We start from the raw sequence: 143625 nt of genomic DNA, 5'->3' as shown, positions 1-143625 counted from the left end.
CTCTTTGTAGAGAAAAGAGAGAAAATGTTTCACCTCTTTGCCTCAAAGAAAACCCTAATGAGAAAATAGCTATAAAGTTAACTTTATACTACATCACATTTGAGTGGCAAAATTGTAATTAATTCAAGTTTGCATCCACTCACCCTTATGGAGGCCTTGTCTTTGTTATTGGGCTAATTGCCCATTTTGTTTTAGTTGTCATACAACTTAAACATAATGGGCTTTGTGGGCCAAAACACTTTTGGGCCCCGAAACCCAAAACCAACTTAAAAGCCCAATACGAACCTTTCGTAAAATTAATTAACTAATTAATTAATCTTGACCATTCTCAATTAAATCATTTAATTGCTTATCCATCTCATTTATATTTCTTCACTTTCATCCTTACTCGGTGTACGATCCATTAGGTTCCAATTAGCGAGGCAGTGGGCGATTGTTACTCTTAACGATCGATTGTGAATTGAAACAACATTTCAATTCTCCCTTTGTTGAAGATTAGTGTTTGCTAATCTTCAGGGCTTCCACAAACCATGAGTGACACCTAGCAGCATGTCATGGCTACCCAAGCTAAATAGAATTGGTTGGAGAACCTATCCAGTTACAATTTCAATGCAATACGATCCTTCTCTAATACAATACTCTTAATCACATTGTTTGAATGATAGTTTGTTTCATGTCTACTATCCAATGCAATACTTATCTATATGATTCAATTGAATATGATTTGGAACATACTTCCTAAGTCATATTCGTATGCTTTGGCCAAAGACTCCCGAATCATATCTTAGAGTATTCTCCTTCCACTATGGAAGGTTAGAGATCCCTTGTTGTGCATTCATATGCCTACATGACTAGATAGCTTGACCCTAACAATGCCGTGGACACTCTCGATGGAATGCCTTTGACATGATCAAAGATCAAGGACCTAACCATTAGACATCTATGATGCCTCAGGTCAAAGGACTACTTTGCATATTGTAACTTACGAGTTCTTACATGACATGTATGTTCGAACTCTCTTTTGATCCTTGTTCAGTGTACTCGATTACTCTTTCAAGCACCTAAGTGTTTGTCTTAGTGTCCAACACTAAATGACTTGAGACTAGTCATACTCATGCTTGAGTTGACATAACACATACTAACCTTAGCGGATTGTCAATGCCCAATTGGCAATCCTATGGCTAGGAACGTTTTAGGAATGAACATAAGAGAAAGGTCTCGTTAATCTAACTTACTTAAATCACTTCTCTCTTAGATCAAATACATTCCTTGGATTCCCTTATTGCTTAAACACATGATACAATAAATAGTGATTAACAATAAGCTTTGCCCTTCATTAAACATATAATAGTTTAATACATTAAGTATTCCAAAAGCTATTACATCAAATGAGTAGCTTTGTGGGCATACTTTCAACAATCTCCCACTTGCACTCAAAGCCACCTTCCCATGTATCTAATACCCATCTTTTCCATATGGCAGTCAAGTTGGATTTGAGACATTGGCTTTGTCAGTGGATCTGCTGAGGCAACTTTGAGGATGTTGACTTTCCCCTCGGCAGCATATCTTCTAATGATATTAAAGCGCCTGTCAAAATGCTTGTTCTTTTGATGAGCCCTGGGTTCATTGGCTTGAGCTATCGCCCCACTATTATCACAGTACAAAGTTACTGGTGATATAATGGTTGGAACCACTCTAAGTTCAGTAATGAACTTTTTCATCCAGAACGCTTCTTTGCCGGCTTCAGCTGCAGCGACATATTCTGCCTCCGTCGTGGAATCAGCAATTACATCTTGTTTCTTGCTTTTCCAGCTAACAGCCCCACCATTCAGAGTGAATACATATCCGGAGTTGGAACTTCTATCATCGACGTCAAATTGGAAATCTGCGTCTGTATAGGCTTTCACTCGTAACTCTGTTACTCCTCTATAAACGAGGAACATGTCCTTAGTTATTCTTAAGTACTTAAGGACCGTCTTGACAGCTGCCCAGTGTTCTGATCCTGGGTTAGATTGATATCGACTAGTAATGCTTACAGCATATGCGATATCAGGCCTTGTGCATATCATGGCATACATGAGACTTCCTATGGTGGAAACATAAGGAATAGCACTCATCTGCAGTATCTCTTCAGGAGTTTTAGGTCCCATGGACTTAGAAAAGTGAATTCCATGTCTCACAGGAAGAAGACCTTTCTTAGATTGTTCCATCTGGAACCTACTCAGCACCTTATCTATGTACATAGATTGGGATAATCCAATTAATTTTCTGGATCTATCACGATAGAGCTTTATCCCAAGTACATAAGATGCATCTCCTAAATCTTTCATGTGGAAGGTTTTGGACAATCACACTTTTACAGAAGAAAGTACTGCAGTGTCATTCCCGAATAGTAATATGTCATCCACATATAACACTAGGAATACTACTACATCCCCAACGACTTTTTGATAAACACAATTGTCGTCTTCGTTTTGAGTAAAACCAAACGTTTTGATTTCAGTATCGAAACGAATGTTCCAGCTCCTGGAGGCTTTCTTAAGTCCATAAATGGACCTTTGAAGCTTGCATACCTTAGTCTTTTCAGACTTGGACACGAAACCTTCGGGTTGAGTCATATAGAGCTCTTCCTCTAGGTAGCCGTTCAGAAAGGATGTCTTCACGTCCATTTTCCATATATCATAATCATGGTACGCAGCTATAACAAGCAAAATCCGAATGGACTTAATCATGGCTACAGGAGAGAAGGTTTCTTCATAGTCAATCCCTTCTCGTTGCCTATAACCCTTGGCTACTAGTCTAGCCTTATAAGTCTCCACGTTCCCATCAACGCCTATCTTCCTCTTGAAGACCCATTTGTTTCCAACAGGTACTATACCTTCTGGAGGGTCTACAAGAGTCCAGACCTGATTTTGATACATGGAATCCATCTCGGATTTCATGGCCTTTTGCCATCTCTTTGAATCAATGTCGGACATTGCTTCAATGTAGTCTCTAGGGTCTTCCTTTGTGTCATTGTCACCTAGAAGATGCAATTCCCCAAAGTCATTATCTAAGCCATACCTCTTAGGTGGCTTGCTAACCCTTTCAAATCTACGTGGAGCTAGGGGTTCAGGAACAGGGTTGTCAACTTGTCGAGTGCTTGTTTGTGGTTCATCATTAATCTCATCAATTTCCATCGTTTTACTTATAGTTCCTTTGAGAACAAATTCATCCTCTAGAAACTTAGCAGTTTTGGCGACAAAAACTTTTTGGTCGTCAGGATGGTAGAACTCATATCCTATAGTTTCTCTAGGATATCCCACAAAATAGCACCTAACTGATCTCGCTTCAAGCTTAGTATCTTCAAGCTTCTTGACATATGCTTCACAACCCCAAATCTTAATGTGATTAAGACTTGGCTTTCTTTCATGCCATATCTCATAGGGCGTCTGTGAAACTGACTTGGAAGGTACTCTATTAAGCAAGTAAGCTGCTGTATATAGAGCGTATCCCCAGAATGTTACTGGTAGATCGGCGGAACTCATCATAGAATGAACCATGTTCATCAAGGTTCGATTTCTCCTTTCAGAAACTCCATTAAGTTGTGGAGTTCCCGGTTGAGTCCACTGTGATATTATTCCACACTCTTTGAGATAATCTAGGAACTCGGTGCTTAGATACTCTCCCCCTCGATCTGATCTTAGGATCTTTATTTGTTTCCCAATTTGCTTCTCAACTTCATTCTTGAATTCTTTGAACATTTCAAAGGATTCTGACTTGTACTTCATAAGATACACATAGCCAAACCGAGAGTGATCGTCGGTGAATGTGATATAGTAGGAGAAGCCTCATCTCGACGTAGTAGACATAGGTCCACATACGTCAGTGTGGATTAACCCTAGAATTTCAGTGGCACGCTCTCCTTTCCCAGTGAATGGAGATTTGGTCATCTTCCCTTTTAAGCAACATTCACAAGTACCCATTTGGTCATTACCTAATGGGCGGAAATATCCGTCTTTCGACATCTTGCGAATCTTATAAAGGTTCACATGTCCAAGTTTAAGATGCCACATCTTTTCTTGGTTAACTTCTTCTCTAGCCCTTTTGGGTTTTGAGGTATTCCCGCTTTCAATACAGTGCATCCCACTACTTATCTCTAGGTAAAAAAGTCCCTCTATCATATTACCATGAGAGATAATACGACCGTTCAAGTATAAAGTGCAACTCATTTTGTCAAACAATACTGAGTGCCCATCTCGTAAAAGCTTAGAGATAGAAATCAAATTCTTTATACATGAAGGAAAATATAAACAATTTTTAAGTTCCAAGACTTCCCCAGAGGGCAGTTTAAGCATGTAGGTGCCTATCGCTTCAGCAGAGATCTTAGTGCCGTTCCTAACTCGCACAATCATCTATTTATTACGCAATGTCCTGCTCCCTGTTAGTCCCTGCAACGAATTGCATATATGTTGACTAGCGCCTGAATCAAATATCCAGGAATTGGAGCTCATTGTAAAAGCATTCTCTATGACAGAAATAGTCCCTTCAAAAGTTCTTATCATAAGGCTCGCAATGCGCACCCTGTATTTCTTCTTCCAACGTTCATCCTTTCCACAATGAAAGCATGTTCCTTTGGATTTTCTTGCCTTCTTCTTATGAAACCTTTTCCTTGTGATTGCATTCTCACTCCCACTGTCCCTTTTGAAACCTTGTTCAAACTTACAGCACATGTCAATCATCTCAGTAAAAGTATAATTGAATCTATTCACTTTATAGTTTACAATAAACTTAGTGAAATCATCCGAGAGAGATGCAAGGAAAAAATCTTGGGCCATTTTCCCATCGATGGAAGTTCCTAAACTTTCAAGATCTTGAAAGATCCTTTCCATCTTTTGTCCATGTTTATGAACCGATGTCCCCTTTGCCATTTTGGCATTCAATAGACTACAAACATTTGAGAATCGTACATTACTAGTCTCAATGTCATGCATCTTATGCAAACTTTCAACCATGGCACAAGAAGTGTCCATGTGCTCATGTAGCTTCATAAGCTCCTCACTAAGTGAAGTGAGGATTAAGCATTTGGCTTGTAAGTCATCTTCATAGTGTCTATCATAATTTTGACACTCCTCCTTTGAAGCAAGTTTCGTAGGAGGTACATGAGGAGGGGATTGCTTAAGCACATACAATATGTCTATCACCTTTGAGACATTCTCAATATGGCGATACCAAGCAAGGAAACGTTGGCCCCTAAGGCCCCTTTTGTCAAGTACAATGGTGGGTGTAATTTTAGGCATGTCGTTAACTACATAACATAACAGAAATCGTATTAGATTGTTGATTTTTAAACTACTTGATTGGGTCTTAAATCAAATAGTACCACCCACTATTTTTGGCAAATTCCACATCCCTCAATGGAATTCGAGAGTTGTGTTGAACTCTTAGCGGGGTATGGGAGACTCACCATTACCAAGCCCACCTCACGATGATACGATGTTGGTTAGCAAAAATAATGATGAGAGAATAACGCTTTAGTCATTTACAACTCTTGTAATTACCCATCTAATTTGGCCTCTAGAGAATGATGCCTCACAATGATATGATGTCGGCACCATTGCACTTAGTTAAGTTATTCCCACCATACTAGTTCGTGTAGGGGTTCAAGAATAGCCTCACAATGATATGATGTCGGCCATCCTCGTTGCCTACCTCACTACATCGTGTATGTATATATGGACTCCTCCTGAATGTAAGCACATACTTTGAACTCCCCCATGATAGGGTGAAGCCGTTGTAGGAGTCACAAACGATTGGAGCCCATCATGGTGGAAGGTCTACGAAGAGATGTTCAAAACATCTCTCGTTTCTCAACTTAATATTCGTTTTGTTGAGGGAGTAGTGTTGGGCTACATCAATTTTATTTTAATCTCATTAAAAGAACTTGGGCCTATCACAACCATTGGTCCAAGTTAATATGAATTAGTAGTATATAATACTCCCATTATTTCGATGAAACAAGCGAGACTATATGGAACTACTAACGAATGCTTTGCATCCTCATATGGACTATATAGTCATATTAGGTCTTAGGATGATTATGAACCGTTTAATTTGATCCAACACGAGCCTTGTGTTGGACCTTGGGTTTAAGGTAGATAGTTGTTGATTTTAGTTACGCGTTTAATCTAATTAAACCGTTATTTCCTATTGGGCATTGGACCCAACTATTCCAATTTGCATACATATAAACAAAAAGGAATACTTGAAATAAAGAGAAGGGCTTATGCCCTTTTACAACACATTTGATGGACTTATGTCCATTTACAACAAATTTGAACTAATCAAATTACATTCAAATCTAAACTACTTAACCCAAACATTCATAATGTAAAGCGGCCAATCACATAGCTCAATTATCGAGGCCTTTGGTTCATAATCACCCTTTTCTTAATCAATCACATTAACTAAGAAAGCAACTTAAACAATTGGTTTTCGGATTCATAGAATTGATTTAAATGGAACTTATTGAAATGAAAATCCAATTCTCATTAAAGAGACAAAACCATTTTGTTCTCATCTTATTTGGGCCAAAAATAATGACCTCAACAATTGGGCCATTATTCAATAAACATAAACTTTTGGGGTCACTTTGTAAAAACACAAAAGTCCACAACTTCATGTAATTACAACTAGAACCCAAAATTTTTAACAATAACAAAAACATCAATAAAGGAACAAAACAATTTGTCCTTTAGAGTTTTTGGGCCTTAACGTAAAAACGTAAACTTTTGGGCCAAAATACAAAAACACAAAAGTATCAAAACTTTATGTAATTGCATAAAGGGCCTAAAAAATATCCCCACTAGGGGTGGCCGGTTTTTAGGGAGGAGGATTGTCTGCCCTCCAAGTTACCGTGCCCTCCCATGCCCTCCTGATTGTGTGGTCACGGTTAAACCACGTTAATATTTTATATTATTATTTATTTTTGTTTTATTATCTTTATAAAAAAATAATATAAAATATTAACGTGACTTAACCGTGACCACACAAAACAGGAGGGCATGGAAGGGCACCGAAACTTGGAGGGCAGACAATCCTCCTCCGGTTTTTAGAGGTGAAAAGGAGTGTGAAAGGGTTTTATGCAAGTGGTGCATGCAAGTGGAAAGGTGGGTGAGGATAAAGGTGAATGGGATGGGTTGTAAGAAAATGTTTTGTGAAACATTAATAGCATTTATCATCCCTCACCAATAATCCATCACCCATAAAAAATAAACCAAAACTTTATGTGCACTTTGAATCAAAATTCCAAACCTTTTTGTTCTTGGTAAGAAACTCAAGAACATTGAAGAACGCACATGAAAACTCATAAGAGCTCCATGAATGTTTTCACACAATAAAACTCAAATTTTCACAACACAAAAGAGCGTTAATATCCTAGGCTACTTAGGGGTTCCAAAAGTCACTTTAAAACCATTTTAACAAGACAAGCATGAACCCAAAAATCCACCCTTTGGATTTGGCCGAATTTCCCAACATACTTGGCACCAAATTTTAGTTCCAATATTCATGCTTAAATGAACTACATCTACAACATTTGAGATGCTAAATTTTCAAGCAAAATTTATATTCAAAAGCAAGAACAAAGCTTGTAACATTTACAACATTTAAATCACAAATCATGAAAATCACAAAACCCAAAAGGATTCACCATAAACTAGACCTAGGCTCTGATACCACTTGAAGGAAAAAATTTGTCCTAACTAAGAACATGTGAGAATATTTGAACACATATGCAAACTATTAACACATTAAAGTAGGCATGCATTCAAAAACAATTCTAAAACCCATGACTTTCAAAGCCTAGTGAATGGTGAACCATGAGACTCTTTAACTACATTAAAGAGAAGGAATGATTTAGAGATTCATTACCCTTGAAGCTCATCCTTGTTTACACAAGGGATTCACCCAAGTGGAGGGCCTTCAAGTCACCTCCTAGCTCCTTGGATATTCCTTGTGATTTTCTTCCTTTTTGATGCTCATTTGCTCCTTGAGGATGTGAGGAAAGGATCTCCAAAACACCAAAGGTTTGGTGTCTCTAAGTCTCCACACTAAGGATGAGGTGTGAAGATGAAATGGATGACTTAGAGAAGAAAAGATTGCTAGCTAAATCTTCCCTATGTGGCCGGCCTCTTTGTAGAGAAAAGAGAGAAAATGTTTCACCTCTTTGCCTCAAAGAAAACCCTAATGAGAAAATAGCTATAAAGTTAACTTTATACTACATCACATTTGAGTGGCAAACTTGTAATTAATTCAAGTTTGCATCCACTCACCCTTATGGCCGGTCTTTGTTATTGGGCTAATTGCCCATTTTGTTTTAGTTGTCATACAACTTAAACATAATGGGCTTTGTGGGCCAAAACACTTTTGGGCCCCGAAACCCAAAACCAACTTAAAAGCCCAATACGAACCTTTCGTAAAATTAATTAACTAATTAATTAATCTTGACCATTCTCAATTAAACCATTTAATTGCTTATCCATCTCATTTATATTTCTTCACTTTCATCCTTACTAGGTGTACGATCCATTAGGTTCCAATTAGCGAGGCAGTGGGCGATTGTTACTCTTAACGATCGATTGTGAATTGAAACAACATTTCAATTCTCCCTTTGTTGAAGATTAGTGTTTGCTAATCTTCAGGGCTTCCACAAACCATGAGTGACACCTAGCAGCATGTCATGGCTACCCAAGCTAAATAGAATTGGTTGGAGAACCTATCCAGTTACAATTTCAATGCAATACGATCCTTCTCTAATACAATACTCTTAATCACATTGTTTGAGTGATAGTTTGTTTCATGTCTACTATCCAATGGAATACTTATTTATATGATTCAATTGAATATGATTTGGAACATACTTCCTAAGTCATATTCGTATGCTTTGGCCAAAGACTCCCGAATCATATCTTAGAGTATTCTCCTTCCACTATGGAAGGTTAGAGATCCCTTGTTGTGCATTCATATGCCTACATGACTAGATAGCTTGACCCCAACAATGCCGTGGACACTCTCGATGGAATGCCTTTGACATGATCAAAGATCAAGAACCTAACCATTAGACATCTATGATGCCTCAGGTCAAAGGACTACTTTGCATATTGTAACTTATGAGTTCTTACATGACATGTATGTTCGAACTCTCTTTTGATCGTTGTTCAGTGTACTCGATTACTCTTTCAAGCACCTATGTGTTTGTCTTAGTGTCCAACACTAAATGACTTGAGACTAGTCATACTCACGCTTGAGTTGACATAACACATACTAACCTTAACGGATTGTCAATGCCCAATGGCAATCCTATGGCTAGGAACGCTTTAAGAATGAACATAAGAGAAAGGTCTCGTTAATCTAACTTACTTAAATCACTTCTCTCTTAGATCAAATACATTCCTTGGATTCCCTTATTGCTTAAACACATGATACAATAAATAGTGATTAACAATAAGCTTTGCCCTTCATTAAACATATAATAGTTTAATACATTAAGTATTCCAAAAGCTATTACATCAAATGAGTAGCTTTGTGGGCATACTTCCAACGGTGGGATCAAAATTGAGTTTTAATTTGCGTAGCTAAAAATAGCCTTTTATTAAACCATCCAATTGGAAAGTCAAAGGTTGGCACAAATGCAAAGAATCAAGAACCCACAAGCATAAGAACAAACACATTAACCCAAAACAAAATACACAAACCCATTAAGTTGAACCAACTAAAAAAGTCCAAAAGTACAAGATACCATAGCATCAACAATCTCACTGTTGTCCCTAAGGACTCCACCACTAAACAACCAACATAAAACAAGTGTCAAAATACACTTGAGAAGGTGGTCATGCGAGGATAGGGACGTTGCCATGCACATCCTCAATTAACCAATTGGAGACATAGTCATCAAGACTCCACAGCCCAAAAAGGCGTTTCAAGGAGTAAAGTGTCGACTTTTGAGTTTTAGAGGGCAAACTGGAAACAAAATTGAGTTCCAAGGAGTAAAGTGACAACTTTTGAGTTTCAGAGGGCTAAGTGGGATCGAAGCCGAGTTTTAGAAAGTGTAGCTAAAATAAGCCTTTTATTAAACATTCCAAATAGAAATTTAAAGGTTGGCACAAATGCAAAAAGTCAAGAACTCACAAACATAATAACAAACACATTAGCTTAAAGCAAAATACACAAAAAGATTATGTTGAACCAACTTAAAAAGCCCAAAAGTACAAGATACCCTAGCATCAACAATCTCAAAACCAAAACAATCGTCACTGATGTCCCTGAGAACTCCACCACTAAAGAACCAACATAAAAGAAGTGTCAAAATACACTCGAGAAAGTGGTTATGCGAGGATGTGGACGTCGCCATGTGCATTCTCAATCGATCAATTTAAGACATAGTCATCAAGGCACCACAGTCCACCAAGGCGTTTTAAGGAGTACAGTGTCAACTTTTGAGTTTCAGAGGGGCAAAGTGGAATCAAAATTGACTTCCAAGGATTAAGGTGATGCTTTTGAGTTTCAAGGGGCTAAGTGGGATCGAAATCGAATTTCAGATAATGAAGCTAAAAATAGCCGTTTATTAAACAGTCCAACTGGACAGTCAAAGGTTGGCACAAATGCAAAGAGTCAAGAACCCATAAGAATAAGAACAAATATTAACCCAAAATAAAATACACAAACCCACTAAGTTAGATTAAACAAAAAAGCCTAAAAGTACAAGATACCCTAGCATCAACAATCTCAAAACCCAAACAACTGTCGTCATTGTCCTTGAGGACTCCACCACAAGAACAAACATAAAAAAAAGTGTCAAAAGACACCTGAGAAGGCAGTCATGCGAGGATGGGGATGTTGCCATGCACATCATCAATCGACCAATTGGAGGCATAGTGTAATACCCTGAAAATTTTTAAATATATGATTATGTGGAATTTTTTTCGAAAAGTGAAATGACGAAAATGTCCCCTGTTGACTAAACGTAATTATACAAGGACGTATTTTAACCTCATATATATTATCATATTTCTTGGCATATTTGGATAGTGCTCGATCTCACGAACGCATAAGCACAAACTGTTTGTGAAATGAAGTTATAAGAATGAGATATGAACGAGCAAAGTTAGGGGTGAAATGGTCATTTGACCATAATCTGGATTTCTCCAGAAATTGTGAGGTGCCACGTGTATGGAAATGGCTGAGGGAGAAATGGGCACTGCCCAATCAGAAAACGGAATGGAGGGAAATGAGAGAAAAAAGGAAGGAAAATGGGGGAAGAAACGAGTCACCCTTTGACCTGCACGACCTAACCCATTTCTCCATATTTTCCGATGGATTTCCAACGCATTGGACCAAGCCGCGACTCACAATCATCATCTAGCCCTTCCCTCTTCCATTTCCACCCAAAATTTGAAGGAATTTTGGGGTGAATTTGTGAAAACCCGACGGCGGGGCTACGAGTTCAAGACAGCCATTCCTCAAATCTTGAAGCAAAATCTTTCAATTACCAGCACCAAAACACTCATCTGGAACCCAAGAACAAAGCCCAAACAAGTTTATGGGCGTTGGAGCTGCTATGGAGTCGAAACGAGGACACCCAAATTTTAGGGCTCCGGCGGATACGTAGAAATTTGAGGTGTTTTCCGGCCAAATTGGACTTGGCCACAGGTATAAAGTTTGTTCTACTATTTGAGATCTTTATTTTTGTAAAATTTGACAATATTTAGAAATAGTGAAATTTTCTGACGAGTCAGAGCGGCTGATCACCACTCACGGTGGCTCTTGGGTTGAGGGTCGTCGATGCCAATTGAAGCTAAATTAGATGTCTTAAATTTAGATTTTGTATTTGTATGATGTAGGTCGATCATTTGAACCTAAATTCATTACGATACGTTACTTGGTCAATTTAGGAATCGACGATTCGATCGTTGGATCGTCACTAAACTTTGAGACCTTATCGTACGTAATATTTGAGGACCTTAGGAACTTACGGATCGAGAATCCGTTGTACAAATCTTCCCGAATTGGATTTGCAATTTTGTAAAGTAAAACATTGACTGCCACTTGATTTCGTGATTAGCAGAAATCCGGCAGTTGAATTGGAATGAAATTTTTGTATGTTGTTCTAGAAGCGTAAGGTGAACCACGAATGACTTGATCCTTCGTTTAGGGTACATTGACAATCTAACCAGGATGTTAGATGCAGCCATAAATTTAACAAAACAATTATTTTTTTAGTGTGGTTAGTTAGAATTATAATTAACCATTATTTATTTGTGGCCTACCAGTGTGTTTGGCTTCCAAATTAGAAATTTCGGGTCGTTACACATAGTCACCAAGACACCCTAGCCCACCAAGGCGTGTCTTGGAGAGTTGAGAAAGAAGGAAACCGTAATGAGAATCCAGCAACAAAAAGGGAAATTGATGCAAGGGTAAGAGATTTGGGGCAGATGATAAACACAAAATCCAAATTTGAGATGAAAGTTTAAAACAACTGAGATAAAAGTTTAGAAGAATTGAAACAAAAGGCTTAGAAAAGAGCATAAAGAAAACGAAATTAAGGACAAAAGAAATGAAAAAAACCAGAAATAAGGGGCAACCACTAACCCTTATCAAAATTAGGGTCAATGGGTAAGGGAGAAGGTTGTGTTATTTGTCACAAAGGCGAGAGAAAACAAGGCTAAGTAAAATTTCAACAGTTGTTGATAACTACCTTTAGACTTTTTACGGCAGCTTTTATTTTATTAATGGTTGTGTTACTAAATAATTGAGATGTGTGCACAAAATTCAGTTGTATATCTCTACATATAATGAAATAATACATGTTATCTTTTTTTTTTCTGGCAAATCAATAGTCCTAAGCTTATAAAGTAAATTTAAACTAGAATGAGTTATCATCTGAGTGTTATGTAAACTGTGTGGAGCCAAAAATATTCATTAGGCAACACGTGGACTTTTGGACAAAAGAGGACAAAAATACTCTTGAAGCATACCGGGATTCCTACGCGCAAGCAGCAGGCAATCATCTTTCAATCAAGTCAAAAGTGCCCAAAATAGGTAACAATTTAAAGCTTATTTCATCAAATCCTTTCTATAAGGTAATCCCCAAAATCTAATTTATTCTATATGTTTTATATTCCATTATTTAGCTAATAAATTAGCTAAATAATATATTCCTTTCATATTTCCTAAAATTAACTAATTAAGGGATTAATTACCTAATCAATCCCTTAATTATCAATCAAACCACCATATTATAACAAAAAAACATACCAAAGGCCGGTTACCCACTAGGGCCGGCCATGCCTTTTATTTTCTGCTTTTTGCTACCGTTTTCTTTCCCTTTTATGACATTCAAATAGCTAGTTAATTAGGTTATTATTATTTGCTAATTAACTAGCCAATTATTTCCATAACTCCCCAAAATAACTAGCCCATTATCTCCATAACCCCCCAAAATAAATCATCCTTGGCTTAAAGGCCGGCCACCCCTTCCTCTCTTATAAATTGGTTCCCATTTTCACCAAACACTAATTCCAATTCTCTTACAAAAAATCCCAAATACTCTAAATACTATTTCTCTCTAAAATTCTAACTTAGGCATCGGAGGTTCTTCGGCCAAAGCCCCTCATTCATCGTGGGCGCGTGAGGCTTTTTGGCCTTAACCTAAGGTGCTAGTTGTTTTGTAGGTACAAAATCGTCCAAGATCGAGGAGGAGAAAATTTGCATCCACAAATTGGTGCTTTCATTGAGAGCTGAAATCCATACTCGTAAAAGACTCTCGCACAAAAAGGTTTTTTTTCTTTGTTTTTTAGTCCATTTGAATATTTTTCGTACGTTCTTATTATTAGAATTTTTTACTTGCAAAGGTTCTTTGATAAAACGTATAAGAAAAATATAATGGCTAGAAATTTAGAAAATTCCACAGGTGAAAATTCTAATATTCAAGAAACGGGATTGTGGAGATCCGTGAGGCAAAATGCGACAATAAGTGGAGCAGCACCACCACCACGAGTTTCCACCATGGGAACCACCGCGGTGGCTACCTCGGTAGCCATCCATGGCGAGGTCCATGGTGCCTTCACCACGGCTCGAGCCGTGCCATCCAAGGTTCACGGTACCAAGGCCACGACCCAAGCCGTGCCATCCAAGTTTGCATGGACCCAAGCCCAAGCCTCGCATTCGCATGCATTAAGCATTAAGCAGCCTATTCTTGTGATCCAGCCTGCTCCCTTGATCCAGCCTACTCTTGTAGCCCAGCCTGTTCCAGCGATCCAGCTTGCTCCAGTGATCCAGCCTGCCCCCGCAACCCAGCCTGCTCTCATGGCTTCCCAAGCTGCCCAAGTCAGCCCGAGACAATCTTAACCATCCGAACTAATCATCGAGGCTGGAGCGTTTTCACCACATTTCTCTGCAGATTTGACATTCCCCTACTCAAATCTCGCACTTGGAGTCAAGCACCCTTCTATTGTTCAAGGAGGTGCATTCCATCCAAGTTCTTCCAATCCGAATGGCGAACAAAACTTGTCCCGACAAGTCATAGAATTGACAAGCGCCATTACACAACAAACAACCTTGGTGAATCAACTTTTGCAACGCACTGAGATGCAACGCACCCACGATGAAGTATCCCGAAGTAGAACAAGGGTAGACGAGAAGCCTCTTAAGCAGCGTCCTGGAAAACAGCCGCTTAACCAATCACAAGTCGAGCATTCAGACAGTGCACATTCTCGATTGGGCCCCGAAATAGTGTATACTCCCGTCTTAGCGCGCAGAGGAGTGTGCACTCTCGACTAGGCCCACAGGCAAGTATACATTCACGGTTAGGGCCACGCTTTGATAATCAACATGGGCAGCCTTCCAGGCAAAACATTCATTCGTGATTAGGCCCTCAAAGAGTATCCTCCACATCACATCGGAGCAGACAGCCTGACAAATGGAAGGAAACAATCGTTCAATCTGGCTCTAGTTCAACCGGTAGCTTGCAAAGAAATCCCTCGCCTGCTAGGAATTTATCTCATACATTGTAGCCACGGCATAGACGAGCCGAGCGTGAAGAAGAGCAGCCTAGACCGGCAGATAAAGACCAAGGGCAGCCGAAGGCTCCGTTACCCCAACAAAGGCAAATCCAAGAAGAGGTAGAAAGGCTTTTCAATGAACGGATGCGTGATTTTCGACGCAACGAGTGGTTGATGAAACACTAAGGCAAGATATGACCAACATTAATAGGTCACCTTTCACGGATGAGATCGAGCAGGCAAAACCTTCAGGCAAGTTTAGCATGTCGTACTTCACATCTTTCAAATGAGACGGGGATCCCGAAAGACACTTGAAGCATTACCGAACTGCGATGGTCCTTTATCGGAATAATGACGCCCTTATGTGCAAAATATTCGCCATTACTTTACAAGTCGAGGCACAAGATTGGTTTCATACCTTGCCAGCACGATCCATCCAAAATTTTTATGATCTTTCCTTGGTTTTCACCAAAGAATACTCATCTTATCGTTCGATCAAGAAAAAATCCGATCACTTGTTCAACGTAAAGAAAAACCTAAAAAAGTCACTTCGCGATTACTTGAAGAGATTCAAAGCAGAGAAGGCGAAGATCGTCGGATGCGATAACTCGATAACAAGTGCAGCCTTCCAAAAAAGACTCCCAGCAGACTACCCACTATTTGGAGAAATGATCATGAAAGAAGACCTAACTCTAGCAGATTCCTTTGCTCTGGCAGAGAAGCATGCACTTTGGGACGAGGCTCGACAAGCAAAAAAGGCGCCTGAACAGCCTCTAAAAGAGTCGGCAGCTGCTCAAAGGAAGGAGGATGGAAAACAGCCCAACAAGGGCAGGTAGGAGATCAAGCGCAGGGACCGACCCATGACCAAAGAAGGCCCGATAACCAATAGCTATTCTACGTTCTCAATTCCGATTCATCAAATCCTTCGTGACATCAAGAACAAACCATGGTTCAAGTTGCTGAAACAATAAAAAAGAGATACTTCCAAGTTGGACCACACCAAGTATTGCGCATTCCATCGAGGTCCTGGCCACACAACCTACAACTGCTACACTTGGAAGAACTACCTAGAGAAGCTCGTGAGAGAAGGCAAAGTCGATAGATACTTGGACAAGCCAGCTGCGCAGCCTAAAAAGAATGCAGATGGAAATGAGGAGCCACCAACCAAGATGATTCGAATCAATGGCATTTTAGTCGAATCTGAGCATTTGGGGGCCACTATTAACTCCAAAAAGAGGAATATCCAACAGGTTTTACTAATCTCACAAGTTCAAGCAGTCGATACCCAACCTAGACCTATTATTGGCTTTACTAAGCAGGATGCAGAAGGAGTCGATTTCCCATACGACGATGCACTAGTAGTATCTGTCCAACTAGCCCATGCTATAGTCGATAGGATGATGGTTAACAATGGAAGTGCAGTCAACCTACTTCAACTTTCAGTCATTCAGAAGATAGGCCTGGAAAGTACAATCATACGCCGGGCAGAGGTACTTACTGGATTCAACGGATACACCTCAACTGCCATCGGCCATATCACACTTAACGTGAAAACACCACTAGTCGTCTCAAAGCAAATATTCACGATTGTAAGCGACCCATCTCCCTGCAATGGTATTCTTAGGAGACTTTGGTTGATCAAGCTGGATACCGTCACTTCTGTCAAGTATCAAAAAATCTGATTCCCCATCCCGGGAGGAGGAGTCGGAGAGATCAAGTCTGACCAGGCTTCATCCCGACGATGCACTGTGCAAATGTTGAAAGAATAAAAGAAGAAGACCTTTACCCCCGTAGAGGTTACCGAAGTCCAAAAGGATAAAGAAACTACCAAATAGCAATTACAGCAGGTGGATCGAGAATATGACGCCCAAGTAGACAAGATAGGATGAAAACCCGAAGAGGACGCCGAAGACATCATTCTTGATCCCCAGCAACCAGAAAAGACGGCTAAAATTGGCTCACGACTAAGCCCAGATGAGAAGGAAGAACTCATAATTTTCCTTAGAAAAAACCGAGATATCTTCGCATGGTCACCATCCGACATGCCCGGTATTGATCCCAAGGTGGCCTGCCACAAGTTGCACGTCGATCCCACTGCCAAACCGGTAATCCAAAAAAGAAGACATTTCACACCCAAACGGGTAGCGATCATTGAGGTGGAAATCGACAAGCTATTGGAGGCCGGATTCATAGAAGAGGTAGCGCACTCAGCATGGCTTGCTAATGTTGTACTAGTCATGAAGAAAGAGAAGGGCAAATGAAGGGTTTGTGTAGACTACATTAACCTTAACAAAGCATGCCCAAAAGACCCTTATCCTGTCCCCCATATCGATCTATTAGTAGATTCAACTTCTGGGAACCAGCTGCTCAGCTTCTTAGACGTATACTCTGGCTACAATTAAATAGCCATGTATGAGACTGACAAGGAGAATACCGCATTTGTGATAGAGCGGGGCACCTACTATTACAAGGTCATGCTCTTTGGCCTAAAAATGCGGGAGCCACTTACCAAAGACTAGTAAATATGATGTTCAAAAAATAAATTGGGGTAACCATGGAGGTCTATGTCGACGATATCATGGTAAAGGGCAAGCAACGATCAGATTATATTCGCAATTTGGCAAAAACTTTCAATATCCTTATAAAGTACAAGATGAAGCTCAACCCTACCAAATGCACGTTTTGAGTATCTTCAAGTCGATTCCTAGGGTACTTAGTAACCCAACGAGGAATTGAAGCACATCCCAAGCCAATACAAGCAATCCTAGAGATGAAGTCTCCAACTACCTTGAAGGAGATCCAAAGCTTGACCGGACGAACAGCTGCCCTCAACCACTTCCTCTCACGATCCACCGATCGATGCAAGCCTTTCTTCAAAGCTATCAAAAGGGCACAAAGACACAAATGGGATGAAGAATGCGAAAGAGCTTTCCAAGACTTGAAGAATTATCTCACATCACCTCCCTTACTATCCAAGCCGGAAGCAGCGGAGGATTTATACATTTATTTGGCAGTTTCCGAAGTAGCAGTGAGCTCTGCCCTCATACGAGAAGAGCTAGGGGCCCAACTACTGGTATTCTACACTTCTAAAGCTCTTCTCAATGCGGAAACAAGATATCCGAAGATCGAAAAATTAATTTTGGCATTAGTTGTTGCGGCTCGGAAGCTCAGACCATACTTTCAAGCTCATACATTCATTGTCATGACTCGGTATCCCTTACGATCGATATTACATGGTCCAGACGCTTCTCACACAACGATATGGTTTAGTTTTTCGACCTCACACAACGATAAAGGCCCAAGCCTTGGTAGACTTCGTAGCGGAATTCATGCCTAGCCTAGGCAACGCAACAGAGCGGCCCAACGACGCCCCAGAAGCGGTCGAGAGTACCTTAGGCACACTTGCTCCATCCAATAAAGATTTCTGGAACTTGCATGTCGACGGAGCATCCAATTATAAAGGCTCGGGAGCAGGTGTAGTCCTTGTTACTCCAAATGGCTCAATGCTCGAATAGGCGATCACTCTAGGCTTCAAAGCATCCAATAACGAAGCAGAGTATGAGGCTCGACTAGCAGGCCTCCGAATGGCAAAAGACTTGGTGTGAAGAAACTTGCAATTCATTCTGATTCCCAACTAATCACCAACCAGGCTACTGGGGAATACAAGGCAAAACACCCAAGGATGGCACAATACCTAGAGAAAGTACGCCAGCAGGTTGAGGCATTTCAAACTTACACTCTCACTCAAGTTTTGCGGGCAGACAATGCCCATGCAGATGCACTAGCTGGTTTAGGCTCCGCTCTTAACCACCAATTTAAACGCTCCATCCCGGTGGAATATCTAGACAAGCCAATAATAGAGATGAAGCCGATAGCCGAAGTGTCACAGGTTAGTGTAACTCCCACCTGGCAAAGTTCAATTATAAACTACTTGGTCAACGACACACTACCCACCGAAAGATTGGAGTCAAGGAAGCTCCAAATCAAGTCGGCACGCTACTATATGTGGAATGGCATTCTCGTCGGAAGGTCCTACACCGGACCACATCTCCACTGCCTAGCACCTCCCGATGACTTGAAGGTTCTAAGCTCAATCTATGAAGGCGTTTGTGGGAATCACTCTGGAGGCCGATCCTTAGCCCAAAAGGCTCTTAACGCAGGCTACTACTAGCCTACCATGCACCAAGATGCTAAGGAGTTAGTACAAAAGTGTGACCACTGCCAACACTATAAACCAGTACCAACACTACCCGCCAGTGAGTTATACCTGCAAACGAGTCATTGGCCATTCATGCAATGGGTAATCAACCTAGTAAGGCCTATGCCGCCTGTTACGGGGGGCAGATGCATGATGATCGTGGCAACCGACTACTTCACCAAATGGGTAGAAGCAGAACCCATGACCACCACGACTCAGACGGACATAGAACGCTTCATATAGAGGAACATCATTTGCCGATTTGGCATCCCTCGGTTCATCGTCACTGACAACGGCCTGTAATTTGTGGGAAAAGATTTGGCGAAGTTCTTCTAAAAATACGGCATCAAACAACACACGTCGACGCCAAGATATCCTCAAGGCAATGGGCAGGCCGAAGCATCCAACAAGACGATCCTCGATTGCCTCAAGAAATCCCTCACCGACAAAAAGGGAAAATGGCTAGATGAGCTCCTTGGATGTTTATAGGCATATTGCACAACCAAAAGACGAGCAACCGGTGAAACTCCTTTCTCTTTGGCGTTTGGTTCAGAAGCAATCATTCGTCCTAACATCATCATGCCGAGCATCAACAGTAAAGAAATGGCCACAAATTTAGATCTGGCAGAAGAAAAGTGCGAACAGACCATCACCCGCATCGCAGCCTACCAGCAGCAACTCATTTCCAGCTACAATAAAAGGGCCAAGATCCGGCAGTTCCAACCCGGAGATCTAGTCCTAAGAAAGACTTTCATCACTGCCCGCAAAGAAGGCTCAAAGAAAATGGATCCCATCTGGGAAGGTCCTTACAAGATCAGCAGAGTAGGCGGCAAAGGTAGCTACACTCTTGCTACCATGAATGATAAAGAGATTGAGAAGCAATGGAACACCTACAATTTAAGGAAATACCATGTGTAACTTCCCACTATATCAAGACCCGAAGACTCAAGCAGCTCAATAGGCACCACCTCGTAAGTCGAGGACTATCCAATCATCATGCAGTTTTTTGCAACCAAGTTATTCGCTCATTTTATTCATTTTTCAATAAAGAATTCAGAAGTAATTTGTAATTTGGCTCAATTGCATGTCTACCACAACTTATCTTTTCCTGCACTTCAAAAGAAGATCGCACCCCCATTTAGGCACTTACTGTAGGAATTGCACCCCCCGAGGGACCAACTGTGCTCTCCAAGGTGGGAAAATAAACTCAACACTCCAAATATCTAGACGTAGATGAGCCTAGTTGCCCTAGTATAACTAGGTGCATGATGGCTTGCGTCGGGATTCCTAGAAGTAGCCACAATGGTCTTTTTCAAAGCTTAGCTAGTTGAAGGATTATGGGTCTATTAGCCTAATCTGCAGGGAATCGGGCCCTAGAAACGGAGAGGGCACATCACGCAGCATACCTAACAGGCGGCTGCCCTGGAAACCTAAAGCTGCTACCAAGTGCACTAAGGTAACCTACGGATTTCCAGAAGACTGCCTACGGCTTGCCCTTAGAGTAGTAAAACCACGCTAGACTTATGCAACCGCACATTCTTGTGAAAGGTTAAACAAGCTAGTGTGCACACGCGAAGATTTTATCCACTGCTGACATGCTACGTAGTCGATAAGCTTCACCTCTGCCAAATGCAGAACAACCTACACCAAGTCCTAAAGTGTTGTGATACTTGCTACATAACCTATGAAATTGGAAAGAGCCAAGGTTAAACAGCCAAGTGGTTACACGGATTCATCTGCTTCTGTAAGTAAGGCATCCGGCTGCCAACCCTATGGCTAACAGCTTTGCAAAAGTTCTACACCAACACCTACGATTGCGTAGGCTATGTGGGCCTGTCTGCTTATAGAAAAGTAGCACGCCTGCCACTGGTCTATAAGGTTTAAAAGTTGGGGCATGGACAAATAAAGAAGCGAAGATGGGAAAAGCAAAAGAAACAAGTTTATTAAATTTTATAACAAAATTTATAAACAACAAGCAAATACCGAAGAAGTTCAAGCAAAAGCAACAAAGGAAAGAAAAGGAAATCCTAAAAGCTACCTAGAAGACTATTCTTCAATAGCTTGGACATTTCCCAACTGCTCGGTCGTTACACCTTCAGCAGCCTTGGTGTTTTCAGCAGCGGTATCCTCCGACTCTTTACCCTCGACTGCTCCAGCCTAGGTATCAACTCCTCCAACTATTTCACCAATAGAAGACTCAAAAGTAAAAGCGAGCAAGTCTTCTGGAGAAATAGAGAAGGTCTCGAAGTCTTTTACCGGAACACTCAAAGTCAGACGGCCGCCCATAGAGATGATCTACATAGCCCAACTTGTAGAAATCGGCTTGATTCTGAATAAGCGAAGCCTCGAAACGATCCTTCTCACTCTTCAACTGCTCATTCTCCTCAAGCAAGCAAACACGAACCCGCTGCAACTCTTCAATTTCCTTCTTCAGATTGTCGTTGGTCTTAAAAACACCTTGAAGTTTCGACACTTGTGGCTCAAGCCCGTCAACAACCTTTTTGAAGTGGATCACTTGGTTGTAAGTAGCAATCAATTTTTTATCCTTTGCATAAGCAGCAGAACGAAATTCAGAGATGGAACACTCAAGATCTTGAATCTGAGGTATGTAACGCTCGATTTATTTCTTTGCACTTTCATACTTTATTTGGATTGCATCAAGCCTAGTCTTCAAATCCATGATCTCCTAGCGAGCGGCCTCAAGCTACAGAGAAGTGGGGGCATAAATATTAGATTCCTTCAAAGCAGCAAGCTCAGATTCCAATCTCTTGATTTTTTTGACCGAGGAGTAAGCTTCGGCAGCCATGGTTCTTGCCATCTCTTTAGCAGCCTTGGTATCCTCTTAGTTAAGGAACACAGACTCGGCTACCAGAATTGTTGTTTTCTGCATCATGGCTAGCAGAGCAATCTTCCTATACTCGGGTGTGTGATTTGTAAAAAGACTCGAACCAACAATCTCTTTGACGCCATCAACAAACTTGGCACATACATCCAAGTCTTCAAGAAGATCCGGTTTCAAAAGCGCACAAATCTCAGCAGCTTCCCCAGAAACGGCTTTGGCGGATTCTTCAAGTCTGCCTGAACGAGCAGCTTCATTCTTATCAACAGACGAGTTGGTTGCAGCAGCGGAAGAAGCAATTTTTGGCGCCACTTTAGTAGACAGGGGCACCTTATCACTCTTCATAGTAGCAAGCCTCTTCAAGGGTAAGCCAAGCTTAGCCTCAGACAGACGTTTCGGCACAAACTTCGGTACTAGAGGCACGAAAGAACTTTTACGCTGAGCAATTTTTTCAGCAATCGAGCTAGCAGCCTTCGAAGCAATAGGCGTTACCGGAACAAATGTAGCAGTTCGTTCTTTCTCACCCTTAGAGGAAGTCAGGTCAATCACAATCTTGGGAACAGCCGGAGAACCCCTACGAGTAATCTTCGTTTTCTTCTCAGTAGGCATCTCTTGAGCAGACGGGGAATGTTTCTTTTTCTCACCTTCATGATAGTAGGCTCCATCACAGTGATAGGACGAGCCATCGCGTCTGCCTTGATCCATTTTATTTCTTCTTTTGGGGGCAACCCACTTTTTTCCCTACGAAAAGGACTAAGCAGCCAACGCCACTCACGATACTCGGAAGAGATACCCACAGCGACATGTACTTTTTTCATGTTCGGAGAAACCCTAGGAGTTGAGCCAAATTCTGAATCTACAAAAAAAAACAATGGAAGACAATCAGAAAATTGAAGAATAATTTGACACTAAAGCAAAGCAGCCGAAAAGACTAAGCGGTTTGCTTACCAGATATGAAGACCGTTGGTACACGTAGCTTGGGGGAAGAATCAGATTCCCATTCTCCACTTATCTCCAAAGTCTCTTTGGCCCAATCATGATCTCATTTGCTCAAATTATCAAAAAGCTTATGATGAATTTGCAGTTGCCCAACTCCATCAATACGAACTATGTCAAAGAAATACCAAAATTCGTTGGTGGTTAGTCCCAAGTCAAAGAATTGGTTCAAATTGTGGAACCTCACCATCACTCGGACCGCATTCGAGGAACATTGGGCAGGCGCACATTTCATGGAGCAGAGCACTTCTTGGAAGAAACGCGGCATAAGGAAAGTAAACCCTAACATAAAATAGTAAGGATGGAACTTGATAGCTCTCCGAGTTCCACTGCATGGTTCCCGGCTGCTACCATTCTTAACTCGCCTCACACGCACTCCCAACGGAATGGCATGCCAATACACTTCAAGAAAATCTCTAAACAAATCATCGGAGCTAATCTTGAGGTGAGCAACTTTGAAGTAGCCAACCTTGCTCAAAGACCCACCTTGATGATATAACGGGGGCACACCATCATCATTCTTGTGGCTCGAAAAAGATATGCTTGAAAATTCTACAAAAGTACAAGGAAGATTTGTTAGAGAGTGGTTTTCAAAAAAAAAAAAAAAAAAAAAAAAAAGAGAAAAGCAAAGAAGCAGCTTTTGGCAAAAAAAAATAAAAAAATAAAAACCAAAGCCTAGCCTCAAAAACCCAAAAAAAGGCATAAGGCCCTTCAGTTCTTTCCTAGGGCGCGGGCCCAGTTCATTTGACAGGGGGTAGGCGCCCCCACACCTTTTCCTTCCTCATAGCCCAGACACGACAACAGTGACGCAACCTCCCTAGGTCCATTGTCAAATTTCCTTGACCCCCGTCGAGCCAATTTTAAGTCCTAAGACTTCCAAGAAAATTTTGAAGACATAAAAATTTATTTTTTCTTACCTAGAAACAATGAGAAGACGAAGCACGCAATGAAAGATGATCCTTTACACGGGCAAGACGTAGAAAATTGCTAGAGGAGGGGGAACAAATATCCTCTAAGCTCTCTTTCTCTCTTGTAAGGTTGAACAAGTTTCTCTCTAAAAGTTGATTTAATAATCCACTTAAGGTGGACTTAAATAAGCTTTGGGGAAATTTATTTCCTTTTCCTAGAAGGATTTAATTTCCTATTAAAAGAGAGAATCAACAACAAAATAGGAAGCAATTCAGAGTTTCCTAAAGCGAGAAAATCTCTACATCTGTTGCCTTTTTTCCTGCAAGCAGCCCAACAGGTGTGGGGGCATTTATGGAGCCAAAAATATTCACTAGGCGACACGTGGACTTTTGGACAAAATAGGACAAAAATACCCTTGAAGCATACCGGGATTCCTACGCCCAAGCAGCGGGCAATCATCTTTCAATCAAGTCAAAAGTGCCCAAAATAGGTAACAATTTAAAGCCTATTTCATCAAATCCTTTCTATAAGGTAATCCCCAAAATCTAATTTATTCTATATGTTTTATATTCCATTATTTAGCTAATAAATTAGCTAAATAATATATTCCTTTCATATTTCCTAAAATTGACTAATTAAGGGATTAATTACCTAATCAATCCTTTAATTATCAATCAAACCACCAAATTATAACCAAAAAACATACCAAAGGCCGGTTACCCACTAGGGCCGGCCATGCCTTTTATTTTTTGCTTTTTGCTACCATTCTCTTTCCCTTTTATGACATTCAAATAGCTAGTTAATTAGGTTATTATTATTTGCTAATTAACTGGCCAATTATTTCCATAACTCCCCAAAATAACTAGCCCATTATCTCCATAACCCCCCAAAATAAATCATCCTTGGCTTAAAGGCCGGCCACCCCTTCCTCTCTTATAAATTGGTTCCCATTTTCACCAAACACCAATTCCAATTCTCTTACAAAAAATCTCAAATACTCTAAACACTATTTCTTTCTAAAATTCTAACTTTGGCATCGGAGGTTATTCGGCCAAAGCCCCCCCCCCATTCATCGTGGGCGTGTGAGGCTTTTTGGCCTTAACCTAAGGTGCTAGTTGTTTTGTTGTAGGTGCAAAATCGTCCAAGATCGAGGAGGAGAAAATTTGCATCCACAAACTGCACACTATTAAAGAAAAATTGTGTGTGCATTGTGTAAGTATCGACTATGACATTGATCACCATCTATTCTTATTATATATATTTTTCTTTGAGTTGAAATTTCCAATATTATCTCCTAACTGATGCAAAAGTGGTAATGATAGGTTGTTTAATTTAGAAAATTTGATATCAACTTAACGTTATTAGAATATTTTAGGAAATCCCCACACATTCTTTGATTATATTTTCATGCTAAAAAACTTACCATAGTAAGTTGATAATGTCAATTAATAGATAGGGTTTTCATATGTCATTTTGTTTCATGCCTTTTTTGACACACCCCGTCCCGAAGGAGGGCATGTTGGCCGTCACGTGAGAGTGACGTAACCATTTACACAGTTCGGAAGCTTTAAAGATACAATTACTGAGATGTAACACCCGAGGGTAAATCCTACTTTTGTGAATTCTGTCAGAACACCGTTGGATTCCTCGTGGCCACCAAAGCTCTGCTATCTTGAACCTAGAGGGGCGCAAAACAAAGTTGAGTGGGTCAGTGAAACAAAGCTTTGCGAAAATCATCTCATTATCAAAACGCTAACCCCTCGCTGTAAAACCCATATACTTTCCCAGAAATATGTAATACGTATACTTGTCTCAAAACCATACTCAGGAGTAGTGATATGTGAATTATATGCCATGCCAAAATATATATCTCATCAAATCATATAAGTAACTCATGCAAAATAATATGTCAACCGGATCCACCTATAGTAGCCTGTACGGCTGAATCTATAGCTCATAATCAGTCTCATCAATCTTATCTAGCCGGAGTCATCGCAAGTGACCTGTACGGCACTACACTGCACACGAGTTGGAACCCCTGAAAAGGTCTGTGCGACTGGTCGAATATAGTTATGCTCACGCTATCCTCCCATGATAGCTATGCGACCACCTCTAATGGTCTGTACGACTAGGCACCTAAATTGGATCCAATGGTGAGCATATGGTGCGGGGGTGACATATATATACAGGCCTAAATCATCTCTACTAAATCATAATCACCCTAGTGCAGGTTTATGAGCTTTCAATCATATCAACTCAACGATTACATAATTTAATTTATAAACTTACCTGGCACTTACCTGTGCGTCCGCAGCACCAATCATGCATGTATGCAATTACTAATGCATAAATAATTAGGCATATATTTTGCATGGCATTTCATAACGCATTTCATATCGCATTTCACTTAAATTGATTTCCTAGGAAAAATCTCATTTATATAGGTATATACGGAAAATAAAACTGCCCACTCACCTGGAGTTCGCCCTACAACTCCCTAGCACAACACATCAAGGCGTCATGATGATCGGCGCCTAGAACAATAATCAAATCAAACCTCAGAAATCATATCGATATAATATATAACTTATATAAAACACGTCACTACGTAGTTTGATCCAGAAGATCTACAACTTAGATTTCCAATCCATAACTTCCAGAGGTTCACAATATATCTCTAGAACAACATCCTAAAATTTCCTTACCATCCAACGGTCGGATTTCCGTCAATTGTCAAAACCAAGTGACGGTTAACATTCTATTTTATGAATTTACAACTCCAATTCCGGAAGATCCGTAAATCGGATTCCCAATCCATAAGTTCCTATAATCCTCACATATTACGTATTACAACGTTCAAAGTTTGGTGACGATCCAACGGTCGGATCGTCAATTCACATTTCACCTAACCACGAATCGTAACGAACTTAGGTTCAATTACTCAATTTACGTCAATCAATTATAAAAAATGAACCTAGAACATTAAACACATGCTAAGAATGACATTGGCAGGCCACTGGCCACGCGCCGCCGCACAGGCCGCCACGGGTGGCGGTCGGCCGCCCCGGCTCGCTGGAAAATCCAACTATCTCCAAAAATTACCAAAATTTATAGAAATGTAGATCTCAATGAGTAGAGTAAACTTTATACCTGAGGCCAAGGCCAATTTGGCCTGAAAAAGCTCCAATTTTTCCAAAACCGTACGAAACCCTATATGTGGTGTTCTTCAATTCGTCTTCAATTCAACTCCGCCGCTCCAACCAACAATTGAGCATTGTTCTAGGCCTCAAGGGAAGTGTATGGGTGGTGATTATTGGAAGGAATTGTTTCGGGTTTTGGTGGAATTTGAAGAAGAAAGTCGCAGCACCCACGGGTGCTTTCTTCACCAAACCACCATCAGATTTCATGATTTTTGGGGTGAAACATGAAGAGGGAAGGCCTAGGTGTTGATTGGGAGTGATACCTTGATCCAATATGTGAGAAATCCGGTGAAAATCGTCGGAAAAATAGAGACGGGTGCGCGGGTACACAGGTTGAGGGAAAACCCGTTTCTGTTCTTTTTCCTCCGCTTCTTGCCCTCTCTCCTTTCCTCCTTCCCCCTTCTCTAATTGGCCAGAAGCTTCTCTCTCTTCTCCCCATTTGCCCAATTTCTCTCCTTTCTCTCCCAGAGCTCCTGCTCTCTTCCTCTGGTTGGGCAGTTTTGCCCAATCTTTCCTTCTCCTTCTTCACCAGTCGCGCGCACACACACACACACACACACACAAAACCTTCTTTTTTTATTTTTATTTTTTTTTCTTTCCCTTACATCCGAGCCATCCATTTCAGATTTCCTTTAATTTGGGCCATCCAAATGGCACACCAAATTTTTATAATAAAATTCATAAAATGCCCAAACTTCAAACTTTAAAATCTTTTTCGTTATAACTTCAAATCATGAACCGTCTACGCCCACGCTTCCGTAGCAACGAGTACTACGAGGATATGTCAAGAAAACAAATCTTAGATGGCACGACACAACGATTAACCTCAAATAATGTGCGTGCCTCAAAGGGGATTTTTGTAAAATCCTTTATTAGAACTTTAAAAACTCTTAAAATCAGGGACGGGCTATAACATTTTTTATCCTCTATAATTTTATTTTGTCAACCATCATTTTTCTAATTTAATGTTATTTATGTGGAACAAATTGATTTTTAACAAAAAAAAAAATTGTTATGTGGATGAGTTTGATACTAAATGTGTAAGTAATGTGGATATATAGGTTTTGATACGTATCGCATAGGAGATGTAGATATGATTTGCTTACCTATTGGTAAGGTTTCAATTGACTAGCCTAAGCGTCTATGTGTTGATGATTTTTGGGTTTTGTTTTTTGTTTTGTTTAAGTGACATTTTATTCTACCTCAACAATATGACTGCCAAGTTGCTTCTTATGGATTCAAATTTTTATGGCGACAATTCCAAGCTTTCAAACATTAAAATGTACAATTTGATCAAATAATGGATTTAGTCAATATTTTTGTTTTTTTTGTGCGGCCATGACATGTAGAACTTTGGGTGGCAAGAATGACCGGAATGACAATAACCCATGATGTGTCGTCCAACAACCTTGTTCCGACAAGCTAGGCTTAAGCCAATTGAAGATATTACTTATCTCCCAAGTAAGGAAACCCTAATTCTAGTGAAATAGTGATATCTTGGGCATTATGTAACATAAGCATAATCTTAGGAGAATTGGATATCTTATCCTAGGTTCTCTCTAAGATAGACTGTCGATTTAATTGAAATTACTCTTCCTACAAGGACTCTCAATGTCTCTATAAGTACTATAGTTGGATGTTTATCCGAGGACATTTTCTAAACTCTTCTCTGGATTCTCTAATCGATCACAACTAGAGATATATCTCTCTCTTATATATTCTCTCTGCCTAACCGAGGCTCATCCTGTGTACACGTCATCATTGACGCATAGACATGTGCATGGAGAACCCATCTTCTTAACGCCAAGGATGATTTACGATATATTGCACATCACACCATTTTTTCTTAGAACTATACTTGTGGTTTGATTCTTCTTCCTGGAGATATGTAGGCAATCTGATCTGAATTCAACTAGGCCCCCCATCAATCCCATTCTCCTCTTGTAGAGATCGTGGGTAATTCCAATGGAACTCGCTTCTGTCCCCGGATATGTGCGAATTTGGTTTCAACATTTTCTTTATTTATCTAAAAAATTAAATTCATCACTAAAAATCATTCAACCCTAACATAATAAATTCGATAGACAGTAATAAACAAAACATTTAATTTGAGTTTTCTCTAAACTATGAGGTGTTGACTGGATCTAAATCAAAGACCCCATTAATATTTATTGTTCTGCGACGTGTACACGTTCCATGCATATACTTCCGAAAAAGCGTTCTTTTCATCGCAACCTATTTATGTAATTTGTCTTCTTTTCTTAAATAAGTTTTATTGTAGTTGCCGTTTTTCATATAGTTTTCTTTATCACTATTTCTTGTACTTTCACTTGCAAACTGATATAAGAGAGCAAAGCAAAGTATTTTCCCCATTGCTTCATCGTTTTCCTCTTCTTCTTAAAAGGCTTGTTAAGGATCACCATTTTCACTTTAACAATGAATTTCCTTTTGACCCCTAGCAAAGAAAAGGCAGAGAAGCATATGTTTGTCCATTGCTCCTATTGCAAAAGAGTGCTAAAAAATCGTCAGGCTCTAGGAGGCCATCTTAGGGTTCACAAGGAAGAGATCAACGCAAAAAGGAGCCGGAGTTATGCTAGCCATTTCAGTAACTTGACAAAGATTAATCACAATGTTCCTCCTTCTAGCATGGGCCACCTTGAAAGTTTTTCTGGAGTCCATGGGAGTAATCCAAGTAATCTTTTCAATAGAGTAACTTCTCATTTGGATTTCTCCAATAGATTCTACTCAAATCAAAGTAGCTGGGTGAATGTGAGCAAGTCCTATGAGAACAATTCAGCCATGCCTTCAAAATTCTCATCTAACAGTGGCCAAGATGATATCTCAGGTTCTAAAAAAAATTCCTTTATGGTTGCTTCCTCTGGTAGCACAGTACCAACTAGTGTCTCTTCTAATCCTTCATTATCTTTTGTCATAAATGGAGTTTGTGAGTTTAATACCGATCACTTTCAACCTTTTACGAATGGTATGCCATCTTTTTGTGTAAATGCCTTGATTTCACATCTTGTGGAAGTTGTAACTGATCTTCGTTTAGGTCCTAGCTCAAGCAAGTCACCTGGCTTCAAGGAACCTAGTACTGTTGGTTCTTTGCCTCTAAATACCAGTCAACCTTCAGGCCTAGGTGAATTTGGTCGTTATAAGCAGACTGTCTTAACCTCTGAGAAAAGGAAGATGTGCTTTTTATATGATGTCAAAGGAAGTGCTGAGATGATGAATGCAGTAAAAGGGCCCAAGATTGACCCAGCGTCGTTAATGGAAACCATTAAGCCTCTACATCTAAATCAATCTTTAGGCCAAGGTGAACTTGGTCAGAATAAGATACAAGCTGTAGTAAACTCTGTAGGAACTAAAAGGTGCTACTTTGGTGAAGGTGGAAGAAGTACTAAGATTATGATTGCACCAAAAAAGTCTAAGATCAATTCTGATTTGTCATTGAAAACAGATAAGCCTCCAAAGAGAGAGCTTCTTCTTTTTAAAGATCCAGAAAGCTGCGTTTTTGGATCAGGAATAACTTCTAATGCAAAAGAGGAAAGCAAAACAAACCTTGATCTCTTTCTACATCTGTAGCTTCGTATTGACTATATTTATACAAAACTTTGTAGCTTTGTTTGAAAACATATAAGCCTCGGAAGAGAGCTTTTTATTTCTGAATTTGTATGTTGTACTGAAATAAATGTAATATGTTTTGGACATAGATAGATTGGGGTTGTGCCTCTTTACTTTCTTTCTAACTATGATGTTCACCTTGAGTTATTAATCCACTCAAACTTGCTTAAGCCTTATGGCCACCTTGAATTATTGTTCTCTAGTACTTACATGATTAGTAAGCAACAAGGTTTTCACAAAATGTTCTTTCTGTTATCTTGAATAAGGTTTTATATAGGGAATGAAAAATATTGTGTTAAGACTCGTTTGGAAGTACTTTTAAAATGCCTAAAAGAACTTTTGGTGTTTTTTCTTTTTTTTTCTTTGAACAATCCTAAGTAAAATGCAAGTGAATTCTATAAAATCACTTGAAGTGCTTCATAAAAGAAGCACCAACTTGTGCTTCTTGCAGGAAGCACTTTAAGTGCTTTTGGAACCCCAAAAAATTTTCTCGAAAAGCGTTTTCAGTCATTTTAAAAACACTCTCAAATGAGCATTTAGTACCTTGCATATGTTCATTTCGTTTTCATAATTTCTTTTTTTTCTTATTTCTTAAATCTTTTGTAGTCACGTTTGTAGAGATTTTGGTTCAACTAGCAACCGTAGATGGCGTTTTACCGCAGTGACGGAAAAAAATAATGCCTATAAACCCTAATGCATGTTCGATACTACTGATGGCCTCGCCCCAAACATTTAATGATTTAATCCACTGACCCTGCAATTTGTTAAAAAAGAATACAAACTAACTACCAATTATCCTGTATATATAATTGTCTTTGGCAAAGATAAGCAAATTCTATTTATGGCATGTTCCTTAAAAAGAATGACTAACCTAATTCTTGAAAAAAGAATGACTAGCCTAATTCTTTAAAAAGAATGACTAGCCTAATTCTTACCACAAATTTTTGTTGAAACTTAAATGCCCTCCTAAACTAAAAATCTTCTTACGGTTGATATCTGGCAAAAAGAAGCTTAACTAATGATGTTCCTGTTCGGTGTTTATGTTCCTCATATAACTCCCTTTGCATGCATGGTGAACTCTTATGTAAATTTTGAAAGGTGTCTTAATGGAATCTTTTGTTAGGCTCTTAAGCTCTCTTGCAAAGTTAATAGAGTGTCGGGCGTGCCACTGTTGGCCAAGACCAACATATTGTAGATTGATTTAAGTGTTTGTAAGTCATTTGCTTGCGCCACAAGTTAACTGAGCTTCTTGATCAAATGATTGTTTATGGAGAGATTAAGTCCATAATAAGTTCTTTTATGTGCCTTGAAGACAATAACTTTCAATTCATGTTGAATGCCAAGTCATTATAAATTAACCAACAATAGTGCGAACTAGTTCATAAATGTTAGTCGGAAGAATTAAGACAGAAAGGAAAGATAAACAAACATTGAACATATATTTAAGGTGAAAAAATTGTAGGAATTCATAAAGTGTTAATGAAGTTGACAGCAAAATGCATGAAATGATGATAACTAAAATAGTAGATACAAGTGTTTAAACAAAGTTTCAACCTATTCGGGTAAGATCAGCTATATGTCGGGTAAACTCCTTACAACTACAAGGTACAAGCTTAATGGGGAAATATGAAATTAACGACAAGGAAATCGATAAATAGAGCTAAACCTATAAATATGGTGGCTGACTATAAAAGGAATGTAAGGTAAGTGACAACGCTTTTAAGAGTCATTTTGATAGTTGAGTTGAGTGTCATTTTCTTCTTATTCTCTCGTTGCTTCTATAGAGCTTTCTTCCATGTGAATTTAGCTTTTTTGGCTTTGATACATTCCCCCTCTACCAAGTGGTAGATGTGATTGTTGATAGAAGATGAGTCTCCACTTAGATAACCGATCCTAGATCTTCTTGAAATTACAAGTTTTGTCATGGAAAATCACTTTTTCTGCAAAACCTGCCTGCAAAACAACTTCTTCGGTGTGAATAGGGGTTAATTTGATGCCCAAAACCACCACGTCAAAGCACTTTTCTTGTAAAAACAAAAAACAAACACATTTCAAATGTTGGACTGGTTACTGTTCAAATGTGTTAAAATTAAATACCCATCAAGCAGCCAGTTATTCTTTAAGGGAATTGGGCCGCGACATCGGCCCAATGTTCATTTTTATCGAAACAGTTACATGTCAACTATGTCGTGCATGCAAATTTTTTGCAATGATTAACTAACGATTAAACCCACAAAACAGGCTAATTAACAAACACCCAAGGAGGGGGAAAGGTGTTTTCCCAAAGGGTCTCTGTTGTAACTCATAAAAGGATTTGAGAGAAACTTAATACAGAAAGTTATGAGTGGTAAATTGGTACCAGTTTCTCTAGCTGACTTGGCTATTTATATTAGAAGTTGCATGCATGTTGTGTGCGAGCATGGATGCACTATGCTAGACAAAGGTAAAATTGTCATCTTGTGCTTGTAAACCACATAGCGTATTCTTCTAGATTTGTTTAATTCATGCCTCCACATATATCATTGGCCTATTGAATCATATTAATCATATCTTGAGAGATTGTAGCAGGACTTTAAGTATTTGGGAGACATCAAACTGCCAAACTAGCTTGTTAACTCCTTTCTGAATGATTGGTAAAGTTAGTGACAACTTAGGAGATTTGTGGAGTGGAGCTTGAGAAAAAAAGAAAAAAGAAAAAGGACCCTCCTTTAGGGTCATCAATCTTGATGAAAATCAAGTTATGGTTTAAGAGGTAAAAACCATAGTTATCTTCTTGTTGTATGATGATTGATAAGAGTTATCATATAAGTTTAAAGATTCATTGTTTAAGAGGTAAAAACCACTGTTATCTTCTTGTTGTATGATGATTGATAAGAGTTATCATATAAGTTTAAAGATTCATTGTTTAAGAGGTAAAAACCACTGTTTTCTTCTTCTTGTTTTACTCTTTATTGACCTAAACTTGAATAGGATTCCACCAAATACAACAAGAAGCCACCCATCAAGGATACTATTAGTAATCATCCGTGAACATGATTCTCAATTGGTGCACCTCGTCACGTCTCTCATAATCAACCGTTGTCTGACTAGATCATGATAGTATACACAAAAATTATTAAATGTAGTCAAATTTAAAAAAAAAAAGAAATTGATATCATATTAGGTTGCCTATTGTGTGATTTCCAAACTCCCTCTCCCGTTAGTGTAAAATATGTTGTTGTACTTACAAAAAAAAAAAAAAAAGGTATTTGGAGGGAGCCAAAACATTTTTATGGAAGTCCTAACATTTTTGGGGTTAGATTAACCCTTCATTGAAAATGATGGTCTAATAATTTAACATTTGGTCAAAGAAAATAAATATAGAAAAAATGATCCAATTAAAAGGAGGGAAAATAAATAAATAAATATAATTCTCTTACATCCATCTCTACAAGGTTGACTTGACTCCTCACATACGATGATGACTTAAACAAACTTCTATTGTCTAGTTTGAATCAATTTGTGCTCAGCTCAGCTTCCTTGGCTTCAACTGGTCTTCCCATGTCGGAAAGCGGATCGTACCCTCAGGGCCCTCGATTAGGTCAGATTTCCAACCCTTAATTATCTCGAATTTCAATTCCTACACGATCAGTTTCTGATTGGTTTGATTTCGTTCGTGTTTTGCAGACTTTCAGCAATTACTTGTTGAAGCCCAACACCGATGGCTGCGGCCTGCTGAAATCTGTGAAATTCTTAGCAATTTTGAGAAGTTCCAAATCTCATCAGAGCCTCCGAACAAACCACCTAGTATGGTTAATTGGTTATTGACTTTATAATTAATTAACAAAATATTTGTTTAATTTCATATTTTGCTCTTGTTCGCTTCTGCAAAGTTGTATGTCATTCCCTCTTAATTGGTTTATATTAAGAAAAAATTACCAATTTGTTTAGGGCTTTTACAGATCAGCTGTCTGTAGACCCGGGCGTAGTCAAGTTGGCCAAAAAAGCTTGCTTGCCCCTCTGCACCTAAGTTCGAATCCCCATTTCTGTAGTTTAGTTTAAATTAGATTAGTGAAAAGCATATTGAGTGCCCCCTGAAGTCTCTGGATATCATCTTTTCTAATGAACCTTTTGATCATGTTAGGCAAATTCTGATGTAGCTTTTTATGTACTCTTTATGTACATAAAATGTGATTATGGGTTGTTGTCTCAGTTGTAGTATTTACACATAGAGAACATTCTGGTGTGGAACTTTTTCCACCATGCCAGGCGGTTCGCTCTATCTTTTTGACAGGAAGGTTCTGAGATACTTCAGAAAGGATGGACATAACTGGAGGAAGAAACGAGATGGCAAGACTGTGAAGGAGGCCCATGAGAAGCTAAAGGTAAGCTAAAGGTATCTGGACTCTGAGTGTTTGTAATAAATTTCTGCTAAAGACGATACTTATTTCAGTATGCCCCGAAAGGACGCTCGTGTAAATAATTGAAATCATTAAACTCAAGAAAGAGTTACTGGAGTCTGCGAGGTAACACTCTTCAGTTTATTTCAGGTTGGCAGTGTTGATGTTCTACACTGCTACTATGCCCATGGAGAAGATGATGAAAGTTTTCAAAGGCGCTGCTATTGGATGCTTGAGCAGTAAGTCTGAGTTATAGACGTTTATTCATATATTTAGATGCACACTGTGTTTGGTAATTAAAATCATGTATTTCACAGTGGACTGTTCATGCCTTTCCATAAAGATCCAAACTTTTATGCTTATATTTCTTTTCGGAAAGCACAAATACAGTTAGATTTCTACAGTTTTCTGTTTTTTAAAACTTCTCTTTTCTTTTTCAAGGTTTCTGTTTTTAATTTTATGTACTTGTTCAATGTGCAGGGATTTAATGCACATAGTTTTTGTTCATTACTTGCAAGTAAAGGTATTACTATCCTCCTCCTAGTTCTTAATCTGCTTTTCATTCCCTTTATTGTTTATGTTATGTAGACCATCTTTAATCCAGTTAAAGTACTTGATCATGCTACTCTCTTGAGTCTTCCTATTTCCTAACAGTTAATCTAAGGAATTAATAGCAGGGCTGCAATTTTTCTTCATGTAAAAATAATACTCTAGTTGGATTTCGAAGTTCCAATCACTAGCTGCCACAATTTTCCCCTCATTGACCTCTCCGTAAAGCATAAGATGTTGATTGAGCCACATTCTTGGCATAATACAATATATTTATTTATTTAATTTTCTTGGATCTCTCTCTCTCTCTCTCTCTCTCTGTGAGGTTGACTTGATCCAAAATTCCAAATAGCAGCAATTGTTGTAATTCTTCAATTCTCAAGAAAGACAGAAATTACAATAGGGGTGAAACCTCATGAAATCTTGATCTGAAGGATAGGTTTGTAGAAAATAGAGGGGGTGTACAAAAGAAAAAGGTACAAAGGAAAGAGAGGAGGGCCAGTAGTTTCACAATTGCAGTTTGCATGATAAAAATGCCTTGCACAGTTCAGATATTTGACCTTGGCCACGTACTTTCTCAAAATTGCATTTTTTTGACGTTAAGACATTTGAGTGTAAGCTTTTTTCAGAGTCAATACTGAAATTTGTCTAAGTATCTCAAACCAGTTTATCTCACCTGTGCATACTTTTTTTATTGTTGGTGCTTTCTGAAATTTTTTATGCATAAAATATATTTGCTTGTGATTTAGCTTTTGGTTATTTTGTTATTAGGGTAATAGGGCAAATGCAGGAGGCATAAGAGAGAATGATGAGGTTGCAGCGGATCTGCAAAAGGGCAGCCCCTGGACTTCTAGCCCTTCTAATAGCAATGGCAGAGCACCTTCAGGATATACAGATTATGCAAGCCCAAGCAGCACCCTTACATCATCATGGGAAGATGTTGATTCCGGTATTCTTTTTCTCTGACTTTGTTAAAAGAGGATATCTTTTACATGTCATTTTTCTCTTATTTTGGGTCGAGAATCTACGGTCTTCATTTGGGAAATGATGCATATAATGAATGCCAAATTGACTGTGAAACTCGCACACTTCTTAAATATGCACAAGATCTTCCATTTAACATGTGAGTTGATGCAGGAGATAGTCGCCAAGCAAGTTCCTTATTTCACTCAGTTTTTGAGTCACCAAAAATGGGGAATGGTCCTCTCGTGGACAATGCGGAGATTGATCCCTCACTGCATTCAAGTTTAAGTAATGCACTTTCTTTCTGCTTTTTTTTTTTTTCTTTTTTTTTTTCGTGGGGTGTGGGGAAGGGATTTTGCCTGTTTATTTATCTTTATTTGAATGGATTCATCCAATACCCTCTTATGTGGTGTAACACAGTGATTTGATTTTACAATCTTATCAGAAAATCATGATGGCCAGTCATCAATTCATGGAGTATACAGGCCAGAATTTGACAAAGATCAACATTATTTCACTGATGACTCTACTTGTGTGATTGATTCTCAAAAAACACTTGGTGTGGGATCTTGGGAAGAAATATTGGAACAATGCACAATGGGATTACATGATGGAACTTCTCATGCATCAATGTCTTCCACCCAAATTAGTTCTGCTGGAGTTCCCCTTGAACAACAAACTTCTGGGAATAACCTGTTAAAGGAGGAGTTTGGGAGTTCTCTGCCATTGCAAACAAATTGGCAGGTATTTAATAGCTTCTGTGTTTTTTTTTTAATCTGTAGTTGGCATGCTCCTTAGCTTATATCATTTGGGCTTATTGATACAGATAATTGCTGAAATGAGGTGCAATGCTTCTTCCATGTGTATGCCCTGGGTTTTTATGTTTTATTGAACTGCATCACTACTTATTGTTTTATATATAGACATCCAAAAGAGCTGAGGTATTGAATTTTATAAGGTCCAAACAATAATGCAAGTATACGGTAAAAAACCTGGTCTATTAACAAGGAGCATCTCTGCTTGTTAACTGACTGCCCAACAATTTTAATTTCATATTTTGGTTTGCGTGATTTCAACCATGGATTCTCTGATTTGCTACATATATTTATTTGTCACCTTTTTGTATCTTGTAAACAGCATGGATTTCTCAAATTATGAAATAAGAATTACGTTAATTTTCTAATTGTTACATTCTTTATCCAGTTTCCTTTGGGAGACAATTCACTGCAGTTGCCTGAGTGGTCCCTGGATCAGTCGGTGAATTTGCAAAGAACTCTTGATGCGAATCTGAGCAATGCTCCAGACCTTGTTGGTGCTCATCTCAATCAGCGAAATGAGCAGCTTGTGCAGGACAACCTTCAAGCACAGCTTACAAATGCAGAATCTCAAAGTTTAATCATATCAAGTTCTGAGCATGATGTTCCGAAAGATGGGAATATCAACTATGCTTTCACTTTGAGACAGCAATTATTAGATCGAGAAGAGGGTTTGAAGAAAGTTGACAGCTTTTCTAGGTGGGTTTCCAAGGAACTTGGAGAGGTAGATGATCTACAGATGCAATCCTCATCTGGTATTTCATGGATCACTGCTGAATGTGGAGATGTAGTTGATGATTCCTCGTTGAGCCCCTCTATCTCCCAGGACCAGCTTTTCAGCATAGTTGATTTTTCACCAAAGTGGGCATACACAGACTCTGAAATTGAGGTACAAAATTCTGAACCATATTATCATACACCTTAAAGCAAAAAAATTAAAAAATAGGGCAGAAAAATAGTAACTTGTATATTGGACTGAGTTTCTGCCACGTAAATATATCTAGTCAGATGCTCACTAGGATGTATCCTTAGAGATGGTTTTTGCACCAAAATAATTTCCTTGATGAAAATGTATTTTATAACATGCCATTGTTCCATAAGCATGATTACTCTGATCAAGTCTAACTTTTAGTTAGACATTGTACATCGTGCTTAGGACTTCTTGCAATACTAACATGTTCCACTCACGGAGCAGAAAAGAAAGAAACCTACTATTTAATTTCTATTACTTTTATACTTGAGATTTTTTACATATTTTGGTTTTGCTTCTCATCTGTTCCCACTTAATCAGTTTTGCTGTTATATTTGTTCTTTGGTATCTGTCTTCCAACTCAATTTCAATAATTGAGTAAGGCTACTATCAAAGGATCTATTGTCTCCATTTATTTGTAATGGGCTACAGAATATGTTGACATGTCTAATGTAGATCTGATGGTTTTCATTGTTATCTCATTCTTCTTAATGTGAAACAGATTCTGGTTTTTGGAACATTCTTGGTAAGTCAAAAGGAGGTAACAAAATACAGCTGGTCTTGTATGTTTGGGGAGGTGGAAGTTCCAGCAAAGGTTTTAGCCAGTGGAGTTCTTTTCTGTTTTGCTCCACCTCACAGTGCCGGGCAAGTCCCCTTCTATGTAACTTGTTCCAACAGGTTAGCTTGTAGTGAAGTAAGAGAGTTCGATTATCAAGTGGGCTCCACCAAAGGTTTAGATATGACAGATATATGCAATGACACTGCACACGAAATGCATCTTCACTTACGTCTTGAGAGTTTACTGTCTCTGAGGTCTGTCAGCCCTTCAGGTCACCTGTTTGGAGGTGTTAAGGAGAATCGAAACATAATTAGTAAAATCATATCACTGAAGGAGGAAGAGGATTATTTACATGCAGCAGAACCAACAGTAGCGAATTATTTGCTCCAAAATGAAGGGATGGAACATCTTATAAAGCTGATGAAAGAGAAGTTGTACACTTGGCTACTTTATAAAGCAATAGAAGATGGTAAAGGACCAAGTGTATTAGATGCTGAAGGACAAGGTGTGCTACATTTAGCAGCTGCCCTTTCCTACAATTGGGCCATAAAACCCACTGTAACTGCGGGAGTTAGTATCAATTTTCGTGATGTTAATGGATGGACCGCCCTTCATTGGGCTGCATTCTATGGCAGGCAAGGACATCAGAACCCTTACCATTTTATTTTAGTCTAGCTTCTGTTGAATCTTATCTACCTATGTTGTCTACTAAGGGCTTGGCTTATACACTTCCCTTGGAGCCCATTAAAGCATCCCAAGTTTGTTTTACCATACTTTTGCAAAGCTTGATCTTATCTAAAATATGTGAGATGAGGATGCCATTGGACAATTGACTTTTTTCTCTGAAACATGGAGTAGGTGCCACTAGTTAACTAGTGATTTCATAGTAACCCGCACTTTTTAAGCTCTAAGCTATATATGTCATTTATCTTTTACCATTATAAATTTCTTCAAATTTCCAACACCTTACATTTACTCATTTGTTTTTTTATTTCCTGAACCTATGCCAAATTCAGAGAGCAGACAGTTGCAGTCCTTGTCTCTCTTGGTGCCGATCCTGGAGCACTGACCGACCCGTCTCCAGAGGTACCTTTGGGTAGAACACCAGCAGACCTGGCATCTGTGAACAGTCACAAAGGAATTTCAGGCTTCCTCGCAGAGTCTTCCCTGACCACTTTCCTTAAATCCCTTACAATGAATGATGCAAAGGAAGATAGTGCTGCAGAAATATCTGGAACAAAAGTTGTCAAAACTTTTTCAGAACGGATAGCTACACCTGTGAGTTACGGTGATATGCCCGATGCGCTGTCACTGAAGGACTCACTTACTGCTGTAACTAATGCTACCCAAGCTGCTGATCGTATACAGCAAATGTTTAGGATGCTGTCATTTGAGAGGAGACGAATTACTGAGCATGACATTGATGAGTTCGGAATGCCGGATGAGAGAGCAATTTCACTCATAACTTCCAAATCACACAAGGTGGGACCGGTCAAAGGGTTTGCTCATACTGCTGCAGTTCAGATACAGAAAAAGTTTCGTGGTTGGAAGAAAAGAAAAGAATTCCTGATAATTCGCCAGAGAATTGTTAAAATCCAGGTCCGCTACAATTTTATTCCTGCTGATTATTATTGTTATCATTATATACTTTGATCATAAAAAGAAAAAACAATCTTATTGTGGCACAAGTGATCCATATAAAGCTCTCTATAAAAGTACTTTGACCATGGGTTGTTTCGCATATAAAAGTTAGTACTTTTAGTTTTCTTGTACAAATGATGGAAAGGGTTGTAGACTTGTTAATTTTGGGACCACTTAGGGTTTGACTGGATCCTGGTCTTATTCTCCACTTTTATTAACTATTTGATTTCAAGTGGGCTCCTAATTGTATATTTTCTCCATTTCCCATGCTGTTAACTTTTGCAGCGGTTAAGTAAAATGAATTTCGAGGCGAACTTTTGAAAAACCCTCTTTTATCTTTCTGGGTATTACTTTTCTGAATTATTTTACTACGGCTGTGAATGCTAATTTCCCATTTTTCATTTTATAAAGGCCCATGTAAGGGGACACCAGGTAAGGAAACAATATAAGGCAATCACCTGGTCAGTTGGAATTCTGGAGAAAGTTATTTTGCGTTGGAGACGTAAGGGGACTGGTTTACGAGGATTCCGACCGGATGCAGTTGCCAAGATTCCGAGCCCACAACCTGTGCCCTCAAACGAGGATGATTATGACTTTCTTAAGAAAGGAAGAAAACAAACAGAGGAAAGGTTACAAAAAGCACTCACTAGGGTAAAGTCTATGGTTCAGTATCCAGAGGGAAGAGCTCAATACCGTAGACTGCTAAATGTTGTCGAAGGATTCCGTGAAACAAAGGTATTGATGGATCTAAACTTGTGCATTTTGCTTTCATAGTCTTATTATTTGAGTTACTTTTTGTAGAACCGAATTTTCAATTGCGCTTCATTTTGTCTTTAGTTAGTTTACTTGTGTTCTTGGTGAACCCCGATGACATTTTTGGATATAGTTTAGTGATACTATGCTATGGTTCGCTGTCGCTGATGTTTTGCATTTCTTGTCGATCATAAGGACCTGCTAATTAACGTGTTTGTTTTTGGTTCAGTTTTCTTTTCTAAAGTTAAATATTCTTGCAGATATTTTGCTTTTCTACCTTGCTGTGTCTGAATTCATTATAGAAAAAAACATGTTCATACGTTTATTGGATGTCGCTGTGTCATTTACTATTAGACGATTAATGGAACCGTTAAGCAATACCAATCCACTTTGATAGCACGTTTTGCATGTTATGGACTATCGGCAGGTAAGTGGTATGGCTGTCGAGGGATCAGAAGAAAAGGCCGAGGGTGGTGAGGATCTAATCGATATTGACAAGTTGTTGGATGATGACACTTTCATGTCTATAGCATTTGATTGAGCCGACTCTTGAGTTACGCGACCTGTACATTACACATGACTGGCATCCTTATACTGGTTCGGAGATCCTGGTTCATGTGTGTATATGTTTAATGAACTTAGGGAATTGTTTACGATATTCCGCGTTCTGCAGGAGCACGCGGGAGTGTAGTGAGGACAACCAAAACTTACTCCTGCTCACAGAATTTGAATGTAGTTGTAATTTTATGTATGTTTTTCACCCCAGTGGAGGGAAATGTGTAGTGTATACTCGTTACAATTTGTTTAGGACGTTGAATAAAACTTCATAATCGCTAATTTATTTATAACCTGTGTTTATACCATACTTAGGGCTTCCGTATTTAGACCTCGTATAAATACTCGGAGGATTTAAATGTAATTATGTAATAAATAGAGGGGTAAATATGTAATAAGTGAGGAGCATTTATTCTATAAAATGACCCTTCACCCTCACAATTAGGGAGGCCAACTCTTAGGCCATACCCTTACCCTCTCGGTGCTCTCATCCTCATAGAGAAGCTCTCTCTCTCCCTCTTCAACATCTCAAAGAAATACAATAATCAGTGTGAACGTAGCCCAAACGTTGGGGTGAACCACGATACATCTTATGTTATTTACATTTCTTGTAGATTCACGGTCGGATTTACGTTGTTCCAAGACCTCCGGTTTTGTGCATCAACATTTGGCGCCGTTTGTGGGAAACGACACAAAAAACTATGTCGGTTCTTTTTCATTTCTTCACATCCACCGTGAATCTGAAAAATCTGCAAAAAAAACTCAGGAAACCAAATACTCTCTCTCCCCCTCTTTCTCTTTCTAAACACACAGAGAGAAGGATAGAGGAAGACTCAGATACACTCGAAACCTTCGCAGATCTCTCTCTGTTGCTTGTTTAAATCTTCTCACTCTAACACTACAGTAGTCTGGATCTGTTGATTTTCATAATCTATGGAAACAAGTTCCTTCATTCCTTCATCTTCATCTTCATCTGAAAACTTGTACACATTTTCAGCCTTGATTATCCCATCATTCGGTCTGGATTTGTTGACTATAAGTGCAAACAAGTGCCCTCATGACCTGACAGGTTTCCATGTTACTGCTGCTTGTGTCAGATCATGCCCAATATTTGTGCAACGGGGTAAGTTTCGAGTCTTGAAGCGTAAGATTGCAAGAATCCCCCTACAGTTATGGACTCACAATCCTTCATCGGTGTCAACTACGGCCAGGTCGCCGACAACCTCCCGCCGCCCTTTCTCTGCCTAAACTCCCCCATCCCTTCTCCAAACGAGCACACTCACGATGCCATTTTGACTCTACTGACGTGCTAATGTGACCATCGATGACGACGAGAGTCTAGCACAGCCTGGGCCACCCTCCGCCGTAGCAGACCGAGTCGTTTCACTACCCCCGCTACGATTCTAACAACACCAAGCGTTCTAGGCCGTCATGCTCTTCCTCATCGGGCTCGCCCTCCTCCTCTTCACTGACCCAGGAGGTCAACTCCGTCGCGCCCGCTAAACCCAATTCCTTTTTTGTGGAACCGAAGCCTGAGACGGCGACGGATCACGAAAAACTGATGGACCTGAACAAGAATGCTATTGGGAACGGTGGCTTCACTTCTCTGTTGAGTGGATTTTGGTTGTGGTGGCTGTGTTGTGTGTTTGCAGTGGTGTAGAAGGTCTTGGTGTGAATTGGGGAACGATGGCAACCCATAAGTTGCTGCCGGAGATGGTGGTTCAGATGCTAAAGGATAGTGGGATTTAGAAGGTGAAGCTTTTCGATGCAGAGGAGTCGACCATGAGTGCCTTGGCTGGCAGTGGTCTTGAGGTCATGATTGCTCAGATCGACACCATCACCCCTGACAACAAAATCCCAGTTCACCGGCGCTGAGATCCACCGCATCGTTTCCGATGCTGCTGGAGCTGACAGCCCCAACTGACGCGTCTGCTTCTACGTCTCACCTTAAGAGTGGACACGCTTCACGCTGCGCAGGATCCCGGGATCTTCCAAGTGCATGAGCAGATTTTCCTCCCTCTTCAGCTTGTTTAAAGTGCACCGTTGCTGCAAAACACAACCAAAAGTTCGATAAAAGGACTTGAAGAGTCGAATCCTAGTGCTACGGTGCGGGTTGTGGAAGATGGTGCTAGTGTAAAAGATGCACGTGGCCGTCGGTCCTACGACGATTGTGGCCGTTGTCACCCCGGAGAAGATAGTCGTCTCCAATTGCGGCGATTACTGCGTTGTGCTTTGGCGTGAAGAATGACGCCATTCAAGTGGACCAAGGAGAAAACCCAGATTTGGGACACCGACGACCAGGAAAGCCATGGGGAAACAGAGAACTTGAGTGCCATCTGCACTCTGCAAAGTAAAAGCAAAAGTAAAGCAGAAAAAGAAAAAGAAAAAAGGAGAAAAGAAAAGCAGTAGGAACAGAAAAGCAAAAAGAAAAAGGGAAAAAGAGAAGTGAGAATGGATGGGCATGACCAAAGCAAGTGGGTTTGCAAGCAAAAAATACCTTACAAAACAAGGTGGACAGAGAAGGAGCGGGGAGATCAAGAAAAGCAGAAAGCAAAAGCAAGGAATAAACACCCCACCATAATGATGTGGTTTACTTTCCTTATTTTTGAATGATGTAATTTATTTTTCATATCTTTCGGAGATATCTGTATAAATCCCATCAGAGGGTAAAAAAAAAAAAAAAAAAAACGTCAAGCCCAAAATAATGGGCTGGAGTGTTATGGGGAGGGCGAAGGCCCATATGCCCAAAAGAGCCAAGCCCGCTATTATCACCCACTAGGTGATCAAAAGTACGCCTAGTACTTCAAAATTATACATGAGCACTACTACTCATGTCAATCATACATAAATTATACATAAGAACTACTCATGTCAATCATACATAAACATTCATGAGCATCACTCATATCAATCATACATAAACATTCATGAGCATCACTTATGTCAACATTCATAAGCATCACTCATATCAATCATACATAAACATTCATGAGCATCACTTATGTCAACATCCATGAGCATCACTCATGTCAATCAACATAAACATTCATGAGCATCACTCATGTCAATCAGCTTCGAAAGCTTCATTTACAAAAGCTCTAGCTTCAAAAGCTTCATTCACAGAGCTCTAGCTTCAAAAGCTTCATTTACAAAGTTCCAGCTTCAAAAGCTTCATTTACAAAAGCTCTAGCTTCAAAAGCTTCATTTACTTCAAAAGCTTCATTTACAGAGCTCTAACTTCAAAAACTTCATTTACAAAAGCTCTAGCTTCAAAAGCTTCATTTACAGAGCTCCAGTTTCAAAGCTTCACTTGCAAAGCTTCACCTACAAAGTTTCAGTGCAGGGTATACAAATACCGCCTCCGAACAACCGCCACTTCGGCCCATACATGGATTCAATTTGAAGTCTCCAGCCAACAGACTCTATTGACCGAAGACTTGGGGGACTACATTATGTACCATATATTGGGCCTCAACTGGGCCTCATAAAAAAATACTTGGGGGACTTAACCCATTATTTATGTATTGAGGAGCGATCCCTTATTCTATAAAATGGACTCTCATACTTTCATTAGAGAGCACCCATTATTCATGTATTGAGGAGCAATCCCTTATTCTATAAAATAGACTCCCTCACTTTCATTAGAAATCACCCATCACTTATGTATTGAGGATCGAGCCCTTATTCTATAAAAGGGACTCCTTCACCTTCCTTAGAAAGCATTACCGACTGCTAAACAACCGCCTCGCCGCGAGCACCAACTCTAGCCCATCATTTTTTGTATTGAGGAGCGAGCCCTTATTCTATAAAAAGGACTCCCTCACCTTCAAACGCCACAAGCCGAGCCAACCAAGGCAACATAAGCCACAAGCAGAGCAGCCTCGCAACATGTGCTACTTCTAGTTGAGCATAATTTCAGATTGGGTATCGCCTCATATCGAGTATCAGTTCTAGACGACATCTAGTTACTATAGCCCACACATGGACTGAATTTCAAGTCTCCAGCCAAAAGACTATCTTAACTGAAGACTTAGGGGACTAGTGTTTATACCATACTTAGGGCCTCCATATTTATACCTCGTATAAATACTCAGGGGACTCAAATGTAATTATGTAATAAATGGAGGGGCAAATATGTAATAAGTGAGGAGCCCTTATTCTATAAAAGGACCCGTCACCCTCACAATTAGGGAGGCGAATTCTTAGGCCATACCCTCACCCTCTCAGAGCTCTCATCCTCATAGAGAAGCTCTCTCTCTCCCTCTTTAACATCTCAAAGAAATACAATAATCAGTGTGGACGTAGCCCAAACGTTGGGGTGAACCACGATACATCTTGTGTTATTTACATTTCTTGCAGATTCACGGTCGGATTTACGTTGTTCCAAGACCTCCGGTTTTATGCATCAACAACCTGGATATTGTCATATGACTAAGCTTGGCAAATGAACTCATGTAAACATTAGATTTCAGACCGGCGGATACTATCGAAATAAAAATAATTCCCCCAATCCATTGAAATCTAGGACCGAATTGGATGTGTATCGGGCTGCTGGATTCTAATGGCATTGTGCACGTCCAAAGATTCTAGGTTGAACTGAATGCGAGAGACAGAATTGTCTTCGGATTTTCAACGGCCACTGGGGCCTACTAGACACCACGTGTTGTGCGGTGCTCTTCCAGTCCTTGGACCCTACCTCTAGCTGAGCCGTTTCTAGGATGGGTGAGCTGTTAAACAGAAAAGTTAACCGGAGGCCCACTAGACACCACGCATGTGCGGTGCTCTTCCAGTCTTTAGATTCTACCTCTAGCTGAGCTGTTTCCAAGGTAGCGGGGTGTTAAACAGAAAGATTAACTCTTCCCGAGGCCTCCGTTGACGTCTCTCACTAACGATGCTGTCAACCACCGCGTTCCGGTTTAGGAATTTTATCCTGATTCCTTTTGAAGTTTTCGTGAGGCGCGGTCTAAAATATGTTTATTCTTTCCCCATCAATGAGAAAAGGTTAAGTTTTATTACGAGACGGAACTAGTTGGTTTGAAAGTACCGGCATAATTCTTGCTGTGTTGTAGAGGGCGTTGATAGATACCGTTCCCATTGCTAGAAAAAAGCATATACAGGAGAAATAATAAGTAAAATACAAGAGAAATATTAAGTAAAGAATATACATGTAATTGAACTGAAGCAGGTCACACAATCATCAAACAAATTCAGTTTCAGTATTGGCTTAAAACATCCTATCATCACACAAAGGTGATACGCGACCGAGGGAAGCACTAACCGCGCAGGAACGAGGCTCTCCTCTTAAGAGTACTACCTACTTTTTTCCTCTTTCTTTCCCTGAATAGGTTGCTAGCGGCAGATAGAGCTTTCAACTTATGGGTTGGTATTGATCAGAAACACGTCTTGGGGGCAGCTTTCGCAGGATGAATAGCACCAAAGCCGATGGAACAATCTCCGCCAACTGCAAAAAGAAGTGAAAATAATTTATGACAGATAAAAGCGCTTATATAAGAAGCAGTCAAAGACACAAGTAGTCCATCGAGGTTTTGGTCCTTCCCTACGGGGATAGATTGTAATATTTTCACCCAGAAAGTCCCTTCCAAAGTGTGAAACAGATATAGGTAAGGTCCATTAGATGATCCGGTGAAGTAAAGACTACAGTAGCTAGACACTACATGAAACTCGTGTCATGGTGACAGCAATATACAAAATTCGAAAGTTCAGGATTTAATACTTGCCATGTAATAAACAAGGTTGAGGATGGGATGACCAATGACATCGACATCTGCATCTTTGTCAAATGCAGAAACTGCGAGCTGGAATACAATCACGAAAGAAGACCTTAGAAATTAATGACTTTTCTGGTTACATGTGCTTTGCAATTGAGAAGGACTTACCACAATGCATCTTATCAAGAAACATGTGCAGCAAATGCCTGTGACCCATCCAACCTGCCACGTAAATAAGTTAGGAACCATGATTCCTAACACAAATTGCAAGAATTGCGTTTGAAAACTGCCACTGATGAACGAAATATAAGCACAAACCTCCTCTAGCTTTTTTTGACGTCCTCTTGACTCAATGGGGAAGCGCCTTAGCATGATAAACAACCTAAAGTGATAAACAAGTCATAGTAAACACTTGTTTTATTAAAACCAGAATAAAATTAAAATCCGAAAAACTCGGATGCTTTCTCAGAGCTGACAAAAGTCCTTGCCTTCCACCATATATCAAGAATCCCAGAGCAGTACAAAATGAAATAACTGCAAACAAAATGAACATAAACATAAACGTAAATAGTTCAGCTTTTCCATCTGCATAATAGTTTTTCTTGCAAATGAAGTCACCATCGACTTAATGTGCTGACCAGGGATAATAATTGCCTACTGCAATGAACTTATTATTCATACTGCACAACTTGAAATTAGAGGGAAATAAATTAACAAAAGGCAAAAATATTAATATAATATCGACTTTTGACCTGAAAAGAAGATTCTAGCAACTTCTACGGCAACAGGACTTCTGCTTAATCTCAAGAAAATCCAAATGCACACCTATCATCATAACACAATGACCAGGAAACAGTGACGCCCGCAGTGTAGCAGCAAAATAAAATTAATCCAACATTGCGTCCAACCATTTTCAACAGGAAATACATCGTTTTGACTTACCTGTGTGAAGTATACAAGTCCATTTATAACATAATATGCAGGTCTAAGTTTATCTGTTGGAAGACTTCTGGCCTAAAAAAATCATAAAACAAATTAGATGACAGTAATTAACGGGGAACAGTGATTATTTCACATCAGAATCAAAGGCAAAGAAAAGTTGGTATACGTACCTGGTGATAGATCTCAGCCCAAAATAAGACAAGTAATGTATATGTGGAGAAAAATAGAAGTCCAGGAAGATCCATAAGCAGCATTTCAAGAGCCTACAAAACAATAAGGCAGTGTCATCAGAAGACGTTATATATCAAGATACTGCAATTAGTGAAAAGCATCGAAACACAGTGATGTTAGGGATCAAAGCTACAATAAATCGAACTCCGCTTTCAAATCTTAGAATTGCAGATGTATGACCCGTGAAGAGTATCATACATGATGCATGCTACTGGAGAACAAAACCAGTGCTATTGAAGGGTCATTATCATGCATTTCTAATTTAACTGCTCCAACAAATCTTAAAATATCAGCCTGGTCAAGCCCGAAGCCTATTTTCACAGTGCGGGAGAAACAGAAACTTATACGTACGTTATCCTTGCATTTACCATATAGGAGAGAAAAACTAAACAATGCTGTACGTGGTAGAAAATGTGGGAGAGCAATTACAATATACATGAGATTTTCTTACAAGTTTTATGTATCATCTTAATACCACTACTGCAACTCTTCAATATTCACACTTTGACTAGATAAGCTACACCTTTTTCTAAGATAAATTTATATACTTATACAAGGTTGAAGGTTCATATTTCACTGGTCAAACTCATAAGGGAAAATCTATATGATGAAGATGGAAATGTATTCCTGTGCTACGTTCCATGAAAGAAGAGGACCCTGCACATCCTGTTTATAATTTTCCAACATACTTAATTGATGGACCTACGCATTTTCAAGTATATTTTTCCATACCAAGCATGAGAAGAAGTTGGGGCTCCACCCTAAAAGCAATAAGCCCTTGCCAGGTTTCTTAACTCTATTAGGTGAGACAATTTTCACATCCTCGCGAATCACTATTGTTTTCCATGGAATATTAAAAGTCCTAAAAGTATGAAAATTGTTACTTAAACATCATACACTCGCCACTAGGCCATTGTGTCCCAGGTTCAAACCCTCACTGCTCCCCTTAGTGTAGAGTTTAGCTTAGAATATCGTTTGTACTAAAAAAAGCATCATCCATACACTCACGAAAAACACATTTAATAATCCTAGAACAGGACAACATTTATATATGTATGTGTGTGTAAAATTATACATAAATAATTGAGGAGTGCAAATCACAAATATAATATCATACCTTAGGTTTGATAAGGAAGACAGTTTTGAAGAGACCAAATAGGAGAGCCCTCACTGCCCAAATGCATTTTGGTTTTCAGACAAAAAACTTATACAATGAATTAACAAAAAAAAAAATTAATAAATTAATTAATTAAAAACTTACATCCATTCACTAGAAAGTTCATCAAATGGAAAACCTTTTGTATTGTCCACCCATATTCTGGCACTCTTAACTGTATGCGCACAAGTTGTACCTGAAAATCATCTTTTTATTTATTTATTATTATTTGAGCATGCTGCTGTAGCCAGCTTGGCTACCTTGAACGACGAGATCAATATGTTCCTTCCATAAAAAGAAAACATGATAAAAATGAGAATAACAATGTTGTTGATTGTACCAGTGCAACAAGGGAAACCAATCCATACGAAGCACACAAGATATAGTAAGTGCTGCTGCTACCACCGCCACTCCCCCATTGTTTCTTGTCCTGATTCCACCAATCCTGTAAGCCTCCGCCTTCGCCACCGCCACCGCCACCTCCACCGTCTCCGCTGAAATTAAACACTAAGCCCTTCCTGGCTATCATCATCACCGCCACCTCTTAATTCTCTCAAACAAAATAAACAGACTATGTTTTCTTCTATTTTGCTATTCACAGAGGAAACTAATTAGATTGGAATATGATTTCTGTCTGGAGAAGCAGAGAAAGTTGGCAAAATGACGGAGCCAAGTGGAAATGACACGCGGAGAAAGGAGACTAGGACACGGAGATGGTTTAGGCCACGTGTGGGTCAGCCATGTTCGTCGCTTTCGCGGCGGACTCCTCCTCACTGGATCGGATCTGGATTTTTTAGTGGAGTAATACTATTCATTTAATGTTTTTATACATTTTTATACCATCTTAGGTGACATTTGATATGAACAGCCATATCATTTGAAAAATTTGTAAAATTCAAGGAAAGAAAGAAGAAAGACTCTCGTATATTACAATCATCATTTAATTAACTATTTTTTCTTAATTATTAGTTTATTAAATAATGAACTAAATTTAAAAATATGATTAATTCAAATGATGTGGTTGTTCACATCAAATGCTACCTAAAATGGTATAAAAATATGGTACAAAAACATGATATGAATATCATTACTCTTTTTAGTGCGTGCATTTACCATTTGGTCTGCATGCACTATATAGCATCTAAACCACCCAAATAATCCAAGGCCTCCAATAAACCACATCACTCCATCATTGCTCACTATCGAAGCACCAAGTTCATTTTGGTGTTCGCTATCCACATATCAATTTTACATCCACGTTGTTCTATTAGTATATGTCATTTGATTATCTTTAATTTATTTAATCCGACTATTGAAGTTTAAGAGGAATGTGTAGAAAATAAAGAAGGATGTCTAGATAGCACGACCTTGTTCACTTAAGTTACAGAGATAAAATCAATCAACGGCTTCTAATACACCCCATCATTATATCTTTGATCACCACCTAAGTTATATTCTACGCTTAAGTTTATTTAAGTTACGGAAATAAAGTTTTAAAATTGAGCGCAAAAGTAAGAACACGTTGCTGAAACCAACTCAGCTAAACGTAGATATACAAATGTCACATGTACATTAGTTTTGAAAATTTGAGGGTTTTTCTTTGGAAATGAGTTACCCTGAGGAGTTAGCAGTTGACAAATTTCAGGGTTATTACAACATGAGATAACCATTTCTCTTAAATTTATCTTTCAAGGCGACAAATCCTCAGGTGGCATTTGGGGACGTTTAAAAGATACAGATTTAGGTAACTTGGTGTTCAGGCAACCAGTAGGTCACCTTCCGGAAACCCGACCACGTGACCACCAGCTGCTGTGATCACTGTTTCAATTCTTTTCGATGAACTGGATCGGTCACCTCTATTGAAAGATAAAAGAACCAAAACAAAAATCATACAACCTGAAAGATGTTATGCCGCTCAGAGACGAAGCCAGAAATTTCTTCCCATAGGGGCAACCAAAAACAACTAAGAAAATCTTAGTATAATATAGTTATAGTCAAGGAAGAAAATATCGGTAATATCGGAAATATCGGTAGTCCGAAAACACGGAAATATCGATGGAAATATCGGTAAAATATCGATATCGATAAAAATTACATGGAAACCACGGAAATTGTAAGAAAAACTTGGAAATTTTTATTGAAACTTTGTAGGATGTTTATTTAGTCAATTATCTATTAGTTTATCACAAAAAATTGGAAAGAAATGCATTGCATGATGGATTTAACATTATCAAGTTGATTATATAGCGAGCTGACAAATATTGTGAGTGTAGAAAATATGTAGTAATTAATGAAAGAAGTCTAAACACACCATAATCATTTATATATAATGAATTAGTACAATATTTGGAGGTTTTATTTAGGATATTAAAAAAAAAAAAGGGAAGTGAATAAAATGATGAAGAATAATGTGCCGAATTTGACACTTTAAATTTCTTACACATAAGCATGCGTCTAGGCGTTGAAGTTCCAAATTATAGTATATCAATTAACGATTGAAAATCAATACATTGAATAAGACTAAACTTTAATTTGGATGCCGATTATGTTTTTTCAAGTTTATATAAAGTAAAAGAATTGAATTTTGGAAGTCAGGAGTGTGTCAATTGTTTTATAATTCGTTCGAATACATATATCAGGTTGCTACTCAACGTAATTTGAAAGTATACTAGTGCAAGGACTTGTCTTTTTTTGCTGATAAGCAAAGGGTTTGTAGCTTTTTTTGCTAAGCAGTAAAACATATTATGTTTGTTTAATCTTTAGCATTTGATGGTTGTCCACAAATATAGGATAGAAGGCCCCAAATTAGATCTGGCTCTTACCTAGTTGGAGTCACAAGTTCACATGTACCAGCCCTTGAGGCAATACATTTTGGTTTTTCGGCCAAACCACGGCGAGTTGGCCGGTGTGCAAGGTATCAATCTCTTCGTCTCGTCGAGTAGTACAACTTTCCTTTTTGTTTCACTCAATTTCGTTGAGTATTGAAAACGTTATACTTATTTGAATCTTACCCAGTTTCCGGCGACCTCAGTGGCTTTCGAGGAAATTTCCGGCCAAACCACAATGAGTCAGACGTCATGTGAGGTATCATTCTCTTCGTCTCTTTGAGGGATACAACTTTCCTTTTTGTTTCACTCAATTTCGTTGCGTATTGAAAAAGTTATACTCATTTGAATCTTACCCAGTTTCCGGCGATCTCAGTGGCTTTCGAGGAAATTTCCGGCCAAACCACGGTGAGTTGGCCGGCGTGCAAGGTATCAATCTCTTTGTCTCGTCGAGTAGTACAACTTTCATTTTTGTTTCACTCAATTTCGTTGAGTATTGAAAAAGTTATACTCATTTGAATCTTACCCAGTTTCCGGCGACCTCAGTGACTTTCGAGGCATTTTCCGGCCACAAAACGACGATTCAGACGTCGCGTGAGGTACCATTCTCTTCGTCTCTTCAAGGGCTACAACTTTTGTTTTTGTCTTGCTTGATTTTGTTGAGTTTTGACAAAGTTATGACCGTTTAAAGTGGGTGTGGATTTTCGGCCGAAATTCCTATTTTTTTTCCTTGGTCGAGTCCCACATCGCCCAGCGAGGGCAGTGAGCAAGCCAAGAAAGCCTATAAAAGGCACATTCACATGGTGAGAAAAGCATGTCTTGGTTAGCCTTTGGGGGCTTTGATCAAGTGTAGTATATGTTGAGATTTTCAACATTTTTAAATATTTTTAAATATTATATTATGATATTATCGATAATTTAAAAAATATCGCGAAATTTTGACGAAAATCATTTGGATGGTTAAAAAAATTTCGGATCTCTAAAAAAACGATAATATCGGCGATATTTCGCCGATATTATTGATTTTTTCTTCCTTGGTTATAGTCAATATGATATTAAGGATGGTTTGAATGACAAAGTAATGAGAAAAATATAGTAATGAGAAAAATTTCAATATAGTAGTGGAAAGTGGCAAAGTAATGAGAAAAATATAAATACATGATAGGCGGTAGAGGGTTTTCTCAATTTGAATGACAGAACAAGAGCATTATTGCTCATATAATATTTGATATAGAGTATAAGTAGAATGAATGTATGTTAGATATTAGTGTGAACACGAAATTTTCCTGAAAACGAAAGAGACAAGAACAACGTGCACAAAGTAATATTTGTATTTGATGATTTTGGGTTACAATCTCTCTATGTTGATCCTCTGATTTGATCTCCGTAAGGTGTTGATTTTTGGATGTGCGATTGATCCAAGGGCCGTCGGGGCTTGATCTTGGAAGAACGTTCTTCAAGGGCCGTGGGCTTGATCTTGAAAGTGGATTTGAACAGATCTTCAAGGAGTCGTTGGGGCTTGATCTTGAGGATGAGCGTTTCTTCAAGGGCCGTTGAGGCTTGATCTTGAATAACGGTGATGAACGGATCTTCAAGGGGCTTTTGAGCTTGATCTTTGAAGAACAGTGATGAACGGATCTTCAAGGGCTTTTGGGGTTTGATCTTGAATTGGTGGAAGTTCTTCAAAGGGGCCGTCGGGGCTTGATCTTGAAGGTGGATGATTGTTGATCCAAGGGCCGTCAGGGCTTGATCTTGGAAGAACGATGAACGAAGAACGAAGAAGGCTTTCTTGATTCTTTGGGATGAACAGATGATGAACGATGAACACTTTCTTCAGGGGCCGTCGGGGCTTGATCTTGAATCGGTGGAAGTTCTTCAAGGGCCTTTGGGGGCTTGATCTTGAATTGGTGGATGATTGTTGATCCAAGGGCCGTCGGGGCTTGATCTTGGAAGAACGATGAATGAAGAACGAAGAAGGCTTTCTTGATTCTTTGGGAACTTGGATGCTTGAGAGCTTCGGAGTTTCAGAGCTTCAAGGTGTAATATCAATTCCTTCCAAATGAATGAAATTGGCTTCTATTTATAGAATTCCAAAACTTGATTTTTGGGATTAAATAATCAGATGAAATAAATCATTTCTGCCGGGCGTTGACACATGTCCTGTTTGATGACTTTTCCAACTTATTTCGATTTTTTTGTTTAGACACACGCTACGTGTAAAATTTGTGTAATACATGAGCGTTGAAACTTTGATTTATCGGTCAACATTTATTTACCAAAATTTCGATGTCTACAAATGCCCCCACTTCAAGGCGTGTCGTATACATGTGCTTGTCACGTGTAGGAGATGCGTTTTGAAATCCCTTAATGTAGATGTCGATCCAAGGGCCGTTGGGGCTTGATCTTGAATTGGGCTGAAATTTTCTTCAAGGGCCGTTGAGGCTTGTTCTTGAACTTTGTTTGAAATTTCTTCAATGGACGTCGAGGCTTGATCTTGAAGGTTGAAATTGGACCACAAAGAGCTTCATGTGGTAGATGATCTTTGGCTTTGGTAGTGGATGAATCGGCACGTATTTGTTTTTGCGCTTGTTAACTTTCCACAGCTTTGATCTTGAACTGGGTTGGAGGACTTTCTGGATTCCTCAAATTGTTGACTTTCCACAGCTTATTCTTAAACTGGATTTGATTCAAGGGTGGTGAATCGGCACGTGCAGCCCACAACACCTAGCAAGTTGACCCAAGAATTTGAGGGTCAAAACGAGTCCACTACCCAGAGTGATTGCAACCCTGATGATATGAGATACTTTTGATTTTGAAGAAGTAGTAGATGAATCGGCACGTGCTTTGTTGTGCTTGTCTCCACATGCTTCAATGTATCATTTTTCCTTGCCTTATCTGTTCTTCGGGCAGATGTGGTATCTTCTTTGGAAGCATAAGATGTTGAGATAATGGGTACTTCGAGAGTAGTGCTAGGTAAGCAATCAGGGAGGGGTTCCAAGCAGTCTGTTCCTGACTGGGAGTTTGACACCAAATGCTGGCTGATTGCTTTTTTCCTCTTTGTCTCGTAGGTAAGAACAAGGACAAAGAAAATGACAGGGAGAAAGCATGATATGAAATACTCTTGCTTTCGAAGAAGTGGTGGCGATTTGACAGCGTTGCATATCGAGGCTTTGCTCTTCGGCGATGGTGCCGTCGATATGTTGTTGAAGCTTCTCGAGCTCTTAGATTTAACTTAGACCCCTTCTTCTCTCTAATTCTTCAACTCGGACTCCTTCTGCTGAGTTGATTGTGCATGCCGCATTTCCTTATTTGTTCTCCAGGCAGATGTGGAGTTCCTTAGCTCAGACTCCTTCTGCTGAGTTGGCTGTGCAAGCTGCATTCTTCTCTACTTATTTCTTCTGCACGTTGTCTCCACATGCTGCAAGGTATCATTTTCACTTGCCTTATCTGTTCTCCAGGCAGATGTGGCAGCTTTTTTGGAAGTACAGCAGTAGTGGAAGACGAGTACTCGAGAACAGTGCTAGGAAGGCAATCAGGGAAGGGTTCCAAGCAGTCGATTCCTTACTCGAGTTTGAGTGGAGGTTCCAGCATATTGCTTTCTTTATCCTTGTTTTTGCAGGTAAGAACAAGGACAAAGGAAAGGACATGGAGAATGCATGATATGAGATACTCTTGCTTTCTACCCTGGTGATATAAGATACTTTTGCTTTGGTGTCATTTGTTTGCAGAGGTACCCCAAGGAATAAGGAACACTGAGTGACTCGAGAGGCTTCGTTGGGAAGGCATTCTCGGAGATGAAGAAAGGTTTTGTATGTCTGCCTTGCTATGGAGGGTAAAGGTGGATAGTTATAGGAAGTTCTTTAATACCTGTAGAGGTACTATTCTTTCACTCGTGTCGGCAACCATTGCGTGATTGATCAGTATGGCTTCATGTGCTTTGTTCTTTATCAGAAATATTCGACAAATTGTCTGTAATTTCTGCCAAGCTGAGTGTGCATGTGATAGGTGTTGACGAGGCTGAAAAAGACTGGCGCCTCTTCGATATCTGGGATCGGCGCCTCAATAAATTGCCCGTGATTTCCGCAAAGCTGAGTTTGCGTGTGACGAATGCTGATGCGTCTGGAAAAGTAAGATGCCTCTCCGATTTCTGAGCTTGCTTCTTCGATTTTTGAATTGGCCTCTTCGAATTTTGAGCTCGCCTCTTCGATCTCTGAAATCCCATCGAGTGCTGATTTTTATAGAGGCACGCGGTTCGTTTCAAAGCACACTTGAATTTTCGCTTGTAGAAAATCCCTTCTTGCACTTCTAAGATCTTGATTTGTCCGACCTCTTCTTTCTTCAACACCTTTGAAAATGTCTGGCCCCTCCAACCGTCGTTTTGACTTGAACCTTGGGGAAGAGGCAGTCTCGCCTTCTCTAGACAACATATGGCGCCCATCCTTCATATCCCTTACTGGTTCTCTTACCGTTAGGGATTCGATGACGAAGAATGATATGACTGCTGCGGTGGTGGCCCGGAACCTTGTCACTCCCAAAGATAACAGACTGCTTTCCAAACAGTTTGATGAGTTGGCTGTTAAGGATTCTCTGGCTCTTAGTGTGCAGTGTGCAGTGTGCAGGTTCTGTGTCTAATATGGCCTAACGCCTATTTGCTTGAACCCGTCAAGTTGAATCATTGGCGGCTGAAGTGATGAGTCTCAAACAGGAGATTAGAGGGCTCAAGCATGAGAATAAACAGTTGCACAGGCTCGCACATAACTATGCTACAAACATGAAGAGGAAGATTGACCAGATGCAGGAATCTAATGGTCAGATTTTACTTGATTATCAGAGGTTTGTGGGTTTGTTTCAACAGCATTTGCCTTTGTCTGCTGAGGCTGTACCGCGTAATGAAGCTCCACATGATCAACCTCCGGCTCCTATTCTTCCTGGAGTTCCGTCGAGTGGTGAGGCTTCAAACAGTCAACTTCCGGCGCCTCTTCTTCTTGGAGCTTTGCCGAGTGGTGAGGCTTCACACGAGTAACCTTCGTGAAGGCTCCCTCCTGTTTCCTTTTTTTTTACTGATGTAAAATGTACATTTATGTAAATTTTTCAGAGAAACCAATAAACGAGCTTTATTTAAAGCGTAAATTTTTTTTTTTTTTAAAATGCCACCCATTCATCTTTCCTATATACATATATATAATTTTATATGTATATATTCTATCGTGCAGGAAGCGCCCAAATTATTTTTTTTTAATCATATATATATATATATATTTTTTTTTTCTTTAATCATGGTGCACCCATTTTTCCACATGGTGCCAGACGCATCAAAGACCAAACTTTTTTTTTTCTTGCCTTTAATCATGGTGCGAGACGCACCAAAGATCAAACATTTTTTTATTATATATATATATTTTTTTTCTTCTTTCAGAATGGTGCACATGCGCACCTCCAGAAACTTTTGTAACTTTTTTTTTTTCTTTTTGCCTTTGGTGGTACTCACACATACCACAAAATTTTTTTTATTATATTTTCTTCTTTGCTTTCGGTGGTACTTACACATGGTGCCATGATGAATCAAGATTCCATTTTTTTCACATGGTGCTAGAGCACCAAAGACTCCACCATTCCTTCTTTATTCTTCTGGCATATATATATATATATATATATATATATATATATATATATATATATATATAATATCTCTTTTTTTTTTAGTGCGGATGCACCAAGTTCCACCATTCTTTTTTTTTATTATTATTTTTCTTTTATATATGGTGCTTTGCAGGGATGGAACTCGACGGAGAACATGGAGCTGAGAAGGCCAGGCGCGGAGATGAGGAACATGGTGAGAAACGTGACGAGCTCGAGGGAGGCCAGGTGCTACGGTGGAAGATGGGTAGAGAGGCAGCGGACCTTGTATCCCGCATCCGCCAAATAGCCATAGACTTCGGCTGGGGAATTGGTGACGGAGAGGAGCAGTTTGGAGTCGCAGGGAGAGGTTGAGGCTCAGTGACAACTCCACAGAGTCAGAGTGGATGACGGCGTCGAGGAGTTGGTGGAGCGGAGCATAGAGCTCGCGTGCTCGATAGTCGCTGCGGTGGATGAGCAGCAGGTAGGCTTGGGTGGTGTTTGTCAGCGGTGAAGCCTCGAAGGTGGTCGAGGTCGAGCTTTGAATCTCTCTGCACACCCATTTGCAAAAGCTTTCTCTGGCATGGCGGCTATGGGCCTGGTGTTGGTCTTGACTCAGGCTTGGGCCTGGTGTTGCTTTGGAGTCCATGACGCTTGATGGGTTCTTTTGTAGGTTTGAAAGATGATACAGGTCCAAGGAAGAAGGGCTTGAGATTGACGGATTACGACGAGAGTGACGGGGGGAGAGAAAGGTAGAGACTTTGAAGAGTTTGTGGGGGAAAAGAGAGAAACGGCTGTGGCTACTCCAATTGTACTGTGAGCTCTGATCAAGCTGGGGATGATGATGTCGGTGAGGAATTTGGCGAAGTGCTGCTATGGGAGTGGAATCGATGATGGCATTGGGCTATCCCGTGGCGTGTGGTGAGCTGCAAGTCGAAGGCATGGCTGGAGGAGAAAACCTGGATTGGGCTTTGAGAGCTGGGCCAGGGCCTGGATTTGGGTTTCTGCTTTTCTTAAACTTTGAGGATTGAAGTGGTGGAATGGAGGCCATCGCCAAAGCCTAATGTATAAGAGTTTATGTCTCGGGCCTTGAGTTCCACCTGCTAACCTTGATTCCTTTTTTTTTTTTTTTTTGGTGTTTTTTTGTAAATGTTAGGAATCTTTAATTTTGAGAAGACAGAGCATGGTGCCAGGACCTCACGAAGCTTCCAGAGATGTGGTAGTTGGTGGCAGAGTGAGCAAGCTGCCTAGTGCTTGTGCCAGAGACTGCAGCGGGGTTTCGCTGTATAGTGCCTTTTGATCACAGTTTTCCCTTGGTGGTGCACTGTCGTGTGGTGCTGTGCAAGAGACTGCAGCGGGGCTTCGCTATGTAATGCCTTTTGGTCACAGTTCTCCCATTGGTGGTGACGTCGTTGTGCAGTGCAAGAAACTGCTTGCGTAACCACTGCGGGGTTGCGTAGCATTTTGGTTTCTTTATTACTGTAGTGTGCTTTGAAGGACCGTCTTGTAGCTGCCTTTTTACCATGCTTGCTGCACCACTGTCGTTGCATTATTCGCTGCGCATCATTGCGCTGCCCACTGTCCTTATTGCACTGTTTGTCGTCATACTACTTGGAGCTTGTTCCAGTGTGTCACTTTTACCGTGTGAGGTTGTGTCAAAGACTGCAGCAAGTTTATGCTGTGTAGTGTTTTTTGGTCACAACTTTCCTTGGTGGTGGCGTTAGTGTGCACATTGACCTTGGTGCTTGTCGTGGGCTCTTTGCCGTTGCTGCTTGGAGCTTGTTCCAGTGTGTCACTTTTTACTGTGTGAGGTTGTGTCAAAGACTGCAGAGTTTATGCTATGTAGTGTCTTTTGGTCACAAATTTCGTCGGTGGTGACGTTGGTGTGATGCTCACCTTTGTAATACGGCTTTGTAACCAAATCATTCCTTTTAAAGAAATAAAGTATTCATATTCTGAACTTGCTTTTTATTCTTCAAAGTGTTTGTGTTTTTTTTTTGTTGGTGATGTAACTGTACTTGAAGTTTTGAAGTTTCAAGTTGCCTACGTACCCTCGGTTGAGGAGGGATCAAGTCATGACGTAGTTCAAATGAGCGATGAATTTAACAATGATTTTGATGATGATTTTGCCGTACACAGTTTATGCTCTTGTGGGCCAGGAGCTTTGGTTCATGCAGTTTAGGCTCGTACGAACAAAGAGCAGGAGTTTGTCGCCTTTTAGGGGTAGTAACGCTTCTAGAATATGCCATTGATAGGGCCGATCTTCAAGCCGTCTTCTGCCATGATTAAGTAGGCGCCATTGGTGTAGACTTCTTGTATTACGTATGGTCCATCCCACTTTGACGTGAACTTGCTCTTTGTCTTGTGAGTTGTGATGATAGGCCTACGCAATGAAAGGACGAGATCTCCCATTTGAAAAGAACGAGGGAGAACTTTCTTGTTGAAGGCCTTGGAGAGTCGTGCTTGATAACACTCCAAATGTTGCTGGGCTTCGAGTCTTTTCTCATCCAGCGCTTCTAGCTCTTGAAGGCGCAACTTTGCATTTTCTTCGTCAGTCAAGCTTTCTTGTATAGCTATCCTTAGTGAGGGGATCTGACTTTCGAGTGGTAGAACAGCTTCTACGCCATATACGAGAGAATAAGGTGTAGCTTGGGTAGGTGTTCTATATGTCATCCTGTATGCCCAAAGTGCTTCGCCTATTCTTTCATGCCAGTCTTTCTTTGTTCTGCCGATTACCTTCTTCAAGAGGTTGCACAATGTCTTGTTGAATGCTTCTGCGAGACCATTAGCCGGAGCATGATACATGGAGGATTTGTGCTGCTTCAACTTGTATTTCTCGCAGAGCTTGTCCACGAGTCGGTTGGAGAACTGTTTTCCGTTGTCAGTGATAATGTAGCGAGGCACACCATATCGGTGGATGATATGTTCCTTGATGAAACGGACGACAGTTTCCTTCTTGACTTCCTTCAGGGGTATGGCTTTAGCCCACTTGGAAAAGTAATCTTTTGCAGCCAGGATGTAAGCTTCTCCTGCAGATGACTTTGGCGCAATTGGTCCTACGACGTCCAATCCCCATGCATCGAATGGCCATGAAGTAGCTGTGGGGTGTAATGGTTCAGGCGGTTGATGTATGAAGTTGGCGTGAAATTGGCAGGCTTGGCACATTTTGGCGTGTTCTAGGCAGTCATTTACCATGCTTGGCCAGTAGTAACCCATTCTTTTGAGCTGGAAATGAAGCTTCGGTCCGGACTGATGCGCCCCACATATTCCTGAGTGTGCTTCTTCCATGGCTTGATTGGCTTCTTCCTCGCCTAGGCATCTCAGAAGTACTCATTCAAAAGATCGCCGGTAGAGTGTCTCTTTGTAATAGAGGAAGCGATGTGCTCGTCGACGTACTTCAGAGCGGTGTTTTAGATAATCTAGGAGTATTCCATGCTCCAAGTAGCTGATCAAAGGCTGTTTCCATTCTTCAACGTTGACCGGAAGTATTGAAATAACGTTTGTATCGCTTAGTACCATTTCAGTAACAAGCGGGATTACCCATCTTTGGCAGATTGGTACGTTTGCAGCTTCATCTTCTTCTAATGTCATGCTCAAAGCTACGTTGGTGAGAGCGTCTGCCATTTGATTCTCTTTTCTTGGCACGTGTTCTAGTGTTAAGGCTTCAAACCTTCGTAGCAATTGCGTTGCCAGCCGGAAGTATGGGATGAGATCATCTTTCCTTACCTCATATTCAGTCAGGAGTTGATTGATTATGAGTTTGGAGTCGCCATATATCTCAAGGGCTGGGATTTCCATGTTGATTGCCATTTGGAGCCCGATGATCAGTACTTGGTACTCAGCGACGTTGTTGGAGCATAATTCGCTTAGTTGGAATGAATAAGGTAGTATTTGCCTTTGTGGCGACATGAATACTACTCCTGCCCCCGCTTAGTCTGCTCGTGCAGATCCGTCGAAGAACATCATTCATGTCGGGAATATGTCGATGTAGAACACCTCCTCGTTAGGCAAGTCGTTTGAGATTTTCCAATCGGCTGAGATTGGATGGTCGGTGAGGAAGTTTGCTAGCGCTTTTCCCTTGACGGCTTTAGCTGGGACGTAGATGATCTCGTATTGATTGAGAAGCAATGCCCATTTAGCTAGTTGCCCTGTCAAAACTGGCTTGGACATGACGTATTTGACCGGGTCAGCTTTAGCAACCAAATGGATGGTGTAAGCATGCATGTAATGTCTGAGCTTCTAGATGGCAAACATTAAGGCAAGGCACATTTTTTCTATTGGGGAATAGTTCAACTCAGCACCGGTGAGCATTCGACTGAGGTAGTAGATCGCTTTTTCTTTTTGGGATTCGTTTTCCTGTGCCAAGAGTGCTCCAACTGAACTTTCCTGAGCAGCAATGTATAATATGAGTGGTTTCCCTAGTATAGGTGCCCCCAGGATAGGTGGACTTGATAAATACTTCTTTATGCTTTCAAAAGCATTGTTGCATGCGTTGTCCCATACGAACGGAACATCTTTCTTCATGAGTTGACTGAACGGTTGACAATGCCCTACAAGGTTGGAGATGAAGCGTCTGATGAAGGCTAGTCGTCCTTGTAGACTTTTCAACTCGTGCAGGTTTCTTGGCTCGGGCATGCTTTGAATGGCCTTGATCTTTGATTGATCCACTTCAATGCCACGATGCTTGACAATGAAGCCGATGAACTTTCCAGATGTGACGCCAAATGCACACTTTAACGGGTTCATCTTGAGGTTGTATTTTCGCAACCTTTCGAACACTACTCGCAAATCCTTCAAGTGATTTGATATTTTCTTTGTCTTGACCACCACATCGTCTACATAGCATTCTACGTTCTTGTGTAGCATGTTATTGAAGATCTTCTGCATTGCTCGTTGATATGTAGCTCGAGCATTCTTCAGACCAAAAGGCATCACCTTGTAGCAGTAGATACCTTTTGGAGTGCGGAAGGCTGTTAGTTCATCATCTTCAAGAGCCATACGAATTTGATTGTATCCAGAAGAGCCGTCCATGAATGATAGTGCCTCATGGCCAGTGGTCGCGTCCACCATGATTTCAATGATTGGCAAGGGGAAGTTATCCTTTGCGCAAGCATCATTGAGGTTTTGGAAGTCTACGCAAACACGTATTTATCCAGATTTCTTAAGGACTATGACGATGTTGGAGATCCACTTGGGGTATTGCACCTCTCGAATGAAGTCTGCTTCGATCAACTTGTCAATCTCGGCCTCAATTTATGGGATGAGCTCGGATTGATAGCGTCTTTGAGTTTGCTTTATTGGTCGCGTTCCAGGCTTGACTACAAGATGATGCACAACAATGATAGGGTCGAGGCCGGGCATTTCCTTGTAGGTCCAAGCAAAGACGTTCTTGTACTCTAATAACAGCTGGTAATACTTCTCTATCTTGTCTGCACTTAGTAATGCACTCATGAAGATAGGATTCGGTTTCTCACTTGTGCTTAAGTTGAGTTCTTTGAGATCGTCAACTGTGGCTTGCCCCTCATCTTCGAGTTGTGACGGTGCTGCAATGACATCTTCCTCGAGGATTTCATCTTCTTCACCTTCTTGGATTGTGATGTAGAAGACGTCTTGGGCCTTTTCTTCGATGTTGACCTCTCGAGCTTGTTGGCATGAAGATTGTCCAGTGTGGATGATGGTGCGCCTTTTTACTTTTAGTGATCCAACTGTGTTAACCTCCAAAATTGCTTGGCGCTTCATTCTTGAAGGAATGGAACTTCGAACGTCATCCTTTTCTGCCAGACGATCGATCTTTTCTACTTCTAGTGTCGTCTTTCTCCTTCTAGAAGGCTCTTTGGCTTCTTCAAGTCTTTCCATAACTGACTGTCGTGGAGGGAAGTTAGTTATATTGCTTTGCTTCTTAGATTTCGACAACCTTTTGAAAATAGAGCTTCGAGATGCTGACGTGTTAAGCCTTTTGAAGACGGAAGTTCTGTTTTGACCGTTAATGAGTTTAGGTGCCGAAACTCTGGGCCTTGAACGATTTATTCTATCAAATACTAATGTCTGGGGGGCAGGTTGAGGCTCATCTTTATCTTGTATAATACTCACGCTGATGTGTTGAGCGCTAGCATTTTTTGCCTTGCTGGAGATCTTCACCGGTGCATTTGGTGTGAAGCCAAGTCTCGCTTTGTTGTTGTTAACCCCGTAACCATGCTTCTCCAACTTCTTCTGAGTTTTAGTGAGATCACGTTTGTTGTCTTTGACGGTGTTCGAATCCTTATTTCCCAAATTTGCAGAGAAGGTGAAGTTGTACCCAGCTTTCGACATGAGTTTGTAGGCATTTGGATCACAACCTTCTTCGGTTCTCTTGGTTGGGAGAAAGCTTGGTTCTACCCCTTTTGGCAGGCCTTTTATGAAGCCTTGTGATGGTCTTGCAACCTTAGTGTCGCCTAGCTGTGTCAGAGGCAAAACTGCATTCGTTTTGAGAAACTTTACATTATCCATGTGCCGCTGTGCATCAGTTTTGCTTGCTGCAGTTTCAAATGGGGATTGACCATTCTTTCTTCTCGACGTCGGGATGTATCGAAAAACGGGTATGTTTGGTCCATTTGAAGGCATCCTACTCCCTCTGGTTGTTGCAGGTTTAGCAAGCTCATCGTCATTTTTGCTTAAAGATGGCATAACTTCTTCTTCTTGCTTCTTGGGCACGGCTTGCCACTCCTGCTTTTTAGGTGTTGCTTTGCCTATGGATTTGATCTCTTTTAGAAGAGTTTCGGGCACCATGTCTTCATCCATGTAGAACTTGGCGTCTGCGAAATGTGATTCGGCTTCGGTGAATGGTTTAGTGTCGCCATAGATCACCTTCACTTCTTTTCGGTAAAATTTTAAGCATTGGAGAAGGGTGGACGGTACTACTCCATTCGCATGGATCCAAGGCCTTCCTAAGAGCAAATCGTAGGAAGTTCTTGCATCAATCACGTGAAATATTGTGCTTGACTTAAGTTCACCAATGGTCATATCTACTCGGATCATGCCCATCGCTCTTTGTCCTCATTGGTTAAAACCTTGGATTAGTAGACGACTTAGGGATAGTTCATCCACCTTGATGCCGATTGTGGTCATTGTTGACTTTGGCATGATATTTATGGCTGATCCGCCATCCACAAGTATGTGGTCGACTTTGTGCTCCTTTACGTACCCAGAGACGAAAAGAGGACGGTTGTGAGGCTTGGATCCTAGCAGCAAGTCTTCATCGATGAAGTGGATTATGTCCTCGGCAGCATAACATGTGGCACACTCGTGTGGCCGAAGCCTCAAGCCTTCGTTCTTGCTTTCTTGCACTTCGTGGTTGTTTAGACTTGCTAAAACAGCTGCCAGTGCCCTTCGTATCTTCTTTGGCAATTGTAGCGCTTCCTCGACGCTAAAGTGTGTTGGCAGACCTTCTTCAGGTGTAAGAGTTTTTTCTCCCTCAGTGGCGACAACTTTGCCTTTTGAGGGTTCTTCCATTTCTACTTCGACCATATGACATGCAACGATAGTGTAATGTTGGAAGAAGTCCTCCGGGAAGTACTCATGCAAGGAGACGGGAATGCGTGGCTTTTGCTCCGCAAGTTCCCCAACATATATTGGCTTAGCAGCTCTTATGTTTCTTTTAGGCTTCCTACTGCTGCGGCGGCGGTGCTTTCTCCCTTGTTCCCCCTTTGGCTTTATAGTTTGCGGTCTCGGTTTCCTCGTCCTCTTATAGGTCGCTAATGTCCATCATTTGTCATCGTCAGTAGGTGCATCTTGGTTGCTTGCCCCTAATGACGGTGGTGCAGAAGGTGCAGTGTGGTTTGAGTATTGCCGAGCATGGTCAGACATTTCTTGAAGAGGCACGAGATCAAAGGATCCGAACACGACCATAGTGGTGTGCGTTGCAACTGTGTCTTCTAAGTCGAGCTTAATCCGCCCTTGTTGTGCCTACTTCATGATGAGTTCTTTTAGGATGAAACATTTGCCCACATGATGACCCACGATGCAATGGTACTTGCAATACTTGGGATCATTGATGCGATTCATCTCTTCAGGGCGTTTGCATTCGGGCAACTCAATCACCTTCTTCTTCAGCAGGTCGTCCAGCATTACGTCCATGTCGGAGTTCGGAAAAGGGTATACCTTCTGCTCCAGTTCCCTCAAAGTGTTTTTGTACCTATCTTGGGTGTGGGAAGGCTCACTTCTTTTTATCTCCTTTGCTTTGTTATTGAAGGAGATTTTAATGGGTGCGGACGAGGTCTTGATAGGGGTGGTATTGGTGGTAAAAGCTTCATTGGCGGGTTTTTTCCCATGATTGTCTGCTCTTGAAGTAAACACTTTATCCCTTTTGAAATCGGTGATTAGCTTATTCTTTCCATGGTGGGCGATGCTCAGCTCCATGTCGTGGGCACGGCTGGCTAATTCTTCAAAAGTTCGTGGTTTGATACCTTGAAGGATGTATTGTAAACCCCATTGCATGCCTTGGATGCACATCTCGATTGAAGAAATCTCGGAGAGTCTGTCCTTACAGTCAAGGCTTAGATTACGCCATCGGTTGATGTAGTCCATGACTGGTTCTTCCTTCCATTGCTTTGTGCTCGTCAGCTCTAGCATGCTTACAGTGCGGCGGGTACTGTAGAAGCGGTTGAGGAATTCCTTTTCCAACTGTTCCCAGTTGTTGATGGACTCGTGCTCCAGGTCTGTGTACCACTCAAAGACGTTTCCTTTTAACGAGCGCACAAACTGCTTGGCGAGGTAATCTCCCTCCGTCCCTGCATTGTTGCAGGTTTCGACGTAATGTGCGACATGTTGCTTCGGGTTTCCCTTTCCGTCAAATTGCATAAACTTTGGCGGTTGATAGCCCCTCGGCATCCTTAAGGCGTCGATCTTCCTGGAGTAAGGATTCGAGTACAACGTGGAGGCATGAGAGCTCCCTTCGTACTGTGCCTTGATGGTGTTGGTGATCATCTCTTGCAGCTGCTGGATAGAAAGAGATCCCATGAGTGCTGCTGCTTGGTCTGGTTCTGACTTCACATCAATTTTCTTCATCGGAGGCTCCTCTTCTCCGCCAGCTCCTCCCTTTAGTGGATCATCCTCTGGGTTGGGTTTCTCGCCATCCTGCGCCTCCAATCGGTTGACTAGTGCTGCAATTTGCAAGTCTTTTTCTTCCACAGTTCGGGTTAGCCTTGCGATTGCTTCATTCATTTGAGCCAGCTGCTCATCAATTGAAGTTGCTCCAGTGGTCATGACTTGCATGGCTGAACTGCCGCTTGAATCGGCATCGGAGAGCATGGATTCAGAGTATTTCCTTGGGCTTTCCCCCCTTAGTGCTCTTAATGAGGCTAAGGTGATCACAGGCTCGTGCCTTGGGTGCTCTTGTTCCCTTGGCAGAGTTGATGCAGAGGTGAAAGAAGCGGCAGAAGTAGCTCTTGTTTTGCTTCGAGTCGTGATGCCCAAAGTGACACCACTTGCGACGAGGACGCTCTTGTTCTTTGCGCCGATTGCGGGAACAGTTTGAGCCTTCCTTGATGCCATTAATTTTGGAAGTGTGCTTAAATTTCTTGAACGGAGAAAGAGATGAGAGGTAAAGATAGTCCCACTGGGCGTGCCAAATTTGTGAACACGAAATTTTCCTGAAAACGAAAGAGACAAGAACAACGTGCACAAAGTAATATTTGTATTTGATGATTTTGGGTTACAATCTCTCTATCTTGATCCTCTGATTCAATCTCCGTAAGGTGTTGATTTTGGATGTGCGATTGATCCAAGGGTCGTCGGGGCTTGATCTTGGAAGAACGTTCTTCAAGGGTCGTGGGCTTGATCTTGAAAGTGGATTTGAGTGGATCTTTAAGGAGCCGTTGGGGCTTGATCTTGAGGATGAGCGTTTCTTTAAGGGCCATTGAGACTTGATCTTGAATAACGGTGATGAACGGATCTTCAAGGGCTTTTGGGGTTTGATCTTGAATTGGTGGAAGTTCTTCAAGGGCCTTTAGGGCTTGATCTTGAATTGGTGGAAGTTATTCAAAGGGGTCGTCGGGGCTTGATCTTGAAGGTGGATGATTGTTGATTCAAGGGCCGTCGAGGCTTGATCTTGGAAGAACAATGAACGAAGAACGACGAAGGCTTTCTTGATTCTTTGGGATGAATGGAAGATGAACGATGAACACTTTCTTCAAGGGCCGTCGGGGCTTGATCTTGGAAGAACGATGAACGAAGAACGAAGAAGGCTTTCTTGATTCTTTGGGAACTTGGATGCTTGAGAGCTTCGAAGTTTCAGAGCTTCAAGGTGTAATATCAATTCCTTCCAAATGAATGAAATTGGCTTTTATTTATAGAATTCCAAAACTTGATTTTTGGGATTAAATAATCAGATGAAATAAATCATTTCTGCCAGGCGTTGACACGTGTCCTGTTTGATGACTTTTCCAACTTATTTTGATTTTTTTGTTTAGACACACGCTACATGTAAAATTTATGTAATACATGAGCGTTGAAACTTTGATTTATCGGTCAACATTTATTTACCAAAATTTTGATGTCTACAATTAGATACATATATTTTCTTCATAGATAATCCATGTATATTATATAATTGTAGTCTGTAATTAAACAAACGAATTACTTGAGTGGGGGCATCTACCCCCACTGAGCCTTCATTGGCTCCGTCCATGATGCCGCTCCATGTATGATAACATCTGCTTGTCAAACTACTGTCGAAGATGCATTTCCGTTTCACTTTTCCATCTAGCATGAGACCACTCGCCCTTCATCCTCTTACTCTTCTCATTATCTTTCACGGTAGATCCCTTCTTCTTGGAATCGTTGGTTGGATCTACAAGACCATCATCGCATTCCGGGCAGACGATTCCCTGAGCGTTTTGAGTAAGTCTTGGGTACAAACGCCCCAGCCATATTACCTACTTCCTAAACAAAAATATCTCAACCAGCCATTGTCTCTTGGCACTAGAAGGAACGAAAAAAAAAAATTCAAAGGAAAAAAGGGTTGAAAAGAGGGAGATATAGCAATACGTACCTAAGAACAACCGGTTTGGATCTGATAAGGACCAAAGTTCAGGACATGCATCTCAACCATAGAATAGATGCACTAAGATAAAATGCATATCAATGAGTGTGTATATCTCAGTAATCCATATGTAGTAGCTAATTGAATATACAGTGACAGCATATCCAATTCATATTCCGAAATCAAATTTTGCCACCGTGCCTAGTATATGGCTAAAATTGTATTTACTGACTATCACGACCTTGTTAGCTGTTGCTATAACTTGAAACCAATTTTTCTCATGGAGATTCGATGTGCAAAACGACCACGTGACGCCCTTCCCCTCTTGCTTTATTCGGGCTTGCAACCTACTGCATAAGATAAATTATTTTTTCTATGAAATTGTTATATCGATTATGATATTTGGTTTATATCGTTTATTATATTTCTAGCAATTTAATAGTATTTTAGTGGCCCTTGTAACTACAATTTAATTGACGATTTTGCAGCAAAGAATGCACGAAGAATCATTTTTAAGTGAAACTTCAATGTTGTACTTTTTAAAGATTTTGTTCATTTGATTTTTTTTTAAATTGAACTGACTTAATTATTTAGTAATGGTTATTTTTGTAGCTTTCTTTACTTTCGTTTTTAGTCGATCACTTTCTTTACTTAATGATATTTTGAAACCTCGCCGGCCCATTCGATAGCAAGTTGCTAGCAATTGAGCAGTGTTTGAAATATCGGTATGTGGAATATTGATATGTAAACTTGTGAAAATATAGGCGGATATATCGAATATAGGTATTGATATCAGTTGCCTTTAATGGAAATGATGCAAATTTAAAATAAAAATTTAGAAATTGTCAAACATTGGTTTGGACGAAATATAAGAGTTTCTCCGATTTTAATAGATGTGTTAGAAATATCGACGATATTTGTCGATTATAACCTAAACTTAAGAGTTTATCCGATATGAGATGAAATTTAGACTTCACCCCCTATTTCCCCCGTATTTTCATATCTTTCTCTCATTTTTTAGGTAATTTCATTGACCGTATTGAAGAAATGTTAAACATTGCTGTTCGCGTCAGGAATTTCCGTCGGGGATGTTTCCTGGCCGACGAGCACACAGCTCCCCGGAAGGTTAGCGCCGGTTGAGGGCTGCTGTCGGGCTTCTGTTTCACTGTCGGGCTTTGTCGGGCAAGTCTTGTCGGGCAAGGCTGAAAGAGAAGGACAGAGTTAACTTTGAGAGGTGCCTTTGTGAGGCCTTAGGTGTAGGCCTTGAGGAAGGTTAACTTTTAAGTGCTCAGGCGTGCCACTGCCATCTTTAGTATGGCAGATGTAAAATGGATGTCGAGTTTTGGTTGTATATCTATATACCCGAGAAACCATGTTAGTTATAACAGGTGCCTTTGTGGGGCCTTAGGTGTAGGCCTTGAGGCTTCCTATCAATAACTAAACCAGTGCTTGAACACATCATATTTGTTCTCGTGAATGCATGAGTCTTTATAACTATTACACTTCTGATTACCCGAGTCCGAGAGGTACAATGAACCCAAATAGGTGCCTTTGTAGGGCCTTAGGTGTAGGCCTTGAGGCTTCCCATTAGAGTTCGTTCTTATACTCAAACGTCCTAGACCGCAGAACGGAATGAATCCAAATAGGTGCCTTCGTGAGGCCTTAGGTGTAGGCCTTGAGGCTTCTTATCAGAATCATTCCCATGCTTAAGCGTTCTATGATAATCATAATGTAATAGCAATAAGACTAAGAGATAGGTCGATTACTTACGCCCCAAGTAACTTCGGACTTCTCGTTTATCAAGGATTGTCGTGGATGGGTTAAGTCCACATAAGGTTCTTTTTTATGCCTTGAGGCCAAGGACTTTTAACTAATCAGATTTACATGCCCGAGGGCTTAGGACTTGGATCTAGTTTGAACACTGAAGATATATTCAAATCGGATCCAAGTACTGAGAAAGCCTTTTAATAGTCATTTTGCTAGAAATAACTACTTGAATATAACTGGAAGTGTACAACATATTGCTAGGCTAATGAATGAAAAGACAAAAACAAAGAAGGTCGGGCAAGGTTTAACCTTGTCGGGCAAGCTTGGTTGTCTTGCAGGTTCCTATCTTTGTGGTTTATCAAGGGTATGAAAGCTTCAGGGAGAGAGATTTACAAAAGATGAATCGATACTACAGCAAGGTTGAACAAGGTAGCAGAGCTATTACAAGGGTTTGAGTGAAGGTTTATCCCGCGAGAGATGAAGGCTTGTACCGAGAGGGATGAATGCTTCGGCTGACTACAGCTTTGTTTTGAAGGCAAATCTGGCTTTGAGCAGAGTTTGTGCTTGCATTTGTTTGTTTGATTGAGTGTCCTTATTCCTGGTTTCTTTTTCTTCTTATATAGACAACTCGGCTTGGTCTCCTGTAGAAGCAACCTTGCCCGAATGTGGTTTGAAGGGTGATGACTCATCAGCTTTTTTACATGTACTGCCATCATAAAGTACTTTATGGGATGTGTAGCTGGTCAGTCTATACCACTTGACCTTTGGGTAGGTAAACAAGTGGTCTTCATGAGTTGCACCAAGTCAGAAAAGGCCCTTTCTGCCTTCTGGGCTTTGACTGGGCTTCGGCTGTCTTTCCCTTCGGGCCTCCTTTTGGGCCAGCTCCTTTCTTGAGCCCAAAGTTCAAGTTTTGATCCAAACAATTGCAACTGAGAAAAGAAAAAGGAAAAAAAATCAAAAAGAAAAAGAAGAAAGAATAGTATTCGCGCGTCAAACCCACGGTCGCCATTAAACTACAAGTTACCGATCAAACAAAATAAATGTTAATAAAATGAAAGTGAAAAATGTAAAACCCTGCCAAAACCCAAACCTCCCAAAACCCTCGCTGCTGCTCACTGCTGGGCTCACTGCTAACCTATGACCTGTCCCTGTCGTGATCGTTGATCATGTGGAAGCTTCACCCCCAGCCTCTGCTGGCGATCAAGGCCAATGTCTCCGCTAACCCAAAAACCTGGATCGTTATCGGTCTCACCGTCGCAGGGATCGTGGTCCTGGCCGAGACCCACCGCCGAAGACGACGCCGAACCGGAACACAAATCCTTCTGTCCGAACCATTTATAGAGCCCCGCTTCCAACTCCTTCCCTTCCCTCAGCCCCCTCCCCCCGCCGCCACTCAACCCCTCGCCTCCCTCTCCTTCGCTGTCTCCGACATGTCTCTCTCTCTCTCTCTCTTGTTATTTTGCATTTACTTGCAATTTTTTCAATTTTTTTGTTGTGATTCTTTCTGATTTGGTTTATGGGTTGGTGGGTTTGTTTCAGATTTGATGTGAAGGGTTATGTGACTGGGTTTGGGAGTCCCGATTGGGCGCGAACGCATGAAGCGGCGACCAAGACGGCGTTCGTGGTGACGGCTCTGCTAAAAAATGGGGCTACTTGCGTTGGCCACACCGTCATGGACGAGCTCAATTTTGGGTACTAATTATTTTTCTCTGTCACTTTGTATTCCCTTTCAAATTTAAATGGCGAAAACAATTAAGAATAAATGAAAGCAACGAACTTTTGATACCTTGTTATTTGTATCACTATCAGGATCACTGGTGAGAATGTTCATTACGGAACGCCTGTGAATCCTGAATTACAATCTCACATTCCGGGAGGATCTTCCAGTGGTTCTGCCGTGGCTGTTGCAGCCGGTCTTGTTGACTTTGCTCTTGGTAAGCTTCTTTGAGTATTTCTACTTCATTTTACTGTCTTTGCAGAATTTCTGCTTCATTTTACTCTTGGTTTGGTTATAATTTTGCCTTATCTTTTAGAATTAGATTCATACTCTTTCCATGTTTCGTCTCAAGTAGCAATGAATAAAGGTTGTAGGTATCAAGTCACCTGCTCAGGCACTGAAATCGGACTAACTATGTGATCCTGCACTTAAAAACTTACCCTCGTGGTTTGGCTTCTTTATAATATCAGCTGATCCTTTCAAGTTCTTATACTTTTATAGGTATTGATACAACTGGATGTGTTAGAATTCCAGCATCATTTTGTGGTGTCATTGGGTACCGACCGTCTCATGGGGCTGTATCTATGCTTGGAGTTCTGCCAAATTCACAGAGTTTAGACGCTGTTGGTATGCTTGGGAATAGTTTCTTGTTTATGGTTTCTCTTTTATATTTCTTTCATCTTCTTTAATTTGATATTGTTGTTGTCTTTTAGGAATTTTTGCCTGCAATCCATCTATTCTACGTCGTGTTGGACATGTTTTGCTTCAACTGAATTCTGTGGAACCTAAAAGGGCGAGATGCCTTATTTTTGCTGATGATCTCTTTCAGCTTCCTAAAATTCCTACTGAGAAGACAGTACATGTTGTCAGCAAAGCAATTGAACATCTATCTGGGTGTAAGCAACTTCACTTGAGAATATGCACACACACATACACACATATACGGCTCCATAGTCATAGTCATTTCTTTTAATCTTTTATAAATCAATGGTAAAGTCAGCTATGCAATCTCTCTATTGTCATAATGGGATGGGAGTTCATACAAAAGTAAACCAAGTATAACTATGTTGAAGTTGCTTCTTTTACTGCTTCTGCAGACCAACCTCCAAAGCATATGAATTTTAGTCAGTATATTGCTTCAAATGTACCCAGTTTAAAAGCATTTCGTGAAGATTCCACAAAACGTCAAAATGGAGTATTTACTTTGAAAGCTCTCTCTTCTGTGATGCTTTTGATACAGAGGTATTCTAAGATTATTCAGGTCAATTAAATCTTCTCAAATTCCTTTGCGTTACCTTTATGGGAAAGGAAATTTGATAAGCTCTCTCTCTCTCTCTCTCTCTCTCTCTCCACTAATTTGACATCTACAACTTTATTTCAGTTGTGAATTCAAAACCAATCATGAAGAATGGGTTAAATCAGCGAAACCAAAGCTAGGGCCAGATGTATCAGATCGTGTTCGTGCAGCAATTAACTCTACAAATGAAAACATGAAAACCCTATATAAAGTAAGGACTGAGATGAGAGCTGCCCTTCAAAGTCTTTTAAAGGTAACCCAACACTATACAAATTTTTATATTCATTAGGCATTCTATCGATTTATCTACTTCACTGGTGTTAAGTACTAGTAAAGTGACTCTCAGAAAGAAATTTTCTCAAGGTCAGAAATGTTTTAATTGTTACTAAATTTTAAACTGCGTGATGTACTTCTTTTGCTGTTGTATTAATTTCTCTGCATATAAATATTCCTTTATTACTGTTGTTTGTTATGGTATTTTAAGAAGACCATATCTCGCAAGTCTTTAATCTGAGGCAGGAGAGTTGGTTGTGAAAACTTCAATGTAGTGTGTATATGGAGTGAGTTGGAAGATTATCTCTGATGAGTTGATTCTTCAAAGTACGCGTTTATGTTTTAGGGATAAGAAATATCAAGTCTGATTGAATAAAGAGAAGCTGTAAAAGATTTTTGTTAATTTGGTGAGGATCGGAGATAAAGAAATACCAAAGAGCGACCGTTTTCGTTACTTAGGATCTATCTTGCAAAAGAACGGAGAATTAGATGGAGATCTCAACCATAGAATACAAGCTGGATGGATGAAGTGGAAGAGTGCATCCGGCGTGTTGTGTGACCGTCGTATGCCACTGAAGCTCAAGGGAAAATTTTATAGGACGGCAATAAGGCCGGCGATGTTGTATGGCACAGAATGTTGGGCGGTGAAGCATCAACACGTACACAAAATGGGTGTAGCGGAGATGAGGATGCTTCGTTGGATGTGTGGGCACACGAGAAAGGATAAGATTAGGAATGAGAATATTCGGGGTAAAGTAGGAGTAGCCGAAATTGAAGGAAAGATGAGAGAAAATCGGTTACGGTGGTTTGGACATGTGCAAAGAAGGCCTACTGACGCTTCGATTAGAAGATGCGACTATGGGACAGAGGTTCAGGGCCGAAGGGGTAGAGGAAGACCTAGGAAAACTTTGGAAGAGACCCTAAGAAAAGACTTGAGTACTTGGATCTAACGGAGGACATGACACAGGACAGAACGCAATGGCATTCTAAGATTCATATAGCCGATCCCACTCAGTGACTTGGATTTTCCAAGTCTCCAACCGAGAAGTTTTCCTCACTCGGGAAATTGAGGGAACACTACCTCAACCTACATGCTCCACTCACAAAGCTTCAACATACAAGCTTCAACAAAAGAAAATTCAAAGAACTTAGCGAAGAAGGCTTTGGTGTATTTAACACAATACGTTGAAATGAAGGAAAGCTTATTTATTGATATCCCCGATAAGTTACAAATATGTACATATACTTGAGTCAAAATAAACAAACAAGAGGGAGCCTTCACAAAGGTTGCTTAGGAGAAGTCTCAGCAGTCGGTAGAGCCCCAGAAAGAGAAGGCACCGGAGGAGGATCATTCGGAGCCTCAGTACTGGACAAAACCCTAGAAGGAGGAGGCATCAGAGGTTGATCATTTGGAGCTTCATTACGTGGTACAGCCCCAGAAGACGAAAGCAATAAATGCCTTTGGAACAAACCCACAAATCTCTGATGATCAAGTAAAACCTGACCATCAGATTCCTTCATCTGGTCAAGCTTCCTCTTCATGTTTGTAGCATAGTCATGTGCGAGCCGGTGCAACTGTTTATTCTCATGCTTGAGCCCTCTAATCTCCTGTTTGAGACTCATCACTTCAGCCGCCAATGATTCAACTTGGCGGGTTCGAGCAAATAGGCGTTGGGCCATATTAGACACAGAACCTGCACACTGAACACTGAGAGCCAGAGAATCCTTAACAGCCAACTCATCAGACTGTTTGGAAAGTAGTCGGTTATCTTTGGGAGTGAGAAGGTTCCTGGCCACTACCGCAGCGGTCATATCATTCTTCATCACGGAATCCCCAACGGTAAGAGGACCAGTAGGGGAGACGAAGGATGGGCGCCATATGTTGTCTGGAGAAGGCGGGGCTGCCTCTTCAACAAGGTTCAAGTCAAAACGACGGTCGGAGGGGCCAGACATTTTCAAAGGTGTTGAAGAGAGAAGAGGTCGGACAAATCAAGATCTTAGAAGTGCAAGAATGGAGCTTCTACTGGTGGATATTCAAGTGTGCCTTGGAACTTAATGTCAGCCCCTATAAAAACTGCACTCGACGAAGCTTCAGAAATCGAAGAGGCGCCTGCTCAGAAATCGAAGAGGCGTTTGCTTTCTCAAAAGCTGGGCTGTTCAGAGACCACGAGGGTCGATCTCAGAAATCGAAGAGGCGTTTGCTTTCTCAAAAGCTGGGCTGCTTAAAGACCACGAAGGCCGATCTCAGAAATCGAAGAGGCTTGCTTTCTCAAAAGCTGGGCTGCTCAGAGACCACGAGGGCCGATCTCAGAAATCGAAGAGGCACCTACTTTTCCAGCCTTGTCAGCACCTGTCACACGCACACTCAGCTCTGCGGAAATTATGGGCATTCTGTCGAAGATTTCTGGCGAAGTAGAAAGCACATGAATCGTACTGTTCAATCACCCGCTTCCCACACGCAACAGTAACTCATGGGTACCACAGATAACTTTGCCAAAGTTCTCTGACAAAGTTGAGACACGTGAAGCTTGCAGCTCCCGCTACATTGCTCTGACCAAGAAGGGTAAAAGAATTGCAAAGAAACAACACTAACAAAGTTTAGACACATAAATTTTGAAGGTCTAGCTAACATATTATTACCCACAAGGGTAAATGAACAGTACCACTGCTGGATAATTGGAAAGTCCCGGTGTGTCAACCTTTGTGCTTCGTGGCAAGGTAGACTAGCAAACATGCCCAACCTTTACTCACATTCGAGAAAACACTCCCAACAGGATTGCTTGCTCCAAAATCGAAAAGGCACCGCCCTCCGAATCTCGAGAGCCAGACTCCCAACATGTTTACTTTCTCAAAAATCGAAGAGAGGGTAAAGGAACAGTACCACTGCTTGATAATTGGAAAGTCCCTGTGTGTCAACCTTTGTGCTCCATGGCAAGGTAGACTAGCAAACATGCCCAACCTTTACTCACATTCGAGAAAACACTCCCAACAAGATTGCTTGCTCCAAAATCGAAGAGGCACCGCCTTCCGAATCTCGAGAGCCAGACTCCCAACATGATTACTTTCTCAAAAATCGAAGAGAGGGTAAAGGAACAGTACTACTGCTGGATAATTGGAAAGTCCCTGTGTGTCAACCTCTGTTCTTCGTGGCAAGGTAGACTAGCAAACATGCCCAACCTTTACTCACATTCGAGAAAACACTCCCAACAAGATTGCTTGCTCTAAAATCGAAGAGGCACCGCCCTCCGAATCTCGAGAGCCAGACTCCCAGCATGATTACTTTCTCAAAAATCGAAGAGACACCGCTCTCCGAATCTCGAGAGCCAGACCCCCAGCAGGATTGCTTTCTCAAAAATCGAAGAGGCATCGTTCTCCGAATCTCGAGAGCCAGATCCCCGACAGGATTGCTTGTTCGAAAACCGAAGAGGCACCACTTTCCCAACTTCAAGAGCTGGATCTCCTTGGATAAAGCTTGTCTGTAATCTTCACACGCAACATCAGCTTTCCAGATACCACAGACCACTTTTTCAAAGTGCTCTGACAGAGTTAAAACATGTGAAGCTGGCAGCTCCCACTACCGTGCTATGACCAAGCAGGGTAAAGGAATAGCATTATTACTTGATGTTAGGGAGACTCCTATATATGTCGACCTCCATCCCTAACGGACAGGCAGACCTGCAAAAATGCTCAACCCTTTCTCTTATCTGAGAGGGCACTCCCAACGAAGCCTTTCGAAATATTCAGCTTTCTTTCCCCCGATAATACCTCTGTAAACAAGCTATACTAGAGCAAGAATATCTCATATCATCAGGGTTAAAAGCAAGAGTATCCCATATCATGCTTTTTCCCTGTCTTTTCCTTTGGCCTTGTTCTTACCAGCAAGACAAGGAGAAAGAGAGCAATCAGTCAGCACTTGGAATCAAGCTTCCAGCCAGGAACTGACTGCCTGGAACCCCTTACCTGATTACTTACCTGGCATTGCTCTCGAGTACTCATCTTCAACATCTTATGCTTCCAGGGAAGATACTGCATCTGCCTGAGGAACAGATAGGGCAAGTGAGAAGGATACAAGGAAGCATGTGGAGATAAGCGTAACAGCACATGTGCCGATACATCCACTACTCTGTCAAAAGCAAAAGTATCCCATATCAGCAGGGTCGAACGTACTCTAGATTTGATGGACTTGTTTTGACCCTCAAATTCTTCAGTCGGCCTTATACTCTGGAGGAAACCAGAAAACCCTCCAGCCCAGTTCAAGAATAAGCCTGTGGAAAGTTACTTCTTCAAAAGCAAAAGTATCCCATATCATCTCTTCTCATTTTTCTTCTCTTTATCCTTCATGCTGCCTGCAAGATAGGGAGAATGTGAACAATCAGCCGGAGCTCTGATTGCTTACCTTGTCTGTCACCTCTTTCAGTAGATCCCCTAGCCCGGCGACTTGGGGGACTCCTACTACATGGTTTGTATCGCGCTTGACCAAGCCTGAAACTACAAGTAAGCTTCAAGTGAAATTGATACATTACCTTGTGCATCTCCACCAGTTACAGATACCACCCCTGGATGGAGGAAGAGTACTTCCAGAGAAGATGCCACATCTACCTATAAGACAGATTAGGCAAGTCAAGACGATACCACACTCCGGTACTTAGAAGTTTCGTGGTTACGAGATCATTCTCCCACAATATTTCCTAATGTCATTTGTACTAAATCATTCACTTGTACTCACTAAAGGAGAGCTTGAACCTATGTACTTGTGTAAACCCTTCACAATTAATGAGAACTCCTCTATTCCGTGGACGTAGCCAATCTGGGTGAACCACGTACATCTTGTGTTTGCTTTCCTATCTCTATCCATTTATATACTTATCCACACTAATGACCAGAGCAATCTAGCGAAGATCACAAAAAGTGACCGTTTTCGCTACCTAGGATCTATCTTGCAAGAGAACGGAGAATTAGATGGAGATCTCAACCATAGAATATAAGCTGGATGGATGAAGTGTAAGAGTGCATCCAGCGTGTTGTGTGACCGTCGTAGGCCATTGAAGCTCAAGGGAAAATTTTATAGGACGGCAATAAGGCCAGCGATGTTGTATGACACAGAATGTTGGGCGGTGAAGCATCAACACATACACAAAATGGGTGTAGCGGAGATGAGGATGCTTCGTGGGATGTATGGGCACACGAGAAAAGATAAGATTGGGAATGAGGATATCCGAGGTAAAGTAGGAGTAGCCAAAATTGAAGGAAATATGAGAGAAAATCGGTTCCGGTGGTTTGGACATGTGCAAAGAAGGCCTACTGACGCTCCGGTTCGAAAATGTGACTACGGGACAGAGGTTTAGGGCCAAAGGGGTAGAGGAAGACCTAGGAAAACTTTGGAAGAGACCCTAAGAAAAGACTTGAGTACTTGGATCTAACGGAGGACATGACACAAAACCGAGCGCAATGGCGTTCTAGGATTCATATAGCCGACCCCACTTAGTGGGAAAAGGCTTTGTTGTTGTTGTTGTTGTTGTTGTGGAGTCAACTTGGATAATCTTTGATGCTATTGGTTTCTCCCTTTTCTCTTCCCTGTATCGCTTCGGTTGGACTATTAGAGATAGGAACTATATTTGAAACCTTTGTCAGTTTAATAACTTTAGCTAACATATTTGAGAATCTCTCCAACCTTGTAATAATTGTACAAGTCAGCTAAGTTTGTTCCTTTGATTTGTTTTGGCCAACAATTTGAAATTATACAAATATTGAAGAGGTGGGTCAGCTTTAGCTTGCTTGTCTACTTTCACTGGTGTGTTGAGATTCAACAACCTGAGCTTCCTTATATTGTTATTCCTCCCTGTTGTACTTTTATGCGCAAACGGAAGCGAATTATAACAAAGTACCAAATATCAATGTCGTAGGTGAAAGCTAAAACAAACAATCTCAAACTGACACAAGAGATTTACGTGGTTCGGCATAAAGCCTACTCCACGGACGAATCACGGCGAGGAATTTCACTAAACAAACGGAGATTACAAAAGAGTGTTTAAACTCTCACAACCCAAATCCCACAAATTACAAACCCTAAACCAAACGAGTAGAGAACCCAAACCTAACGGAGAAGATTCTCCCAAATTGCTCTCTAACTCACAAATTCACAAATTCACAAATTGACTCTCACCAAATTGCCACACGAATGAGCCACACAAAATACACTAACCCTAATGTCCTATTTATAGTGCATAGGACTTAGGTTACAATAAGAATCCTAATAGGAAGTAAATCCAAATCCTAATCAAATAGGTAATTAACAAAATCTCTCCATCAAGGAAACCAACTAAGAAGTCAAAATCCAAACCCAAATAGGACACCAAAACCAAATAGGTAACACAAACCTAATTTATTGCATCATCCTAATTTTGAGCCAAAAAGCCCAACAATCTCCACCTCGGCGAGAAATTAGCAAACTTCCAAATTTGGGATACCAAAATACAAATGCAAATGTGCACCAAATTCTTTCGAAACTGATCTCCACCTAGACTCAAAAAATCCAAAAGTCTTCAAACTTGAAATTTCCTCCAACGCCTTCTCCAACAAATTCCATTATGGAAACTAACAAATACAAAACAAAATCCAAGCAAAAGCTTGAACATACGAACAAAAAGTGCGAATTGCACTCCACCCAAAGAGCTTGAGTACCAAGCTCCACCTCCTCACATAACATTTAGAGGAGTTCAGAACAACGATCTTCTGCAATGTTTGCATCAACACTAGCAAAACACTTATCAAACAACTTCTTTTTGCCCTTTAGCGTTTTTAGAAGCCCTTGTTGAACTAACAAAGCACGCATCTTCAATTGCCAAATACCAAAGTCATTGCCGTCAAACTTTTCAATATCAACTTTCACTGATGACGTAGAAGGCTTCATAGTGACTGCCAAGCAAAGCCCAAGCTGAAACCTGGGCTCTGATACCACTTGTTGTACTTTTATGCGCAAACGGAAGCGAATTATAACAAAGTACCAAATATCAATGTCGTAGGTGAAAGCTAAAACAAACAATCTCAAATTGACACAAGAGATTTACGTGGTTCAGCATAAAGCCTACTCTACGGACGAATCACGGCGATGAATTTTACTAAACAAACAGAGATTACAAAAGAGTGTTTAAACTCTCACAACCCAAATCCCACAAATTACAAACCCTAAACCAAACGAGTAGAGAACCCAAACCTAACGGAGAAGATTTTCCCAAATTGCTCTCTAACTCACAAATTCACAAATTGACTCTCACCAAATTGCCACACGAATGAGCCACACAAAATACACTAACCCTAATGTCCTATTTATAGTGCATAGGACTTAGGTTACAATACGAATCCTAATAGGAAGTAAATCCAAATCCTAATCAAATAGGTAATTAACAAAATCTCTCCATCAAGGAAACCAACTAAGAAGTCAAAATCCAAACCCAAATAGGACACCAAAACCAAATAGGTAACACAAACCTAATTTATTGCATCATCCTAATTTTGAGCCAAAAAGCCCTACACTCCCACCCCTCCTCTCTTCTGAAACCAGAAAAGGGGGAATAACTGCTGCAGCTCCAGTACTCCTGCAGAGTCTGCATTTAAAATTGTTTTGAACAAGATTATTTGGTGAAAATATTGAGGTTGCCTTATTGTGAAACCGATTGTTTATATGTACAATACCTCATTTTATGTATCTCTATTTCTTACAACCTCTTGCTGTCCCAGGATGATGGAATATTAGTGATTCCCACAGTCGCAGATCCTCCATTAAAGCTTAATACAAAGAAAGGGGGGTCATCTGAGTTTAATGATAGAACATTAGCATTAACAAGCATTGTCAGCATGTCTGGGTGCTGTCAGGTAACTGAGTGCTTTCAAGTCTGAACATTCACATTTATCTTTGAGTATCTGTAGCTTTGAAACTTATTTTCACAATTATATTTGCACATGGCCAGGTTACAGTACCAGTAGGAAAGCACAATGACTGCCCTATCTCTGTTTCATTCATCGCGTTCCATGGTGTTGATAAATTTCTCCTTGATACAGTCTTGGATATGTACTCTTCAGTTCAGGAGAAAGTAAGCATTACATCCCATTCATTGCCATTGCCAGATACCAATGGGAACATGGATGCTTCAGAACTCTTAAAAGAGAAGGTTGTTCCCTGCTAAAATCTTTTCATCTTAGTTTTCAATGCTTCATTTTGTCAAGTCGTCTTCAATATTTTATTATTTTTTGTCATCTTTACACTGGCAGTGTTGCAACTGCATTCTCTACATGAATGGTACTTCCCACCTTTATAGGCTGATATATTGGGTCTGAATCTTTGTCCTCTCATGTTAATGATAACCTTTAGTGTACATAATGTCACATTTTCCTTTGGCATAAAATGTGGACAATAGTGAGACAAGGGTCAAAGATCAGGGGGCGTTGTTCTTCCCCTTTGCTATGTTTGTTGAATATTTTGCTTAGTTCTGTTAATTTGATTTTCTACCAGCAAAAGAGTTTTGAAACCACTGTTTCAATTAGTATTATTTGTTATATCAATTTCTATGTTTACTCTTTTTGCAGGGAAATGCTGCATTTAAGGGAAGGCAATGGAATAAGGCTGTCAACTATTATACTGAAGCTATCAAATTGAACATGATGAGCGCAACTTACTACTCCAACCGCGCAGCTGCTTACTTGGAGTTGGGGTGGTAAGAAATGCCCATCTGATCTGTCAATTCCCTCTGTTGCAATGCATTGGTATTTATATGCTTATCAATTTCAATCATGCAGCTTCCAGCAAGCTGAAGAGGACTGCAGCAAGGCAATATCACTTGACAAAAAGGTAATAAAGTCATTCTATTGCATTTATATTTTTAGACTCTTTGTTTTTATGGTCGAAGCACTACAAACCAAATCATGTTATGTTGTAACCAATTCTGTTAGTAAAAGGGCAGTTGGAGTTCAATTTACCTCCTCCTGATGGTTACCACTAAGTCGTTTAGGTATTTGCTTTGTTCAACAGTATTATGTTACCACTAAGTAATTTAGGGATTTCCTTCGTTCAACAGTGTTCTATAGTGGACTAAGGTAGCAAAACTGGATGAGCAAGAATCATTAGGAGTTATTTGTTTCTGGTAATTCGTTTCATTTGTTTGATTGTGGTTCTTTAATCTTCAACGCTTACTGTTTCCAGAAGCATCCTTTCAATAGAATGATCCAAAAATACCAATTCAAGCTAGTCAATGAAATTCATAGACCTCCCCAGTACACTCCTGGCCAAGGTGGAAGTCTGGGTCAACTGATTTCTTAAATTGCTTGTGTTGAGAATAGAAATCTCAGAGAGAATTTGAAGCCTTGCATCACAACAACAACAAAGCCTTTTCCCACTAAGTGGGGTCGGCTATGTGAATCCTAGAACGCCATTGCGCTCGGTTTTGTGTCATGTCCTCCGTTAGATCCAAGTACTCTTAAGTCTTTTCTTAGGGTCTCTTCCAAAGTTTTCCTAGGTCTTCCTCTACCCCTTCGGCCACCTCTAGTCACATCTTCGAACTGGAGCATCAGTAGGCCTTTTTTGCACATGTCCAACCCACTCATTCCTAATCTTATCATTTCTTGTGAGCCCACACCTCCAACGAAGCATCCTCATCTCTGCTACACCCATTTTGTGTACGTGTTGATGCTTCACCGCCCAACATTCTGTGTCATACAGCATCGCCGACCTTATTGTCGTCCTATAAAATTTTTCCTTGAGCTTCAGTAGCATACGACGGTCATACAATACGCCGGATGCACTCTTCTACTTCATCCATCCCGCTTGTATTCCATATATTCTGTCTTTGATCAGCTTAAACGAAGACTTTTAGATTCCAACACTTCTCTCCAAAGGTTAAGCTTCGCATTTACCCCTTTCTGAGTTTCATCTATCAACCCTATATCGTCTGCGAAAAGCATACACCAAGGAATAACATCTTGAATATGTCCTATTAACTCATCCATTACCAATGCAAAAAGGTAAGGACTTAAGGATTGTTAATGCACAAAATCAGTAAGGACTTTGGTACAACAGAAAGTATTAAGTTTGTGACTTTCGCTAGATTGCTCCGGTCATTAGTGTGGATAAGTATGTAAAAGGATAAAGACAGGAGAGCAAACACAAGATGTACGTCGTTCACTCAGATTGGCTACGTCCATAGAGTAGAGGAGTTCTCATTAATTGTAAAGGGTTTACACAAGTACATAGGTTCAAGCTCTCCTTTAGTGGGTACAAGTGAATGATTTAGTACAAACGGCATTAGGAAATATTTTGGGAGAATGATCTCCTTTTATAGAAGAGAGTTTCTAGCCTTGTTCTAACATTGACACGTGTCGTGTTGTGATTGGCTTTCGATGTTGACACGTGTCGCGCTATGATTGGCTTCTGATGTCGACACGTGTAGCTCTGTGATTGGCCTCCTGGTTGTAGGGGAAGCTCCTCGGTTGGGGACTTGCAAGATCCAAGCCGCTGAGTAATCACGAAACTTCTAAGTACCGAAGTGTGGTATCGTCTTCACTTGTCTTATCTGTCTCATAGGTAGATGTGGCATCTTCTCTGGAAGTACTCTTCCTCCGTCCAGGGGTGGTATCTTTAACTGGTGGAGATGCACAAGGTAATGTATCAATTTCACTTGAAGCTTACTTGTAGTTTCAGGCTTGGTCAAGCGAGATACAAACCATGTAGTAGGAGTCCCTCAAGTCGCCGAGCTAGGGGATATACTAAAAGAGGTGACAGACAAGGTAAGTAATCAGAGCTCTAAGCAATCAGTCCCAGATCAGAAGTTTGATTTCGAGTTCCGGCTGATTGTTCTCATTCTCCTTATCTTGCAGGCAGCATGAAGGATAAAGAGAAGAAAAGGAGAAGAGATGATATGAGATACTTTTGCTTTTGAAGAAGTAACTTTCCACAGGCTTATTCTTGAACTGGGCTGGAGGGTTTTCTGGTTACCTCCAGAGTATATGTGGCCGATTGAAGAATTTGAGGGTCAAAACAAGTCCATCAAATCTAGAGTACATTCGACCCTGCTGATATGGGATACTTTTGCTGTTGACAAAGTAGTGGAAGTATCGGCACGTGTTCTGTTATGCTTGTCTCCACATGCTTCCTTGTATCCTTTTCACTTGCCCTATCTGTTCCTCAGGCAGATGTGGTATCTTCTCTGGAAGCATAAGATGTTGAAGATGAGTACTCGAGAGCAATGCCAGGTAAGTAATCAGGTAAGGGGTTCTAGGCAGTCAGTTCCTGACTAGAAGCTTGATTCCAAGTGCTGACTGATTGTTTTCTTTCTCCTTGTCTTGCAGGTAAGAAAATGCCAAAGGAAAAGACAGGGAAAAAACATGATATGGGATACTCTTGCTTTTAACCCTGATGATATGAGATATTCTTGCTCTGGTGTAGCTTGTTTGCAAAGGTATTATCTAGGGGGGGGAAAGAAAGCTGAGTATTTCGAGAGGCTTCATTGGGAGTGCCCTCTCAGATATGAGGAAGGGTTGAGCATTTTTGCAGGTCTGCCTGTCCGTTAGGGATGGAGGTCGACATATATAGGAGTCTTCCTAACAACAAGTAGTAATGCTATTCCTTTACCCTTCTTGGTTGTAGCACTGTAGTGGGAGTTGCCAGCTTCACGTGTTTTAACTCTGTCAGAGCACTTTGAAAAAGTGGTCTGTGGTATCTGGAAAGCTGATGTTGCGTGTGAAGATTACAGACAAGCTTTATCCAAGGAGATCTGGCTCTCGAAGTTGAGAAAGCGATGCCTCTTCGGTTTTCGAACAAGCGATCCTGTCGGGGACTGGCTCTCGAGATTCGGATAACGGTGCCTTTTCGATTTTTGAGAAAGCAATGCTGCTGGGAGTCTGGCTCTTGAAATTCGGAGAGCGGTGTCTCTTCGATTTTTGAGAAAGTAATCCTGTTGGGAGTCTGGCTCTCGAGATTCGGAGGGCGGTGCCTCTTCGAATTTGGAGCAAGCAATCTTGTTGGGAGTGTTTTCTCGAATGTGAGTAAAGGTTGGGCATTTTTGCTAGTCTACCTTGCCACGGAGCACAGAGGTTGACACACAGGGACTTTCCAATTATCCAGCAGTGGTGCTGTTCCTTTACCTTGTGGGTAATAATATGATAGCTAAACCTTCAAAATTTATGTGTCTAAACTTTGTTAGTGCTGTTTCTTTGTTATTCTTATACCCTTGTTGGTCATAGCGATGTAGTGGGAGCTGCAAGCTTCACGTATCTAAACTTTGTCAGAGATCTTTGGCAAAGTTATTTGTAGTACCCATGAGCTAATGTTGCGTGTGGAAAGTGGATGATTGAACAGTAAGCTTCACGTGCTTTCTACTTGACCAGAAATCTTCGATAGATTGCCTGTAATTTCTGCAAAGCTGATTGTGCATGTGACAGGTGCTGACAAGGCTGAGAAAGCAGGTGCCTCTTCAATTTCTGAGATCGGCCCTCGTGGTCTCTGAGCAACCCAGCTTTTGAGAAAGCAAGCTCCTCTTCGATTTTTGAGATCGGCCTTCGTGGTCTTTAAGCAGCCCAGCTTTTGAGAAAGCAAACGCCTCTTCGATCTCTGAGATCGGCCCTCGTGGTCTTTGAGCAGCCCAGCTTTTGAGAAAGCAAACGCCTCTTCGATTTCTGAGCAGGCGCCTCTTCGATTTCTGAAGCTCCGTCGAGTGCAGATTTTTATAGAGGCTGGCATTAAGTTCCAAAGCACACTTGAATCTCCACCAGTAGAAACTCCCTTCTTGCACTTCTAAGATCTTGATTTGTCCGACCTCTTCTCTCTTCAACACCTTTGAAAATGTCTGGCCCTTCCGACCGTCGTTTTGACTTGAACCTTGGTGAAGAGGCAGCCGCGCCTTCTTCAGACAACATATGACGCCCATCCTTCTTATCCCCTACTGGTCCTCTTACCGTTGGGGATTTCGTGATGAAGAATGATATGACCGCTGCGGTGGTGGCCAGGAACATTCTCATTCCCAAAGATAACAGACTTCTTTCCAAACGGTCTGATGAGTTGGCTGTTAAGGATTCTTTGGCTCTCAGTGTTTAGTGTGCAGGTTCTGTGTCAAATGTGGCCTAACGCCTATTTACTCGAACCTGCCAAGTTGAATCATTGGCGGTTGAAGTGTTGAGTCTCAAGTAGGAGATTAGAGGGCTCAAGCATGAAAATAAACAGTTGCACAGACTCGCACATGACTATGCTACAAACATGAAGAGGAAGCTTGACCAGATGAAGGAATTTGATGGTCAGATTTTACTTGATCATCAGAGGTTTGTGGGTTTGTTCCAAAGGCATTTATTGCCTTCGTCTTCTGGGGTTGTATCGCGTAATGAAGCTCCAAATGATCAGCCTCCGATGCCTCTTCCTTTTAGGGTTCTATCTAGTACTGAGGCTCCGATTGATCACCCTCCGGTGCCTTCTCTTTCTGGGGCTCTACCGACTGCTGAGACTTCTTCTAAGCAACCTTTGTGAAGGCCCCCTCTTGTTTGTTTATTTTCTCATGTATATGTACATATTTGTAACTTATCGGAGATATCAATAAATAAGCTTTGCTTCATTTCAACGTATTGTGTTAAATACACCAAAGCCTTCTTCACTAAGTTCTTTGAATTTTTCTTTTGTTGAAGCTTCTATGTTGAAGCTTTGTGAGTGAAGCATGTAGGTTGAGGTAGTGTTCCCTTAATTTCTCGAGTGAGGAAAACTTCTCGGTTGGAGACTTGAAAAATCCAAATCACTGAGTGGGGTCAGCTATATGAATCTTAGAATGTCATTGTGCTCGGTCCTGTGTCATATCCTCCGTTAGATCCAATTACTCTTAAGTCTTTTCTTAGAGTCTCTTCCAAAGTTTTCCTGGATCTTCACAGATTCATAAAATTCTGGGCTTCTCCAATGAATGCCAATGGGTTGAGTAATATGTTCTAAGTTTCACATGGTAGTGAACATATCATTTACATGTCAGGCCAATTTGACCACACAAGTTTCATGTCAATCAGTGTAGTTGATTCACGTTTTCTGGTCTGATCAGTGTAGTGGACTAGAGATTGAAGCGACAGTGGTTACTGAAATGGCTTACAGACAGTTCTTTGTGTGATAGGCCAATAGTTGATCCATGTGTTCAGCTCAGTCATAGTTGTTTTTATCTAATCTCTTGTATTGCTTGCAACCTTTATTGAGTATGTCTACTTTATGAGGGCCAACTCCCTACTTCTAACAGATTTGTGCTGTGTATATAGTTGTAAATGTAGATTGTTTCTTCAAAACTGTACAAACTTTTCAATATCTGTGACCTTTTTTGATCTTTTTACTTTTTGACGTTTTTGCAGAATGTGAAGGCATATCTTAGACGCGGAACAGCTAGAGAATCACTTCTTTGTTATAAGGAGGCTGCTCAAGGTCAGAACCCAAATTTCATATGCTTTGTTGCGTTCTGTTGCTTCTTCAACATTTATGAACACTGCTGTGATATATCATATATGACATATCTTGTATGATCACTTGTGTTCAATTGTATGATTATAAGATGAACTACTTATGTAGTCATGCAGTCTTCTCAGTTCATTGATTAATGGAGTACTAGATCCATTCTAGTTCATTTGGTCACCCTCTTAGTTAGTTGCCTTAAGCCATCTGCATTTCTGTTGGGTAAATACTTGTGAATTGGATCCAATCTATTAATATATAAATGGTTTTAGAACCTTTTGTTATTTGAAAATGTGGTCAAATCCACATAAATTGCGACTGAATTGGAACACCGTGGAGCATGGACCTCTTGTCATCTCCATCAAAATCATTAAAACCATTACATATTTTTGATTGGGTTGCCATTCCTCTTGCTTGACGAGTGGTTGAAAGGGAATTCATAAAGTTGGGTTTGGGAAGGGAAGGTGTTTTTGGTGATGTCTATTCCTAGTAAAAATATGTAGTATCTCATGTTTAGTGCCATATAATCCACTTTTGTACAAATTGAATAGATGAAAAATCCAATAGAACAAACTGTGAAAGCTAGCGTATTCTTACTGATAAAAAAGAAAGAGAAGTTACAATACTTTAAATAGATAAACTTTGAAACCTTCATGATGCTAAAACCCAAAATTAACCCAAACGTGATGAAATAAACCTAACACAAGACAAACTGACTCTCACTTTTTTCACATGTCTAGTTTTCTATCTAAAGTAAGAAATTTGACCTACACCAATCCTTTGTCAAATATACTAATCGAAATTGTATTCTGCTGGTGGCTTATTTTGAATGTCACATATTCCATTGACCTTATCCATGAAGTCATACCATTTCATGCTATGTCAGATATTGTTCCGAAGTTGACGTGTGCCTGTGTTAGGATTACATGTGAAACATACAGCTACGGAGTTTGATTAAAACGAAAATATGCAGTTATGGTTGGTTTAGCTACTTTCTTATTTTCGTGTTTGGTATTTGCAGATTTCAAGCATGCCCTTGTTCTTGAACCTCAAAATAAGGTTGCCAGTCTTGCTGAAAAAAGACTAAAGAAACTGCTGAGTTGAGTCCCCGCCAACAAAAATTATGTGGCATAATACTCGTGCAGAAGAAAACTAAGAGAGGTGATTTTTTGTTTAGCGGCTGCGACAAGTTTTTGTTTCCTCTTATGTGTATATTATTTATCTTTGTAATTATCTGTTTTAGACTGATGTTGAGAGGCCCTATATATACTTATATACTTTTTATATCATCCCCTTTTGAGAAATGAAAAGTGCATACTTTGTCTCACAGAAAAAATGTTATAGGGAAAAAGAAAGAGCCAATATTGTACCTGTTAAAATTTTGCTTTGTCGATCAATGAAGAAAATTCTCTTTTCTGGTGGAAGATGTTTTGTCAATTTTTTGATCCTGACTAGGGATGGGCAATGGTTATGGCGGGCGAGGAACTGCGATTAATTTACCCATAACTGTTTATGCTCATACCCGTATAACCGTTTACTCGTTGGGTAATTGTCTAAACGGTTATACTCATACCCATACCGTTTATAAACGGTTAACCATACCCATTTAACCGTAACCGTTTAATACTTGTTTATCCATTTATCCTTTTTAATCCGTTTATCTTCTGTTTTTTTTTTTTTTACCATTACCCTTTTTTCACCTGTCTACATGTTTTTTAACAACTTGAAAATTAAAAAAAATTGTCATAAAGTTTTTTTTTTGACAATTAAACACTGCTATAGGTACATTCATCATACATTTTTATATTTTAATTTTTTAAGTTCTTATACCTTTCCAATAATTGAAATAATAGTTTACGGACGATATTTTTAACTTACCAATGAAGGTAAATATAATATTTACTAAGTATTATTAGGTTACAAAAATTGTCTAGAAGACATTTCTGTCAAAACATTTCTTTCAATTTCACGGTTACCCGCAAGGAATATAAATTAATTTGGCCAATTCCTTGATGATTGAGAATCATCATTCCTGTAGTAGTGTTATTAAGAGAATGACCGATGAATTCCTTGCTAATTTATTGAATGCTAAGTATTATTGGATCTAGAACATGTTTTGTGTTAATTTTACATATATAAAATAAATGGGTAAACGGTTACCCGTTTATAACCAACGGTTAATACCCATAACTGTCCATTTAAATTTCGCGGACCCATAACCGTTTATTTATTTAAACGATTACCCATAACCGTAACCGTTTAATTTAAATGGGCGGGTAACCGCGGTTACCCATAACCAATGGGTATTTGCCCATCCCTAATCCTGACTGTGAGCTCTGCTAAGCACTGCCTTAATAGCCTTTAGTATTATACCGATATGTTGGTTCTGTCTAGACTCTAGTCCGAGTTCATCATCGCTTGCATTCAGTTTTCACTCTCTTTCCTGATTTATTACGTTTTTCATAGCCAAAATTACGACCTGACCGAATTGGCGATTCTCTGTGTTTTGAGTATATTTTTGAGGTTGTATATCCATGTTTTACTTGTGTTGTTTTGACCCCTAATTCTCTTGATGACTTTAGACCATTCAGACAGAGAGTTGATGTCCTTATTACTTTTAGGACATAGAAGTTCATTCAGTCAGAATTATTTTGTTACAAGTTCATTGATCGGAATATTAAGCGTTGCAGCTTGCGCTCCCGCAATCACAGGTGTAAGATTAACTCAAAGCTTGTTAAACATGAAGCCATGAAGGCCGTATCAACTGCCATTGGATGAGTATGAACTTCGATATTTGTGCAGCACATAGATTAAATCACTCATCCAGTGACAATCATTTTTTCTTTGTCTTTAGTTTTCAATTTTTATGTTAGGGATAGAGGTGAAATTATATTGGAAAAGGATAAGATGAAAGATGGGTCATGGGTGAGAACGTGAGAGGGAGGGAGTAATGAATGAGAATGTATGAAAGAATAACTCAATTGAAAAGCAACTTAAAATTGTTTGCTATTTTTGTTTTTATTTTTCTTTGGTCTAACATTTTTTTATCCCTTCCATTCTGTTTTTTTTTTCACTCATCCAACTCTCATTTTATCTGTTTATTTTTTGTATATCTATAAAAAATGTAGAAAATTGAAAACGAAACAGTTATCAAACAAATTAACTGCCAATGAGACCGTGACAACATAGCCAAGTTGGCTATAGTTATACTCTCCTCTCTACACTCAAGTTTGAATTTCGTTCTCCTTTGTTTCTTAAATTGTAAGTATCTATATTTACCATAGAAATGATTTTTTACAATGCGGTTAATTGTACTAGTTAAATGCAGATATATTGTTGATATTGTTGGTATTGCAAACTTACAATTGCCAATATATGGTTAATATGGAAAAAAGATTCTCGCCAGATCCTTTTCATAGGGATCTCGTGATCATGACCGTTCATCGTGCATTCAGAAATCATTTCAAAATTAAAAATTAAAAATTAAATATAAATAGTATCTAACGAAAACTGATCGCATGATATACGATAAACGATCACAAGATTCCTAAGATCCTTAGGAAAAGGATCCGCCTAGAATCCTTTTCCGGTAAATGTGGTTGTTAACTGGTGGTCGGTAAATTTAACTGCAAGTACAATTAACCACACTCTAGAAGAACCCTACCATATTTGTCAATACTCTAGAAACTAAAGAGGGCACGTGTCCCCTCTTTCCCCCTTAACTTTTGGATCCCCTTCACCTAATCCTCATGACCCACAAATTTGCGTTTTTGAAATTTAATCTAATGGTTAAAGTTATTATAACTTTTAATGGGTTCTCTGTTTGTAGTCATTAGATAAAATTTCAGGGGTCTGGATTTATGGGTCATGAGGCTTAGGTGGAAGGGATTCGAAGATGATCCCTTTCCCTACAACTAATCTTGTATGCATATTAGAAAATGATAATGCTAGACAAACTAAATTTTGTAAACCAAATGATATTGGTTATTAATGATTGGATTATTACTCAAATATTGATTAACGTGCTTATTTTCTATTAGTGAAACATCATTTAATTTGCAAATCTAGTTTATAAATTTGATCTCTCTAGCATTATCTTTAAAAAAAATTGGCCATAAATTCTTAAATCCGCCTCTACTCTACTCGTCGTTTTCTCTGCACTATCATTCCTAAATTCCTTTTGAGTTGCTTATGTATGATTAGGAACAGTATGAACGAGTATTAGATCACTCATACAACAAGTAAAGGGGGGCAAAAATAGAAAAAATTAGTTAATTAGTTTTTTTTTTTTTTTTTTGTTAAAAACAGATGAAAATTAATTTCAATGCATATATTTTGTATATGTGCAACTTTTACACTTTGTACATCCAAATGAAAATTCCAACAATATGTTTTTGCCAAATATTTGAAAGTTGCATATACAAAAATAGCACAATTGGTTCATATATTTGATGATCCCTATATATACATATAGCACTTTGGGATTACATATGGTTCATACACATAAATAGTAGTTTAATTACGTACACACAAACACCCTATGGGTCCATAGCTTCCACCTCTTTTGGCCAACCAATGTTTTAGAGCTTTTCCACTTTCTTGTGATGACGTGTCACCGTTTTCCTTAATTTCCCTTTTTATTCTTGTTCTATATAGCCGAAATCTTGGTTCCTTCATTGTGGCTTATGAGGAATATATCAGTTAAGCCTCTCTGTGCTTTCCAACTAAATAATTCAGTTATCTCATCACCAAAAGCATTCTTTCTAGAACATTAGTTAGTTAGTTATATATGTGTATAATTGTGTGTATATATATGAACTTCATACGGCTTTCCATATCCTAGCAAGAACATTCCATGCATGCAACATTTGTACGTAAATTTTCTGTTAATGTTTTGGTTAAATTAATCCCAAAGTTTAATTTCTTACAGAAAAACTTGTCGATCGATTATGTTTCCGCTTAAGCTTCCGAAACGTATCAGCTTTACGGCTTCCGTTGATTGGTTTTATCGGCATTATTTTGCCAATGCCGGTCTCCGCTCAGTTTTAACAAATCTGGGTGACGGCACCACCATCCATTGCTGGGTGCCTAAATCCCCCAAATCATACAAACCCACCCTTCTCCTTCTCCACGGCTTTGGAGCCAACGCCATGTGGCAATACGGCGAGCATCTCCGCCACTTCACCACCCGCTTCAATGTGTACGTGCCCGATCTCCTCTTCTTTGGGCACTCTTGCTCGTCACGCCTGGAACGTACAGAGTCGTTCCAGGCAGAGTCCATAATAAGGTTGATGAAGTCTCATGGGGTTGGGAAGATGAGCGTGGTGGGGATAAGCTATGGTGGTTTTGTGGCGTACAACGTGGCCGTGCAGTGTCCGGAGATGGTAGAGAGGGTGGCGCTGTGTTGTGCCGGGGTGTGCTTGGAGGAGAAGGATATGGAAGAAGGGTTGTTTAGGGTTTCAGATTTGGATGAGGCTGCAAGCATTTTGTTGCCTCAGACTCCAGAGAAGCTGAAGGAATTGATGAGGTATTCATTTTTCAAGCCCGCCCATGGTCTGCCCTCTTTTTTCCTCGCGGATTTCATTCATGTACGTAAGCAGCCTTTAAATCTATTTTCCCACTCTGCACATGCTTATTAGCTGAATTTTTGAAGTATACTTTTCAACTAAAAAAAAAAAAAATAAAACATAAATTTCTGTAATATTTTTATAGGTCATGTGTACAGACTATGTAGAAGAGAAGAGAGACTTGATCCGGGCTATACTAACGGAGAGAAAGCTGTCTAATCTACCCAAGATCTCACAGGTGACTATTTCTCCCCTTATTGCTTATGTATATTTGAAGTTCTTTAATTGGAGTCCGTTTGATAACCATTTCAGTTTTCAGTTGGTAAAAATTTAATCGGTAGCTATTTTAATTTTCAGAAGGCAAATTTTTAAAACTCAAAACAGTTGATGTTGGTTTTTGGTTTTTGGTTTTTAGTAGGAGCTGTACTTATCACACCCTTCTTGAATTATGGAGATTGAATTAGATAAATCAACGAACATAATTTAACATAGGTGTTTGTTTATTATTTTCCTTTCTAAAAACTGAAATAGTTTTCAAACAAATTTTTAATTTTAGTTTTTACAGATAAATTGATTATCAACAGGCCTTGAAATTTTCATAAATAATGCTTAATGCTTATGTACTATTCCATTGTAAACACAGCCCACACTGGTAATATGGGGACAAGAAGATCAGATATTCCCGGTGGAACTAGGGTACAGATTAAAGAGGTAAATGAGAAATCTGATGGATATATAATAATACAGTTCCTCATTGCTCGATCTTTCATTTCTCTTAACTAATTATATGCATTTTGGTTTGAAATATATAGTCATGTAGGTAAAGGTGCGGAACTAGTCGTTATAAAGAACGCAGGACATGCTGTGAACCTGGAAAAGCCCAAGGAGTTTGCCAAGCACCTAAAATCTTTCCTCTGCGACTCACATTCAACTCCGCCATCACCACCAACATGGAAAGATCACTTTCATTTCACATCAACAAAGTGTATTAATTCATGACTGAAGATGATTTACACGAACACTTTGTTCGTTGAGCCGATGATTACGTAATGAAAGAAAGAATGTTACACAGTTTTGTTCGCACATGAAGATGTTTAGGACCTCTATATAGAGGATTGCAGACAGAAATCAGTCCTATACTATAACAGTACACAGAAGCGCCAAATTAACTCAGTGCTTAATGATTTAATGATGTAAAACCGTATTAGGGAAAACTTTCTCGGGCACTTTACCAGTCAAAATCCAATAAAATCGTACTTGGTGTCTGTGGGCATTACGATCATTAGTAAGCACAGATGCATCCATGGCCTTTGACCGATGCATCCATGGCCTTTGACCCCAATTTTTATGGTGATGGAATTGCATAATTAGAATTCAAATTAGTGTCATTCAACTTGTGGTTTTTTATTCGATGTGAGATTTATACTCTCAACATGCCTCTTCGTGTGTAATGAACTTTTAAACTTAATACGTGAATAACATAGATTGAATAATGTAGAGCAAGTGCAGCTGTTGTGTTTCACATGCAAGACAACTAAGAATATATCATGAAAAAGTGATGTTCTACCACAAAACTAATTAATAATATGAAAAATAACATAATTATATATTGTTTTCCTCAACGTGGGACTTGAACAAATGATAATGCTTGCCAGTGCGAGTGTGATGTCACCACTAAATTAAACAGTTTGCGCGACTAGGGACATTTTGTCGCGCAAAGCTCATGAAAAAAGATATTGCGCGACGAACATCTTCAAATTTGTCGCGCGTCTTAACAATTGCGCGACGCTTTACTAGTTGTCGCGCGAAAGTTATACGGACAAAGGCTTTCGTCGTACGATATAAACGAGTACAAGTGCGATTGTGGGTAATTTGTCTCAAAACTTTTTGCGTGACGAAATCTATAGTAGGCGCGTGGTAATGCGCGACGAATAGTAAGACGCGCTTAATTTTGCGCAACGACATTTCATCGTCGCGCACGTGTAATTTTTAATTAAAAAAAATAGAATAAAAGGAAAAAAAAAAACAGATTTCATACTAATGAGAAAGAAAAAAAAAGCAAATTTATAATATAAATAAAAATGTACGTACAAATATAAAGTAAAAAAAAAAGGGAACAAAACTACGAAAATAAAGATGCAAAATCTATAGGCATGTCATTCGGAGGTGCTTGGTAATCTTGCTGCTGGTTGGGGATGGGGTCAGAGGTCGATAGGCCTGATTGCTGTGCTTGCTCGGTGTGGAAGGGCTATAAGGGCGATGGTGTAGAAAAACCGGGGAGATGTATTCCAGAGGAACTGAGGGCTTGTACAAGCATTGACATTTGAGACTTGTACGATGCCAACTCACTCCTCAGCCCAGCGACTTCTTGCGTCAAAGTCGTAACCTTGGTCTTTAACTGCGAGGATGACGAGGCTCCAATCTCCCGACGCTTGGCATTTCCCATCCCCTACAATATGTCCCTGGCCTCCGACCGAAAGTCTGGTCCAACGTCTCTATGACGATGTGAAACCCTGCATCCTCAGGGGGATTCACAGACTTGATCGGCGTGTCCGAGGGAAGGTGGGAGGCAGACTCCTGAAGCACCACCTGTCGCTTCTCCACCATAATTGCCTGTGAAAAAAAACATGGATTATTAATAGAAATCAATTTGAAAGAATTAGTATAAATGTTTAATACATAAGAAATTACTTACATGAAGGGACTGGGTTAACTCATTCCCAGGCTGAACATAAACGTCAGCAAAGACGTCGATCTTCGGAAATTTTGAACCCTCATAAAATCGAAAAAGATAAGGAAAATGTTAGTACGAAAAAAAAATTATTAGTGACATTTTAAAATTGGAAATGAAAGTTGTAATATATACCTTCCATCGCGCCTCCATCCTATAGAAGAAAGGCCTCGAACCTGAATGGTGGAAAAGAGTCTTCTTCTCTCGATTGATCTTGTTCGCCTTCGACTTCTTCTGTTATACAAAAAATAAACGTATTAGTTGTAATAGTTAAAGAAAATTTAAAAAATTAATAATAAACATTATTAAAAAATAAAAAAAGTAAAATGAAAGAAGTCGTCATTGCACCACATATGTTGGGTCCTTAAAATGACCGCAAAGCCAAACTCAACTATCTTGTCGGTCCTCCAACTCCTTCGGACATCCCTCCTCAAGAGCGACCTGCAGATCATCACACTCCTGGAACCATTGGTGCAGGTCACTCTTCCACTGCTTGTAGCGTTCGGAGAAGAGCCGATTGACATACGCGAACTTGTCCTCATCCATGTGCTCCAAATTGTAGTTTGTCTGCAATATAACAAATATTTTGAAAGCATTAGTAATAAAAGATAGTAATACATATAAATATATAAATTTTACATGAAAAGCATTAAAAAGGCGATGCTACTTACGGATAATTGATTGCACACCGTAATCTTCGTCTCCTCTGGCATTGCCTTCCAAGACTTCCACAGCATAGGGCAAAAGGTCCGCACGACATGCCCAATGTCGTGGGCCAATGCACTATGTTGCTCCGCCGTTGGTGCTGCCAGATGTCGCTCATCGTATCCGATTGGGATACGACCGTTGGTCACCCTGGTGACCTTCCCCGTCTTCAATTGTCGACAAGGTCCCCGAGTGTTTTTCTTCGCTGCAAAGAGATGAAAAAAAAATCATTAACCCATAACTAATAACAAATCCTACTAAAATTTCGGCATAACCTGCCCTATAATTAAAACATTTCCCAAAACCCTGAAAATAACATAAACAATATACATATCCAACACAATGATCACAACAATTTAATAAAAGGTTCGGAACGATGAAAACTTTTTAATCGTTACATGACATAACAAATTGAACCTAAAATAAAAAAACTTAGTAAACAAGGGAATGAGGGAGTGAATTAGGATTGTATACCTGGCCGTGTACCGGAGGCATCGGTTGTGGATCCCTATGGCGACATCTGGTCCACAGTGCGGGGGCGTCGGTGAGTTCGTCTGGCGCTAGGTAACGCCACTGAAGAAGTTGACGATGCCTGCGCCTGTGGGACTGGAGGACCATCTGAGTGAACCAGATTGACCGGCCTATGGTCTATCTCTGCCAGAGCAGTGGTGGCAGTAGTAGGTATAGTCGTCGGATTAGGTGTAGCCGTCAGACTAGGTGTAGTAGTCATTGGCCTCCGGGTTCTAATGAGGTGAGACATCTATAAAATTGGCAATCAATTTGTTTAGTACACAAAGATTTTGATTCTGTTTTCACATGCTTACAACTTCAATGGCTACAAAAGGATTGCTAATTGTTGATTTGATTTCAAATTAACTTGTTAACTGAAATAAACATATGGGAATTCTAGTCCATTGGCTGGTCAAAAGCATTTTCTGAATGCATATGGGCAGATTCAATGATTTTGGAGATGTAGAAATATGAAAATAATTGAAACATTCCCATCATAACAAAGTTCATGTGCTCTGCGATTTGCAGCAAAAGAACTTTGCTAATACCTTTCATGAAAATCTAATATATATATATATATATATATATATATATATATATATATATATAATCTAAACTATAATGGAGGAATTCAAATTACTGTGCAAAAAAGAAAGATTAATATCAAAACGTAAATGTAACTTCAAAATTGGGAGGCCGAATTCAACAAGCAACACAATCGAGTCTATCATATTAATAAGGCAACAACAAAGGGTAATACCCCAGTATATATCAACAAATCGTGGCAGTCAACAATGCAAATCCTTAATTTAAGAACCCTGTACTTAAATTAGAAAACCCCTAATTCGAACCCTGTACTTGAAGTTAAAAAACCCCTAATTTAAGAACCCTAATCTAACCCCCAGTGAAGCACCTTAAATCTAACCCCCAATTTAAGAAAACCTAATCTAACCTCACTGCCCAAAATCATTCCCCTAAGTTAAGACCTAAATCTAACCCCAATTAAGAACCCTAAAAACTCTAATTTAAAAACCTAAATGTAACCTCCAATTTACGAACCCTAAATCTAACCCCACCGTCCCCAATTTGAAAAAAATAAAAACCCTAATTCTAACCCCCCCCAGTCAATAAACAAAATTGAAACTAAAAACTGAAAAGGAAATTACTTGTTGGAGAAAAAAAGGCGATGGACTGAGAGAGGGATGGAGAGACGAGGTGAGTGAAGGAGAGACAGATGAAGATAGAGAGGAAGGAAAGAGAGGGTATTGGGCAGGGAAAAAAGGAAAAAGAGGGAAGTAGGGGAGGAACGAGACTCACGAGGGTTAATAATATAGAATATTATGCGACGGAGTGTTCGTCTCGCAAGGCTAAACAATCGTCGCGCAAGTCTTTTAAAATTTTCGCGAAAAAAAGCGCTTTATTTGAATTTTCAGACAGTTGCGCAACGAATCAATATATTTCGTTGCGCAAATATACTTTGAGCGACGAAATATATTGATTCGTCGTGCAAGTTTTTTAAAATTTCTGTTAAAAAAAGCGCTTTAATTGAATTTTCAGACACATGGGTGACGAATACATATATTTCATCGCGCAAAGTATATTTGTGCGACCAAAAAATTTTTATGCGTCACGCAATTGTGTTTTAAATTGGTTATTTTTATTTTTTATTTTATTTTGTTTACAATTTATTATAAAATACAAATGTTGATGCACAAAATCAGCGAGGACTTTGGTATAACATAAAGTTTTAAGTTTGTGACCTTCGCTAGATTGCTCTGGTCACTAGTGTGGATAAATATGTAAATGGATAGGGACAGGGAAGCAAACACAAGATGTACGTGGTTCACCCAGATTGGCTACGTCCACGGAGTAGAGGAGTTCTCATTAATTGTGAAGGGTTTACACAAGTACATAGGTTCAAGCTCTCCTTTAGTGAGTACTAGTGAATGATTTAGTACAAATGACATTCAGAAATATTGTGAGAGAATGATCCCTATTTATAAAAGAGAGTTTCTAGTTTCATTATGACATTGACACGTGTCGTTTTGTGATTGGCTTCTGATGTTGACACGTGTCGCGCTATGATTGGCTTCTGATGTCGACATATGTCGCGCTGTGATTGGCCTCCTGGTTGGAGGGAAACTCTTCTGGATCCTTGACGGTATAATGTTGACCGGTGCTCAGTAGTTTCAGAATTGGTCAAGTATGGTACAAATAGTGCTCCCCTAAGTTCCCGAGTGAGGGAAGCTCCTCGGTTGGGGACTTGCAAAATCCAAGCCATTAAGTAATCACGAAACTTCTAAGTACCGAAGTATGATATCATTTTCACTTGCCTTATTTGTCTCATATGTAGATGTGGCATCTTCTCTGGAAGTACTTTTCCTCCATCCATGGGTGGTATCTTTAACTTATGAAGATGCATAAGGTAATGTATCAATTTCACTTGAAGCTTGCTTGTAGTTTTGGGCTTGGTCAAGTGCGATACAAACCCTATAGTAGGAGTCCTCTAAGTCGCCGAGCTAGGAGATTTGCCGAAGGAGGTAACATACAAGGTAAGTAATCAGACTTCCAAGCAAGCAACCTGGATCGGAGGTTCGACTTCGGCTTCCGGTTGATTGTTCTCCTTCTCCTTGTGTCGTAAACAGCAATAAAGATAAGGAGAAGCAAATGGAGAAGAGATGATATGAGATACTTTTTCTTTTGAAGAAGTAACTTTCCACAGGCTTATTCTTGAACTGGGCTGGAGGGTTTTTTGGTTTTCTCCAGAGTATAAGGCCGACTCAAGAATTTGAGGGTCAAAACAAGTCCATTAAATCTAGAGTACGTTCGACCTTGATGATATGGGATACTTTTCCTGTTGACGAAGTAGTGGATGAATCGGCACGTGTTCTGTTATGTTTGTCTCCACATGCTTCCTTGTTTCATTTTCACTTGCCCTATCTGTTCCTTAGGCAGATGTGGTATCTTCTCTGGAAGCATAAGATGTTGAAGATGAGTACTCGAGAGCAATGCCAGGTAAGTAATCAGGCAAGGGGTTCTAGGTAGTCAGTTCCTGACTGGAAGCTTGATTCCAAGTGCTGATTGATTGCTGTCTTTCTCCTTGTCTTGCAGGTAAGAACAAGGCCAAAGGAAAAGACAGGGAAAAGCATGATATGGGATACTCTTACTTTTAACCCTGATGATATGAGACACTCTTGCTCTGGTGTGGCTTGTTTGCAGAGGTATTATCGAGAGGAAAAGAAGCTGAGTATTTCGAGAGACTCTGCTGAGAGTGCCTTCTCGGATATGAAGAAAATTTGAGCATTTTTTTATTTGCAGGTCTGCCTGGCTATGGAGGATGGAGGTCAACATATATAAGAGTCTCCCTAATAACAAGTAGTAGTGTTATTCCTTTACCCTTCTTGGTCATAACAATGTAGTGGGAGCTGCAAGCTTCACATGTTTTAACTTTGTCAGAGCACTTTGAAAAAGTGGTCTGTGGTATCTGGAAAGCTGATGTTGCGTGTGAAGATTGCAGACAAGCTTTATCCAAGGAAATCTGGTTCTCGAAGTTCGGAGAGCGGTGCCTTTTCGATTTTCAAACAAGCAATCTTGTCAGGGATCTAGCTCTCGAGATTCAGAGAACAGTGCCTCTTCAATTTTTGAGAAAGCAATCCTGTTGGGATTCTGACTCTTGAGATTCGGAGAGCAGTGTCTCTTTGACTGGCTCTCGAGATTCAGAGGGTGGTGCCTCTTCAATTTTTGAGCACATAATCCTGTTGTGAGTCTGGCTTTCGAGATTAGGAGAGCGGTGCCTCTTCAATTTTTAAGAAAGCAATCTTGTTGGGAGTCTGACTCTTGAGATGCGGAAAGCAGTGTCTCTTCGATTTTTGAGAAAGTAATCCTGTTGAGAGTCTAGCTCTCGAGATTCAGAGAGTGGTGCCTCTTCGATTTTTGAGCAAGCAATCTTGTTGAGAGTGTTTTCTCGAATGTGAGTAAAGGTTGGGCATTTTTGCCAGTCTGCCTTGCCACGGAGCACGGAGGTTGACACACATTGAGACTTTCTAGTTATCAAGCAGTGGTGCTGTTCCTTTACCCTTGTGGGTAAGAGTATGGTAGCTGGGCCTTCAAAATTTATGTGTCTAAACTTTGTCAGAGATCTTTGGCAAAGTTATCCGTGGTACTCGAGGAGTTGATGTTGCGTGTGGAAAGTGGTGCCTCTTCGGAATTCGGAGAGTGGTGCCTATTCGACTTTTGAACCAACAGCTCTGTTACCCTTTCTTTTATAAGGGCACCAATTGTGTGCAAGAAGTACATTCAAAGAGTTATTGCTTGTAGGATTTTTCCCCTTACTTCAGAGATTTATTGCACTTCATTTCTCCTTCATCATTTCTGAGAATGTCTGGCCCATTTGACCATCATTTTGACTTGAACTTTGATGAAGAGGTAACCATGCCTTCTTAAGACAACATATGGCGCCCATCCTTCTTATTCCCTACTGGTCATCTTACCGTTGGGGACTCTGTGATGAAGAATGATATGACCGCTGTGGTGGTGGCCAGTAACCTTCTCACTCCCAAAGATAACAGACTACTTTCCAAACGGTCTGATGAGTTGGCTGTTAAGGATTCTCTGGCTCTCAGTGTTCAGTGTGTAGGTTCTGTGTCTAATACTGCCCAACGCCTATTTGCTTGAACCTGCCAAATTGAATCATTGGCGGCTGAAGTGATAAGTCTCAAACAGGAGATCAGAGGGCTCAAGCATGAGAATAAACAATTGCACAGGCTCGCACATGACTGCTACAAACATGAAAAGGAAGCTCGACCAGTTGTAGGAATTTGATGGTCAGATTTTACTTGATCATTAGAGGTTTGTGGGTTTGTTCTACAGGCATTTATTGCCTTCTTCTTCTAGGGCTGTACCGCGTAATGAAGCTCCAAATGATGAACCTTCAGTGCCTTCTCCTTTTGGGGTTCTGCCTAGTACTGAGGCTCCGAATAATCACCCTTTGGTGCCTCCTCTTTCTGGGGCTCTGCCGACTACTGAGACTTCTCCTGAGCAACCTTTGTGAAGGCTCCCTCTTGTTTATTTATTTTGATTCATGTATATGTACATATTTGTAACTTATTAGAGATATCAATAAAAAAGCTTTGCTTCATTTCAAAGTATTGTGTTAAATACACCAAGGCCTTCTTCACTAAGTTCTTTGAATTTTTCCTTTTGTTGAAGCTTGTATGTTGAAGCTTTGTGAGTGAAGCATGTAGGTTGAGGTAGTGCTTCCTTAATTTCCCGAGTGAGGAAAACTTCTTGGTTGGAGAGAAAAAAATCCAAGTCACTGAGTAGTCGTGAGACTTCCGAGTATCAAGGTACAGTAACATATGGTAGGAGTCCCCTAAGTCTCTGGTCGAGGGAGTTGACGAAGGAGGTGTCTTGCTAGTAGCCAAGTTTCCAAAGTAACAAAACTTCACCATTTTCCTTTCTAAGTGGTAGCCCAAAACTCCTCCTTCATATATGTTTGTTATGAAAGTTGTTAGGCCCAAAGAAGAGGAGGCCTAGATTTTTTTTTTTTTGAATTTTCAAATTTTTGAATTTTTGAATTTTTAAATTTTCGAATTTCCGAAAATATATATATTAAGCCTTATAGGTGAAGCTTTGTAGGTGAAGCTTTGAGATTGAAGCTTTGTTGGGTACCATGAATTGATTTTGCTTCACACTATCTTAATCAAGATAGTGTGAAGCTTTTGAGAATGTGTAGTTGTCCTCCATTGATGAAGCTTTTGTTGGTGAAGCTTTTGTGGTGAAGCTTTTATGGGTGAAGCTATTGTGGGTGAAGCTTTTTTGTTGAAGCTTTGTAGGTGAAGCTTTGGAGTTGAAGCTTTATAGGTGAAGCTTTGGAGTTGAAGCTTTTGTTGGGTAGCATGAATTGATTTTGCTTCACACTATCTTGATCAAGATAGCGTGAAGCTTTTGAGAATTTGTAGTTGTCCTCCATTGATGAAGTTTTTGTTGGTGAAGCTTTTGTGGTGAAGCTTTGTTAGGTACCACGAATTGATTTTACTTCTCACTATCTTGATCAAGATAGTGTGAAGCTTTTGAAAATTTGTAGTTGTCCTTCATTGATGAAGCTTTGTTGAATTTCCCTTTTTTTTTTTTTTTTGGAAACTAGAAATTTGAAAATGTGGGAGAGACAACATATACAAATTTTACTTCCACAATGTTGAGCAATAGATTGTGATGCAAGCCATACCTTATAGTAGTCGAAGGTTTGGATGAACCATATAAATTGAATTTGCTTCGAACAGTCTGGAATTTGCTTCGAACAATCATGAATTTGCTTCAAATAGTCTTGAATTTGCCTCGAAGGTTTGAGAATTGTAGTTGCCCTCCATTAATGAAGCTTTTGTTGGTACCATAAATTGGTTTTGCTTCACACTGTCTTGATTAAGAGTGTGTGAAGCTTTTGAGAATTGTGGTTGCCCTCCATTAATGAAGCTCTTGTTGGCACCATAAATTGGTTTTGCTTCACACTGTCTTGATCAAGAATGTGTGAAGCTTTTGAGAATTATGGTTGAACTCCTTTGATGAAGCTTTTGTTGACACCATAAATTGGTTTTGCTTCACACTGTCTTGATCAAGAGTGTGTGAAGCTTTTGAGAATTATGGTTGAACTCCTTTGATGAAGCTTTTGTTGGCACCATAAATTGGTTTTGCTTCACAATGTCTTGATCAAGAGTGTGTGAAGCTTTTGAGGTTGAACTCCTTTGATGAAGCTTTTGTTGGCACCATAAATTGGTTTTCCTTCACTCTGTCTTGATCAAGAATGTGTGAAGCTTTTGAGAATTATGGTTGAACTCCTTTGATGAAGCTTTTGTTGGCACCATAAATTGGTTTTGCTTCACACTGTCTTGATCAAGAGTGTGTGAAGCTTTTGAAAACTATGGTTGAACTCCTTTGATGAAGCTTTTGTTGGCACCATAAATTGGTTTTGCTTCACACTGTCTTGATCAAGAGTGTGTGAAGCTTTTGAGAATTATGGTTGAACTCCTTTGATGAAGCTTTTGTTGGCACCATAAATTGGTTTTGCTTCACACTGTCTTGATCAAGAGTGTGTGAAGCTTTTGAGGTTGAACTCCTTTGATGAAGCTTTTGTTGGCACCATAAATTGGTTTTGCTTCACTCTGTCTTGATTAAGAGTGTGTGAAGCTTTTGAGAATTATGGTTGCCTTCCATTGATGAAGCTCTTGTTGGCACCATGAATTGGTTTTGCTTCACACTGTCTTGATCATAAGTGTGTGAAGCTTTTCAGAATTGTGGTTGAACTCCTTTGATGAAGCTTTTGTTGGGAGCATAAATTGGTTTTGCTTCACACTGTCTTGATCAAGAGTGTGTGAAGCTTTTGAGAATTGTGGTTGCCCTCTATTGATGAAGCTCTTGTTGGCACCATAAATTTGTTTTGCTTCACACTGTCTTGATTAAGAGTGTGTGAAGCTTTTGAGAATTGTGGTTGAACTCCTTTGATGAAACTTTTGTTAGCACCATAAATTGGTTTTGCTTCATACTGTCTTGATCAAGAGTGTGAAGCTTTCTACGAGTTGTAATGTTTGCATTGTTACAGAGGGAAAATGTCTGAAGCAGATGCAAGAGGGCTGAATAGCTTGATCTTCGTACGCCATGCACTGAAGTTGTTGTTGGCTTGCAATAAGACTTTGTTAGTGACTATAACTCTTGTTGGGCATAAGTGCTCCCCTAGTTGAGTTGTCAAGCTTGAGGGTTTTTGATTATTTATGAATGCTAGGAGTTCACATGTACAAGTTGTACCACTCGTCTTCTGGTAGGTGGAATGAATGGTGAGTTGCTTTCATCACTTGGTTGGTGGTACGAAGGTGAGTTCCTTCATCACCTTTCATCACATTTCATCACCTGGTTGGTGGCACAAGGATGAGTTCATTCTTTACCTAGTTGGTGGCATGAATGGCAAGTTGTCAAATGATATTAGAGTACGGGTTGTACATTTCATCACCTGGTTGGTGGCATGAAAGAGAGTACGGGTTATACATTTCATCACCTGGTTGGTGGAATGAAGATGAGTTCCTTCTTCACCTAGTTGGTGGCATGAGTGGCAAGTTGCTAAATGATATTAGAGTACTGGTTGTACATTTTATCACATGGTTGGTGGCATGAAGGAGAGTACGAATTGTACATTTCATCACCTGGTTGGTGGCATGAAGATGAGTTCCTTCTTCAACTGGTTGGTGGCATGAGTGGCAAGTTGCCAATGATATTAGAGTACGAGTTGTACATTTCATCACCTGGTTGGTGGTACGAAGATGAGTTCATTCTTCACTTGGTTGGTGGCATGAGTTGCAAGTTGCCAAATGATATTAGAGTACGGGTTGTACATTTCATCACCTGGTTGGTGGCATGAAGGAGAGTACGAGTTGTACATTTCATCACCTGGTTGGTGGCACGAAGATGAGTTCCTTTTTCACCTGGTTGGTGGCATGAGTGGCAAGTTGCCAAATGATATTAGAGTACGGGTTGTACATTTCATCACCTAGTTGGTGGTATGAAGGAGAGTACGGGTTGTACATTTCATCACCTGGTTGGTCGTATGAAGATGAGTTCCTTCTTCACCTGGTTGGTGGCATGAGTGGCAAGTTGCCAAATGATATTAGAGTACGGGTTGTACATTTCATCACCTGGTTGGTGGCATGAAGATGAGTTCTTTCTTTACATTTCATCACCTGGTTGGTGAGAATAAGGGCAAGGTGTCGAGGCACATTGTAGTAAGTGTCGAAGACACAAAGTATGTTGAACCCTTTCGAAGCACAGTTGGCTTATGTATGGATGTGTTGGAATGTATGATGTTTATGTATGAATGTGTTGGAATGTATAATGTTTATGTTGATTGATATGAGTGATGCTTATGAATGTTTTTCTATGCATGAGGGGATCCATGCTTTTGATATGTGAACCATGTTGGTTGTAACACTTAGTATCACATACTTTGTGTCAAAGTACGCATGTTGAAGCTCTGAGTTGGAGTATAAGGGTAGGTCATCGTAGACCAAGTGTTCCAGTGCTAGGAACGCAAAAAACTCAGAAGAAGTTGTCTGAATTCCCTCTTCTTTAAATATTTGCCGAATGGCTTGTATGTTAAAAGATCTCAAGTGGTTGAGAGTCAAAACATTTGTAATGTGTATGCCTTTTTATAATAGCATTTCCTTCAGTACCTAGTCATCCACTTTGAAAGAGTAAGGCTTGGCCTCATAGTCATAATAGTTGACGGGACGTTCACCCTTGGTTATCTTAATACGAACTTTTATCCCTCTTGTTGTAATGGGCTTGTTGAGAGTAAAACTCCTTCCTCTTACCAAGAGACAGATACGTTTAGTGACTTAGCGAGTAGCTAAATGAGGCAGAAGATGAAGCAATAGGTGTTTGAATGGCCAATATCTCCTCACTTGGTAGAACTTGACTTCCACTTCCCATTTGTTGATAGGGGTTAACCATATGGGGGTTCCCTTCCCTTGGTATGTCCTTGCTTCGGCGGAGGCGTGGTTGTAAGCCTGTGCCATCACCTCAGAATAAGTTTTCCAAGTGTTGGCATTGATTATGTACTTGAAGAAACAATCATGTAGGCCTACCGTGAAGGCCTTGAAGGCGGTCTTGTCATCTGCCTCAGCGCAGCGAGAATATTCATGGCTGAAGCGATTGATATACTTTTGTAGTGACTCGTCCGGCTTCTGGCGAATAGTGTACAAGTCATCTGCAGAATGCAAGTGATCGGTCTGGAAGATGTGTTGAGAGACAAACAGTTTCCTCAATTCCTCAAATGAGTCTACTGTCTCAGGTGGAAGATGACAATACCAGTTTAGAGCTCTGCTAGAGAGGGTGGAGGGGAGGAGAAGACATCGCTCTTCGTCGGTGTGCATCTGATATGCCATGGTGGACTAAAAAAGGTTAAGGTGTTTAATTGGGTCATCCCTTTTAGTATAGAGTTGTAAACCAAGCTTTTGTTTTGTTTTCGCTTGAAGGAGGGTGTCGATGATCCTTCTTGTGAGAGGGCCAGGCCTGGGTTGGTTCCAGTCAGGTATCTCGGCCTGACGCTCGGCCTTCAACTTGTTTACTTCCTCAAGGAGCTGTAGGACAAAGGGGTCCTGAGTGGAGTCATGTACCATTGGAATTTTCTTTTGTTAGTCTCCATCGCCTCTTGGAAGTAGGAATGTTTGAGCAAAGGCGTGTGGTTTTTTCTTGGACTCGCCGTACTGACTTCTAGGGGGAGTCTGTCAGAATACCTCAGAGTCCCCCGTACTTTCATGTTCCTCTAGGACTTGTTGTTCCTTCCTTAGATTGGCAGTTGGCTTGGGTCGTGGGAGGGGACGAGTCTTTCAAAAACCCTTGGGTCATTGATCTTCGAGCATATATGTAGGGGATTCTCTCGACATTGCTTTAGGAAGTCTCGGAAGTCACGATAAACGGCTTTCGATCCTTCCAACCCTTCTGCAATAAGGTGTCTTCCTCCACTTCTTTTACTTCAGGTCGAAGCATCTGGGTTGAGAGAAGTCTCATGTTGATCAATGTTTTGATGATTAGCTCGCTCCTCATTAGGGATACCCATGTTGAAGGGAGGTGACCCTCCGTGTTGGGGGGCACCCAGATGATGGTTGATGTCCACAGGGCCAACGAGCTCGCGTGTTTGAGTAGGCCTAGTTTCGTGGAACGTCTCAAAGAGCTTCTCATACTGCTTCTGGAGGACCTCATTCTTCATTGTTATCTTGTTGTTCTGAGCTTCTAGCTCATCGACTTTAGCTTGACGAGCAACCCTATTTCCTTCATTCTTTCGTTGCTTCGCAATAGGTGCAAGAGGGGTGTCATTCTGTGTGTTGTGGCTTCCTTCGCTCCCCATGTTGGAAATGGATGCCTGGTCAAAAGAGAGTTTACGAATGGTGGAAACCAGCTTGGCAAAGCTGAAGAGAGTGGGAATAAGTGTCGTTCCCACAGACAGAGCCAAATGTTGATGCACAAAATCAGCGAGGACTTTGGTATAACAGAAAGTGTTAAGTTTGTGACCTTCGCTAGATTGCTCTAGTCACTAATGTGGATAAATATGTAAATAGATAGGGACAGGGAAGCAAACACAAGATGTATGTGGTTCACCCAGATTGGCTACGTCCACGGAGTAGAGGAGTTCTCATTAATTATGAAGGGTTTACACAAGTACATAGGTTCAAACTCTTCTTTAGTGACTACTAGTGAATGATTTAGTACAAATGATATTCGGAAATATTGTGAGAGAATGATATCTATTTATAGAAGAGAGTTTCTAGTTCCATTATGACATTAACACGTGTCATGTTGTGATTGGCTTCTGATGTCAACACGTGTCGCGCTGTGATTGGCCTCCTGGTTGGAGGGAAACTCTTCTGGGTCCTTGACGGTATAACATTGACCGGTGCTCAGTAGTTTCGGGATTGGTCAAGTATGGTACAAACAACAAACAAAACAACTTTATTTACAAAGTAATTCACATATAAAATGGGAATCATTCATACCATTTTTTCCATCACTCTATATAATGCATTAAACATTTCATGTCTTTTACAAAAAAATTACAAAAAAATTGCCTTAATCTTAATCTGAACTATAATAACTTTCACTTTCGTCGCTACCATCATTTCAGTGTCCCATTCCTTATCATCGATAGGTATGTCACCATCGTCGTTCGTGTGCACTGGACCATTGTATCGTGGAATATTACCGAGATCAATCGTGATGGACTGAACAGTATTTCGATTGAAGATACTCAGTCTATCTGAAATATAAGATTAGTATCTCGGAGTGTTTCCGCACCACTTTCCATGAAAGATTCAAGACGTTGTTCAGCAACATTGTTGATGTCGCCGTCAGTACGGTCTTGTTCTGGTATAGCATACATGTTCCTATGATCCATCTTCTGAACAACTTTCCAACCCCTCCTGAATTTAAGGTCATCTAGATACACAATTTGTTTTGCCATGGTTGCTGCAAGGGTCGTCATCGTACCAAGTTTTGGTAGTGTTCAGTGATAGTAATCCATGATCTGTTTTCACACTTCCATGCCTATTTGGGTGTGTATCAAACCATCGACATTTAAATAGGATCACTTGGCATCGGTCTTTATAAAGCAATTGCACAACACTTGTTAGTTTGCCATATAATTCAATGTCGGTACTTTCGCCTCTTCTGGGGACTTAAGCACCGTTGTTTTGTGTACACAACTTGTCATCTCGTGCACCCGCTAAGAACTTGACGCCGTTGACATGGCAGCCCGAGTACAATTCAACGCGAATTGGTCTGAACGCTAAGTTATATAACTCTTCACTGTACACGAGGGAATTCGATGCTTTCAGTTGATTCACCTAATATTAGACAAACATTTAAATTTGTTACTTCGAGCAATTTAATTGGTACAATATATATGTCCAATACAAAACACTTCAAACTTAAATATTCGAGAAACCACTGCGGAAACAATTCACGGTGTTTCTTGGCATACAAATGTGAAGGATGTCCTGCTTCATCATATTTTCATGCTCGTCTAGGTGTGACAGTGTCTCATCACAATTGTTGAGTACGAACCAATGTGCTACATCCATGTCCTTCTTGGAAAACGACTCGCCACAAATCGGATCTCCGAATGGTCGAGCGACCTGGGCAAAAATTGAAAGTTTCTCCTTTCTCACACCTCCGTCATTATTGCGAGGAGGACGATTGAAAGTTGTCTCAACATCTTTTAAATACATTCCACAAAATGTAAGTGCCTCATATGACACCTAAGCTTGTATAATGGATCATTCGGGCTTCGCTTTGTTTCATATACTTTTCTTCAAGTCTTCGAGAAGCCTGCCAAAAGAAAATGATACGATACACATATTACTAATCGTAATATATTTAATATCAATTAATAAAAAAGACGAGGAATATATACCTTTCTATTGGATACATCTATCAAAAGATGACTGGTCCAGCAAGCAATGCTTCCTCTGGTAAGTGAACCATCACGTGTATCATACTTGTGAAGAAGGCTAGAGGAAATATCATCTCAAACTTGCATAGAACTTGCACAATGTCATGGCGCAACTGATTAACGTCCGTTCTTCGTAACGTTCTTGAAGTCAATTGCGAAAAAACTGGACAATAACATGATTGGTTTCATTACATCGGGTGGCAAGAGATGTCGAATATCCACAGGAAGTAGGCATTGTAGAACCACATGGTAGTCATGACTCTTTAAGCCAGCTAATTTACCCCCGTCAACGTTCATGCAACGCGTGATATTTGAAGCATACCCATCGGGAAATTTTACAGACGATAAAAACTTTAAAAATTCTTTCTTGTCATTTGGTTTCATTGAAAAAAAAATGCAAGATCCCTTCTGGCTTTATCATTGTCCCTATTCATCCATAAACCCCGTCGTATTCCCATTCGTTCCAAATCAAGATGAGCTTTGATCGTGTCCTTTGTCTTGCCTTTAATATCTAGAATTGTGCCTACCAATGTGTCAAATACATTTTTCTCAACATGCATAACATCGAGGTTGTGTCTCAATTTTAGTTTAGACCAATACGGGAGCTCAAAAAACATAGACTTGTGCATCCAGTTCATATGTGTAGCAGGTCTTGTCCTAGTGACATTGGTTCCGAAAGGAGCAAAATCCAAATGGTTTGGGTCTGAGGCAATGTTGTTTCTCCCCGTCAAACTCTTTATCCTTCTCTCGCCACTCGTGGTCTCAAGGCAACCATCTTCGATGACCAAGGTAACAAACTTTTCCAGCATGCCAACTAGATGTTACGTCTTCCTTGCATACAGGGAGTCATATAACCCCTAGTACTCCACCTGGAAACCATGGCATATGCGGGGAAATCGTTCACAGTCCACATCATTGCAACCCACAAAGTGAACATCTTGCCAGTACATTTATCTTATGTGTGCACACCGTGTGTCCATAAATCTTTTAGCTCATCCACCAATGGCCGTAAGTATACATCGATTGACCTACCAGGATCCTCAGTTATCAATAGAGTCATCATCATGTTTTTTTTTTCATACATTTCCATGGTGGCAAATTATACGGAAATACGAAAATTGGCCAAGTACTGTGGTGTTGGTTTAAAACCCCAAACAGATTAAATTCGTCAGTGGCAAGTCTCAATCTAACATTACGAGAATCAGCAGCAAACTTGGGGAATGTTCGATCGAACTCTTTCCATGCCTCCCCATCTGCAGGATGTCACATCACATTGTCGTCTACCTATTTTTCCTTATGCCATCTCATGTCTGTGGCAGTATGTGACAACATATACAATCGCTGCAACCTAGGTTTCAGGGGCAGATAACGCATGACTTTTTGTGGGATCTTAGTGGTTATATTATGAGATGTCATTTTGAACCTCGACTCATTGCATACAGAGCATTTATCCAATGTTTTATACTCTTCGTAGTATAAAATACAATTGTTTTTGCAAGCATGAATTTTTTCATAACCCAATCCAAGACTTTTCAACACCTTTTGCACGTCTCTATGGTCTTTCGGCAAACAATTGTCCTTTGGAAGCATTCTCTTGAAAACCCCCAAAAAGTAATCGAAACACTGGTTCGACATACGATGCTTTATTTTTCTATGCATTAGTTCCACAATGGCAGTGAGAACGAAAAAGCTTTCGCACCCCGAGTATAACTCTTGGTTGGCATTTTTTAATAGCTTTTCATATTGTTCGAACTCTGCACTGTCCATTGGTGTAGGCACGTCATCTTCCCCTTCGTGATTGGTCTTTGTCGATGCAAATGTTAAAGCATCATTATAATATCCATGACTTGTTCATAAGGATCGACAATAGGTTTAACATTATCCACTCTTGTGGCATTTGAAGACGAAGCATTGTCTAATTGTTCCCCATGATGGTTCCAAGTATTATATGTCTCAATCATTCCATTCCTTACTAAATGAAATCGAACATTTTTTATTGTCTCCCTTAACGTGTTGTTACACCTCCTAAAAGAACACTGGATTCTAGTTGCACCCAGGTTGTGTGTACTTGCAAAGTGAATAAAATCCTCAATTCCATCCAAGTATTCGTCTGCGCATCTATTCGGGTTTTGTATCCACGTCCTGTCCATAATTCCTGGAACCACAATAACAATACAACAATCACAACAATTTCATACATACTGATAATGTCACCTTATGCCTCCGGTAGGGGCCCTATCCCATTCGGGAATGTATAGTTATGTCATGTAATTTACGGCTACATCAAATTAGATTTCGACGTGGATGAATTTCGGCAGCATCTCGATAAAGTTCTTTAGGTGTACGACCCGAAGAATGTACAGAGATGATACCGAAATCTCCACAACCGAAACCTAATCCTTCAACCATAAACTACGCGTCATAACTGTGCATTCCCAAATTGTCCAAATAATGGGACAATTCAAGAATTAATTGGACCGCAGTCATGCTTTCGCATCCATGCGCGAAATCCAACTAATCCTTAAACGGGAAACTAAGTTTTACAAAAAATAAAAAAACAAGTACGAAGTTAATTTCAATAAACTCCGTACATCACAACACATATTTGTACGTCAAGTACAAATTTAACAACATAATATAAATATAATTTCATAGCACAATATAAACATAACAAACTAAGTTCAACATAATTTAATTAATGGTGTATGTTTAAAAAATAAAACGAAGAAATTACCTTCTCAATCGTTATCCACCAATCGCTAATCACACACAATATCCCTATAGAGAACGAAATTAATGGCGTTAGTATGAATTTACATTAATACTTTTACCGTAACGATAAAAAACGCTTACCAGACACACCTAGATAGCTCAATCAACTTAGAGAAGATGAAGGGAGTAGTTTAGATGATGAAATTGAGAGAAATGAAAATGACGGATACCAGATTCAGCGAAATCGCAGGGATGAGTGCAGAGGCACAATCTGCAATTTTTTTGCAGTTTGCCTCTACACAAGGCTGATTTCAGATAAAAAAGGATGAAGGATTTTGCGTGACGAATAATATGTTAGTCGCTCAAAGGCTTTGAGCGACGAAGAAAACTTTTTCGTCACGCAAATATTTCTTGCACGACAAACGTCTGTATTCGTCGCACAAAGGTTATTTGCGCGACGAAAGAAAACGTTCGTCGCGCTAGAAATATATATTTTTTATTTTTTATGTTTTCCTTCTTTATTTGTATGTACTGTAAATTTTTATTTTATTATAAATCAAAAACTCAAACCTAATTAAACATTAAATTAATTAACAAAACTAATTTACGATCCCAAATAAAAATTATAATTACTGCAAATATTAATACCCATCCACATAACATATATTTATTCATTAAATTCAACATAAAGTCCACAAAATCTTATTTAAAAAAAAAAAAAAAAAACAACCCTCATCAACTTCAATCCTCCCTCGCCTGCAACACATCAAACTTCCACTTCCAGAATCTCTGCTTGAAAAGCCCATCCACATAAATCCGTTGCTTCTCATCGGTTTCATCAATATCCCAATGAACCTACATTAATGCCAACAACAATAAATTAGTAATTTAAAAAATATTACGTTTTATCAAAAATAATTTTTCATTATTTACCATAAACTTACCGATAACTCTCCCAGCATGGACTTCTTCAGCTCCTCAGAGACCTTTTTCCAAGACTCAAACTCGGCAGAACAATCCCTCCGCACCAAATTCCCAATGTCATAAATGAATTCGGCGTACACCTTAACCAAATTTTTGCCTTCAAAGTACGGCACTTGCTTCCGTCGGTACCTCTCTACTCGTACTACAACTTTTTTTTTCCCAGAACCTTCCTCAGAATCTGCCATTCTTTTTTAAACAAAATTTTTTTGAAAACTTCGACTCTGAAACTGTGTTTATATAGCACTAGGACAACTTTGCGCGACGAAATAGTCGTCGCGCAAAATGCGTCATTAATGAGCAATAAATTGGAAGGTTTGAACCCTTTCAGACAGCGCACTGCGCGACAAACACTTGTATTCGTCGTGCAAGGTGTATTTGCACGACGAATTATCGTCGTGCAATATATTGAGCGACGAATATAATAAAATAATTGTAATTACAAAGTTTACGTAAACATAGATATCTATGTTTACATAAACTTTGTAATTACAAACAAATATTCACAAACGATTTAATACCTTAAATATTTATTCTTAAATTAATTAATACTTTAAATATTTATTCTATAAATAATTAATACCTAATATATTATTCTAAAAATAGTTAATACCTTAAATATTTATTTTACAAATAATTTATGTCTTCATCCATACAATTATTTTCAGCATAAGTATGATATTCATTAAAGATTAAAAACACATATAAACCATAGCCAGGGTGCTTACATTAGGTCTAAAAAAATAAAAATAAAAACCGAACAAGAATTCAAAACTAATTAAGTCCAAATGCATAAATTAGAAAAAACAAACCTTAAATTTAAAATTGTCGTACAAAACATAAACTTTAAACTACTATTTGGATGATCCTGCTCCATTCCGCAAGACTTCATAACGCCACATATTGTAACCTTCCTCCAATGCATCCTCCAGCAACTTCATCAATTGTTCTTTCGATTCATCATAAAAAACATACTTATACTGTTACACATATATACATATAATTAATTCCAACATATAACTAAAAATTTCGCAAACTAAATTATTGATCCATCAACAATATACTTACTAATAATAGTTCATCCATCACAAGCTTTTTCACATTTCCCGGCACATCTTTCCAAGAACGCCACTTAGTAGTGGGGCAATTATTCCTCATAGCTGCAGCAATTGCACGAGCAAACGCAAAATGTTCTCTCATATCATGCGCGTCGGCCTTGCGCACACTTTCATTGTTGTTTTTATCCACCATCTTAGCACGAACATAATTGTGAAGAAAAAGACAGTAGAAGCACCTATTTATAGCAAAGTTAGGATCTTTGCGCGACGAACTCTTTGTCGCGCAAACATCTGCATTAAATAGCCTCAGATTTACCTGATTTAGATGTATTGGAAAGTGAAAAGTTGGTGGAACTTGTGCGACGAATATTTGTCGCGCAAAAGTAACATTTCGTCGCGCAAGTTTTTTCCACCAAATTAAATTACCCGCGTTTTCTTGCTAACTTTAAACGACGAGAAAAAATATTTGTCCCGCAAGTTTATTTTATTTATTTTTTCTATTTTACGCGACGAAGTTTACTTTTGTCGCGCAAGTGCGGCTTGTGCGCCTAATTTTTGTTCGTCACGCAAAATGTCGTCGCGCAACCTGTTTTTTTTACTAGTGTGTACGGCACGCAAAGAGATTAATAATTGGCAATTTGGCATAGGTGCAACATTTGACGTTCCTTACGACGACGAGAACGTACACAGGAAAGCAACACAACCGCGGAACAAAACAAAACAAAATGCGGTCATGATCACGAAGTCATGGTCCAAACAACTGGCCGGATCACGGACCACCACGCATTCAATCCCTCCAGTACTCGATATCCTAAGTCATTTTCTCCTCTTAAGTTTGCATCACACACCTTATCTTACTCATATATATTCACGCAAGTAACCAAAATCAATAACTTTCTCACCAAACAGAAGAAAAGAAAAAAAAAAAAAAAAAAAACCCGTAATTAGGACACAAAAGGAATTAAACTATTTGATTTCACATAGGAGGATGGTGATGATGGAAGGCTGGTCTCCAACTACCATATCTCCTTTGCTTCTCCGCAACCTCATAGCCTCCCTCTTTATCTTCGCAGACAAATCCTTCCTAAACTTGTCTGAGAAATCCAAACTCCTCCAACTCCTTCGCTATACTTTCGTCACTTCCTTCCTCTTCCTCCTCCGTTTTCTTCCTCCTCTAAACCCTAACAATAACCAACCCTACAAGCCTCCCAACAAGAATGCTAGTGATCACACTAGTGATCATTATGATTATACGCTCTCCTCATGCGGCGGCGGTGCTACTATTACTGGCGGCGGCGACTCCGCTATCGCTCGAGCACTTTCGCAGCTCTTGTCCCTCGTCAACGACATCCCCGTAAACTCCAGGAAGTACCAAGTTGTTCGCTCTTTAGCGGAGAACCTCATCGACGACAACCACAAAGAGGGCGTAGAGGCTTTACGTCAAGTCAACCGTACGGTTCTATCCGCGGCTTTTTCCACCACTCTGAGCCAGCTTGAAGCCGCCACCATTCTCGAACAACAAGGAGAAGTGCGTGGGGGTGATGGCGTCGATTTGTTGGGGAACGCTCGGCCGGCGGAGAACCGGTGGAGCCCGGTCCTACGGGTGGTTCGATCGATATGGGACGTGGCGTGGATAAGGGGGACGAGGGCGAGCGGGACGAGGAGCTCGGCGGAGAAACTGGCGGCTGAGGTGCTTTGGTTGGCTGAGAAGCTGGCAGCTTGTGACTTGGCTGATGAAGCAGTGCGGAGATGGGCTGCCTCCTTTAATTTGGCTTGGCTCTCTCTTTCCGTTGAGCCGCGCTTACAAGCATCCTTGGTCAAGGTTTCGGGTAAGTTCTTATTTATTTATCTCTTAATTTTTAACCAAATTGACGAATTCTCAAAGTACATAGCATTATATGAAAATGAATAAAGAAATTGAAAATAAAAAAGACTCAGATAAAAATTAAAAAAAATTAAATAATCGTAGAAATTAAATCTAGCACTAAAAACTCTAGCAGTGCCTTATTGAAGTTTTTACATTCAAGAATAAAGAGCATCACTCATTACAGCACATTTTGTGACTAATAGTTTAGCGAAGTTTTGATTTAGATTTAGACAATTTTTACTTTAATAATCTTCCTCCATGTTCACTTAATTTTGTTCGTAAAAATCGACTTGGATGTTTTGGGCTAAATTTATTTGATTAGTTTTGTTTGGACTTTTGTTTTTAGCCTATTTTTCAACCAAACAAAGAAAAAAAAAGAGCAATACAGAATTGAAGAAAATAAGGATAACACTTTGGACAAAATTGAATGGACCGATATACCATATAAATCTCTACGAATATGCCATGTATAGGGATGATATATTCCTAGGCATGGTTTAATATTCCCTTGACTATTAATATTTTCTTTTCATGGTTTTCTGCTGGCGTGACGGCACTAAATTTTTGGATATCTCTTCTTCATGCTTTATATTTGTCGTTATTGGTTGTTGAGATAGCATCTAATTTAGGTGTGGTAGCTGGAAACTTCATGACAAAGATAATTATGCATGCATGGCTCCCATTATTTGACTTTTCAATTTGTGAAGAAAACATTTTTTTAATATTAATTTATTGCTAATTATAAACCAAAACGACATTGTTTTTGAGTTAAGGTAAGTGAATTAGACTTTGAGTGTAACGGTGAATGTTCTTAAAACTTATTTTTAATTACGTTCTTTGGTTAATCTCACTTTGCCCCTTGTAACTCAAATTTCACAACTTTACCTTCTAAAACTCAAAATCTGTTCCAAGACTCTCTCTTCTCCATGAACTAAAAAGTTTCCCTAAAAGATATGTCGAACCCACCACTCAATAAGACAATGCCACTGTTCGCGTCAGGAATTTCCGTCGAGGACGTTTCCTGGTCGACGAGCACACAGCTCCCCGGGAGGTTGGCGCCGGTTGAGGGCTGCTGTCGGGCTTCTGCTTCACTGTCGGGCTTTGTCGGGCAAGGCTCGTCGGGCAAGGCTTATCGGGCAAGACTCGTCAGGCACGGCTTGTCGGGCAAGGCTGGAAGAGAAGGACAACGTTAACTTTGAGAGGTGCCTTTGTGGGGTCTTAGGTGTAGGCCTTGAGGCTCACAATCAAGATTAACTTCTAAGTACTCAGGCGTGCCACTACCATCTTTAGCATGGCAGATGTAAAATGGATGTCGCGTTTTAGTTGTATATATATATATATATATATATATATATATATATATATATATATGCCCGAGAAACCGTGTTAGTTATAACAGGTGCCTTTGTGGGGCCTTAGGTGTAGGCCTTGAGGCTTCCCATCAATAACTAAACTAGTGCTCAAACATATAATATTCGTTCGATTGATTGCAGGAGCCTTACAACTATTATACTTCTGATTACCCGAATCTGAGAGATAGAACGAACCCAAATAGGTGCCTTTGTGGGGCCTTAGGTGTAGGCCTTGAGGCTTCCCATCAGAATTCGTTCCATGCTTAAGCGTTCTATGATAATCATAATATAATAGAAATAAAACTAAGGGGTAGGTCGATTACTTGTGCCCCAAGTAACTTCGGACTTCTTGTTTATCAAGGACTATCGTGGATGGGTTAAGTCCACATAAGGTTCTTTTTTATGCCTTGAGGCCAAGGACTTTCAACTGATCAAATTTACATGCCCGAGGGCTTAGAACTTAGATCTGGTTTGAACAATGAAGATATATTCAAATCGGATCCAAGTACTAAGAGATTCTTTTAATAGTCATCTTACTAGAAATAACTTGAATACAACTGGAAGTATACAACATCTTGCTAGGCTAATGAATGAAAAGACAAAAACAAAGAAGGTCGGGCAAGGTTTAACCTTGTCGGGCAAGCCTGGTCGTCTTGCAGGTTCCTATCTTTGTGGCTTATCAAGGGTCTGAGAGCTTTTAGGGAGAAGTAAGGAGAGGAGTTTACAAAGAGAAATCGATACTACAGCAAGGTTGAACAGGGTAGCAGAGCTATTACAAGGGTTTGAGTGAAGGCTTGTCCCGAGAGGGATGAAGGCTTGGGCTGACTATAGCTTCGTTTTAAAGGCAAATCTGGCTTTGAGCAGAGTTTGTGCTTGCATTTGTTTGTTTGTTTGAGTGTCCTTAATCCTGATTTCTCTTTCTTCTTTTATAGACAACTCAGCTTGGCCTCTTGTAGCAGCAGCCTTGCCCGAATGCAACTTGAGAGGCAGTGACTCATCAGCTTTTTTACTTGTTCTGCCATTATAAAGTATTTTATGGGCTGTATAGCTGGTCAGTCTATACCACTTGGCCTTTGGGTAGGTGAGCAAATGGTCTTCATGAGCTGCACCAAGTCAGAAAAGCCCTTTTCTGTTTTCTGGGCTTTGGCTAGGCTTAGGCCGATTCTTCCTTTAGGCATCCTTTTGGGCCTGCCCCTTTCCTGAGCCTAAAGTTCAAGTTTTGATCCAAACAGTGCCCCCTTCAATTGATATTTAGCCTGGAATTCCAGGCGCCAATATTGATTGAATAGCTGCATGCGGTTGCACCCTTACCCTTGGAACTTGTGTCTTCTAGATGAAATTAATGGCACCTAGAGTCTCTTGATCTTCTCACAACCCTTGAACTACTCTCTAGTATTCTTTATAAATGTCATCTCTCTCAACAAACCATCCTCGAACTCAACTTTCATTCTCCCCAAGTGTTTCTTCTTTCTGAGTTTCCTCCCAAAACTGTGGAATGAGTTCTTCATATTTTAAGTGGAGTTTCCTAAAATTCCCTTTCCGTGAGAAAAAGAGTTTTCATCAAATAATCGCTATCTCCAACACCTTTGGTCGAACACCCCGCTATCTCCAACACCCTTGGTCAGGCGGTTTCCTCACGAAGGCTTGCTTTCCTGCTTGCTACCGTGATAAGTCGGGCTTCATCATCACATACGGTGATAGTCTTGATTGAGGATCCTCTACCAGGCGTGTCTTGGCCGCATAACCCGATCACCTGATCGGGTTCCATCCATGAAGACATCAGAAAATCAACTGAAGATATCATTGCATCCAGAAGGAGAATTGATTGTAATACGTCGGCTTTGAATCTTTTGTAAATTTCACCAATTTGTCGAAATGAAATATACATTATTTCAGCAACTCTTGTCTTTCCGTCTTCTTGAATGATTGATAAATATACACTGCACATTGATATCCCGAAGCTTGCTTTACCTTGCATCCTCTTCAATATAACAATCTTTAACATCCCACAACGTAGGACAATATTTCTTTAAGAATTTAACATTAATGGGATGTTTCTGCCTGTTTCCTTCAAGGTCCGCCAAGTAGTATCCTCCTCTATCCAAAACGTGACTAATAATGAAAGGACCTTCCCATGTCGGGCTCCATTTTCCAAAGCCCCTGAGCTGAGCTCCTAGAGGGAGGACTGTCTTCCAGACTAAATCCCCTTCCTTGAAAGACTTCATCTTTACCTTTTTGTTATAAGCTCGGGCAACGACTTGCTTTCCTTCTTGAATTTGGTTCAAAGCTTCAATTCGGGCTACATCCAAGTTTTCAATTCCTTGACACATGGCTTTGATGTACTCTTCACTATGTAACCCAAATTGATTTTGAATTCTGACAGAACTTACATTGATCTCCACGGAGAGCACTGCATCTTGCCCGAAAGTTAAAGCATAAGGAGTTGTCCCTGTTCCTGCCCTCTTGGAAGTTCTGTATGCCCACAAAGTGTTCCCCAGATTTTCATGCCACTTTTCTGGACTATCTATCACCATTCTTTTGATAATGTTGACCAGGATCTTGTTGCTGGCTTCTGCCTGGCCATTTGATTGAGGGTAGTACGGACTGGACTGGATCATCTTTATTTTGTACTTGCTTGCAAACTCCTCAACTTCTTTTGAAATAAAAGATGGCCCACGATCCGTTACTATAGTTTCGGGCACCCCATATCTGTGCAGAATCTTGGTCTCGATAAAATTATTGACTACGGCTGAAGTTATGGACTTTACTGCTGATGCTTCCACCCACTTGGTGAAATAATCCGTTGCTACAATTATGAAAGTATGCCCTTTACTAGAAGCTGGATAGATTTGCCCGATGAAGTCCATCGCCCATCCTCTAAAGGGCCAAGGCTTGACTACTGGATTTAAAGGTACCGATGGCACATGCTGGAGAGGTCTGTGCCTTTGACATTCTTCACAACCTCTGGCATAAGACTTGCAATCTTTTTCCATGTCGGGCCAGAAATAACCATACCTTCTAAGCAACCATCTCATCTTCGTTCCAGCCTGATGTGCTCCACATACTCCTTCATGTACTTCGGCCATTACCCTCATGGATTCTTCTTGGCCCAAGCATTTCAACAGTAACCCATCTGGAGTTTTCCTTAGCAAGTTCTTCGCCCATAAGACATACTTGGTTGCTTGCTGTCTATCCTTCTTGCTTGTAGGCGAAGAGGGATCCTTTAAATGATGAATGATAGGTGACCTCCAATCTTCTATCTTGGCTTCTAGCACCATTATATCTAGACTGAATCCCCTTTCTAAGATCAAAGGAAGGTTTCTTCTTTGGATCTCGACATCTACCCCATATATTCTCTCCTGTATTGGCACTCCTGAGGCTAGTTGTGTCATCTCATTGGCAACTAAGTAATACCCCGCCATGGTAATATGTCTGCACTTGAACTCCCCATTTAACTGGTTTATTACCAACTCTGAATCCCCAAAGACCTCTACCTCTACTGCCCTCAGATCCATCAAGATTTCCAGACCAATTATTAAGGCCTCATACTCTGCCCGATTATTAGTATTTCCTTGGTAGTCCAGGAGAAATGAGTAATAATGATAAACCCCTTGAGGGTTCACAATCACAATCCCTGCTCCTGAAGCCTTCTGAGTGTGAGATCCATCAAAATACAGCTTCCAAGGAGTGATCCAGAGACCAGTCACTCTTCTTATCTCTTGCTGGACCCAATCTTCTTTGCCCGAGATATCTTTTCTTGGCAGGATCCAAATGCTAGTGACCTCCAGGCTTCCTGGGATATTGATTACCTCACTTTGAGATTCTTGATGCTCGGCCAGGAAGTCAGCAATTGCTTGGCCTTTGACTGCCCTTTGGGGTACATACTGAAAACTGAATTCTGATAATGCTAGAATCTATTTCCCAATCCTTCCTGTTAGCATTGGCTTTGACAACATGTACTTTATCACATCTGTCTTGGCGATGATGTGCACGTGACAAGGTAACATGTAATGCCTTAGCTTACTGGCAGTGAAATATAGAGCCAAGCATAATCTCTCTACAAGGGAATATCTTGTTTCTACCTCGGTCAGAATTCTACTGAGGTAGTACACTGCCTGCTCCTTCCCGCCTTCATTATTTTGGGCTAGCAAACTCCCGATTGACTTTTCTGAGGCAGAAATATACAGCTTCAAGGGTTTTCCCCTTTGAGGTGGCACCAACACTGGTGGAGAAGTCAAATAGGCCTTGATGCTGTCAAAGGCCTGTTGGTGTGGTGGTCCCCACTCGAAGTTTTCTTTATCTTTCAATCTTAGTAAAGGAGTCAGCGGCTGGATCTTGCCTGCTAAATTAGCAATGAATCTTCTCAAGAAGTTAATTTTGCCCAGTAGCCTTTGGAGTTGCACCTTGTTGGTGGGTGAAGGTGATTACATTATTGCCCGAGATTTGTTCTTGTCCACTTCTACACCTCTTTGATGCACCAGGAATCCCAAGAAGTTGCCCGCTCTTACTCCAAACGTGCACTTCTTTGGATTCATATTTAATTTGTGGATCTTCATCCTTGCTAATGCTTATCTGAGGTCTTCCAGATGCTGCTCTTCTATCTTAGACTTCACCACTATGTCATCGATGTATACCTCAATGCTCTGGCCAATCAGATCATGAAAGATGGCATTCATTGCCCTTTGGTAAGTTGCACCAGCATTCTTGAGCCCGAATGGCATGACCAGATATTCATATGCCCCCACATGACCGGGACACCTAAAATCTGTTTTGTGTATATCTTCTGGAGCCATCTTTATCTGATTCTACCCGGCATTCCCATCCATAAAAGATAAGACTTTATGTTTTGCTACTGCATCTATGGATAAATCGGCCATGGGCATGGGATACTCATTTTTTGGTGTAGCGCTATTAATATTTCTGTAATCCACACAACATCGTACTGCTTTTGTTACAGTTTTTAAAACGGGTACAATGTTGGCCAACCATTCCACATATTTGGCTGGTCTGATAAAGCCAGATTTTACTAGCCTTTCAATCTCTTCTTTGACCTTTTCTTCTATCTCCTTTGGCATCCTTCGTAGTGCTTGCTTAACAGGTTTATATCCCTCCTTGATGGACATTCTATGTTCCACCAAGGCTGAATCTAAACCTGGCATCTCAGTATAATACCAAGCAAAACAGTCTTTGAATTCTTGCAAAAGGCAGATAATCTTTGCCCGATCATCAACCCCCAATAAACCACTAATTTGTATTGGTCTTGGATCATCCTCTGTCCCTAGATCAATAACTTCCAGAGGATCTTGGACTTCTGGTGATGGCTTATCTGGTTCTGCACACAAAAATTCGACTAGCTCCGGGCTCTCGGGCAAGTCGTCTGGCCCATCTAGGTTATAAATGCACTCGGCCATTTGAATGGCCCTTTCCAATTCTTCTCTACAAGATTCCTCCTTGCTTTCATGCTGGCTGGTTGAAGTTCCTACCTGCCATTCCTGCTCTTCTTTGTCCAAGAGCTCCCTTTCTTGCCTTATTCTCTTCCCATATACCAACAGTCTTTTAATCAGGGATCTGACTGCCATTACCTGATCTTTCTTCTTTTGTTCAGTCATTGATGGTGTAGGGGATTTGGGAGGATACAAGGTCTATCCCACTCTTCTCTAGTAAGGAGCATTCCTTGTTCCAAAAGCTTTTGGGCCGTCACCTTGGTAGGGCGGCCGTTCTCATCAGCTCCTGAACACTTCAAGATTCCTACGTTGGGGTTGTAGAAACTTGCTTCCGCAACATTAGCTGTGGGGAGAAATGGCCGTGATTCGGCCTCTACCATCTCCCAAAAGCCTGGTCCTTCTGTGCCCGCCTTATGATAAATAGCCACTTGTTGATGAAGAGTGGAGGGTATGGCTAGACTTTGATGGATCTAATCTCTTCCGAGTAAGGCTCCATAAGTGGAGGTGCAGTCCACCACAAAGAATGCCAACATGATCTGTTTGGATCCTTAATCCACTTCTAAAGGCAGTATCCCATGAGTTTTGGTGATAGCGCCTGAGAAGCTAGAGACCGTGAGGTCTGTAGGAATAAGATCCTCCGTGCCTCTTCCCATTTTCCTCATTTGCTTGGATGGTAACACATTAACAACTGCCCCTCCATCAATTAAAATTCTTTTGAAGGGCACCCCTTCCAATTGAGTAGCAACATATATGGGCTTCAGATGATTGGCCAACGAGATGTTCGGGCAGCTAAACACCATTTCGTCTGTATAAATCCTGAAAGGACCATCTTTGGACACTTCAGTGGATTCAGCCTTGCCCGACTCTCCTTCTTCGACTACCTCCACATTGACATGTGCCATCATTGGCTTAGTTGTCAAGTAATCACCCTCCATAGTAGCGGGCTGATCAGGTCTGGGACCAAACATGGCGGATAATACATACGCCATGTTGATATGAAAATTACTAGGCTCGGGCAGATCTTCTTTCTTGCCCCTAATCTGGTCCATGAATTCATTCAACCAAGCCATCGCATCTGCTGGAAGTAGTGGTTCCAGTGTTCTTTCTTGTTGATCTATGCCGACATACAGCGTTTGCTTTGGAACTTCACCAAAATGATCTACCAATGGCAGAGAAGGCGGTCTCCTTTCAGACGAAACAGTTTCATCCGGCTTCCATTTGGGAGTTGGTACCATGATTAGATCTTCTTGAGCCCATCTCAAGATCCTATACTTCCCAGGGTGTTGGTTCTGCGGCACGTGATTCCCCTCGCCTTCTGTCTTGCTACTGGCCTTTTCCACCTCTTTCTTACTTCTCCAGCGAAGCTGACTACTTCCCCCAGATGATGTCTTCTCCAATTTTTTATCTTGGGAGGGTTCAGATGTTGCGGGGGTCTTCAGGGAATTCATGTAGGCTTTGTGCTGCCTTTGAACTTTTCTGACCATGGAGGCTCCCATTTGTTTGGTAGGCTGTCCATTCTTTCCGACTATGTACCATTTTTGCCCGAGGTGGGTAGGATTTCCTTTTTTGACTGGATTTGTTATCCAATCAATCCTCTTGATTTCCTTCCCCATATGGCCATATTGAGGATGATCTGCATCCCTCCGTGTTTTGGCCTCCATATCTTCTGCCTCTTCAGAAGCTTCATGGTTTCGAAATACTTTTGATAAAGCTTTGGGTTGGGAATCACCTCCTAATCGTTGAAAAACGCTTCGGGAAGTGTCTTTTCTTGTAGCCTGCTTGATCTTTTCGTGGGCTTCTCTCATTTCATCTTCTTTTTTCCTCCTGATCAGTTCATGATCAATGAGGATTCCAGCTGGGGGAATTTCGAGCTCACACTCGCATTGGCACTTACTACACATAACCATCCCCTTGATTATGGCTGCTTTTGGATATTCGGGCGATTTGATTACCCTTCCTGTAGGTTTTTTAGCCAGTCTTCCTTCCTCCACTTCCCTTGTGATTTTTTCTTTTCCCTTCTCAACCCATGCCATACTGATCATATTTATAGAGGCCTCTGAGAAGGGAACTGCAGGTTTGTCCACCACCAACTCTTCTGGCTGGCTGGTTTTAAGTCTCTTTCCCTTGGGAGGAACCAAGTCTGTTTCTTTTCTGGAGCCTGTGGAGGCTTTCTCCAATCTTTGCAACATCTGTAGCAACGTGGTTTGCAAATCTTTTGGCATTTTGGCATATATCTTCTGATCAAATGTATCCCACCGGGCGTGCCAAAACTATGTTCGCGTCAGAAATTTCCGTCGGGGACGTTTCCTGGCCGACGAGCGCACAGCTCCCCGGGAGGTTGGCGCCGGTTGAGGGCTGCTGTCGGGCTTTGTCGAGCAAGGCTCGTCGGGCAAGGCTTATCGAGCAAGACTCGTCAAGTACGGCTTGTCGGGCAAGGCTGGAAGAGAAGGACATCGTTAACTTTGATAGGTGCCTTTGTGGGGCCTTAGGTGTAGGCCTTGAGGCTCACAATCAAGATTAACTTCTAAGTACTCAGGCGTGCCACTGCCATCTTTAGCATGGCAGATGTAAAATGGATGTCGCGTTTTAGTTGTATATATATATGCCCGAGAAATCGTGTTAGTTATAACAGGTGCCTTTGTGGGGCCTTAGGTGTAGGCCTTGAGGCTTCCCATCAATAACTAAACCAGTGCTCAAACATATAATATTCGTTCGATTGATTGCAGGAGCCTTAAAACTATTATACTTCTGATTACCCGAATCTGAGAGATAGAACGAACCCAAAAATGTGCCTTTGTGGGGCCTTAGGTGTAGGCCTTGAGGCTTCCCATCAGAATTCGTTCTTATACTCAAACGTTCTAGACCGCGGAATGGAATGAATCCAAATAGGTGCCTTTGTGGGGCCTTAGGTGTAGGCCTTGAGGCTTCCTACCAGAATCCATTCCATGCTTAAGCGTTCTATGATAATCATAATATAATAGAAATAAAACTAAGGGGTAGGTCGATTACTTGCGCCCCAAGTAACTTCAGACTTCTTGTTTATCAAGGACTATCGTGGATGGGTTAAGTCCACATAAGGTTCTTTTTTATGCCTTGAGGCCAAGGACTTTCAACTGATCAAATTTACATGCCCGAGGTCTTAGAACTTAGATCTGGTTTGAACAATGAAGATATATTCAAATCGGATCCAAGTACTAAGAGATTCTTTTAATAGTCATCTTACTAGAAATAACTTGAATACAACTGGAAGTATACAACATCTTGCTAGGCTAATGAATGAAAAGACAAAAACAAAGAAGGTCGGGCAAGGTTTAACCTTATCGGGCAAGCCTGGTCGTCTTGCAGGTTCCTATCTTTGTGGCTTATCAAGGGTCTGAGAGCTTTTAGGGAGAGGTAAGGAGAGGAGTTTGCAAAGAGAAATCGATACTACAGCAAGGTTGAACAGGATAACAGAGCTATTACAAGGGTTTGAGTAAAGGCTTGTCCCGAGAGGGATGAAGGCTTGGGCTGACTACAACTTCGTTTTAAAGGCAAATCTGGCTTTGAGCAGAGTTTGTGCTTGCATTTGTTTGTTTGTTTGAGTGTCCTTAATCCTGATTTCTCTTTCTTCTTTTATAGACAACTCAGCTTGGCCTCTTGTAGCAGCAGCCTTGCCCGAATGCAACTTGAGAGGCAGTGACTCATCAGCTTTTTTACTTGTTCTGCCATTATAAAGTACTTTATGGGCTGTATAGCTGGTCAGTCTATACCACTTGGCCTTTGGGTAGGTGAGCAAGTGGTCTTCATGAGCTGCACCAAGTCAGAAAAGCCCTTTTCTGTTTTCTGGGCTTTGGCTGGGCTTAGGCCGATTCTTCCTTTAGGCATCCTTTTGGGCCAGCCCCTTTCCTGAGCCCAAAGTTCAAGTTTTGATCCAAACAGCCACATGTGCCAATGAATTTGTTTATAAATCCCCACTATGTTAATATTGAACAATAAAAAAAAATATCAAAATCGAGTTCTATAGAATAAAATGATGAAATTAACAGAAAATATTATAAATATCCACTATGCGTCAACATTCTACAAAACGGCAAAATTAAGGCATTGTGGAGCGAAAATTGAGTTTTATATTGTAAAATGACAACCTTTGAGTTTCATGGAGCAAAATCGAGTCCAAAATCGAGTTCTAGGGGCAAAGTGGAGCAGATTTTGAGTTTTAGGGAATAAAGGGACATCTTTTGAGTCACAGGGGGTCAAAATGAGATTAAAATCAAGTTTCAAATGTGTAGCTAAAAATAAGCCTATTTTTAATTAATTAAACTACAAATTATTTCCATTCGATTGAATTCAAAGTTGTAAGACAATTCTATAAGCTTGTAAATTCTTATCCTGTGTAATTGTTTTTCCAATAGAGAAACGATGTTATTAATGAACATCTACAAGAAAAGTCTTGGAAAAGAAGGTTCTGTACATGGTCGGTAGGTTTCCTCAAACCAAATTAGACCATCACTAATACCAAGGCCAAACTTAGCTATATAAGGAACTCCATTGCAAACTAGACTATCAAGCGTATTGTTAGTTGTAAAACTAGACTATATTTATTTTTTTAGAAATATGGTATGTTCTACTTACAGTATCAAGATATGCATATCATTTTTCTTTGGTTCTCACATAAATGTATATATGCGTGTCACGAAATTTCAATTTAAAATATATAACATTAATTCCGCTTTGCATGTGATAATTAATCAACTGTTGTGTTCGTGCAGCATTGTTGTTCAAGCATGCCAAACAATTGGGAAAAGACGAAGCTGACGACGAAATCAAGAAAGAGCAACACAAGCAAACAAAGATGCAAATGTTAATGTCGTGGTTGCCATTGCTATGCAGAGCCAGCAACGGAACCGACGTCCCGGTTTTGAGCATCGGAGAAAGGGCTGAGCTGGAGAGAGTATTGGAAGAGACGATCGAGATGCTGGAAGACGAAGATGATCAAGAGAAAGTGCTGTCGTTGTGGCTCCACCACTTCACACATTGCTTGTCCTCTGATTGGCCCAACCTCCATGGCTCCTATGCTCGCTGGTGTAACACTTCTCGGAAGCTCTTGCTGCACCACCATGCATGATGTATAGGAGTGATGATAGGGGGATCACATTTTGTAAATCATATCTAAATCATCTCTATTATAGAGTTTAGGTCCACAATATAAGTAGATCCCACGTTTATTAGAGAGGAGTTTGTTGCGAGTTATATATTAGTTAAAGTGTAAATAGTAGTTTGTTGTCCCACATTGGTGAAGTATATATGTAATACCAATTGTAACTCCTATATATACTCGACTTTAGAGATTAATGAATACATAAGAAATTTCCAAATATTATCATATATATTTTTGGTATTTACCATGTTTAGTTTAATATGACATCAGAGCAATTTGTTTTTGGTGACCTGTGTGCTTTAATTTTGTACCCACATTTTTCGTGATTTCCTTCGTTGAAAAAAAAAAGTGAATAGTGTCGTGCTACAATACATCGTTGCTACAGTGCGTGAACAGTAATCCTCTATAGTGTCGTAAATAGTGATTGCTACAGTACCGTGAATAGTCTGTTGCTACAGTATCATGAACAATGATTGCTGCAGTGTTTTGGTAAATTGTTTTCATTCTGCTGCGTATATTTTGTGCCTTTATTGTTCGTGATTGTGTTCAATTGCTCAATATAATCATAGTGTTGTTATGCATCTTGGTGGAACAAATAAATGGATAATTGATACTGGGGCCACTAATCATGTGACTAGTGACCCTAAAGTGTTTGATAAGTTATGTGATTATGTTCGTGATCCGTATATTACTAGTGCAAATGGAGCACCTTCCCCTGTGAAGGGTGAAGGCACTATCTCTCTGATTCCAAACTTATCACTGGTCCGTGCTTTACTTGTTCCTGATGTTAGGTGCAATCTTTTGTCGGTAGGAAAACTTCTTGATACCTTATATTGTTATGCTCACTTCTACCCTACGTATTGTTATTTTCAAGACATTCAACTCAAAAGATAATTGGTCGTGGTAAAAGAATAGGGGGTTTGTACATCTTGACTATGGAGGATACTCTTGTTTCCGGTTCAAATAATCATCAAGTTATAAGTGCTAAAGTGGCAAATTTGGTTGTGGCATCGACAATTGGGACATCCATCATTCAGTTATATGAAGCATCTATTTCCTTCTTTGTTTCGCACTTGTATTGATTCATAGTTCAAGTGTGAAACATGTGTCATGGCTAAGAGTCATCATGCTTCCTTTCCCGTAAGTAATTCTAAAGCTACTTTGCCATTTGATTTGATACATTCTGATGTGTGGGGTCCGACGAAAGTTACTTCTAATGGATTCTGTTGGTTTGTTACTTTTATTGATGATTGTACTCGATTAACTTGGGTGTTCTTGATGAAAAATAAGAGCGATGTTCCGTTAATTCAAGAATTTTGTACAATGGTGTCTACTCAGTTTCAGACCAAGGTTAAGGTTTTCAAGTCTGATAACGAAGGAGAATATATGAATCACACTTAGGCATGTTTTTTCGTGATCATGGTATTATTCACCACACGACTACTCCGTTTACACCCCAACAAAATGGTGTGTCCGAATGGAAGAATCGTCAAATAATGGAGGTTGCTCGCTCCTTGATGTTGGATAAATGTGTTCCTAATCATTTTTGGGGTCATGCTGTTTTGACTGTTGTGTATTTGATCAATCGTGTTCCAAGTAGAGTTCTTGATTTTCAGACACAACTTGATGTGCTACAAAAACATGTTTCTCTTATTTCTGTATCAAAGCTTCCTCCAAAAGTGTTTGGGTATATTGCATATGTGCATGTTTACTCTCATCAGCCGAGTAAACTTGATGCATGTGCTTTCCAATGTGTTTTTATTGGGTATGCTAACAATAAAAAAGTCTATAAGTGTTATCATCCTTTGACTCAAAAAACTTATATTACCATGGATGTCACCTTCCACGAGGAAGTTTCCTATTTTGTGAAGCCCTCTTCCGACTCTCCACTACAAGGGGAGAGGGGGAGTGAAGTGCAGATTCGAAGAGATGGTATGGAAGACGTGTTACAGGCAGAGTTGGAAACAAAACCTATTATGTTGCGTGATACTGATCAATTGGCCACATATAGTGATCGGTCACCTGTCATTCCCAGAACTATTTCTACTGACGATATATTAGATATGCCCAGCGAGTTGCCTATTAGTATGTCTGAGAAATTACCTTTTGATGATCGGTTGCCTGTTGCTGATATGTCTAACGAGTTGCTTGATGATAGTTCGTCCAGTGATGATTTTTCTAACAGTTTGTGTTTGTACCATACTTAGGGCCTCCGTATGTAATAAGTGAGGAGCCCTTATTCTATAAAAGGACTCCTTACCCTCCTCATTTGGGGAGGCCAAGATGGAGGGCAAGGCTTAGGCCACAGAAAATGGGCTAGAGAGAAAATAAGAAGCTAGAAAGCACACTGCCTCTAGCCTTGTTGTATATTCACCATTCATAGTGAGCTAATATCAACATCAGTGTGGATGTAGCCCAAACATTGGAGTGAACCATGATACATCTTGTGTTCTTTATTTTCTTGCAAATTCACGGTCGGATTTACGTTGTTCCAAGACCCCTCCGGTTTTGTGCATCAACATTTGGCGCCGTCTGTGGGAATCGACATGAAAAACTATGTCTGAAAAACTATGTCAGTTCTCTTTCATTTTTTTCATCTCACCGCCGTGAATCTGCAAAAACTCAAGAACGAAACAACCGAACACCTACACTCGAAGACGCACCCATTCAATCTAACAGAAAGAGAGAGAGAAATTTCAACCAAAGTTTGCAAATATCCTAAAAAAAGCCATTTGCTCTTGCACTTAGCTCTTTGCTCTTGTAGTCGCACTGCAGTGATCTTTCTCCGACGATATCCATATTTTGATAAAGGCAGGCAAGCAGGCAGGCTGGCTTTGTGGATTCCTTATAAATCGTCTTCCTCAGAGTTGAACATTATATTTAGATCCTAGCAGGCAGCATGCACCAGCAATTGAGGAGTTGGACAAGAAGAGAGAGATTGGGAGAGTTTGGGATTATTTAATCCTAGGACTAGTACTCAAATCTGGGGGAAGGGAAGCAGCAACCCCTTAATCTTAACGGTCAGATCCGATACAGATCGCCTTCCTCGGCTGAACTGCTAGAGGCTCAGAATTTGATCCAGACCAATTCTCCACCCTTCGATCCTGACCCCCTCTCCGACCCCGAAAACAAGATGCTCAAGCGTCTCGGTAGAGAAATTGGAATGGGGAGTCCCCAGTACGCCTCTCTCTCCGACAAAATGTGCAGATACAAGAACGTTATCCTCGTCATCTCAATCCCTCTTCTCTTCCTTACCATGATCTTTTACGTCATGCCCCCCTCCGTGGTAATTTGAGCAACCAGCTCCCCCGCAAGCTACCTTCCAAGACATCCTACGCTGTGATCTTCGACGCCGGCAGCTCCGACAGTCGTATCCACGTCTTCTGCTTCGACTGCAACCTCCAGCAGCAACAGTTCATTCTATCCAATTTCTCCAGAGTCCCAAAGCTGAAGCCTTCAAGCTCAGCACCCATCAAATGATGGAATGGCCCTTTCAGCCAGTCCTAATTTACCATCCAGTACCGCCCATTACGACTTTTCACTGCCCCTGCTCTACTGAAGCACTGGAGTCAAGGCGTCTCATAGGTGTCCCGGAAGCCCACGCTTGGCCTTGGCGCCAACACCACCTCCTCGCGAACCAGACCCACTTCCCTTCTTCCTCCTCTTGGCTCGTTCGCTCTGTTAGCTTGAGGTTTTTATCACTGGATTTGATGTAGTGGTGTTTAAGAATGATTTGAGTGCTGTGAAATGAGAGGGGCAGTACAGAGGTCCTATTTAGATACAGAGTAAGGCGTTGGTGGCGTTGGAAGCCATTGATTTAGATGTTACTGAGGAGGTTATGACGGCTGGTTGTGTTACTAGGGATAGGATCAATGGACTCGTTGATGGGGTTTCTGGTACTTGTGATGTCGGTAGTCGGGCGATGCTGCATATGCCGCATTGAGATCAGTGCTGGAGTGTCTCGAAGATCCAAAAACTCAAACTCAAGCTCGAATTTTCCTCACGGACCTCCAGAACCGCTTCCCCTCCAAGGAGTCCTGCGATCAATGTTTTCGCACCTACCATTTTCAGATTGAAGACATCTTCCTCGATCAGTATAAAGGTCACCAGGTCTAAAGTAGCCCTTTGGTGCTGCGACTTTTCCCGGGACTCCTCCCGCCTCATCATTGGCAGCGCTGATCGGACCACCAAGCTCTGGGACGTTCAGACCGGCCTCTGACCCTCCTCCATGAACGATAAGCTTTGCAAAAGAATCTGAAAAAGATGAGACCTTTTTCTTTTTTCTTTATTATTTTGCTTTATCATTATTACTTCCCTAGCTACCAGAGAATGATGAAACTTTCATGATACAACCCACTACTCGATCAGTCTCAGAGATCATTGCAAACCATCAGACAGCTCAACCACTCCCACAAAAGAAAAAGAAAAAGAAAAAGGATGTCTGGAGAAAAGCAGAAAGAAAAGCAAAAAGTAAAAGCAGAAAGCAAAAGAAGATAAAAAGAAGCAGACATAATTGCGGTGGTGATGGCATGCAGAAAAGGGAATTATGGGCGTGACCCATTGAGCAGAGGGTCAGATTTATTTTTGAATCATGTGATTTATTTTTCTTATCCTTCGGAGGCATCTGTATAACCCCACCAGAGGGTAATCATAAATAAAAAAAGAAGGCAACATGCCAAAAAAAAAAAAAAAACGGCAAGCCGAAAATAATGGGCTGGATTGTTATGTGGAGGGCGAATGCCCATATGCCCAAAAGAGCTAGGCCCTATAACTTCAAACTCCAACCCCCATCCCTCCCCTTAAAGTTCACCCGCTATTATCACCAACCAGGTGATCAAAAGTACGTCCAGTACTCCAAAATTATTCAGTAACCTGCCGCTATTATCACCAACCAGGTGATCAAAAGTACGCCCAGTACTCCAAAATTATTCGGCAGCCTGTTGCTATTATCACCCACTAGGTGATCAAAAGTACGTCCAGTACTCCAAAATTATACATGAGCATCACTCATGTCAATCATACATAAACATTCATGAGCATAACTCATGTCAACATTCATGAGCATAACTCATGTCAACATTCATGAGCATCACTCATGTCAACACTCATATAAACATTCATGAGCATCACTCATGTCAATCAACTTCAAAAGCTTTATTTACAGAGCTCCAGCTTCGAGAGCTTCAGCTTCAAAAGCTTCATTTACAAAAGCTCCAGCTTCAAAGCTTCACTTGCAAAGCTTCACCTACAAAGCTTCAGTGCAAGGTATACAAAGACCGCCTCCGAACAACCGTCACTTCAGCCCATACATGGATTCAATTTGAAGTCTCCAGCCAACAGCCTCTATTGACTAAAGACTTGGGGGACTACATTATGTACCATATATTGGGCTTCCAAAACTGGGCCTCATGAAAAATACTTTTGGGACTTAGCCCATTATTTATGTACTGAGGAGCGAACCCTTATTCTATAAAAGGGACTCCCTCACTTTCATTATAGAGCACCCAGCACTTATGTATTGAGGAGCGAGCCTTTATTCTATAAAAGGGACTCCCTCACCATCATTAGAGAGCATCGTCGCCTGCTGAGCAACCGCCTCGCCGCGAGCATCAACTCTAGCCCATCATTTATGTATTGAGGAACGAGCCCTTATTCTATAAAAGGGACTCCCTCACCTTCAACGCCATAAGCCGAGCCAACCTAGGCAACATAAGCCATAAGCCGAGCAACCTTGCAACATGTGCTACTTCTAGTTGAGCATCATTTCAGATTGAGCACCGCCTCATATCGAGTATCAGTTCTAGATGACATCTAGTTACTTCGACCCACACATGGACTGAATTTCAAGTTTCCAGCCAAAAGACTATCTTGACTGAAGACTTAGGGGACTACTGTTTATACCATACTTAGGGCCTCTGTATTTAGATCTCGTATAAATACTCGGGGGACTCAAATGTAATTATGTAATAAATGAAGGGGCAAATATGTAGTAAGTGATGAGCTCTTATTCTATAAAAGGACTCCTCACCCTCCTCATTTGGGGAGGCCAAGATGGAGGGCAAGGCTTAGGCCACAGAAAATGGGCTAGAGAGAAAATAGGCTAGAGAGCACACTGCCTCTAGCCTTCTTGTATATTCACCATTCAGAGTGAGCTAATATCAACATCAGTGTGGACGTAGCCCAAACATTGGGGTGAACCACGATACATCTTGTGCTCTTTACTTTTTTGCAGATTCATGGTCGGATTTACGTTGTTCTAAGACCCCTCCGGTTTTGTGCATCAACAATTTAGTACAAGATGGTGGCATACATGAGGTAAATTCTGACGATTCTTCTACTTATCAGTTGCTTCCACGAGCTAATTGTGGAAAACCTAAAGTACAATATGAGCCTGATATGCATACCAAAGCCAAATATCCTATAAACAATTATGTGTCTACTCATCATTTGTCCAAACTGTAGGCATCTTGCATTTGTCAGCTATCTAGTGTATCAATTCCAACAAAATTGCAGGATGCTTTGTCTGACCCTAAGTGAGTTAATGCCATGAAAGTTGAGATGGAAGCTTTGGAAAAGAATTCTACTTGGGATTTGGTTCCTTTACCAAACGAGAAGAAAATCGTTGGATGTAGATGGGTATTTACTATTAAGCACAAAGCAGACGGTTCTATTGACCGGTATAAAGCCAGAATAGTTGCTAAGGGTTATACTCAAACCTATGAGGTGGATTATCAGGAGACTTTTGCTCATGTTGCCAAACTTAATACTGTACGTGTTCTTCTGTCATTAGCAGCAAATCAGGATGACCTCTATTGCAGTTTGATGTTAAGAATGCTTTCCTTCATGGTGATCTTAAGGAGGAAGTTTATATGGATCTCCCACCTAGTATTGGAACATCTCCTAGAAAAGGTGTTGTATGCAGGTTACGAAAGGCTTTGTATGGTTTGAAACAATCTTCTAGAGCATGGTTTGGGAGGTTTACATGTTCAATGAAGAAGTTTGGGTATATCCAGAGTCATTTAGATCATACTTTGTTTCTAAAGCGACAAAATGGTAAGCTAACTGCATTGATTATTTATGTTGATGACATGATAGTGACTGGTGATGATCAGAAGGAGATACAACGCCTTCAAAAGTACCTAGCTACTGAATTTGATATGAAAGAATTGGGTGAATTGAAGTATTTTCTTGGAATCGAGGTTGCACGATCCAAGCATGGTATTTTTCTGTCTCAACGGAAGTACATTCTTGATTTGTTGATTTGTTAGTTGAAACATGTATGTTAGATTGCAAACCTGTTGATACTCCGATTGAGCAGAATCATCGTCTGGGCTTATTTCCAAATCAAGTTCCTACTCATAAGGAACAGTATCAGAGGTTTGTGGAGAGATTAATTTATTTGTCTCACACTCGCCCTGACATTGCTTATGCAGTTAGTGTGGTAAGTCAGTTTATGCACTCACCTAGTGAAGATCATATGGATGCAGTAACCCGTATTTTGAGGTACTTGAAAATGGCTCCTGGCAGAGGCTTGATTTTCTCCAAGAATGGTCATTTGAATGTCGAAAGGTATACAGATGCAGATTGGGTAGGTTCTATCACTGATAGGCAATCTACATCTTGATACTTTACGTTTGTGGGTGGTAATTTAGTTACTTGGAGAAGCAAGAAACAAAAAGTTGTGGCTAGGTTAAGTGCAGAAGCTGAGTTTCGTGGTATGTCTCATGGTGTATGTGAGTTGTTGTGGTTGAAAAATTTGTTGAGAGATTTTGGGTTTAAACCCAAGGGTGCTATGAAACTTCATTGTGATAACAAGGCTGCTATTGAGATTGCTCATAATCCAGTGCAACATGATCGAACAAAACATGTGGAGATTGATCGACATTTCATTAAGGAAAAATTGGATGCTGGAATTATTATGTTTCCGTTTGTGGGATTTGAATATCAATTTGCCGATGTTCTTACTAAGGTTGTGTCTAATAGTGGGTTTTCCAAGTCGCTTGACAAGTTGAGCATTTGTGACATCTTTGCACCAACTTGAGGGGGAGTGTTGCGAGTTATATATTAGTTAAAGTGTAAATAGTAGTTTATTGTCCCACATTGGTGAAGTACATATGTAATAGCAATTGTAACTCCTATATGTACTCAACTTTGGAGATTAATGAATACATAAGAAATTCTCAAATGTTATATATTTGGTATTTACCATGTTTAGTTGATGTAATTTGCAAAATGTGGTTTCACTAGCATTTTCTAGTTTATAATTAACGACCTCGACCAGTACTTGTACGTAGTGGTAGGGCAGCTGCTAGGTTGTGAATCATATATAGCTTCTGATCTTCCTTCCACATCATACAAAATTCCATTACATTTTTTGAGTGCTTAGGAGGGCAGATGCCCTGGACAAGAAAAAATGAAAGACTGCTTAGTGGTTTAATCCACCAATGGGTGGAGCTGTTGGGGGCACTCCAACTATTAATCAAAACTCCAACTACATCACCTGACTCTGATTCCAAAGTTTTTGGTGTAGATACTATAGTTGTTACAAAAAAAAAAAAAATTGTGGCATAAACGGGGACAGCTGATTGCCATAGAAACTCCAAAATTCTAACAAACCAAACATCAAAACAAAATAGTAAACATGACTAATCCTAGCCACAACAAAAAGAGCGTATCACAAATTAAAAAATGGAATTGAATAATGGAGCAGTAGGAACCAGGGACAGCTGTTGCCAAAGGCCCAAAGCAGTTGCAGCCTCCTTCCTTGAACTGCCCAAAATATCCCACTTACACCCTCGCCCCCTCTCCTCTTCTACGTGTTTAAGTGTTGAAATGGTTTTTTAAAAGTTGTTGATCAAGTATGAAGCCTCCCTTTGTTAGCCAAGGCAAGCCCATGCCTAATTTTAAGACAAAACAACTATTAGTTTTGCAATCCTGTCCATCGTAGCCTATTTGATGTGTGTGAAAAAAAAAAAAAAAAAAAAGAGTTTTGTGCTCACTACTCACTCTCGATTTCATGGTACATTTAGTTGGAGTTGTGCCTAAAAAGCAATTTATAATATTAGATATTACGCAATAACTCCATTTTAATTAATCATGCACATGCAAGTTTTATTTATTTGTGAGTTTGACTTTATAATATGGTTATAGTACTACAGTTTAGTGTTCTTTCTTCTCCATTTGTAAGATCGACTCCTCTAACGGGAGTTTCAATACCAAAAGTATGGCTGGCTCATTATGTGAATGAGGCCAAACCATCTACCCGTTATTGTAAATACATCAATGCATGCATTAAAAGAATATAAAGGTAGGATTGCTCATGTGGATATTGCTCAGGTGTTTATTGCTGGGAGAGTTTTCAAGAACATATCTATATCTACTATCATAAACATAAAAACACTCCTGTTAATCAAAATTTCATGTTTACAAGAAAACCTCCTGTTTTTAGCACCCAGATTACATCCATATCTACTATCATAAACATAAAAATCAAAACAACTCTGCATCTGCTTCATAAGCACCACATGCAGATTGTATCGAATTTTAAATATGTTATAGCTCAAATATTGAGTTACTGGTCATGGGTCCGAGTTGCTTGATCAACTCGAGCCATACATATATATCACACAAAAGACACTTTACACCAAAAAGATTTAAAAGCGCGCGGACCGAACCGGGTTCACCATCAATCCTTAAAGTGATCGAATATTAGCTATAATTAACTTAAAGCATCTTGGAGCAATCCTACCAAAGGCAACTAACTTTTGTTCCGCATCTAATGCTCTATTAATTCTGGGTTTTCCAGTTGGTACGTATAGACAAGCACAAAAAGGCACCCTCATTCCCTAAGCTAGAACTTGAAATGGCAAGTCGGATTGAGAGGTGCAATGGGTGTGGACGGAAACTTGTAGTGCCATTACAAGCACAAATCATTCGTTGTGGTGCGTGTCAAGGCGTCCCGCGCATCAATCGAACATCCATCAATCCTCTGATTCGAGCGAGCCATGATTCAATAAACCACGCTGTCAACCGTCTTAAAAGCCAAATGACTAGGGTGATGACCATGCCCTCCCCGAATGCGGGCCGCCCTGCTAATCCTAGATACTACCATCATCAGCTGTCCCGGCCATCAGTACCAAAACCCTTGATGCCACCTTCGACGCATGGAAGAAAGCTCGCGGTGCTGTGTGGAGTGAGTTACAATGGGAAAAGTTACAAGCTCCAAGGAACGGTGAACGATGTTCAGTGCATGAAATACTTTCTTGTTGACAGATTGGGATTTCCAACTGCTTCCATACTCATGCTCACAGGTATTCTTATTTAATTAATTTCACACTATCAATCATGGAAAGCATACTGATATTTCTCTCGAAAGCTATTTCTTTTCACGTTTCGTGAGGTTTGAACGAGGAATCAATTTTTTTTTTTATTCTTACATATTTTTCTCAATGTTATGATCACCAAAAGTATGTAAGGTGACTTGATATTGCCGTGTTGTAGAATATGAGACAGACCCTTTCAGGATCCCAACAAAACAAAACATGCGTATGGCGTTACAGTGGTTGATGCAGGGCTGCCAATCAGGAGACTCGTTGTTGTTCCACTTCTCTGGCCATGGCTCAACCCAGCATGACTTTTCGAATGATGAGATTGACGGCAATGATGAAACGGTGTGCCCTGTTGATTTTGAGACCGAGGGGATGATCATTGATGATGAAATTAACGCCACCATTGTTAGGCCGGTGCCCCATGGTGCCAAACTTCATGCCATTGTCGATGCCTGCCATAGTGGAACTGTTCTTGACCTACGATTTGTTTGCAGGATCAACAGGTAATGTTTTGCAGCACCAACCCCGCTACATGTCTTAATTACTATCCTCAACACATTTTCTTAACTATACCCAACTAATTGAGAATTTAAACATGATATATATGTCTTTTTTAAATGTAGAGAAGGATATTCGTGGGAAGATCAACAATACTCGCCTATTTATAAGGGCACAAGTGGTGGACCAGCTGTCTTCATAAGCGCTTGTGACGACCATCAAAAATCTGCAGACACCACTGTGAGTATGTATAATCGATATGTGAGGAAATCAACCCTATACTCTTGATGTGCGATAAACCCTAGCTAGTAATTATATGATTTTTTCTTCCAAAATGTTGAAAGAGGTTGCAAGTTCAACTCTCTCCCTCCTCCATATTGATAACCCTAAACCCTATACTATGATGTGCGTTAAACAAAGACAAACTGTTTGAAGTTGTATTAGTACCATATCAAGGAGCAGAGATATTCTACTCCACGCAATTAAATTCAAAGAACAAAAAATGCAATGTAAAATAACACAAGTTCATGAGATTGTGCAGGTTTTGTCTGGAGACACTTCAACGGGTGCCTTGACTTATAGCTTTATCCAAGCAGCGGAAAATGATCGCGGATCGACATATGGCTCTTTACTGAATGCTATGCGCCACAAAATTCGTGAAGCTAAAACTGGCATTGATATGGTTAAGTATCTTTCCAAGAATCATTTAGTTGATTAAGGAACTGGATCCCCTCCGGATCTAAAGGGATTTGAGCACACTAATTAATGCATCCGGACTATAGAAATTTGATCAAACGGCTACAAATAAGGAGTCTATTTGACCGTTGGATCAAATTTCAATATTCCGGATGCATTAATTAGTGAGCTCAGATTTTTTAGATATGGAGGGATCCAGTTCCGTTGGTTAAACCCATAAACACTCCTTACACATACAGACAAATCGAAGCAACACTGCAAATATTAGGTGGCAACCTATTTTCCAAGGACAAGGATTGTATGCCCTCCCACTTCTGGTGCCCTCCTGTTTTGTGTGGTCACGGTTAAATCACGTCAACATTTTATATTATTTTTTTTATAGAGATAATAAGAGAAAAATGAATAGTGATATAAAATGTTGACATAACTTAACCGTGATCACACAAACAGAAGGGCATCGGAAGTGGGAGGGCAGACAATCCTTGTCCATTTTCCAAATACAGTTAATATAAAATAGAGTGTACTTTCGTTCTGCTTGATGTCCCATAAATTTGAAAGTTTGATTAGACATTAATTCTTTATCTTTTGAGAACTTATTAAAATGTTTGGTTTTTTATTTGTAGGAGACCCAGTTGTCATCATCTGAGATATTTGACATTTGCTCAAAACAATTGGTATTGCAACTTAGAAATTAAGTTACACATTTCATTCTTACCATGCTACTGTCGCAGCCTGTGTGTACTGCAAAGTGAGTTAATCAATATATGAATAAGTGTAAGTTTTTATTTTATTTTCCTTTTTCTAATTTAGCAACCCAATTTTAACCCTTTCGCCTTCCCTTCTCCCTACCCTCCATCACTCCCACTCAAAATAGATAATAACTAGAAATTGCTGCCCACGCATTGCTGTGGGATTAGAAATCGTATGGAAGATGGATAAGCTAATTCTAAATCATCAAATTTGAGCTGTTTAAACCTTTTCTCTAAATTATTAAACGGTATTTAGCATAAACTAACTTGCAATTCAAATGCAAGAATGCAAAGGAAGATAAATTGTCAAATTTCATACATGTCAAACTTTATTTAGGAAACTGAAAACCATAAAAAAATAAATTGATAAACATACAAAGATAGTTCACCATCATAAATGTTGAATGCTGATAACGATGATCTTTGTTTCTCTCATAATTATAGAATTTAAAGAACACACAAAATTACCAATCAAACCAATCAAAATTTCCACTCCTTTGGCTTTTTCAGAGAATGCCGAATCCAAAATCCATGAACCCCACACTGTCAACTTATTCCATACCAAAATTATAGCACGTATTGTTATCTAATTCCAATAATGATGTTTTAGTACTCCTTGAAAATGCACCGGTTGGTCTATCCGTCTCTCTCTCTCTCTCTCTCTCTCTCTCTCTCTCTCTCTCTCTTTAAGAATAATTGTTAACAGTAATCATAATAACAGGTTAAAAGCCTTGTGAACTATGTTATCAAGGAAAAAAAATCGCTGTTCTGTCCAATACAACTTTGCAAGAATAGCCATTCTTCAATTTTAAGCAGGATTGGAAACAAAGTAGCGTATTAAAGCTTTAAGATAAGGTTAGTTGGCCAAAAGTTTTTAGCTTTGTGTGTAATTAACCAGTTTGTCAATTACCTTAGAGTAAGCATAGATCAGAAGTAAACATGTTTATTACCTCCCCACGGCTACTTAAACATTTCTTCTCATTACATGTCCCAGTATAGTTACACTTGTTACAACTTCCAGTTGAGGCCAAAACTCTTGCCATTTATGCATACTTCAACTTTGCCATGCTGCTCGTATCTAGAGTTGATAGTGAACCTTACTGCATAATCAGCACAGTAGGTCTTGTTTACCTATAACAAATGACAACCATTTGGAAAAAATAAATAAGCCTTTGGTTATAGCTTTCACTTGCTTATTGTTTCTGATGAGCTACAAAACACAGCCAACAAAAGAAAATCAAACAAATACCAAAAGAAGATTAAGCGTGTTGATGCACAAAACCGGAGGGATC

General features: G+C 40.2%; 8 protein-coding genes and 1 long non-coding RNA gene across 11 annotated transcripts; 7 read left to right on the top strand and 2 right to left on the bottom strand.

The window, feature by feature from the left end:
- Positions 1-15370: 15370 nt before the first annotated feature.
- Positions 15371-16720, top strand: LOC139196034 (uncharacterized). Its single transcript, XM_070821695.1, has 2 exons — positions 15371-15870; positions 16015-16720. The coding sequence occupies exons 1-2, from the start codon at positions 15371-15373 to the stop codon at positions 16718-16720; spliced, it is 1206 nt and encodes a 401-aa protein (XP_070677796.1).
- Positions 16721-34212: 17492 nt separating this feature from the next.
- LOC103436536 (calmodulin-binding transcription activator 2-like) lies at positions 34213-42281 on the top strand. The gene is made up of 13 exons (XM_008374967.4): positions 34213-34384; positions 34471-34590; positions 35053-35168; positions 35334-35422; positions 35664-35706; positions 36504-36681; positions 36870-36983; positions 37141-37439; positions 37899-38399; positions 38983-39674; positions 40056-40638; positions 41092-41415; positions 41861-42281. The coding sequence occupies exons 1-13, from the start codon at positions 34345-34347 to the stop codon at positions 41972-41974; spliced, it is 3213 nt and encodes a 1070-aa protein (XP_008373189.1). The 5' UTR covers positions 34213-34344; the 3' UTR covers positions 41975-42281.
- A 4855-nt stretch (positions 42282-47136) lies between these two features.
- LOC103436580 (tobamovirus multiplication protein 1-like) lies at positions 47137-50676 on the bottom strand. Its single transcript, XM_070821622.1, has 11 exons — positions 50387-50676; positions 50152-50242; positions 50008-50060; positions 48830-48922; positions 48660-48731; positions 48470-48542; positions 48206-48251; positions 48036-48099; positions 47886-47939; positions 47727-47804; positions 47137-47449 (listed from the first exon to the last, which is right to left on the bottom strand). Exons 1-11 carry the CDS (start codon positions 50576-50578, stop codon positions 47357-47359), a joined length of 909 nt encoding a protein of 302 aa, XP_070677723.1. The 5' UTR covers positions 50579-50676; the 3' UTR covers positions 47137-47356.
- Positions 50677-72309: 21633 nt separating this feature from the next.
- On the top strand, positions 72310-90434 carry LOC103436579 (outer envelope protein 64, mitochondrial-like). 2 transcript variants are annotated; one of them, XR_011581191.1, is made up of 13 exons: positions 72310-72703; positions 72811-72963; positions 73081-73205; positions 73490-73615; positions 73702-73884; positions 74086-74230; positions 74370-74538; positions 82296-82430; positions 82526-82726; positions 83142-83269; positions 83352-83403; positions 85243-85334; positions 85425-85563. XR_011581191.1 is itself a non-coding variant. In XM_070822181.1 (13 exons), the coding sequence occupies exons 1-13, from the start codon at positions 72438-72440 to the stop codon at positions 90112-90114; spliced, it is 1836 nt and encodes a 611-aa protein (XP_070678282.1). In that variant the 5' UTR covers positions 72311-72437; the 3' UTR covers positions 90115-90434. The 2 variants fall into 2 exon arrangements, 1 of the variants encoding a protein (XP_070678282.1); XM_070822181.1 differs by lacking the exons at positions 85243-85334; positions 85425-85563 and adding exons at positions 88914-88983; positions 90032-90434 and having other exon boundaries at positions 72311-72703.
- On the top strand, positions 86704-88184 carry LOC139196364 (uncharacterized). Its single transcript, XR_011581192.1, has 2 exons — positions 86704-86903; positions 86988-88184. It is a non-coding gene; the product is annotated as an uncharacterized lncRNA (long non-coding RNA).
- A 3187-nt stretch (positions 90435-93621) lies between the features above and the next one.
- On the top strand, positions 93622-95648 carry LOC103436610 (uncharacterized). Of its 2 annotated transcripts, XM_029101954.2 has the most exons (5): positions 93622-93710; positions 93941-94598; positions 94723-94815; positions 95221-95288; positions 95390-95648. In XM_029101954.2, the coding sequence occupies exons 2-5, from the start codon at positions 93960-93962 to the stop codon at positions 95574-95576; spliced, it is 987 nt and encodes a 328-aa protein (XP_028957787.1). In that variant the 5' UTR covers positions 93622-93710; positions 93941-93959; the 3' UTR covers positions 95577-95648. The 2 variants fall into 2 exon arrangements, with proteins under 2 accessions (XP_028957787.1, XP_008373280.1); XM_008375058.3 differs by lacking the exon at positions 93622-93710 and having other exon boundaries at positions 93717-94598.
- A 978-nt stretch (positions 95649-96626) lies between these two features.
- Positions 96627-99061, bottom strand: LOC139196363 (uncharacterized). Its single transcript, XM_070822182.1, has 6 exons — positions 98488-99061; positions 97980-98218; positions 97657-97875; positions 97444-97542; positions 97273-97350; positions 96627-97190 (listed from the first exon to the last, which is right to left on the bottom strand). Exons 4-6 carry the CDS (start codon positions 97459-97461, stop codon positions 96972-96974), a joined length of 315 nt encoding a protein of 104 aa, XP_070678283.1. The 5' UTR covers positions 97462-97542; positions 97657-97875; positions 97980-98218; positions 98488-99061; the 3' UTR covers positions 96627-96971.
- Positions 99062-117104: 18043 nt separating this feature from the next.
- LOC103405323 (uncharacterized) lies at positions 117105-130279 on the top strand. Its single transcript, XM_029101953.2, has 2 exons — positions 117105-118091; positions 129674-130279. The coding sequence occupies exons 1-2, from the start codon at positions 117251-117253 to the stop codon at positions 130027-130029; spliced, it is 1197 nt and encodes a 398-aa protein (XP_028957786.1). The 5' UTR covers positions 117105-117250; the 3' UTR covers positions 130030-130279.
- A 6329-nt stretch (positions 130280-136608) lies between these two features.
- LOC114825062 (metacaspase-1-like) lies at positions 136609-141606 on the top strand. The gene is made up of 5 exons (XM_029103395.2): positions 136609-136908; positions 139868-140372; positions 140563-140893; positions 141014-141128; positions 141430-141606. Exons 1-5 carry the CDS (start codon positions 136609-136611, stop codon positions 141604-141606), a joined length of 1428 nt encoding a protein of 475 aa, XP_028959228.2.
- Positions 141607-143625: the final 2019 nt, after the last annotated feature.

The sequence above is a fragment of the Malus domestica genome, chromosome 05, assembly GCF_042453785.1.
Source record: "Malus domestica chromosome 05, GDT2T_hap1".
NCBI classification, from domain to species: Eukaryota; Viridiplantae; Streptophyta; class Magnoliopsida; order Rosales; family Rosaceae; genus Malus; species Malus domestica.
This window is presented reverse-complemented; position numbering and strand designations above follow the sequence as displayed.

Excerpts from the sequence above, each read along its gene's own strand:
- LOC103436536 (XM_008374967.4), top strand. The coding sequence starts at position 34,345 with ATGTCGGAAAGCGGATCGTACCCTCAGGGCCCTCGATTAG. Across the intron at positions 34,385-34,470 it reads CCCTCAGGGCCCTCGATTAG|ACTTTCAGCAATTACTTGTT; the intron begins GTCAGATTTCCA and ends CGTGTTTTGCAG. Across the intron at positions 35,169-35,333 it reads AGGCCCATGAGAAGCTAAAG|GTTGGCAGTGTTGATGTTCT; the intron begins GTAAGCTAAAGG and ends AGTTTATTTCAG.
- LOC103436580 (XM_070821622.1), bottom strand. The coding sequence starts at position 50,578 with ATGATGATAGCCAGGAAGGGCTTAGTGTTTAATTTCAGCGGAGACGGT. Across the intron at positions 48,252-48,469 it reads TGCTAGAATCTTCTTTTCAG|TTATTTCATTTTGTACTGCT; the intron begins GTCAAAAGTCGA and ends TTTTGTTTGCAG. Across the intron at positions 47,805-47,885 it reads TCTTGATAAGATGCATTGTG|CTCGCAGTTTCTGCATTTGA; the intron begins GTAAGTCCTTCT and ends ATTGTATTCCAG.
- LOC139196363 (XM_070822182.1), bottom strand. Across the intron at positions 97,191-97,272 it reads AGTTAACCCAGTCCCTTCAT|GCAATTATGGTGGAGAAGCG; the intron begins GTAAGTAATTTC and ends TTTTTTTCACAG.
- LOC139196034 (XM_070821695.1), top strand. The coding sequence starts at position 15,371 with ATGGTCCTTTATCGGAATAATGACGCCCTTATGTGCAAAATATTCGCC. Across the intron at positions 15,871-16,014 it reads AAACAGCCCAACAAGGGCAG|AGATACTTCCAAGTTGGACC; the intron begins GTAGGAGATCAA and ends ACAATAAAAAAG.
- LOC114825062 (XM_029103395.2), top strand. The coding sequence starts at position 136,609 with ATGAAAGTTGAGATGGAAGCTTTGGAAAAGAATTCTACTTGGGATTTG. Across the intron at positions 140,373-140,562 it reads TTCCATACTCATGCTCACAG|AATATGAGACAGACCCTTTC; the intron begins GTATTCTTATTT and ends GCCGTGTTGTAG. Across the intron at positions 140,894-141,013 it reads TTTGTTTGCAGGATCAACAG|AGAAGGATATTCGTGGGAAG; the intron begins GTAATGTTTTGC and ends TTTTAAATGTAG.
- LOC103436610 (XM_029101954.2), top strand. The coding sequence starts at position 93,960 with ATGTTTCCGCTTAAGCTTCCGAAACGTATCAGCTTTACGGCTTCCGTT. Across the intron at positions 94,816-95,220 it reads ATCTACCCAAGATCTCACAG|CCCACACTGGTAATATGGGG; the intron begins GTGACTATTTCT and ends TTGTAAACACAG. Across the intron at positions 95,289-95,389 it reads CTAGGGTACAGATTAAAGAG|TCATGTAGGTAAAGGTGCGG; the intron begins GTAAATGAGAAA and ends TGAAATATATAG.
- LOC103405323 (XM_029101953.2), top strand. The coding sequence starts at position 117,251 with ATGGTGATGATGGAAGGCTGGTCTCCAACTACCATATCTCCTTTGCTT. Across the intron at positions 118,092-129,673 it reads ATCCTTGGTCAAGGTTTCGG|CATTGTTGTTCAAGCATGCC; the intron begins GTAAGTTCTTAT and ends GTGTTCGTGCAG.
- LOC103436579 (XM_070822181.1), top strand. The coding sequence starts at position 72,438 with ATGTGGAAGCTTCACCCCCAGCCTCTGCTGGCGATCAAGGCCAATGTC. Across the intron at positions 74,231-74,369 it reads GTGATGCTTTTGATACAGAG|TTGTGAATTCAAAACCAATC; the intron begins GTATTCTAAGAT and ends ACTTTATTTCAG. Across the intron at positions 83,404-88,913 it reads CAATATCACTTGACAAAAAG|AATGTGAAGGCATATCTTAG; the intron begins GTAATAAAGTCA and ends ACGTTTTTGCAG.